The 144,179-nt window shown below is 41.7% G+C and overlaps 3 protein-coding genes across 3 annotated transcripts; all 3 read left to right on the forward strand.

Annotated features, from left to right (window-relative positions):
• The first annotated feature begins 2,449 nt into the window (after positions 1–2,449).
• On the forward strand, positions 2,450–29,429 carry PNISR (PNN interacting serine and arginine rich protein). The gene is made up of 12 exons (XM_063124855.1): positions 2,450–2,564; positions 15,137–15,245; positions 16,767–16,952; positions 18,538–18,764; positions 21,293–21,479; positions 21,815–22,005; positions 22,464–22,601; positions 23,260–23,359; positions 24,006–24,059; positions 25,263–25,433; positions 27,706–28,819; positions 29,064–29,429. The coding sequence occupies exons 2-12, from the start codon at positions 15,158–15,160 to the stop codon at positions 29,092–29,094; spliced, it is 2,487 nt and encodes an 828-aa protein (XP_062980925.1). The 5' UTR covers positions 2,450–2,564; positions 15,137–15,157; the 3' UTR covers positions 29,095–29,429.
• Positions 29,430–35,648: 6,219 nt separating this feature from the next.
• On the forward strand, positions 35,649–50,724 carry COQ3 (coenzyme Q3, methyltransferase). The gene is made up of 7 exons (XM_063124859.1): positions 35,649–35,753; positions 36,816–36,924; positions 40,408–40,560; positions 42,371–42,470; positions 43,605–43,847; positions 45,986–46,145; positions 47,465–50,724. The coding sequence occupies exons 1-7, from the start codon at positions 35,699–35,701 to the stop codon at positions 47,665–47,667; spliced, it is 1,023 nt and encodes a 340-aa protein (XP_062980929.1). The 5' UTR covers positions 35,649–35,698; the 3' UTR covers positions 47,668–50,724.
• A 3,826-nt stretch (positions 50,725–54,550) lies between these two features.
• On the forward strand, positions 54,551–80,629 carry FAXC (failed axon connections homolog, metaxin like GST domain containing). Its single transcript, XM_063125761.1, has 7 exons — positions 54,551–54,629; positions 54,744–55,064; positions 63,211–63,346; positions 66,285–66,481; positions 70,731–70,948; positions 74,074–74,190; positions 80,035–80,629. Exons 2-7 carry the CDS (start codon positions 54,811–54,813, stop codon positions 80,319–80,321), a joined length of 1,209 nt encoding a protein of 402 aa, XP_062981831.1. The 5' UTR covers positions 54,551–54,629; positions 54,744–54,810; the 3' UTR covers positions 80,322–80,629.
• Positions 80,630–144,179: the final 63,550 nt, after the last annotated feature.

The raw sequence follows: 144,179 nt of genomic DNA on the forward strand, positions 1-144,179 counted from the left end.
ACAAAAGGAACTAAAGAATAAAAAAGTAAGTAAATTGAAAGATTGGATGGAAAGGATGAGTACTAAAGAAGAAATAAGAGAGATATTAAGGGGAAAGTTTTCATGGTATACATAGGTACAATTGGAGAAGTGGTCAGAGGATTGGTTAAAGAAATATAAAAATGCAGAGAACATACAATATTTGAACAAATGATCATAGCAAAGGAAAACATAGAATCAAATGAAACCATAAAAGGAATCACAAGCTGCTATTCTATGATTCTATGATTCTATGTTGGGGACCAAAAGGATTATCTCAGGGCAATATGGGATGAGGATTTAATACGAAAAACAACCGATCAAGGCTGGAGTAAAATATGGAATTTATGAAAATTTAAAAAGTATGTCAGTGAGAATAAAGGAAAATTATAACAAATTAGTTTGGAGATGGTACTTAACTCCAGTAAGATTAAATCAGATGGACAAGAAGCATTCTGCTTTATGTTGGAGGGGTTGTCAAGAAATTGGTACGTATATCCATATGTGGTGGGCTTGTAGATATGTACAGAATTTTTGGCATATGGTCTTCAAAGAAATAAAAGAGATAACGGGGATTAGGCTGGAGGAATCCCCGGATATAGCGCTGTTATCAATATACGAGGGTGTAAACTGCACTCAAGTGATTAAAGTTTGATTACAAATTTCTTAACGGCCGCAAGGTTAATAATAGCAAGGAAATGGAAGATAGCAAAAAATTATGAATTAGAGGAATGATATAAGAAAGTCTGGGAGATAGCTATTAATGATAAATTGACTTGTAGCCTAAGAATAAAAAAAGGTTTAGGGAAGCGAAGTGATTTTGTAGATGAGTAGAAGACATTGGTAGACTATGTATTTTTAAAAAAGAAAGGGTATAAACCTCCAAAAGAATATCAATTTTGGATGACAGGATAAATTGGAAAGATAGATGGCCCTGGGGTAGGGGAGCATGAAAGGGGAAGTTATATGTTGGATTTTGTTCCTTTTTTCATATATATATATTATATTATATTTTATATATTATATTATATTATATTATATTTAAGGGAAGACTAATTATATATAGCAAATGGTTTAAGACATTTTTGTCTATTCCTTTTCTTTTCTTATTTTGTTAGTTGTTTGTTTTTGTGAAAGTTTGTCTATTTTATTTTATTGTATGTAATTTTAATTAATAAAAAATTGATTTTTTTTTAAAAAAAATCCCTAGGTATAAAAATCCCTAGATATGTTTCCACCGGCCCTCTGTAGTGTGACAGGTGACATTCTTGACTGTGTTTAGGCACCTGTTGAAAACGTATCTGTGTAACGAGCTAATTGTTAATTTTAGTACCTAGTCTGGTAGATTTTCTTAGTTATTTTAATTTTGTATTTTGTATGAATTTTGTACAGCACCGTTTGAGTTGATAAAAAAGGGAAGCATGTGAATATTTAAAATAAATAAATGCAGTTTCAGCCAAATTCTAAGTATATTCACTTAGTAAGGCTGCAATCCTGTGCACAATTATTAGGAATTAAATTGTAGAAAAATTCAATGCACTGACTGCTAAACAAACACTCTGAATTGGGCTGCAGTGGGTTTTATTTCTCAATGGCACCGTTCAGAAGACACCTTAAACCACAGCTTTAACTATGGTAGTTAAGCGAGAAAGTCAAGCTGTGTTCAGAAGACACTTTAAACCATGACTTTTAACCACGATGACTAAGGCAAAAAGCTTTATGCACCGTGGTTAAAGCTATGGTTTAAGGTGTCTTCTGAACAGGGCCACTGATTATTTAGGATTACTGTTTAGGGAATAACCCCCATTGAATCCAGTGGGTCTTTGACTTGTTATAGAATAGGGGGCATGTGTGCAGTCTTTTACACTGCACACTTGCCTGAAAGGGCGAGGGGGGAAAGCTCCGTTCAACGTAGCGGAACTCATCTGCGGGTAAACATACATAGGACCTATTTCCAGAGGAACAAGTAACGCCTCGTTCCGAGGGCGCATGCGCTAGTTTCCTAGTAGTGCTTAGAGGCGGGTAAGCCAAGACAGGAGGAAGGCGCCCGCTGCCCTACCTAAAAATGGCTCCCATAGAAGAAACTTAAATTTGAACCCTAAACAAAGATGGCAGCAGTCGCCTGCGTAAACGGACTGCCATAAAACTGACAGTCACGGAAGGACTCATCCGACTCCCTGGCCTATTTTAGGGAGAGGGTGTACGCTTTGTCAAGAAGTGGATCTTGCCGCACTGGTAGCCCCACCCAGCGTGGCCGAGGGTCAGGGCGGCTGGGAATGACCGACGAGAACATCTGCAAGGCACCAGCTCGCCTTCCGCTACCTCAAGGCATCTTAAGTGACTGCGGCTGCCCTTACCAAAGATGGCGGGCGGACTCAACGGGGAAGGCCTCTTTCTCCGCCGGGTCTTAGTGACGTGATTTGTTGTTCCGGGGGAGTGCCAGCAGGCGCCATTTTGTGTGGTTCGTGAAAAGCCAACCCGGGAGACGGAGGCAGCCCCGAAGAGCTGCCAGTGTCGCCGGTCGGCGAGGAAGGCGCCGGCGGGGGGGGTGAGTAACGCCCCGCGCAGCGGCTGCGGTTCAGAAGACGCGAAGGCCGGCCGAGGATTGGATCGCCTTTCCCTTCGCTCTGTGGGTTCGGCGCTGTTGTCCGAGTAGCCGGCGCTCGCCGAGGGCGGGGGGAGGGGCCGCAGTTCTGGGCTGGAAGAGAGAACGTGGAGGGGCGGCTCCGGCTCGCGGATGGCTGTGCTGTTGCAACGGGCGCATGTTTACTGCTCGTAACCGAGGCGGGCAAACCCTTTCCCCCGTAGATTCCCTCCCCCCACCCCCGTTGTGCGCATGCGCGGTTGTCCTAGCCAGAGTACCGAAGGGCCGGGTGAGATTGGGCCCGTTAGGAAACCCTGGTGCGCATGCGCCGGTGTCCTCCGGGTTGGGCTGGGTTGACGCTTGGGGCAGCGGCGGGTGTTGCTGCCGCCTCCGCCAGGTGAGAAGCGAAGGGGTCGGCTGCGCACGTTGGACTCGAAACATGTATGCACGCCTATCTAGGGGGTTGCTGATAGTTGCTCTAACGGAAATGAATGTAGAATGCTTTTCAGTGTGGTGTTCTTGTATTGGTCACACGTGACATTGTAAAACAACTCTTTTGTTACATGTATGTCTAGCCCAGAAAGGTTCTTGTGGTATGTGAACTTCGATATTTTTGCAGCTTGATCCAATGCATACTTACTTATTTTGCCTGTCAGTAATGCACACTAACATCTCGCTAGAGGGCTGGCCACTGCAACATACAAAATCTCAGTGCTTAGCTTCTGTATAGAACAGTACTTTTTTATCATTCCTGTTAAATAAAGGATAAGAATAATTCGGGGTTTTAATCACTATTGCTGCAAGTTGTGCATATAATGAATTGTTCTGATCAGTGTGTTGAGTTTTTTCAAACCTAGGAAAACTGTAAGAACCTATGGCTATCTGTAATAAAATTGACTGAATGAATTCTAGTAAATTACATTGGATTGGCTGTAATTTATTCAAGGTGGTTGCCTGTGGTTTGGGTATTTTTCTCACAGGCCATACATGACTCACATTGGTTTAAGTGGCCAGGTAGGATATAATCAGATCCTTTATATCACAGGGACAGTCAAGGTATGATCATGATCATTCTGAGATCTAGTTGCCGTGCAATGTTTCCAAATGATCCCCCTGCTTTTTAAAGATAAGTGCTCAACAAAACAACAACTAGCAGAGATGGTCGGGGTTTTGGGGTAGGGCAAATGTGGGCTATTTCTGTAACTCTCCATTCCTATGCTGCATAAGTGAGCTTTGCCTAGAACTGGCAGTCATCAAGTATTTCAATTGATCATATTTGGTTAGAGTAAAATATTGTGTGCATATCTTGCTTAAGGCATTCCATGTATTTATTTTATTTGCCACACCCTTCTTTCAAGGAGCTTACACAAGTATGCATAGGATTTTTCCTGTTTTGTTCTCATGACAACTCTGTAAAGTAAGTTAGGCTGAGGCAGAAAGGCTAACGAGGTTTCATGACCGAGTGACAGTATGAACCAAGCTTCATCCATTCAAATCCTCCCATTCTAGCCTATTATAACTCTCCTGTTACTATATACATAGAATATTTGGTAGCCCAATGGGGTGTTTTACAGCCAGGAGAAGTACCATTCCAGTAGAGTTCTGTTCTCTAATTATACAGAAGTGAAAGGCATCCTTTATCTCTGAACTAAGCAGTTAGCTGTGGCCAAGTTAATTCACATCACAAAAGTATTGTAGAAAAAATAATCACTTTGTTTATGGGAAAAATGGTCCTTGATATTTCAAAGTGTATGGCTAGGATTTTATGTTGCTTACGACTTGCATGTCTGAAGGTCATCTCTGCATTGGAAGGGTTTCCTCATAAGGCAGACAGTATTCCCTCTCCTGATTATTCCCACAGCAAGGATGTAAAGTAACAGTATCTCTGGCACCTTATTTTGCACTTCTTAAAACTTCCATTGAGTATTTAGGCATAAAAATGCTAGGCCTCTGATTCCTAAATGTCTAAAAATAAATAAATTGATGCTGGCATCTAGCAAACTTAAATCTTTAATTCCTGTCATGTATGGCGACTAGAAACTTGATTCTGGTGCCTCGTTTAAAAATAATCTGATAGTATATAAGTACCATTAAGTGCCCCCTCCCCTGGCTTCTATAAAGAAAGAGAATAAACACCTGTTTTTCTGTAGTGAGAGAGATCAGTGGGGACAGCAATCCTGTGGCTCTGAGATAGTGTCTGGGAGACCATAGGATAGTTTGGATTCCAGGATCCGATGTTGGAGACTGTGTTCTGACCTCAGACCTAGGGGTCCAAGCTCCCCCCACCTCACAGCCACCATAGAGAGAACCATGCCTCTCTGAGCTTGCAAAAGTGACCTCAGAGACTAAGGAAAGGGGGCGGTTCTATGGGTGGGGAGGGGACTGGGGACGAGGGGATATGAGTTATCCCCAGCCTTCTTCCCTTCCCCTTTGCAGAGCCGTAGCTAGATAGGCAAAAACGAGAAGCGTGGAAGTGCCGATTGCCTCTGTGCTTCTCTTGTTCTACATAGAATACCCGTCAGCCTCCAAGTTCAAAGGTTGACAGGGATCTGAATAGGATTGCTCCCTGAATCAATTTAACTATAAGAGGTAAAAGTAGAATAGGTTTAGGAAGAACCTATAATTTATGTGGAAGTCAGTTCTGTGTAGACAATGGGCACATAGTTGTCAGCTTTGTCTAGTGTAAGTGGCTATAAAAACATTTACCCTATTTCTTCGATTCGAAGACACACTTTTTTCCCCATATAAACATCTCTAAAAATGGGGTGCGTCTTAGAATCACAGGTGTGTCTTAGGGTTTTTTTTTCTGTTGGTGGTACTGAAATTAGTGTGTGTCTTACAATCGATGGCGTCTTACAATTGAAGAAATACGGTAGTCCATTATGTCAAGTTTTCTATAGAAACATTTCATATCTTTTAGTCCAGTCCATAGATTTGTTGCCCAAGTACATGTATCATATATACCACAAATTAAGACAGGACAGAGTTACAAAACTTATTGTTGCATTGGTACATTATTTGTCTCTGAGCTAGTGGCAATTTCATCTTTTTTGATCAGAAATTCTTGATATTGAAATCTCCTACCCATGAGGAGATTTGTTCATAGAATGTGTGGAAACACACTTCCTCACGACAGAAGAAGAAACCACCGTGGCTTCTTCCCCCGCCTGTGTGACTACTATTTGCATAATCCTCCATGATTCAGCACGGGTTGGCGTATCGTCTGAACTGGGCGTGCAAGCACAGCATGAGTGGCTTCATTCCCACCCTACAATGTCTATTTCACATTGTTGGTTTTAAGGTGGATATGAAGTCTCCCTTACCACTCTCGTGTGTGTTTCGGGCAACATGCCAACCCATGCTGTATCATAGGAGATTATGTAAATAGCGGTCACATGCAGGTGGAGAAACCATGATGGCTTCTTCCCCTGTCATGATTATCTTAACACAGCCACTTTCTGGAATAAAACAATGTACTTGATAACCAGAACTTGCAGCACAGTGATGTTCAGCAAGGCACCCCAACTGTGTCAGACCTAGGCCTGGACTGAGAATTTATGATGCTGCTACTTTGAAGCTAAGCAGGTCTAGTTTTGATCAGTGCCTGGATGAGAGACCATATCGCATGCATGCCACATTGAATTTCAAGATGAAAGAAGGGTGGGATATAAGTGCAATAAATAAAACTAATAAAAGCTGATTGTGGCCAGAATGAGTTTGCAGACTTTCACACCTTTGCTAGAAAAACATGTGTGCCAAAGGAACCTTTCTACTGCCCAGAGAGCTTTGGCTATTGGGCAGTATATAAATGTAATGCCCTATTTCTTCGATTTGAAGACGCACTTTTCCCCCCATATAAACATCTCTAAAAATGGGGTGCGTCTTAGAATCGCAGCTGTGTCTTAGGGTTTTTTTCCCTGTTGGTGGTACTGAAATTAGTGTGCGTCTTACCATCGATGGCATCGAAGAAATACGGTAAATAAATAAATATTATACCTCAGTTTGTCTCAAAGCAGTAAGCGCTATCAATACTTGACTGTGTGCAAAAAGTAGTGGGAGAGAAGAAACTAAGCTTTCACATAGGTCATTTCAAGTCCTCAAATGAATTTATATACACCATCTTGCTAATCCTTTGCAAGAGTCCTGTAATATAGGGTAGCATTGTTCTGACACTGAAGATGGGAAGAGGGAAGAAGAGGATAGTGATTTGTCTAATGCAGGAATGGGGAATGTATCTCCTAATGTTGAACTGCATCAACCATTATCCCTCACCATTGGCTATGTTGGCTGCTGAAGGGAGTTGCAGTCCAAAAACAAGTTACCCACCCCTGTTCTAATGTTCCCCACTGAATTCATGGCTATGAGATCTGAACCAGTCACAGTTGACCTACTTAGCCTCTACTCTATGCCAGGTCTGGATGTACTGATTTTAAATATCTCATGGGAAAGAGGCTTCAGAATGCACCAAACAAGATATGGTATTCATGAAAATACATGAAGAAAGTGATTTAAGTGCCTGTTCTTTGAATCACTTTCACACACATGCTTCTCAAACCAATAGTTGTAGGAAGCATATAGTCCTTGAGATTAAGAAGAAGGATGGATTAGGTATTCTTGATTGCAAATTCCTTGGGGCAGGGACCTATCTATTTCTGATGACATTCGTTAAAGCGCCATGTACATTGATGGTGCAATGTAAGTAAAATAAATATTTATCCTGTTAACAGGATATCACATCCTTATACCTTGTATGCCTTCCTGCATTATGGACATGTGGGAAAGGTCTATAATTCCTCAAAGTGTTCCTTTTTTCACTCTTAATATTGAAACTTTGTGCTGAATTATACTGTTCACAGCACATTTTGATCATTGTAGTACTAAACATAGTTATCTACTTCATGAAGTTGTCAAGATGTGTTGGAAAATCTTGAAAAAGTTCCAGTTGGAAATCAGTGAAGAGTGTTTTTGTTTTGATCTTGATATCACTCAGACTTCTTTGTACTAACCGTTGTCTAAATCTTTATTTCAATTTTTATCCTAGCCATTCCCAAAGGTTCAGAAGTAACATCAGTTTAAGCAAATACAGTAAAAACAGAATATCCAGTTAAAATGTTTAGAAACGAAAGTTGCCTTGTGACTTTTTAACCCGGCCTGGAAAAATTAGCCCAAACAGAAAGGTTTCACAGCACATTTGCAAAGTATTCAAGCCTTGACTTCATTGGACAATAACATACTTTACAGATAAAAACATCTGCGTCCAAGTTTACTTTTGGCCAGAATCCTAGGTCATCTTTAGCCAATATGCTCTGTCCCCATTTTTTTCCAGTTGCAGCTTACTTTTAAAGAGGTCAGGTCCTAAAACAGTGGTGGATGTCCTGGGAATGCTGCAATGGCTTCTTTGCAATGTTTGGCTTGCTGGAAGCTTCCATCAGGCTTAATAGGGGAGTGAATAGACATAAACAAGGCATGTGATATTAGATAAAAGAAATCAAAAGGACTACTCAGGCTTTAATTATCTCTGTTAAATCAGTAGACCTATCTTGCTGGATCACTATAAACCCATAGAATAGCCTTCACCAACCTGATGCCATTGGACTACAACTCCCATTATTCTTAGCCAGAAAGGCCATTGGCCTTGCTGTTTAGATTACAATTCCCACCACCACCAAAGTATTTGGAGGGGACCTACCAGGGTGGAGAAGGCTGTTGTAGCACATATTGCTATATTTATTCAATATGGTCCAATTATTATATTTTTAAAGTGGGGGAAAATAGGGTTAGATCCATACTTAAGTCATAGTTAGAGTAGACTCATTAAAATAAATGGGACACAAGATAGCCATGATTAACAACTCCCTATGATTTTTTGGAGTCTGCTGTAAGTATAACGAAGTCTGGATCCAAGCCATATTTTGTTAATATCTAGATTTTGGTCCTGATCTTTATTTATTTAAAATATACTAATCCTTTAGGTTCCCAGGTTGCCTTTAAAAAAGCTACATTACATTTCAGTTGCATTACAACACCACAATATAAAAGTGGTATAAGAGCAGTCAGCAAAAATAAAAGCAAACACCAATCAGCATAAAAGCGATTTATAGATGATGAAAAAGCCTTTGGCTGCCTTCAGACAACACGATAACTCGACTTGTTTATCTAGGGGGTACTCCCACACATCATGATAATAATCAGCTGTGGTGTGGATTAGGATCAGCATTAAGTTAATGATTAGTCCATGTTGAGTTGACTCAACCCCCACTCAGTCATCCTGCTAGTATCCATCAGCCATTGCTGCTGAAAATCTATCCTGCCAGTTGGACTAGAGTAGCAGCCACCGCTTTGACTGCTCTTGCCTTGCAACTCTGTGGCTGAGGAAATAACCAACAGTACCCTCCACACAACACGATAACCAGTGGTGGTTCAAATAGCCAACTCTGCACAGTGTTGGTTGTTGGCATTGGCTATTTCAGCCAAATAACCAACCGTTAGTTTTTTAAAAATCTCCCTCCACACCACATGAAAACCCACGGTGGGTTAAATAACCAACTGTCGACTATTTAAACCACCATTAGTTATTGTGTTGCCCGAACCCTTCATTCCCTGGTGCTGAAATGGCATAAAGGTAGGTACCAGGCAAACTCCAGAGGGAGAGCCATCTACCATTGTAGTGCCACCTTGGAGTGGTCCTTTCCCTTTAACCTATGAAGGTGGGGACAGCCAAAGGAGGTCTTCTATTGAAAATCATAGTGATAGGCATAGGAATGTGGGTAGCATAGTACTAGTAACAGGTAATCCTACCTGCATCTCAGCTTTGCATTGCCATCAGTGTAGAGTATTTGTGTTAATACTGTCCTGGTGTGGAGATATGTTTCATATACATGACATGTGTATCCAGTCCAGTATTGAAACTACACTCACAGGCCCAACTGCTGGATGTAAGTGACCAGCTAGGGGATGGAAGTTCTAAGGTAGCACTAGAAAATCTTTTACAGAAGTGGCATTCTGCTAATGGTTGTGAGCTCCACTGGGTTGTACAAGTGCTGGTGGAACAACGGGCACAAGCAACATCTAGCATAATGAACTGTGCAACAGCTTGTGTGAGAAGAATCAAATTACTGGGAGTGTGCAAGGATGAACATGGGGTGGTGGTGATTGCAAGTCATACATGCAGGGAACATGAGCAGGAGAGTGTTATTGCACTCATGTCCTACTTGTGGGTTTGTCTGTAAGCAGTTGCTTGGCTGCAGTGTGAACAGAATGCTGGACCCTTGTTCTGATCCAGCATGGCTCTTATGTTCTTAACAGCCATGCTGGATGGGCATGATGGGAACTGTAGGCTGGTCTAAGACATGTTGCAATTGTGTTAGTTGAGGACCAACGTGAGCTGCTCCTCCCTATACGTGTGCATCCACAGACACACTTACGTAGGACATGAATGCAATAACCTCTTTCTGCTCGTGTGCCTTAGTAACTGTTATATGGAGGGGTACTGCCTCTGATATTAGAGATAGAATATAGCCATCAGAACTACCCATTGATGGCCTAATCCTCCATGAATTTATCCTATCCCCTTACTCTGAGCTTCTGACGTGAACTGGGAACTTTGGAGAGTACCAATTTTTATAAAAGGCCTACACATGTGATTCTTCCCCTGCTTTTTGAAGGGGGAAGGATCACATGATTCAGGCCTCCATGCAAGCTGCTGCTTGTACAGAGGGCTCAGTTCCTACTAGAGGATATGCATGTAGGGAGTTGTGCTCCTCCTACATCACCATCTTATTGCTCCACTGCCCCCAACTGAATGTATCAATTGGGCCAATTGTTCAAGTCTGGGAGAGTATTGCTATGCAGCAGGAATAGGTAATTTCTGGTCTTCCAGATGTTTGGCCTACAACTCCCATCAGCCCTCTCCATTGGCTATGCTGATAGTAGTTTTAGGCCAAAACATCTGGAGGGTCACAAATTTCTAATCCCTGCGATACAGTGATCTGACTCACATGTAATGCAAACCAGTGGGTTGCCATGCACAGGTGCAGCATGCATACCTCTTCCAATTTTACTGCACAACCTATGATTGGTTCTTTCGTAGATTGTGCAATGAGATGTGTGAACTCTGACTTCTGGGTTCTGTAGGGGCTAAACAGCGGTTAACCAATGAAAAATATCTCCACCACCCCCCCAAAAAAGACTGAGAAATACATTCCATTTAGAGAATGCTTTTTTAAAACATTCATAAAAGGATTAAAAGGTAAATGGAATGAGATGGTGGCAGCTAGAACTTTTTTGGAAGTAATCATTAGCAGGAAAAAAAATCCTAGTATTGCAAAGTCGGAATACAATACTGATGAAAAAACAGTAACAACTTTAAATTTGACATGTGGCCTAGTTCATAGTTTTTGGAGAATGTGGCAGGATCTACACGACTGCGTTATAATAGTAGTGACAACTGTTGGGGCCCATGAGACATTCCATATATCGTTTTCAAAGTGTTATATCCTGCTTGGTGTAGATCTGGCCACAGACTTGTAAATGCATAATAGTGCATTGGAACAGCTGCCCTATGTGCCTATAGGACTATTTGTAGTAGCTTCTGTTTCTTCAAAAGCCTTTTTTAAAACTCAGGTCTATAGGGAATATCCGTAGAAGTCTAAATTTATATGAATAGTTGGAACTAGATTCTAAACCCAACAGCATTAGAAGGAATTGGGATTTGTGTGTGTGTGAATTACAAACATGGAACATTGTACCTTAACTACAGAAGAGTATTTGGGCATTAAGGAACAAGAAGAAAGAAGGTCAGCAGACTTCAGGAGGGACAGTACATATAGCTATAGTGCAGTAAATCACTTCCTAAAATTATCCATTCATGCAGAACCAATTTAATTGTACCAACTCTTATAAACAATGCACTATTGTAAGGGCATCTATGAATTACTGATGGCAAAAACATAGGGTTGGATATGAAATGCCCTACACATTTAAGCTGTCTTCTGCTCACAGAAAGATGTTTCTTCAATTAAATGTCAGACAGTTTACAAGAAAAGTGAAAGTAAATGCAAAGATGGTCTCTGAAGCATAAGAACTGTTATAGGCCCTGCCTTTTTATAATAGTATATGAACTCTTGGGCAAGCATTCGTGGAACAGTACCAACTATTATTTTTACCTTCTGCTTATGGTTCTTTGTATCCAATGCATAGTCATTGTTCTGTTTTATTTATTTAGTCATTTCTGAGATGCATATCGTGTACTTTCAATGCCAGATAACATTCCCATGGTAGTTTACAATATAAAAATGTTGTAATAATATATTTTGATGATACAATCATAAATAATACCACCACAACAATTTAAAACTGCAGCATAACACAGCAAATAAAAACTCAGCAGGACATAATGGGTTCTGAAAGCTTTGAAGGATTAAAAGGCTTGTGGGGTGGAATTTTCACCTGGTGCCGAAACAACATTGATGGGTGCTAGTTGAGTCTTCTTGGGGATAGCATTCCACAGGCTGGAGTTGAAAAAGTCAGCTACCTGATTGCTACCTGCCTTACCTTAGACTTTGGAGGCACCTGGAAAAGTCTCAGATGATGATCTCAGTGGACAGAAGATGGTCCAAAACGTTTTGTTCTGGAACATGGAAATATGCATTTCCTTCAGTCATTTTCACTGCTTATGGTAGTGTTCACAGAATTTTAAGAAGGGCAGTCATACTTCATAGTTTAAGTGATTTCTGTATGGGCCAGTTCACATGAAACATGTTTAAGCCATGCAGGAGAGAGCAGATGTGCTGCTTGCAGCTCACCAGTCAATCAACAACGTATGATCAGCCTATTCATAGTTGGTTGAACGTGACATGTGAACCCATAGCGCTGGGTTGTTTAGCCACTAAACAACACAGGTTTGCATACTGTGCTCTGGGTTTGCATGTCATGCTCAGCAACTGATGAGTAGGCTGATCATAAGTTATTGAGTAAAACAGGAAGTGATGGGTGTGCTCTCTCTCTCGCTTGTACACAATAACCCATGGGTTGTTTAAAACGTGGGCTGGTGTTACATGAGACCCGTGTGTGTGTGTGTGTAAAAAACATTTTTTTAAAAAAAATCTTTCAAAGCTTTTTTAACTGGAACCCCCCGCCCCCAGTCTGAGCCACCCACCCATTGTTAAATAGTGAAACTATTGTTTTAGAACCTGGCAAAACTGTTTTCAGATTATTCATGTAATGCTTTGGCTGTCCCAAATAGAGTAAGGAGTGATATGTTAATTGAAATGGATATTTTGGGGGATGATTCAGCTACTACTCTTGTTGATATCTAGACTGGGAGGAATCATGGGATTTATAGTTGTCTTACAGTACAATCTTATACATGTCAACTCAAGTCCCTCTGAATTAAATGGGACACTCAGAGTCAGCGGATATAGGATTGCAGCTTTAAAGAATTAGCATTTGCTGGAGACTTGTGTGCTAACCTTGTGTGAGCAACAACCTTTCAACCTTTCAATGTCCCCGAAGTAAGTTGGGCCCTCTGTGCTTCTACACCCTCACCCTGCAGAATGTCTCATAGGCATCTTTGCTTTCATCCTGCAGTGACTTCTTGATGGCGTCTTCTGTTTATCGACAAGTGGTACCGTTCCCAGCCTTATAGTTCCTTTCCTCTTGAGATTCATTAAAGCTTGAGCATCTTCCAGAGCCAATAAACATCTAAGGTCCTCCTCTGAGTGCCTACTCCGAGGGAAGCTCGGAGGGTGGCAACAAGGGAGAGGGCCTTTTCGGTGGTGGCCCCCTGACTGTGGAATAATCTCCCCGATGAGGCTCGCCTGGCGCCAACACTGTTATCTTTCAGGCGCCAAGTTAAGACTTTTCTCTTCTCCCAGGCATTTAACAATGCTAAGTTTGTTTTTAACGGACCTCAGAACTGTTGTTTTAAATGGATAGTGTTGTTTTTATATAGTTGTCTACATGTTTCTGATGGTTTTTTAAAATTTTGTATACTTTTTTAATGTTTACTGTTTTTAACAGTTGTAAACCGCCCAGAGAGCTTCGGCTGTGGGGCGGTATATAAATGTGATAAATAAATAAATTCAAAACCCTATAATTTATGAGCTTTGGATAATGTAGAATATCTAAGCTGCATAATTTATGTTTGTATGGCTTATGAATGTGAGTGCAGTTGGTAGAAGTTGCATCTTATTTCCTCTACTAATCCCTATGATCACTTTGGTGAACCTGTCTGAGGAATAGACAGTACCGACTTACATAACTTTTCTCCTGGCGCTCTCTGGGCTGTCCCAGTGCTGATCCCTTCAATACCGTCTCTTGAAATATAGTTGCACTCTGTGCAACTCTCTGCCTCTTCTTGTCCATGCACTGGGTGGGTGAGGGGGGATGATGACAATGATAATGATTTTGTATGGTAGTGGCTGCTTATAAGCTTGCAGTATCGGAAGCTAATAATCTGTAATCATGCCTTATATCTCTCCCACACTGGCTGGTGGGCTCTTGATGGTCTCTGCTGTTGTCATCAAGAAGTGGCGGCAGTCTCAAATGTAGCGCTTCACAGATGATCTTATGGATCTTTTAAACTCTGTGTTTAAAAGAGGCAACCTTGCTTTAAGGACTTGTTTGGATCCAGCTTTGGAACTTCTCAGCATGTCTTCAGAAGTATTTCTAAGCAGATTGAAATCCTCAGTGGTTGGTTGGGTTTTTCCCATAGCAAAGTGATTTACTAATGCAAATGGAAAAAACTTTAATTATGGTCTTAATAGCTAATTTAGCTTCTGTTCCCTTCTCTGAAAATCAAAGTGTGCTTTGAGGACTCTTGTTCTAACACCTGACTCTCAAGAGACTGACTCCCTCTGTTTTTCATAGTGGGCAATCTTTGGCATTCCAAGGCCATTGCCTGCAATTTGATAATTCTTCCAGGCATCATGAAGTTACCATTTATTTCCCAAAAACGTTTCTCCTTGTTTTGTCTCTCTGTTTCATCAGAGATTCAAATAGGTAGCATTGTGGATTTTTAGACAACTGCAGTAACTTATAGAATCATAGAATAGTAGAGTTGGAAGGAGCCTATAAGGCCATTGAGTCCAACCCCCTGCTCAGTGCAGGAATCCACCCTAAAACATACCTGACAGATGGTTGTCGAGCTGCCTCTTGAATGCCTCTTGTGTGGGAGAGCACTTCTAAATGCTGAAACAATCTCTAAATGTTCAATCACTTGGTCTCTAAATTAAAATGCACAGTTCTGGAAACAGACTTGAAACAACGTCTCATTTGATGGCAATTCTGTAGGTTGAAATTGTCTGGGCATGTTAGTGTTTCTGGATTCTGCTGTGAGTCAGGACAAAATGGAAGCATGATGTCTTTTTGAAATAATGTTTAGGTATTTAATCAATTTATTTTGATTAAAATATAATTTGTATTGCTTTGCCTGGGCGACCTTTGAAAGGTTTAAATGTCACTGTATACAATTACATGATTCAAAACACGTGAAGCCTCAACTCAACTTTGAAATGTTATTTTTGATCAAATGTAGAATATATAAAAGAACTAAAGATGTGGGATCAAGGTGGGCAACCTTGGCAACAGTGGCCTTTGAATCAACAGCAATGGATGCAGTCATTTCAGCACCAGCAAGATCCAAGTAAGTAAATAGTTGGAATGGTGCTATCAAGGTGAAAGCTATCAGAGTGACCTGAATTTTAGGAACTGGAATAAAGTGGAATTGGGAACGTCTTGTAGCTTCCAGATGTTTTGGCTTCAACTCCTATCATCCCTCACTATTGGCTATGCTGGCTAGGGCTGATGGCAGTTGTAGTCCAAAACATCTGGAGGGCTACAAGTTGCCTACCCCTAGACTAAGGCATTGCTCTTTCACCTACCATGGAAAAGTGATGAATTAAAAATGTTTACTCCAACACAAACGAAAACATCAAGCTTATCTGTTCCTTAGTGTTTGCCATCTTTTAATTCTCTCACATGCTGCAAGTAGGTTGGTTGAGAACAGCTTCTTTTATTGTAGTGTGCTTTCCAGTGGTCCCTTAGATTGTAAAGAAAATAGAAGAAAAAACTAAGTCCATAGCAAGCAGGAATGTGTGCTGAATTAATCACTTCTGTTCTCCAGTAAACCTATATAAAACATACGGAGAAAGAAGGAAAAGGGGAAGCATCCCTTCGTAGCAAGTAGGCATGGCTAGCTTGGTGCATGCATGTTCCATATCATTAAGAAATGTCACCTATCAAGACATTTTTGGCTGTTTCTGTTCCCTGGAGAGTCATGTCTTCTTCATAGCCCTTTTACAAATCCAAGCATTGCTAGAATATGTTAAAATGGGGTGAAACAGTTAAGACTGCTGAAGAAAATCCTCCCTCTGGTGAAATAATCCTATGGGTTGCTTCCAAGATGGAAGCTTCCAAGTATCCAGTGCCCTGCCAGGCTGCTGCCAGTAGGGCGTGAAGAGCAACAGAGGTAATTTTCACTTCTCTGTCTGCCTTTTTGTAAATTTTCCTTTAGATGGGCCTCTGAGCCGCAGTGTGATTTATCATATCCTGGCCTCCCCTGTGCCCTCCCTGCCCCTTTCAGGCCGTCTGTTTTTGTGACCTAAGGAGGCAGGCCCTGCTGTGCTTTTCCATGGCAGCTGCAAGGGGGTGGAAAGAGGGATTGGATTCCAGAATCCATCTTCCAAGTTCATAGCAATGTCTACAGCTTCAGATGGGGGACTCTAAAGAATCCTATGGTCCTTGGGATGCTCTCCAGGGACCATAGGATTTCTCTTTCCAGTACGAATTCTTAGTTACAAAGCCCTTTCTGGCTGGGAGGAAGGAAGCAAGCTCCCTACAGCTGCTCCTTGTCTGGCCGATGGATCGGGCTCGGCTAGTCTTCCCCTTTCCATGATGATATTCCTGGGAAGCAGGGCGAGTAGCCTCCAAGTGTCCCTTCATCCTCCAGCTAATGGCTAAGGCCAGAGTGCGCTGATCTTCAGGGCAACTGGGCAAATGATGTGAAGAATACAGTTGTGTGTGTCGTCGTGCCGCCTCTCCTTTCCCCAGGTTGGCAACGTACTACTTGCATGTGAATAAGATGCTGTGTTCATGGGCTTGACAAATACACTGCCCTACTTCTGCCTTAGAAATCTCTGTGTTGAAAATACAATTTTAATTGCAGGCCAAATTGACTGGGCTGCATTAGCTCAAGCATGGATTGCGCAGCGAGAAGCATCGGGGCAACAGAGTGTGGTGGAACAGCAAGGGTTGATGCCAAATGGCCAGGAGATGTCTGGAATGGAACCTGGCCCAAACAACCATGGTAACTTCCAGGGCGATCCAAACTTCAACAGAATGTGGCAACCAGGTTTGTTTATTGGTATTTCCCTGTCTGTTTTTGGATTCGGATGCTTTCATGTCCACATCTTCCAAATCCTGGGAACAATCTGTAAATGGTATGCTGACTGCAAAATTTGAATTTTACTGGCTTTGATTAATTCTTTCCACTATTGTGCAGAATTCCATCTCACCAATGAAGACACACTGACTTTTCTGCCGTATAGCTCTGCCCCTTCTAGAGCTCCATGATGTGTCCTGGATTGCTGTCTTAATCAGCCAGCCAGACTTGGGTTCAGGTTCTGGTCAGACAACAGTCTATAGATCAAAATGCTTCCCGCCCCCGCCCCCCGGGACGTTTTGAATCCTTTAGTTTAAGTGTACTGTACTGTGTTTATTATATTATTATAATAGTAAATGTTATGTATTTACTGAATAGTATAGTAAAGGGAGGATTAAGTCAGACATATTGTTTAAAGAACAGTTCACCCTTGGCATGAGCCCAGCTTCTCAGTTTGCATTGCCAGTCTGTATATCAGCATGTTTACTGCTGGTTCAGCTATCGTTCATTTATTTATTTATTATTTATTACATTTCTATACCACCCAATAGCCGGAGTTCATGCCTCTTTCCCATGCTTCAGACAGTCTGCCTTTCTGTGTCAAAGCATCAGTTCATTTACCCAAGCCTTCCTCAGCCTGGTGTTGGCTGGGGCTGATCTCAGGAACACCCAACCCCCTGCAAACATTTTTAAAGCAATTGCAAAAGCACTGTAGGGATTGATATGCTTGCATGGCATCAACACTGTACGCACCTGGCCTTTTCCCAGTTCAGGCTGAATTGCACTACAGACTTGTGGAACGGGATTTTCAAAGCACTCTCTGGGAGAAGGAAAAAAACTGTCAGTATTCTATAAGTGAACTTGCTGCATTAGAAACATTAATTCTTTTAGACTTTTTTTTCACATCAAGTGTCATCAGCATAAATTGTCCTGCTTTCCTTGATGGTGGACCATTAGCTTTGTCTACCAACAGGTTTCAACCTGGATTTACAGCTGATTTGTTAAGAAAACCTAAGAAAAACTTTGCTTGAAGGCTTTTTCAACTTTTGCCTTCTGCTCTATGTGCATAGTAATAATAGAGTGTATTGTATGCTCATAGGCAGAACAGAAACTTTGAAGGATTTTTCAAGTTCCCATACCCTTGTATGAGATATGACGTTAGAATAGGCTGTTTAAAGAGTAGTCTGGGAAAGAGCAGCTGAAGTTTTTTTTCCCTGGTTTCTGCTTGGGTGCCTCCCATGTTGGAAGAATATTTTTATAAGCTCTAGCTGAGAATACTATTCTCCCCGCCCTGCTTTGTTTCATGATCCCTTTCTAACTCCTCAACTAGTTCTTACTAGGTCTTAAATGAGGCATCATAGTTTCTTCCTGATTGTGGCAGATGTTGCGGCCTATTTAGTCAATCCATAAAAATTAAGAAGGTATATATTATTATGTTATATCTTTTTTTTTTACATTAAACACGTCATTTCTGACATTTTAAGAGTGGAAACGTAGACAATCTTACTGGTTAAAAGCAAGTTGCTAACATTTTTTTTTTTTTAAATCCAAACAGAATGGAGCATGCCACACCAGCCCCCTCATCCGCCTCCAGATCAGCCATGGATTCCTCCAGCCCCAGGCCCGATGGATATTGTTCCTCCATCTGAAGACAGTAACAGTCAGGACAGTGGGGAATTTGCCCCTGACAACAGGCATATATTTAACCAGAATAATCACAACTTTGGGGGACCACCACCTGATAATTTTTCAATGGGGCCAGTGAACCAGTTTGACTATCAGGTGAAACCTTTGTTGCTTAAATGTGGTAAACGTGTGGAGTCCCTTCCATGGAGGTGTTCCTCGAGTGTCGGTTTTCAACAGAGTCTGTTGTTTGGTTGTTAAAATAGCTCTCTGTTTTCCAGTGTAGATACGGTTTTTGTAAAAGAACAATATTAAAGCGAAGAGGAAAAAAGTGTTTAAATACATGAACAAGTGTATTGTAAGAAGGAACTGTCCTTTCAGGAAACTAGCCCAGATGATTTAGTAGGTCGTTTCTATTTCTCACTGGTTCGATTTTCTGAATAAAGATGACTTTATACCCACTATTTCACTTTTGGAAGCAAATTATGTCTAGAATAATGTAAAGGCAAACATTGAGTCTGGTCTTGCACAGAGCCAGGCATGTTTAAGCCTCTCTGAAATCAGTGTAATTTAGAAATGTAGAACAGTGCAAAATTGTACCCTGTGACTCAGAGCTATTTGTCCTTGGCAAGGGAGCTCCTCCACCTGCACAGACTTCCCAATTTGTTTCAGTGAAAGGGGCAACATTGGTGTGCATATTTCTTTGGATGTGTAGATTGAAGGGAGTCAATGAGGACTGCTGTGCACACAGCAAACGTACATATTTCTTAGTGTGCATAGGGTTCTTAGGTTCAATCCAGAGAAAATTAAGTATACCAAGTTTCATTCATTTCAACTCTTAGACACACCTACATATTTCTGAATTGCCATTATGAACAGTGTCTTAGTATTAAACAGGGATTAGGTCTGACATTTGATGCTTTTGAACATTTTTTTCTGAATAGTAAACATCAGTGCAGAAGGCTGACTTTTTAGGGTTTTATTTCCATCCCCTCCTCTACACATATTTTAGATTCACGCAAACTTAAGTAATGTACATAGTACACAATGTTTTTCTGGCCTTATTTTATTTTTTATTTTTTAAAGATTGCAAGCTTCAATGTAATTAGTAAATTGGTCAACGGAAGCCTTTAATACAGATGAAAATGTATTCCTCAAATTGATGGGGCTCAGATTGAAAAGGGCACAGCCATGCAGGCTGTGCACATATGACAGCTTCCTTGTCCAAATGCCAAATACGTGTTTTTTAAAAAAATGTCTTTAACAGATGACTTATTATACTAGTTTGTAACCTAGACTAGCAGCTGGTTTTCTGCAGCTGCAGTAGCATTCCTTCTAACAGGCAACTGAAACTGATAATGCTCAGGATGAAATCAATCCAGTGCCAGTTTGGGATCGTGGTTAGAGATTGGACTGGGACTCAGGAGATCTGGGTTCTTGTCCCCACTCAGCCATAGAAGCTCACTGGGTGACTTTGGGCCAGTCAGAGACTCTTAGCCCAACCTACCTTACATGGTTGTTGTGAGGATAAAAATGGAGAAGAGGAGGATTATGTACGCCACTTTGGGTTCCTTGAAGGAAAAAAGGCAGGATATAAATGTAATAAATAAAATAAAATCCATCTCTTAAATCCAACATTTTCAACAATACTGATTGGACTTGAACTTGTCCATTTTGGTGTTACAGTAATGGGATAGTTCTCTGTTGTAGACTCACAAATGGATAGAAGAAAAATATATTTAGATGGTCTTCAAATTCTCATAATTACTGGTAGATTTTCTTTTCTGAAATTGTGATTGTATTCAATTGAAGAGATTCTATGCCCTCCCTTAATTTTTTTTATAAAAAGCGTTTATACAGAGGTTTCAATAGTATGCAAAAATATGAAAAGTCATTTGATAAATTGGCTGAAAATGTAATCTTTTGAAAGTGATATTCATTGCTGTCCTAAAATACCATTCCATTAAAAGAAAAAAAGACAATCTTTGTGCTTGCTTCATATACATAATTCTTTCAGAAGTTCAACGCTGTCAATCAGTTATCTGACAACTGATTTAGGTCTCAGACCATATGTTGGGAACATATGTGTTCAATATATTTTTGCTTGGAAATCACTTGATAGTGAGAATTGACAATTAACATATAATAGAAATACTAAATATTATGCTTGTTAGATGACCCCATTTTTGCACGCTCTTTTGTCCCTCTAGATTACTGAAGTGGAAAGACTATAAAAGTATTAGGCGTCTCTTCATAGCCTGAAAACAAATGGCTGGGATCATGCTTCCATGGATGCTTCAAACTTGTGCTTCTTGAATGACAGTCCCCAGTGCTTCATTACAAACTAGTTTTGAAAACTGAGCAGACTTTAAAAATTTTTTTTAGTTTGTATCATGTTTTGGGGGTCCTTCTGTTCTAAGTGTTTAAAAGGCAAAAAATCCCATTGGGCATGCTTAAGATCTTGAGCCTCCCTAAGGTAGCTGTTTGGATCCCATTTAATGCTTCCAAATCAAAATGTAGAGTTTTGGAGTCCATAGAACACAAAAACATTCCATAGAGGTCATGGGTTTATTTGTGTGCTTGGCTTCCTGATCTTCCTACGTTGCTTTCTGCAGAGAGATGAAATGTTAAGGTTGGAGACTGCATAGCATTGATTTGAAGGAAAATGAACTTCATTATTCTTTCAGCATGGGACCACTTTTGGTCCACCTCAAGGTGGGTTTCATCCACCTTACTGGCAGCCTGGACCACCGGGTCCTCCAGGGCCTCCAGCGCCTCCTGCTCCTCCCCAAAACCGAAGGGAAAGGCCAGCGTTCAGAGATCGCCAGCGTTCGCCTATCACGTTGCCTGTGAAACAGGAGCCGCCTCAAATTGGTATGTCTTCGGTACACTCACTGTAATAACTATAATGACCTGGCCTTGGCCAGTTCGTATTCTTGGTTTCAGCAGCATGGGCAAATTATAAGAATTCTAGTCTCTGAGAAAAGCATGAGCAGAATATTGATTCTGCTTACCTTCCACCCATGCCATCTATAGAAGCTCACCCTCAACCTGACTCTTATTTATATATTTACCACAACAAGTTCCAATTGGTCCAGAGAGAGAATTCGAAACCTGTGATGGCTTTTTTTTAAAAAGACCATTCTATTTTCTTATTTGATGAGGCTCAGAAAGAAAATAAATGGATATATTTCTTCATTATGCTTTAGATGCTGTTAAACGCCGAACTCTACCTGCTTGGATTCGGGAGGGACTAGAGAAGATGGAAAGAGAAAAACAGAAGAAGCTTGAGAAAGAGAGGATGGAACAGCAGCGTTCTCAACTGTCTAAAAAGGAAAAGAAGGAACGTGTGGAACCAGGAGAAGAAGATGGGCCTCGATTACCACAGAAAAGTAAATTTGTAAGTGGAAGCATTCCTTCATAATTATATTTTTCTACATCATATATCAGTTTAATAGTAGCTGCATACTTTAGAAAGCTGAGATTTATTTTTCTCCTATATTGGTACCAAAGGCAGCAAGCTACCCACATCTTCCTCTGTTTTTTGTCAGTCCTCTAAAGCAGGGGTGAGCAACTTGTGGACCTCCAGTTGCTTTTGCCTACACTCCCGTCATTCCTCACTATTGGCTATGCTGGCTAGGGCTGATGGGAGTTGTAGGCCAAAGTATCTGGAGGGCCACCACTGCCCATCCTGCTCTAAAGGATATCAAATGTGATTGTAAGTGGTGGCAGGCATAGAGGAATGTGTTCCTTATTCTGGTTTTGTTAACAATATAGATTGCTGAAACCTTAAGTAAGAATGCTTCCTTAATTACTTTACATATAAAAACTTTGAACTACATTTTCCTTTCTTTATAGGATAGTGATGATGAAGATGACGATCTTGATAATGTAGAGGCTACAAGTAGTGGAAAAGTCAGCCGAAGTCCCTCCCCAGCTCCTCCAGAGGAGCAAAGTGAACCAGAAATGACAGAGGAAGAAAAGGAGTATCATATGGTATGAATAATTTTGGGATCACGCTGTTGGCCATGCATGTATGTGTATGGTTATTAGTAGGGTCGTCTCATTATATTTAAAGGAGTCAATTGATCAAATAAGTGTCAATTGAATTTATCCAGTTTTGATTTGATTAAATTTGCATATGACTAAAATGTATTCATTACATTTGTATCCTGTTTTTTTCGAAGGAGCCCTAAGTGGTCCTGCACTCCATTTTATCCTCACAACAACCCTGTGAGGTAGTTTAGGCTGAGAGTCAGTGACGGGCCCAATGGCATTCAGTGAGCTTTCTGGCAGAGTGGAGACAAGAACCTGAGTCTCCCAAGTCCCAGACTAACCACTACACCACATGGCTCTCTTCTTCTTAAACAATAGTTTAAAGAAAGTGCCATGTTAAAAGAGGCATTCCCTCTTTTGTGAGGCACCTGTCATCTGCAATTTTGTACTTAAAATTGCATTTAAAAACAAGATTAACCAGGGATGCTAGTTTAGTTGATAAAAAACTATTTAAATTATCTAATCAATTAATGAAAAGTTCAAGAAAATAGTGGGTGAAAGCAAGCCTTTTTGTTTAACTTGAAGAAGCAAATAGTCCTGCATGGGTGTAGCTGAGAATAGAGTTTGAACGAGTGATTTTGTATTTAAAATTGTTCAGATGTTGCTGACAAAAATGCTGCTGACAGAAATTCTTCTAGATGTCACAAATGAAGAAATTTATTACGTGGCTAAAGATGTCCACCGTAAAGCAATAAAAGGTACGCTTAGGCTTTGTAGTTTCATTAAATATCCTTTTGCATGGCTTAGGACATTTTAAAACCATAGAAGCTGCACCTAAAAATCTAAATATAATGGAGGAAAGTTGAACAATTCAGCTATAATACTCATATCCTGTTGTCCTGTGTTAGTGTATTGTTCTGTGCAGTGTACTGTGAGTTAACTTCAGTTATTCCATTTTTTTTTTATAGAATTTTGTTTAAAATGATCGTAACCTTTTTGTGTGTTTAGTCTTTAGATACCACTTTCTAATTCAAATTAGTTCAGCAAAAATTAAGACAAACTTGAATAATAAATGAATTTTGTTAGCCCTCATTCCATATAGTTTTGTATAAATAATTTTAATACTGTACTGATTGCAAACTTAACTTATTAACTTGGAAATGCATAATTTGGAAATTTCTTTTTTCTTTTTAATTTGTCCACTGTTAATTCACAGTTTAAGTTTCTAAACGTTCATGGCCAGGAAATTACTGGGCTTTCGATGGATGATACGTTTTTAATGTTTTTTCTCTCCTCCACAAAACAGCAATAGTAGTAGATTTAACAATACCATAGACTCTCATGACTATGAAATCGTGGCTATTTGTGTTAACATGTTGTTCCTGTTGTTGATGTGATACAAAGCTCCTGCAAAACAGCTGGCACAGTCCAGTGCATTGGCTTCCCTCACTGGACTTGGTAAGTATGTTCCTGATTTTTGAGAGGGACTTAATGGGGAGATAACTCTGGCTTGCTTTTTTAAATATGTATTGAAACTAGACTGAAACTACCCAACATGCATTAAGCAAGCCTCTGATAGCAGTTTTTGTGCTTATCTCGTAAACATATCTACTGAAAACTATGAAATTGTACAGATATCATAAAGCCTGTCCTGTGAGTGAAAACTGGTGTTTTTGGCCAGATAGCTAATACAGTGTCTAAATACAGTGGATCGAAGGATTTTTTTTTCCACCTGTTTTTAATTCAGCTGTGTTAGTGTGTGTTTTGATAAAACACTTTATAAAATCTACCATTTTGTCTTGCCAAAAATCCCATAGAACAAATGCATATTTTGAGTTCTCATAGCTGGCACGTAAATAATATTGGGCATGCTAGATATGAAATTCAGAATTGCATTCTGAGATGTAATAGATCTTTTAAAAATTGTTTGCATGTCAATGTAACGTCATTAATGCAATGTTTAATGATTATGTGATATTAAATAAATACATATTTTGACCACTAGTGATGCATTATTTCATGTTAGCTTAAATGTATTTTGTAAACTAATATAAAGATTAAGCGAACCTGGAAAAGAAAGTAAAAAATGCTTCTGCATCAGATATTCAAGATTACTTTCTACCAGTCTGTTAGTTTTTTCAGATCTATCTTTTGGGGGAAGAGAAGTCCATTCCTATTCCATATCTGTACCTTTTTAATGTACAGCCTTTTCTGAACAGTAGAAAATTGATTGGCATTTGGGACTTTTTAAAGCCCTGGATATTGAAGCTGACTGAAATCATTGTAAAGATGTCTTCAGGGACAGGTCTTAGGCACTGCACTCCTGTGTATATGCTCTTGATGTATACTAAGCATTTGGGACTGGCTCTGTAAAGAGCTTCTTTACCCATATATTTAGCGGGAAAGTATGTAATCATAGCGATTGCTTGCTGGAAAACATGGCAAGCTATTCCGGAAGACGTAAAACCAGATACTGAACAACAGGTCAAATGTGTGGGCCTTGAACACTCCAGTCATCCAGCATTGGCACTTCCTCCAGAATAAGTGGCTTCTTCAGTGAAGAAGTGAAAGATGGGCAATATACTCTCCTCTTTGCCCTGCAGAAATATTAAGAACCAGGATTAATCTTTCCTCGTGATAGACTAGGCTTTATGCACGCAGGTGGACTGGGTGGTTATGGATCAGGAGACAGTGACGATGAGAGGAGCGACAGAGGCTCTGAGTCATCCGATACTGATGATGAGGAACTGCGACACAGAATCAGGCAAAAACAAGAAGCATTTTGGAGGAAGGAGAGAGAACAGCAACTATTGCTAGAGAAACAGCTGGAAGGTAGGACAAGTGTTTGATTCAAAACCTGCTAGAGCAGTAGTGGTTTTCAACCTGTCCAGACCTTTGGCCTACCTTAAACTCTAACTTGCAATATGAGATCCAACTCTTATGCAAATAACAAATATTTTATTATTTAAATCTAACGCAAGTAAAATTACACATAACACTGTGCCTGAGCTATAAGGAACATATAACCAAGGGGTGGGGTGTTTTTTGTTACCTGTTACATGCACAAGGGCAAACGCCCATTCCAAATTTTCCAGGGAAAGAATCGGCAAGTAACTTCATGTAGTACAGAGGTGAAATCAAGAAATGGGTTGGATTCAGAGTTTCCCCACCTCTCCTCTACCAGTAGCTCCCAGCCCCCTAAAAATTCTCCCCCAAGAGTTTGGGAACCTTGCTGATGGGGTGGGCAGTGTTGCGGGGGCAAAAGGGGATCTCTAAAAGTTGCCCTGTGCCACATCCCATTCCATTCAGCAGGGTTCCCCAACCCAAGGGTTGTGGGGTAGGAGAGTATGTGAAGTCAGCTTCTGCAGGCCCTATATGCACTGAATTGGATCCAGCCCCAATAGATATAGAAGTATGAAGAAATCCTTAAGAAAACACACAGACACTTTTCACAAATTACAAAGATTCCTCCAAATGCAATAAGCTTTTCAGGTTATACTTAGGAAGAAGATGGTGAAGCTAGCTAATGTAATCCAGCCCAAAATCCTTGAACATGGCCTAGAGAAATACAAGGTAAATAAGCTTGCTCTTGTAAGATCTAGGGAGTATGTAATATATAGGGGGAAAGGAGCATGTAATCGAGTTTATTTTTCTTTCTCTGCCCATGAGCATGAGAAATATATAATTCTTTCTGCTTAATTAATTTCTAGTTTTATTAGAAACATGTACTAGGTCAACTGTTCTTTTTTCTTTTTCTTTTTTAAGACCCAGCCTGTATGGGGTTGGCAGTTTACTTTGCTACAAATTTGTTAAAAAAATTCTACTGAAGACTTACTTCATGTGGTGATGGTAGAAGTAAGGCTTCCACACTTTCAACCTTGCTGTTTCCCACCACATTGCTATTGAGAGAGGTCCTGCAGCAGCCTTTGCTCCTGAGAGCATCCTTCTGTCTCACCTCTAGAAAAGGTGTCTGGGATCAAGCTTCCTGGCTTGCCTCTTTTCCAAGAGAGACTTGCGTAAGATGAAAGCAGCATCCAGGCACAGCTCTGATTTCTGGGAACCATCCCAAAATTTGCAAAAGAGGGAAAGTAGCAGAGATGTAGTAGCAGGTAGATTCAAACTCCATGTCATTCTGCTTCTGCAATACATATAGTGGCACATTAAAATGGGAACTGGAAGTAAAGGCTGTTCTTTGTCTGTCTTTCTATATAGAACACAAAGGTTCACAGAATCTCCGCTTTGACATAGCCTTAAAAACAAAAGGCAGCAACTGCTCAGTATTCTGGGAGCTTGTGTGCCTACCTGCATGTGGGTCACCCACCAGTTTAAGACCTCTGGATTAGAGTACAAATATATGCAATAAAGTGTGTGTGGTACTGGATCTGATTTTGGATACTTCTTAGTTACATTCCATGGTGGGAAGAAAAAAAAATCTTTGAATTGTTTTAACTTGCATAAATATTATTATTAATGCCTAGGCTCTATTCCTGCTCTTGCTTCTAACCCTTATAAAGTAGGATGTGTTGATTATTAATAGCCCAATCTACTGCATATTTATTTGGAGGTAAGCCCCCTTGACCATGGAAAGTGTTGCAAAAGAATTAACATTCTTATACATTGTTATTTTATTTATTTATTTTATTTTATTTATTTATTTATTTACAATATTTCTATACTGCTCAATATCTAAAAAATATTCTTGAGCGGTGAAGTATAAACAGTAAAAAGAAAGAAGATTAAAAAAGCAAATTAAAATTGTTCAATTTAAAATAAAGGACCAGGGGTGGGGAAATGTCTAGTCAGTTGGGGAAGGGAGGCACCGGAAGCAGCCTAATGTTGGCACCTGCCTGACCTCCAAGGGCAGGGAGTCCACAGAGAAGAGGCCACTGCACTAAAGGCTCTTCTCCTGGTGGATTCCAGTCGAGCCATAGGTCCATGTGGAACCACCAGGAGCATGCCCTCCAATGACGCTGTCTTGGGTATCCTTGTTAATTGTTGCATGATACATTGGCCATTATTGGTCCGAAGTCAGGGAGAGTTTTCTTGCGTCTGTACCACCTCGCTTGGTATGATGGTTGTATTTGTTCATGCGCTTACTTTGCAGAAGAAAAACTCCAAAATGAGAAAATTGCAAAAGAGATGAGTGAACTCGCCAGTAAAGAGCAAAACAGCAATTCACCACCAGAGGATGCAAAAGAAGTAGAGGAGGAGGATGTGTCTAATGAAAAGAAAAAATCTCCAAAGGAAATGACACCAGATATCGAACCAAAAAAAGAGGTTAAAGAAAAAGACAGAACAGGCAGAAGTAGGACAAAAAGTTCTAGCAGTGGTAGCTCAAGCGCTAATAGCAGAAGCAGCAGCAGTAGTAGCAGCAGCACAGCTTCTAGTTCATCCTATAGTAGTAGCTCTGGCAGCAGTCGCAGCTCTTCACATTCTTCCTCTCCTAAAAGGAAAAAGAGACGTAGTCGCAGCAGGTCACCCTCACATAAAGTTAGGCGTAGCAGAAGCAGAAGCTATTCACACAGAAACAGGAGAGAAAGGAGTAGGAGTAGGGGCAAGGTAAGAGAAAGGCGGAGGTCTAGTAGACACAGGAGTGTAGAAAGAGGGGAGAGGAAACGAAATCGTAGTCCTTCCCATGACCGAAACTGGGAGAGGCGTAGAAGTGATAGCCACTCAAGGGATAGACTTGCTAGCCATTCCACTCGCAGTGGCAGTCGAGATAGACGTAAAAGTGAGGACCAGCGTAGAAGTGTAAGTGGAAACAGGCACAAACATAGTCATGATAGTAAAGTTCAGGAAAGGAAAAAGGACCGCAGCAGGAGCATAGAAAAAGATAAGAAAAAGAACAGAGAGAGGGAAAGAGACCAGGAGAAGCGTAAAGAGAAACAGAGAAAAGACGAAAAAGACAGTAAAGCTGGCAATCATGATGAGAGGTTAAAGAGAAAAAGAGATAGTGAAAGAACTCTCTCTCGCAGTGATTCAGTATCTTCAAAAATGTTAGGGCATGATTCTAGGCAGGAAGGCAAGAGACGTTCTACCAAAGATAGCAAAAAGCATTCAGGTTCGGAATCTAGCACAAGAAGCAGTTCTGAGTCACCAGGCAGCAGCAAAGAAAAGAAGCCTAAGAAATCAAAGCATAGTCGGTCGCGGTCCATGGAGAAATCTCAAAGGTCTGGTAAGAAGGCAAGCCGCAAACACAAGTCTAAGTCACGATCAAGGTAGTATTCTTTTAAGTATCTTGCTTCATTTATGTATTTGTTTATATTTCTATTCATCATCATGCCTGAAACGTCTATATTTTTACAAATTAAGCTAACTTTAGATTATTTTCTTGGTGGGATGGGGGTGACTTTTGATAGCATTTTTTCTTTTAAGAAAATGAAAATTATTAAGCCTAAAGTGTGTGTGGTTTTGATCGTTCTTTTTCCCTTTAATTTCCCCCCCTTTCTCTTTATTTTTCAGATCAATGACTCCTCCTCGTCGTAAACGCTGAGGAATGATATGGCACTAGTCATACGATTTAAAAATTCCATGAGTTTTTAAGGGCTTGTCTCATTATAGAGGCTCATTATAGAGGCTACAATTGTGGCTGTGTAGGTGAAAGCTGAACCCCTTTTTAAAAAAAATATCTGTAAATAGCTGTATTTTTTGGAAACGCTGCTCAGAGTTAAGTACTTGCTAGGATTTCTTTGTATTTACATTTTTTCAAAACAGTAGTGCTTACTAAGACTATAAAATATGCCATTCTCTTTCAGCTGTAATGTTCTTAAAATTGCTATTGAATGTACTGTGATGTCAATAAAGTTCTTTAGTTCATTTTTGTTTAAATTCTTGCATTTTAATTTATTTTAAAATTACAGAATTCTTTTTACAAGGCACTTTTGTGTTGTGAAATACTTACTAGTTTTAACGTTTGGTTTCATTCTTGGATAAGTCAAGGTCAATCCCTGGGTGTCGAAACTGTTGAAAATAACTGCTAGGGTTTTGTTCTTTTAAAAAAACAATCTTGAATCATCATACTGTGTGTGAATATAATGTGGATAATTCTTATTGTAAAACATACCAAGACAAGACAAGCACAAATAGCAATGAAGTGCAAGTAACCAAACATGTATGACGTTAGTTTGTAGTTTTGGAACTCTATTCCTCAATATCTACTTCAAAAACATACTCTGTATGTTCATCAGGCTAAAGAAACTGGAATCTGTTTTGGTTTAATTTTGTTTATAACTACAGCATTAAAAACCATTAAATAACTTTGATACATCAATTTAATAAAGATGACTAGATCTGATCTTGTAACTATTACTAGTCTTATGTTCACAATATAAAATAAGTCTGCTCTTAGCTTTTTTTGGGTGCAGTGATTGACTTGGCTAGAGATGGTATTTTGAATGACGGAGCTGAACTCAAAGTGAGCTCCTTATGAAAACAGGTATTTACAATTGGGTTATTACAACCTGCTGCTCCAAAACAGAGCTTTTAAATGCATTTGTGATTTCTTGTGAATGTCAAAATGTCAATAAGACATCCTGATTGGAGGACTCTTAGTATTTTACATTCTTTGTTTTTGATCTAATTTTGCAGACTATAGGTACAGTACCTTTTCTTGAGGGTAGAAAAGGTTAGCTAAAGCTGCAATCGTATTTAGGAATAAGTCTCTTTGATTTAATTGGACTTATCTTCCAGGTAAACATGCATAGAAAGGGCTGAACAGAGTTCTGTAACCCAGATTTCTTTCCTTTCTCCCTAAATTCAGTCTAGGTTTAAAAGCGAGAGAAGCAAGCTCCGAGAAACATTAACTTGCTATATGATAAACCAGTTTTTAGGGAAGTAAGAATCTTATAGATTGGATTCAGAGATTAAAACACAGGAGGCTATGGTTTTCAGAGCTTCTTGCATTTGTTTTAAAATTAACTACTGAGGAATACAGCTTTCCATGTTCTACTACATTTGTTTTTTTTAATCCTAGACTTCTGTTATCTGTTAAATAAACAAGATTGTGCATGAAGTTTTTTATATATTCCACCAACTGGATTTGTCACTTCCTGTAACTGTGGAAATTGCATTCACTTAACACACAAGTGCACTGATCTGGGTAACGACTGTAGGCCAATAAAGAAAGCATACTCTTCTGTATTTAACGGGTTCATAGATCTTGCTTAAATGGTACACAGTATATGACACTTCCATCACAAACAGAACATTGGAACCAAACAGCTGACATTTGTTTTCAGCAGAATTTCATTTTATCTTAGTCAATTTTCCTTTTGAATGGAAAGTGTAAACATCTAACATGCACAGTGCAGCCCATATCTTCGTCAGTTTTAAGGACACTTCCTTCATTTTTTAAAGTTTTGATTAAATAAAAGTACCATCTGATTTGTTGGAGATTTAAAAGCTTAGATTCAAATCTTTTTCTCTCTCTCTAATAAGCCAAGATTATTAAAAAGGGCTCAAATCCAACAGGCCTTTTCTCCCCCTTGGTCTCATTATAGCCTCTTGCACAACTCATGAGGATGGGTGACCTAGAAATGGGAAGGGGCACCTTGCATAAGCAAAAGCACTTGCTTACACATACCACCTTTTTGGAATGAAACTATGGTATATGTGGAAGTACATGTATGTTAAGGGCATGTACTTTAGACTTCTGAACCGTATAGTCAAAGCACAGGGGAAGGAAAAAAGCCTTGCTTTTTCACCACAAAATCGCCTCAGCTGTCTGACTTCCCAAGAACTACTACATTGCTGAGAGCTACAAAGAAGTTGTCTGGGTATATTCAGGTTCCTGTGCCATCACTAGTCAATATCTCATTTTTGTCCTTCCTCTAAAAATGTATGCATCATTTCTTCCTCCTGCAGTTGTAAGTATTCACAATACTTGTGGAATCCAAATGTTGCCTGATAGCCATCAGAGGGTACATAAGTTCTGAGTGGAAAAAAGAGGGTCCTTGTATGTGGAAGGTCACAGTGTGAAAACTCTATCTTCTAGAAGATTGTGAACAGAACCAGACCATGTGTTTTCTCATTTCCCTTTGGTGTAAATCTTGGAATGGTGGTTATTTCCAAAAGGTAAAAGGACCTTAACAGGATCCCTAATTCTGTCTGTTTCGTTACCTCCAATAAGCAAAAGAGCTATCCAAGCCCCTTAAAGTAAAGATAAAAGAAATACATGTGAAAACACCAGCAAAATTGGGGCCAGTTTTCGCTACAGAACATAATAAAGAGGCTCCTTGCAGATAGAACACCACATTGGCAGTTGGGACAGGAAGCTGTATCCCAAACCTGGGATACTGGCTGAAATATACTAGCCCAATACCTACTTTAAAAAGCAAGGGACAGTAACATCTAGTGGTATTGGCAATTTGTAAGTAACTACTTAGTATTTCTAAGTGTCTATATAGTATATGTGACCACTGAGGAAGACCCTCCTTTTGGGTCGAAACGTGTTTGGTCTGTGGGTTTTTTTTTAAAAAAAATCCTTGACTGAGTGTTTTTAATTGGTTCTTAGTATTTGTTAGTGTGTTTTTAATGTCAGACTACACAGCCCTACAGTGGCAATATACTTTTTCTGCACTAGTGAAACTTATTAATGTATTTTTATAATACTTATCCATCTTTGTAGTATATGTGAACATGGATAGTGATACGATCTGCCCCTTTCTCTTACTTTGTTTCATTACCTCCACCTGCTGTTTTAAAACCAGGCACAACAGTGAGATAATTACATGAATTGCACAAGTCTTTGTCCCTTTTACTCTAGAGCCATCTAAGTAGTCTTATACTACCCTCCAAGATATAATATAGTCATCTAGAGTTTAGGATCAGTGCTATTTTAACACTTTGACAGCTCTACATAACTTGTTGCTTCTATATGGTAGTTGACCATGGGTTTCAGGAACTGTCTTTTCTTGCTGCTAGCCTGGGACTACATGAAAAAATGGGTTTGTCAAGCTGGAAGGGCTGCATTTGGTCTGAGGCACAAGTTTTACAGGTGTGACATAGGGGATAGTTGGAATACCTGGCAATAGCAAGATCAACAGGTTGGGTTGGATCCAGCTTCTTTTCCACATTCAGAAGTATTTGGAGTGGAGTTCCATTCAGAATGCTCCCATTGATGGAAAGGGCAAGCGGTTCCCTCCATCCCTCTGCAGCTCCCAGCACAGCATAGGGGTAAGGGAAGGGAAAAATACAGAAAAAGTTTGTTGACTCTATTCCGCCGCCTAGTTGCCTTTTATTGGAACAGACATCTCCCACAGATGGAAGGACACCTTCCATCTACAGAAGGCAGATTGTGGATCAAACCCATTGTAATTGCATTGCCAAGGCATGTAGGTTAGGATAGTTTCAGGAATTTATATGGTCACAGGGCTCAATACAGCAGAAGGAAGCCAGCCTCTCTTAAAACAGCATAGATACAATTTGGTCAAATAGCCATCTAATCCAGACAAAGTATATGAGTTAAACTATTCTTTTTTACAGTTATCAGCAAGACAGCAAAGCTTGAGGTGCCCAATCTAAATTAGGAATTTAAATTTACAAGGATATAATAAATTAATTTTGATAACTCACCATTGCAGATGGAACTTCTACCATGTCTTATTGCAATTTCTTCCTATAGTTGCTGTTCAAACAAAAGGGGAAAAAGGATTAACTTAAAAGCTAGCACACTCTTGTATGTGTTTTTTTTTAATTAGACCTAATAAAGGTATTAATTATGACATTGTTTCAGTGCATATTTTATTTGTAATGGACCTGCATTTTATATCCAATAAAGTAATGGTGAGACTCCTGGGTGGTTTGGTTAATTAATTGGTTTCTGAGTTTATAGCATCCTGATCACAGTACTGTGTTTTGCAGGTCGTTTTCTGGATTGGATCAACATGGTTGTGTTGTTACTGGCATACTAGACAATCACACTTGTGTAATTCTTTATAAGAATACTGATAAGATTCTCTCACAATATGTTAACTGAGGGAGTATGAAAGGGGAAATTAATAACTGTACTTAGAAGGCCCGAGACAAACAGGGCCTTGGGTGGAATTCTAACTCGAGAAGAAAGTAGGCCTCCACATATTATGCCGCGTTCTCCCCTTTATTAAAAAAGTTGCTTCCTATTCTTTATCAAGTGAATGGACAATCGATTCAGAAATGCATCCTGCTACTTTACATCAAATCATGGCTCTTCATGGGGATATAATTCAGCATTAAACATGAAACAAAAAATCTGAGGCATCCTGGCGCTTGCTGTCTATTTAATAACCTGGTTCACATGACATGACAGCTCACAATGGTTTAATTTACCCAAGGGGATTGCTGCTTTGTACCGGGTGCCCATAGGTGCCATTTTTGCATGGTGCTGGGCTTGCCATGTCATGTGAACCCAGGCAGCAGGGCTTATTTGAGAGTTAAGACAACCCTCAACCCTAAAACAAGCCATGGGTTATTTGAGAGTTGTCTTAACTGTCAACCCCTGCTGCCTAAGTTTGCACAAAACAGCAAGCCAGGAACCATGCAAAAATGGTACTTGTGGGTGTCCAGCAGGATGTTACAGCCCCTGCTAGTAAATTAAGCCAGGGTGGGCTCTCATGTGATGCAAATATGTGTGTGATGGATTAAAATAAAATTATAAAATAAAATTTTAAGTTTTCTGTTATGTAAAATAATGCTGGATCCCGAGATGATAATAAGTAGGTAGGCTAGCAGAAATCAACCTAAAATTCTGCTTCCAAATGCAAAATTTGTCCAATTAAGCCATTTCCATACACATTACAATGGATAGAGGAGGGATGGATTATTACTGAGTAAGAGTGAAAGAAAGAAGGCTTGCATAAGGAAAGGGAACATAGAAGGCATAGCTGGGGGCAGCAGGAGGAGGGGCAGATATCGGAGTCTAACGAAAAGGAAGCTGGAGTAGGTCCAATTAGGACTACGAAAGGAGGAATTGAGTCAATGCAAGAAGGGTTGAAGATAGCGGGGCCCTTGTACAAAGAAGATATACAAGAAAGGGAGATATGGGAGAAAGGTTAGAAACCTAGTCTCCTATACGTTTAGTTCATGGATTGGGAATGTGTGGCCCTCCAAGTGTTTCACACAGCAACTCCTCCGATCTTCTATTACCATTGGCTACGCTGGCTAGGGTTTACACGATTTTTAAAAAAATCTTTTTATTTGCAACAATAACGGCAACAACAAAAGCATTAAAAAGGTGAGGGAAGGGTAATATGAAACTTATCAATATATATGGGCTGATGAGAGTTGCGCTCCAACATCTGGAGGGCTACAGGTACCCCTGTTTTAGTTGAAGAGGTAATACGTGTTCTCAAGGGATGATGTGGAAGTGGTACATTTTTATTTACATCTCCTGGGCAGTGGAATGAATGAACATAATCCAGTTTCTCTGCACACAGCAAACACTTATTTCATGTGGTTAACTATGCCGAGATAACCTTTTAAAGTTAAAATTCTTACATCTTTATCAGGGCGTTACTCCAAGGACAAATGGTACTGATAATGTGAGAAAGAACCCCGAGATAACTTAGGCCGCAATCCCAGCCACGTTCTTACCCGAGAGTAAATTCTACTGAGTTCAGTGGGAATTATTAATAAGTAAACGTGGTTGGGGATTACGCTGGAGGACTTGGTTGCTCAATTCGGCTCGGTTCCTCCCAAGTACGCAGAGCTGCAGCTTCTAAAGATGAATTGAAAGGTTGAAAAGGCCACTCCGGACATATTTACTCAGAAGTAAGCGCTACTGTGCTTAGGCAGTTTTATGAGCAACGCACGCACATGGCTGTAATCTGACTGACGCATATGGAGCCTGACAGAAGCGGCAGAACGGAGCTATTTCGGGGGAGCAAGAAAGAGGCCGGCGTTTCTTCTCGCCGGAACCGGAGGCTGGCCTCGGGTTGTGACGGGAAAACGGCGAGCCCTATTGGCAATCAAGGAAGGACCCGGAGGTGGAGCCGTGCTCGAGAGGGCCTGCCTAGTTGCCTTCCACTCTGGGCAGCGCAGCGAGGAGGCCGTCTGAGGCCATGAAGGGCTGGGAACGTAGCTGGCTGTGGGGGGCAAGGCGGCTGTGGGTCTCCTGCCGCGGAATGGCGGGAAGCTGGTCGGTTTGCCGCCGCGCACTGAGCCTGCGGGCGGTGTCCGGTGAGTAAGGGACGTTTGTGCGCCGTCCTCTACCACGCCGTGACTCGGCCGCCTGAGACTGGGTCCTGCATACTCCGGACCGTTATTGTTACCCCAATTGTCCAGTTCTGCTCTCGGTCAGAATTGCTTTCGGTTCTGCTCTTGTTCAGCCTTCCCCCAACCTGGTGCCCTCCAGACGTTTCGGACTTCAACTCTCATCAACCCCGGGCCAGCCAGCCTAGTCAGGAGTGTTGGGAGTTGAAGTACTGGGGAAGGTTGCAGTGTGGCAACAAGTGCGGCTTTCCCTTGCCTCTTCAAATGCGTGTTTATGAGTGAAGGAGGAAATCTTTGTTGATCTTGAATATGGGTTGAAGGGGTCTGTTAAGTTTGCCACTTTTACTACGGACACAAGCTGTGTGTGTTTAACAGCTGTCTAGGAGCGACACCCCCGCACCCCGCATAGAAAGTGACGAAGAAAACTTCACCCACTGCCTTTCTGCCTGGGGGACTCCCTCTGCCAACCTTTTAAAATAGCATTCCTGGGTGGAGGTTAACAAAACCTAGCTTTTCCTCCTAGTCTTTGGCTAATCCTTTTAATCATTCCCAACTGTAACTAGACTTTAAGTCCACTTAATAGCATTTGCGAAACCCATCATCCCTTCTGTTATTTCTCCATTGCTTATTTTCTAATGTAACAAAAGGTGGAATAGCTGCAAAATGTCTTTGGATTGTTAATGCTAGGACTCCACTATCTGGAACACCCTGAATTCTAATAAAGTCCTTATGTCTACCTGTTCCTCAAGTACACTAAACATTGTATGGTAAGCAACTGTGGTTGCAGCATTTGTGAAAGGTACATAATAAGGTTATGAAATTATACTACTGAAATGTGTGTGAGGCTGTGAGCCATGCACTGTCAATGTAGTCGAACGATTAGTGTTAGCTAATTAAAAGTGTTGTGTCAAACTAATTGATTGCTATTTCAACAAATGAGTGTTCTGGGGTGACTGACAAATAACCATTTGACCTGGAGGTGAATTCCAAAATTATGGTTTAAAAGTATTGCTTTTTTTATTTGTTTAGGTAACCACTATGGTCAACCTCAAATTGCCCAAGGAGCCTTCCTTAAGAAACATAAAACCCAGTTAAAATGTAGTATAATTGGTGGTTTTCCTGAAATGAGGAACAACATGTAAGTATTGTCATTACTGATAACTGTAGAAGATACTGTTTTCATGATGGAAACAAATGCTTTATAATCAGTGTCAATGTTCTGATAATTTATGACAACTGTAGGTTCAAAATGGGTGTTCTGATATTTTTGTTTTCATAGTATGCTATGCTAATCTTTTCCTCAATTGTATGGTCAGTATTAGGACTGTGCTGCCAGTGGTTTTATTCTAAGAAAACAAAAGTCCCATTCATATGTCAGTAAAGTGTAATTTATGCATAATGGACATTCCATCTTTGGGGCTACTTCATTTCAGTATGTAGGATGTATTTGTAACTTATGTGTACAGAATCCATCAATCTTTATTTGCAGTGAACAGACCATTATTATAACATGTAAGTACACACACGTTAATAAAAAACATGTTGGTAAAAAGGAAGGATACAAAATCTGTAAAAATGCTAATCAATAAATCTAAAGAAATGATCAAACATCCATGAGAATAGCCAGATTCAGAAATCTGGCCACTTGCTCAGTAATAGACTTATTGGTGCCCTGGAGTAAAATAATCATAAGAGACACAGGAGAGCGACCAGGGAAACACTGTATAATAGGACGTATTAGGTCTTTCCTGGACTTTTGGTAATAACTGCAGTAGAATAGAACATGCAAGATGGACTCCACCTCGGCGTTATTACAGGAGCAGCATCTATTATTCATTGGGATTTTTTTGGATCTGCCCTCTAATAGCTTGGAGGGGAGAACATTGAACCTTGCTAAGGAGAATGCCTTCCTATATTTAGGGATAGTTAGGCATCCCAAGTATGGCATTCTATCTTTGCAGGAGTGGCCTGGTAGACCCAATGACTGAGGGGAACATGGTCCCCATGCAGCTCCTTGAGGCTCCTAGTAGTCCATGTTCAGTAATATCTGTTTAACAGTAAATTTGGCACTTTCTATGTCAATGGATAGCAAGTAGGATGGAGAGAGCCCTGCTGTTGTGACTTTTTGCACCACAGCTTTCGTCCAAGGAGATTCAAAAGAAACTGACAGTACCTTGGTGGCCAAAGAGTTGGGAGTAAGCACGAAACGGCAACGGAGCCAAAAGTGTATAGAATATATCCATGCTAAGCATTTTAATGAATTTAGCCCAGCCTCCAGATTAAGGGCAGCTCCAGAAACACACCTGGGAACACCAAATATTAACCTGAGGCAAAGGTATTGAATTCCTTCAAGAGAACTCTTAGAGTGAGGAAACCAGATTGGAGCCCCAAACAGAACCTGAGTCACAGTTTTGGCTTTAAAAACCCGGGTGGCTGCTGGTAAAAAATCCCCACCCTTCATGAAGAAGAAACGGGTTAGCACACCCACATTTTGTTTGGCTTTGGCCTTGGCATGTTTTTCATGCACTCTCCAACTTAGAGCTTCTTGGAACCATATGCCCAGGTATTATATGAGCATTCTAGACACTGACAAGAACTATTAAAGATTTTAATCATTTTTAACGGCACCAAAGCTAGTCTCTCAATCCTCACCTGCACCCTGGTGCCTCCTTACCCTGCCAACTACACACAGGTATTTATATGAAGCAGCTTGGACAATTCTGTTTTTCCCCATGGAGCAAGGGAATTGTACCTTCCTCCTAGAAAGACCAATATTTTAGTTTTTGAGTAGTTAATTATTAAAAGATTATCTTTACAGTATTCAGCAAAGCCACTCTTGAGGCCCAAACGAGTCTGAGAAATCAGAATGGCATCAGCATAGAGGATCAATCTTAGGTGGGTGAGATGGTAATGACACCAGCATAGAGGGGGGGGGGGGGGGTCTGCCAGATATAGATTAAATAAGGTCGGGAAAAGAACACATCCTTGTCTAACACCTTGTGAGGAGACAATCTCATTAGTGAAATGTCCTTGCTTACTGCATCCAACCTGGGCAGGTGTATTGTAGTACAGAGACTGACTCAAAAATTTAGGTCTTCTTTCAATAGAATTCTATTCTACTTTGCTCCAGAGATGGTCACAAGATATTGAGTCAAATGCAGAATTTTAATCGCTAAAGGTTGTGAATAGTTTGCCACCTTTTTGTGCAGAGTATTTGTGCGTCAAATGGGCCAGTACCAGACAGTGATTGAGAGTGGAGCAGCCGGCTTTAAAGCCGATCTGCTCTTCTCCCAAAATGTCATTATCACTAATCCATGCTTTTAGTTTGAAGTTTAGAAAACTAGCATACACCTTCCTGACTATAGATAAGAGATTGATAGGCTGGTAGTTATATGCATCATCTTTGGGGGCTTTTTTGTAAATTGGAATGACAACAGGCCTTCAGCCAGGCCGAGGGAATTAAACCAGATTTGTTTATTAGGGGAAAAAGAGAGGCCAGCTGTGGGGTCCATCAGCTGATATTACATTTCAGCATCTCTGAAGGAATACCATCTGGACCAGGAGCCTTGCCCAACTTTAGCTGGAGTAATAAATCCTCGACAGTGTTGGTGTCATTGGGCCATTTGGGAGTGTCTGGAGGCAGACGGGGTAGAGTTTGATGTGTGGCAGTCACTAAAGACAGCACGAAAATGATTCTCCCAGATATTAGTCAGAGTATGACTTTCCATACTAACATTGCTATTGCTTAAAGCTCCTGACATTATCTGTCAGAAAGTTTTGCAGTTATTAGTGACACAAATATATCTGATAACTTAAAATCTCTTACAAATTATTGGGTCTGTGCATGCTGGACTTTATGAACACAAATGTATGAAGTGCTCTGTTGGATCTGACCAAAGGTCCATCTAACTCAGCAGTAGCTAGCCAAATGTTTCTAAAGTTCACAAGGAGGGCATGAAGACCATCATTGTTTATACTCTATTTATTGGTGTTTAGAAGCATCCTGTCCCTTCCCTAAATTTCATAAAGCTCTCATGTCTATTAGCCATTTAGAGACATATCCTTCATGAACTTGTGCCATTCTTCTTTTTTTAAAAAGTTATTTGAGACAATGGCCATCACCTCATCTTGTAGCAGCAAATTCCATTCTTTTATTATGCATTGTCTTCTATTTGTTCTGAAACTACTGCCTATCAATTTCATTGTGTGACTCTTAAGTTTAGTTTATGGGAGAGAAACTTCTTTCTTTCTACTTGTGCCTTACCATTTATAGTGTTATGTTTTGCTATCACTTTCCTCCTTAGTTGTCTTCCCTCTCTCCCTTTTTATCTTCTTTTAAACCCAAAGGCCCAACTACCTTAGCCTTTCCTCATATGTGCACTACTTACACGTTATGGTTAATGGATGGAGATGAACAGCCAGGTGGAATTCTAATGCAATTTGAATAAACCCACTTTGTGAATACTGCTAAAGAAACAAAGTAACTGAAGATTTTTTATGGGTTTTCCAAATTTCCTTTTTCCACAAAGGAGATGTTTTGTTGCACTTCAAAATCATTTTTGGCTAGCTAATTCCTGTTGAATTTTATACCATCTAATGTAATAAAGCTTTTGATGTTTAGTTTGCTCACAGAACAACCTTACAGTACTTTGCAATCAACAGTGGACCCAAAAGAGATAAGAAAATTCCAACTATTGGCACATAAATGGTGGGATGAGCATGGACAATATGCAGCCCTTCACTCTATGAATGATATTAGAGTGCCTTTCATTAGGTAAGGTTTTAAAATGTGTCAGTCTTTACATATTTCTGGCAGGAATATGAAAATAGTAAGTTCAGATTTTGCAGTTGAAGCATAACTTCATATGCATGAAGTGTTTTCTTGAGATAAACACACACACATGTTTGGGTTGGGGAAGGAATTGTAAATACTGAAGTCATATGGAATTGAAATGTAGAAAGTACAGACAGTGGTAATTAATTTAATAGTAGCCATTCATGAAATAGTTGTTGGTGAAAATTACATAGACGTCCTTGCATTGGTGAGATAATTGCTTCAGTCCCTCAAGCCACAGGAGATGAGAGTTGAACCTTCTGATAAATTGTAGTTCAGTGGTTTTGTGTAGAAATATGTCTTTGAAGTTCCTTTGTTCAAGAATGGTCACCTTAAAGTCAGTAACAGAGTGTCCTGGGAGGTTGAAATGTTCCCCCACTGTTTTTTGAATATTGTCATTTCACATGTCAGATCTGTGTCCATATACTTGTTGTGTAAATACTGGCCTCTGGGTATTGCTGGAAAATTATGGCATATATCACATTGAAAGGTGAAGATGTGCATGCTGTGAATGACATTATTAGGTCCTGTAATACTGCTGCCAGATTAGATATGGGGATAGAGGCTGGTATCTGGGTCTGCCAAAAGGCCTGATTCCTCTATTTGTACCTCTGTTAGAGGGCTGTTGTTGCTGTTGAGTAACTGTTCTAGGTTGGGCAGGTGTCTGTGAGCAAGTACAGGCCTACCATCCAAGGGCTGTGAGAAAGAAGTGTCATTATCTGTGATGGCTATACATAATTGACGGTGCGCTTGTGTGGTTTGTCTGGGAACAATAAGTGAGCGTGGTGTTCTGTTCTTTTCTTCTCTGCATCCTCCCCAGAGAGGATTATTCCTGGGTCCCACTCTGGCTCAGTTGATCTGTTTTTCCATTTCATTGAGTGGGTGTTATAGTCTGAGGAATGCCAGATTTCAATAAGTTGTGAGTCTCTGTTTAAATCTGAACAAATATGGTTGTATCATTGGGCTTGGCTACAGACAGTTTTGCAGTGGTAAAGAATTGGTTGTCTAGTACAGGTAGTCCCTAAGGAAAGAATAGATCTCCGACATGTTGGCTTGCACAAAAATGAACAGGCACTTTGTGACTTTGAGTCAGTTCTGTTTTTTGCATTTTCTATGCCTCTCTGTTGGTCTCATCTGAACCTGTTGACCAGCGGATACCTCAGGATCCAGCCAGATTTCCTGCCAAGGCTCTAGATTGGCCAATTCAAAGTAGCCCTCATTAGTTCATCTGCTGGTTAGTTGCATAGCAATCAGGTGGGTATATGCATGCTACTGCAGTTATAGAGAGCACTCCCTTTCATCTAATAAATGGAGGAAGCGCATAAATGCTGGCTTCCGCCTTGGTGTGACTGTGCAGAGATGTGTCAACATTCCTGGTAGCTTTTCATGCTGCTTCTCCTGGAACCAAAATAGATGCTTGAGCCAAGATGTTGGGTTAATGTATATGAGATACATGGCATGCAGTACAGGTGTCCAGGGGGGCAGCACATCTGAGTGCATCTTTAACAAGTATGTAAGTATTGTAATAGAAAAGAAGGAAATAACAATGAAAAGAAGGAAAATTTCCTCCTAAAGATAAAGTGTAGCTTTTTAAAGAAGTAAACTGTAAGTTCTCTCACTTCATCTCAAAAAAACACATGTGTTGATTTTTTGGTAACGTTCAAGTGTGTTTAAATGTAATCATCAACTAAACATCCTTTACTGTTGAATAGTCCTAATTCAAACTCATTTGTTTAACTTTTTGTGAAAGAGATACTGTTTTAAATATACGAAATGACCATCAGTTAGGAAGCCCTCTCTCTGGAATGAAGATCCTGGATGTTGGCTGTGGTGGTGGATTTCTTGCTGAGGTAGGGATTACATTTTTGATGATGATGAATACTCTCAACACTAGTCTTTGTTTTTTAGGAAGTGTTAAAAATTTTGATCAGTGTTAATTTACTTCTTCCAATCTCTTGTTTAACTGGAAAGCTTTCTTGCATGTTGCTTTACTGGTATGTTTATTCTTATGTTTATTTAGTTTTTGATAATTTGATCAGCCACTGTGGAGAAAAAAAATGTACACGTTATGATTTGCAAGCAGGATATTATTCTCTTGTCAATTGTGTAGAGCTAAAGTGTGGGGTGGGGACACACTTTGGGCCAGTTTGCACAATTGCTGCAACCCATGATGAGTTGTTCAACTTGATTGTGGTGCGTGCTGGCCACCCTTTTGAATATTCAAGCCATGGCAGGCGGTTACTGTTGCTTATCGTATTGTGTGAAAGTTAAGCAACCCTTGCATAACCCCCAAACAGCTCATGGGTTAGGAAAGGGCTGTTTAAACCTCACATAAGTCACCCTCGCTGTGTTCACACGATGCAGTAAGCCACAGTGAATGCCCACCATAGCCTGAATATTCAAAATGGCCACCGGCATACGTTGCAACTCATGTGCTTTGATTATTGTGCAAACCCAGTTTTTGACGGATTGTGTGGAAAGAAAATTAATCCTTTACTGAAACTTCCACCAATTTATTAAAGTTTTATTTTCCATTGTGGATAGTAGGCTTCACTCTGAAGCAAATGATTGCTGCATTAGGCACACTACATTTTCTTCTGGTCATACTTCTCATCTAGAATTTCTAAAGACGAATAATTGGTTCTTTAATATAATTGACATTTTTAAATACAGCAATATATATAATCCTTTTACAATGCAATTGTAAGCATGAAAGTAAGTCCTACAAATTTAGTGCAGCTTACTCTCTAGTTACTGTGCTTCGAATTGCAGTCTTATTTCATTAATCAACATAAAAAGAAGTTGTATAATCAAATATTATTGGATCAGTCAATATAATCCTAGTAGTTATTTTGTGAGGAGGGAAAAAATGAAGGATTGGAGATTTACCTTAAGTTCTTAAATAACTTCAACTAAGTTTCTAGTTCATTGGGAGGCATTTTCCTTTTCTCATGCAGCAGGGAATGACATGCTTATGGTGTTAGCCTCTAGGTAGACTGGGAGCTTCAGTTACTGGAATCGATCCTCTGGAGGACCACATTAGAACCGCGGAACTGCATAAATCATTTGATCCAGTGCTGGATAAGAGGATACAGTACAGAAATTGTACACTGGAGGATATTGTGGAAGAGGCATCAGAAACATTTGATGTCATTGTAGCTTCGGAAGTAGTAGAACACGTGGCTGATGTGGAAATGTTTATCAGGTGCTGTAGTGAAGTGTTAAATGTGAGTTCAAGAAAACAATCTACTGGAAAATCAAGCTGTTTGTTGTAAGAAATGTTTTGCATTGTTCAGTATGTTTCCTGCTCTCCGATGCATTCAATGCACAGAATGGAATTTTGTGCAACCATAAACCAGACATTCTAATTATTTATTCATTATTATATTTCTATAGCGCCACATAGCAGAAGCTCTCTGGGCTGTTCACAAAAATTAAAAACCATTAAAATCCATTACACCAAGTACAAATTTTTTTTGCATAAAAACATGTGGACAGATAACACACACAGGGAGACAATATTATCCAGGCTAAAAACAAGCAAAACCTTTAGGATATTTATAACTTGCCCTTTTCTGTTCAGGAAATGTTAGCCCAGACAACAGATGGGTACTAGATAGATCTATTAAATCGGTAATAAAATATGAAGGGAATAAAATATAAAACACATCTTACGTATTTGTTTTGCATTCTATTTATTCCAAGGGTTCAGGACAAATAACAGTAGGATATTTACCATAACTACAGAAACCCCAGCATGGTCTGTGCCTTTATATTCCAGGCCACCAAAAGCCAATCTGAATAAAAAGACTCGAGTGTCTTCTCAAATTTGATGTAAAATTTGGGCTTTAGCAAGTCTCCAAGTGGGGGCGGGTCTAAAGTTAGGGTTCCACTATCAAGAATGCTACTTTGAACGCCCTTGCTGTCCTGACTTCGCACATCATTGGTATGGGAGGAACTATAATAAATAAATATTAAGGTAAATACTGAAAACTAAAAAAAACAAACACCTTTCAAATAACACATGTTTTATTAACTGAGCAGACTGCAAGATGAAGATTACATTATCTCCATGCTTCAGTTGGTAGGGAACCATTTGTCTGAAAAGCAGTTCTCTGAAGCCTGTTGATTTAAAGCATTATTATTATTATTATTAGCCCCACCGGTTGTCCCACGTGTTTACTAACAAGCTTAATTCAGTTTAGTTTATTTTTGATGAATTCACATACAGTACAGCTCAGGCAGAGTAATTATGTGGAGGTACTGCCTTTTCCAATGCCCTATTGTCTCATACCAGCAGGGCAGAAGGTGGTGGTGGGGGAGCGCACAGCTTTTTCCTTTTGTATTTCATCATTTTTGGTAGTTTTCATCTTTATGTTTCCCTCCCATTGATTCTAATGGGGAAAGGGTGAACTACGCTTCCAGATCCACAGCCTCTCCAGTATGACCTTCGAATGCCTCATTTTTTTTACTCTTTGATGTCAGTGAAGTACTGTTTGTGGTCCTTTCTGCCGTCTTATGCAGGGGGCTTAAGGGGGCTTAGTCTCTCGCTCTAAAGGCGGACCATTCTCAGAGGAGATCTGAAAAGTCCTGGCCCAGGGCATGCCCTGCCAGGGACCATAGTATTATGGCCTAATACTACTTCTGTATTTGTTATGAAGGTGACTGCATACTGTATGTTTATAAACACTACTACGTTGAGGCAGTGATTTTATTGAAGAATAGTTATCACATTCTATTACTATGGAGGATTTTTAAAAAGAACTTTAAGAGATCACATGAGGCACACAGATTTCTAAATTGAAAATAATATAGAATTAACAAAAATAAATACAAATCATAAAGGCCAAAGCAAGAGGATCACTCCTCTTGTGCTCTCAGTTATTGAGGAACAAAGTTAGCCAGTTGATAAGCCTATGCGGCAGAGTCTTGCTATTTACTGTTTTACTCTGTACAGCACCATGTACATTGATGGTGCTATATAAATAAATAATAATAATAATAATACTTTTTATTGAATTGGCCTAAGAAGTGATCCATGAAAAAGGGTTCTTCTTGCCTAGATTGGTTAGTTGTTTCTGTACAGATTCAGGTATTAATGAATGAAAACATTAGCTTAATGTCTTTCAAATTTCAAAAACCTAATCGCTGCCAATCTCAAAACTAGTAATATGAATAGACCTAAAAATAACTGTTCTTTTTTCTTCAATAAAATTATTTATTCATATGAAATATGAATGCAGATTTAATTGACTTAAACTTTTTTTAATCTAATGACAGTAATTTTAATATGCTTACTCATAAAGGGTGCTGCCAGTTGTGTTGTGTATAAATTACTGACTTAACTCTTGGGTTTTCTTATTAGCCTGAAGGCTCTCTATTTATTACTACAATCAACAAATCGCAGTTGTCCTATATTTTGGGCATTTTAGTTGCTGAGAGAGTACTGAACATTGTTCCGGCAGGCATCCATGACTGGGAAAAGTTCATAGCTCCAGAAGAGCTGGAGCGGCTCCTAGAATCAAGTAAGTGTCACATCCCAAAGGAAGCTTGTGATAAGTAGTCTCCTTCAAGTATGGCTGCTAGTTGACCTTCCCCTTTTATAATATAAATGCATAGAAAAAACACACTTTAATCAGATGGCTTTGCAAAACGAAATGTTGCTACTGTACACCAACCCTTTCTGAACCTGCTGCTTCCAAATAGCACTATCTCCCCTGGAAGAATCCCCACTATTAACTCTGATCTCAAATTGGAGATAACAACAGAGATACTGGTGATGGGGTACTTGGCTGATGCTAGGAGAAGCAACTGCTGCTCCCGGTGCTGGATGAATACTTTAAGTGTGATGCATTCCACCCCAAGCCAGGGACTTGGTGGCACTGGGAAGAGTAGCACATGTCCATGAAAGGGCTTTCTGGCATGGATCCAAGGAGTGTGTGAACCCAGGGAGTTGACTGGTGCTGGGAGAGGCAGCTGCTCCTCCCAATGTGGGTCAATCCTTTCTCAGTGCCTCTCCCAGCATGGAGAAAGGCAGAATGGGTGGGGGATGATGACATCAATAGGTGTCGCCATACACACTGACATCATCTAGCTCTTGGGGACCCGGTGGAGGACAATTCAACTCCCCCACCAAAAAATGATACTTGTAAATCATAGATAGTAAATATGATATCAAACTACCAAACTTGGTACACTCTCAGTCCTCATCCCTGAACATATTTAGAATGTAACACGCCTTAAGTTGGGGTGTCAAAACATACCTCCTAATGGAGGAATCCATGTGGCAGTCTATTATGCTTTGATTTTTAAAGCATCATATAATGAAGCCAGAAATAAACATGTCTCACTGCAGTTCTTATGACCTTTAACACACACACACACTTGGAACAATTCTATTTGGTTTTGAATTTATTTGGGTCATTGTGTATGTTAAGCTGCAAATCTAAACACAATATGAAAATAATTGATCAGCATTAGAATTCATAGCATTTACAGTTCAGCAAGATACATTTTACCCAAGATGTATGTTACTGAATGGTTTGATGGCTTCAAGACTAAAAACCTGTTCCTAATACTATCTCGTAAGCCTATGCGGCAGGGTCTTGCTATTTACTGTTTTACTCTGTACAGCACCATGTACATTGATGGTGCTATATAAATAAATAATAATAATAATAATAATAATAATAAATTACTAATCAGGATAGGACAATCGTACCATTGTGCCATAATGACATTGCAGGGAACTTTGCAGATGTTTATTATGAATATTAGGTCCTTTTTGAGAGTGGTCACCTCTCTCTCTCTTTGTCTCTCTCTCTCTGCCCCCTCCCCTTTACAGATGGCTTTTTAGTGAAGACAGTGAAAGGAATGTTATACAATCCCCTCTTTAGAGCTTGGCGCTGGATTGGAAGCACTAGCATCAACTATGCACTCCATGCTGTGAAATCAAGTATTCAAGAACAGTTAGATCCAAAGGAAGCATCTGTAGAGATGGGCGAAGAGCAGCTCCAGTCAGACACTGGCATCAGAACTGCCAGTTAAGACATGATGGCTAAAGTAGCAGTAGGCAGTCGCAGGGGAGAGAGAGAGAGAGAGAGAGTGGCATAAATGGCTGTAATAAACCAGTAAGGAACAAGCAGCCTCATCTTCACAGTTCTGGATGTTAAAATGTGTCTGCCAGTCTCGGTCTTGTGGTGGAAGAATTGTTCATTCTCCACAGTGTCAGATGTGCAAAGCTCCCGAAGATGAGTGATCTTGAATAAGTGAATTGTATATCTAAAGACTAGGTTTCTGTGCATGTTATTGGGAAAGGACTGGTTCTTTGTGAAATAGTTCTTAAAATGCATGCCTCTGAGATTCCAAAGAATAATTATTGTGTTAGGCTTTTTAGAGTTACTGGTTTAAAATGCAACACTTTGTATTTCTAAAGTAGCTGAATTGCTTTTATTATTCAAATTCAGCTGCTTTCCTATTTTTAAATTTTAAAAACACACAACTCTGCTTATTTCCTGGTTGCTTGGATATAATCTTAACGGTGGTATTAGAGATACAGTGGCCTGATTCAGACAACACGCTAAACCATGCTGCTTAACCACAAAATGGTTAATGGAATGCATTCCGTTAACCATTTTGTGGTTAAGCAGCATGGTTCAGCGTGTTGTCTGAACCAGGCCAGTCAATAGCAGCAAAACTCACTTCAGTGTAAAGACCAGTTCTTAGAGTATAGGAGCTGCTGTTCAAGATATGGGTGAGCACTTAATATACTCTTCCTACATGGAACTGCAGGGCAAGGAAATGGGTACATCATCTTGTTGTAAAATAGAGCCATACGTTCTTCATATCTGACAGTGTACCTTATCTTTCTCTCTACAGAAATGTTAGAAAATGTCTTGTGTTAAGTGGCCTTTGGTCTTGGTTCTAACTGCTTCAATTGGTATCTATACCTTTATGGGTGGGAGGTGATGATAAGATGTTAAGTGACAGCAATCTGGAAGCCTTTACTGAAGGGAAATGGTCAAAGCTTGCCTACATTCTTGTAGGGGGAACACAAGACTCTGGTCAGCCTGCCTGCCTGGTCAATCTTGCATCTGTCACTTCAATGATACCTTAACACTATCAGCAGATTGGACTCACTGGCCCTTCTCTTTTGACCTCAGTATTGTATCCAGGCTCAAATTAAGTCTTTTTGTCCAATCATCTGACAAAATGGCAGGGGAAAGTACTTTATCTGATGTTGATATTACCTACCTTAAAGAACCTTGCACAGGAAGACGTACTTTGAAAAGGCAATGTAAATCTCGTTTCTCTTTCTTATAAAGGCAATAGTTAAAAATAAACTGCTGGCTTTAAAAAATGGGAATAGCTGAGACTGCTCCCTTACTATTGTAATAAGGGGTGGGTGGGGACAGGACTCATATAGCTCTGCGCCAAAGCATGAAGATCTAAAGTCTGCCCTGCACCTATTAAGATCTTCAGAAGCAAGCCACAAATGCTTTTTGCTAAAACAGCTCCTACCACCCTTTTGGAACAATGAAGAATAATTCCATTAAATATTACTATCAATATTTTATGTGAGGTTGTGATAGCACCATTGGTGCCTAATAATCAGTGTAATAGAAAATGTTTTCCCTATCCATGCTTAGGCAATGAAGGCACTTGTCAATAGAAGCTTGCATGAAGAAATTGTTTTCCAGATTTGTAGCCATAAAGGGATGGGATAATTCTCTGAACTTCACTAAGTTACTGCATTGTTCTCAGTGAATGAAGGCTCCTGTCCTGAAGCATTCTGTTGTAGTCCATATAGCTGAAGGTCTGCATTTAAAGGACTTGTTCCTTGCCAGTTGCAGTAACTATGATTCCTGCTAATTGTAAGGCAAAGACTTTGCTATATTTGCAGTAGCTTTTTAATACCTGTGTTAACCAGGCTCCAGGAACACAGTGCTTATGCTATCAGCAGTAAGTGCAAGGGGCCATCAAGAGGACCAGGGCCAACATATCACAGGTTCTTGTCTAAGCAGATTAGATTCAAAGAAGAACTACTCTTCCATAATGACACAAATCTCCCCCAGTTCTTTTAACCAAGAGTAGGGAGGAAAAAGTCATTGCTATCCTGCTATGCTTTTCTCAAGTTGAACCCTGGCCCAGGAAATATTTTGTCTCTAGGATTCCTGTGTCCTAGAAGCTGATTCAGCCAATTAATCAAGTTTGGAAAAAGAAATAATGCAATGGCTCAAAGGGAGTAGACTATTACCCTCCACTGACTTTCCCAGGAGGTCAAAATAAAATCCACCCCAGTTATCCAATGAATTAAAGTGGAAAAACTTTCCTTGGAATTAAAGGATTGAAAGAGGACATTAAGGCCTTTCTGTCTAAGTGCCACATCAATGTTTTTTGTCTTTAGAATGGTTAGTTGCGTGCCTTCAGTGGTAAAAGTAATATCTAGATTCCCCTGCTAAGATAATGTTTAGAGAGAAGCAAAGATCAGGGAAAGGTGGGTTATCTTAAGGTAGGTGTGTGTGTGAGCGTGAGCTCATGGGAGGGGCACTGATTTCAAAAGTTACGGAAATTGGCATAATTCATTTGGGCCTTTTGTATGAGCAACTCTTTGCTTTTCAATCTTACTGCTGCTATGGTGAGCATTTTGTGTGTGTTTTCCTATATGAAAGTGGATTACACAAAATCCCTACAATACCCCTATTGTAGTTTGGCTGAGAAAAGTCCAAGTGCTCTGGCACAAGTTTATGCACTGGAATAATCAATGGCCCATGGAGTCCAACCCTCTTGATACAATGCAGGACTACTCGCATATCACAGAGCTCCCAAATTCAGGCCATGTTCTGATCCAGCTGTTGTATCCTGTTAACAGCTATTCATTGATATAATCTAATTTGGTACGCCACAGTAAACAGCCAATTAGCTTTGTTACCACTGATGAACACCAAATACTAGCTCATCTGAAAAATAGGTGGCAGATTTAGGTGTTCTCTGGGTAGTGGTTAATTAGGATATGGTATAATTTCAGTCTGTATTAGTTACAGCCTGTATATATTTTCTACAAAGAAAAGGATTGAAATAAAAGCCTTATTTTCTGAACAAAAAGATGGTTCATCTTTTCTGGGCAGCCTTTGGAGCAACCCATAATTCCAATACTCTATTGTAAGTAAGTCAAAGTATATGAAATTGAAATTGCATATTCCCCTATTTACATTTTCCTCTGTTATTTATTTTATTGCATTTATATCCTGCCTTTTTTCCTCCAAGGCGGCGTACATAATCCTTCTCCTCTCCATTTTATCCTCACAACAACAACCCTGTGAGGTAGGTTGGGCTGAGAGTCTGTGACTGGCCCAAAGTCACCCAGTGGGTTTCCATGGCCAAGTGGGGACTAGAACCTGGATCTGTCGACACCCAGTCAAACACTCTAGCCACACTGGCTCTGTATATCTTTTATTTCTCTGTATCTCTTTTATATTATAAGACCCTTGTGCAAGGGATTTGTCAAACTTGTTATTCATAAAGTGCCATTTACACACATGGCATTATACAAATAATTTGCCATATTATATTTAATTCCAAGCTACTTCTAAGGATCACAGAGTGGCATACTTGGCTCTATTCTCCTATCAAGCTTGTGAGGTAGATTGGGCTAAGATAATTACTAGTCCAAGGTCATCATGAATGTGGACTTGAACCCAGGTCTCCTTGGTTCTAGTCCACCACATTGCCCCTCCAGAAGTAAGCTAAGGAGGGAAGCACATTGCACAGTTCCTATGATTTTAAAAGTGGATACCATTCTCATTAATTCATGTTAGGTTAGATACAGAAAATATATGATTCTTTTAATGTGGTGTCCATTGATTTGTTAATGTTCATTTGTCTGATTGCACAACAATGTTCCCATAACTGTTAGTCCCACTCTGCTGATGTGTTCTTAAATATGGATGATGGAAGCCTTCTTTAAAAGTGGAGATAGGAACTTAATTGGAAAAGCAGGTGTACACAATAGAAAAAGGACAGGGTTAGTACTTAGTTGGCAGAATTTCTTTAAAAAAAATGGAACAATGGGAACTTGTTAGGGATACTAGAGGATGATGACTTATTATTATTTATTGCATTTATATACTGCCCCATAGCCAAAGCTCTGTGGTCAGTTTTCAAAGATTAAAACATGGAACATTAAAAACAAACATACAAAATTTAAAACCATGAAAACAGATTTCATACAATATATATTCTGGGTCAATTAAAAACTCAACATATGCTGTTAAATGCCTGGGAGAAAAGTCGACCTGGTGCCAAAAAGATGATAATGTTGGCGCCAAGCGAGCCTTGTTGAGATCATTCCATAATTGGAGGGCCACCACTGAAAAGGCCCTCTCCCTTGTTGCCATCCTCCGAGTTTCCCTTGGGGTAGGTACCCTGAGTAGGACCTTAGATGTTGAGAGTAGTGTATGGGCAGGTTCATGTTGGGAGAGGAGTTCTGTCAGGGATTGTGGTCCCAAGCCATGTAAGGTTAAAACCAGCACCTTGAATCGGGCTCGGAAACATACAGGCAACCACTGCAAGCTGGCTAGAGTGGGTCTTACATGCTCAAACCTTCTGGTCCCTGTTATCAATCTGGCCGCTGCATTTTGCACAAGCTGCAGCTTCCGAACCATCTTCAAAGGCAGCCCCACGTAGAGTACGTTGCAGTAATCTAATCTGGAGGTTACCAGAGCATAGACAACTGAAGCCAGGTTATCCCTTTCCAAATAGAGGCATAGCTGGTAGAAGGCATTCCGTGCCACTGAGGCCACCTGAACCTCAAGTGACAGAGATAGTGCTAGGAAAACCCCAAAGCTATAAATCTGCTCCTTCAGAGGGAGTGCAACCCCATCCAGAACGGGTTGAACACCCACTATCCAGTAAGAAGAACCATCCTCTAACAGCATCTCAGTCTTGTCTGGATTGCGTTTCAGTTTATTAGCCCTCATCTAGTCCATTGCTGCGGCCAGGCACCAGTTCAGCACATCCATAACCTCACCTGTTGAAGATGAAAAGGAGAAATAGAGCTGTGTGTCATCAGTGTACTGATGACAACGCACTCCATAAGTCTGGATGACCGCACCCAACAGCTTCATGTACATGTTAAACAGCATGGGGGACAAGACTGACCCCTGCAGAACCCCATACTGGAGAATCCACGGTGCTGAGCAATGTTCCCTAAGCACCACCTTCTGGAGCCGACCAACAAAGTAGAAACGGAACCACTGCAATGCAGTACCTCCCACTCCTAACTCAGCCAGTCGTTCCAGAAGGATATCATGCTACCCTCACTGCCCCTGACTATACCTTACTATAGGCACTTACCAGTGTTCGATCACATCCACTAGGAGTTCATCTCCATCTGCTCTCAAGCTGTCTCCTATTTTGTTTCATTGCTCTCAACTCTGGGGTATACCATGGAGCCATACGAGCTCCACTCAGGAAAGGGCGTTCAGGAATTATGTTTAAGAGGAGCATCCGGAGGCCTGAGGCCTGGCTGATAGGGCAACCAACATACCTGTGGGCGCAGGGAAGACCAGAACATGGCACAGACGTTAATTGTTTGGATAGGTGGTTTCACTACAGTAACTTAAGAAAAGAATCAATGATTAGAAAGACAAATCTACAGAGGTTTGACTCTTGTAACCTTGGGCTTTTAGATATGGTCTAACCTATCCCTGGGTCCTGTTGCAAGGATTACCCCACATATTACATTCTAAGCTTCTTATAGGAAGAATAGCAATTTGTACATACAGCTGCATGTGAAAAATGGTTTCTCCATGTGCTGTGGCATCCATTGATGATCTTTAAAGAATTCTTGGGTAAGAAGGGGGGAATGAGAAAAGAAAGTAAACCCCATGATAAGAGTGAGCAACTGGCAAGCCCTGGGCCAAAACTGAGGCATGCTACTTGAGAGGGAAGGAGGGTGTAGAAGAGAAGCAACTATGGTAATGGGTTTGGCATCAAGCTATTTGAGTTTGGGGGGGGAACGGGTATGAGGATTTGGCCCACATAGTATTCACACTTGCCAAAATGCCCCTTTGTGAAAGCAAGGGCTGTATCCAATGTTAGTCCTTCTTAGCAGACACAATAACATGAATGCGGCTTAAGTTAGATTAACTTTGGATACAAGCCCCAGTTACTAACTATGGCCATAGACCTGGGGCAATTTTTCCATGGTTCCCAAACCCATAACGACTTAATATTTGTGGCCAAACAAATTCGGTGTGCGTTCTCTCTCTTGGAAGGGAAGCCAATGATTAATTAAAACTTTAAAAAGAAGAACTCATTGGTGATGGTAGGAGTTAACTGAAAACGTATCTTCGGAAAAGCAAGGCTTTGTTTACCAGCTCCAACCCGCGGTCTTTTATTTCTTGACCAAAAGATGCTGTTCATCACCTGAAGCCTGGCCACGTGACGTGGTCCCGGCTAATGGCATATAAGCTGCCGGAAAGGACAATAACAGCAGCAACTAAAATGATGACTAAAGCAAACCATTGCTTCATAAGACCGGGTCAGTATATCACAGCCTTCAACTCGGTTCTAGGCTGGCTGGAGGATGATGGGAGTTGTAGTCTTAGGCATCTGGAAGGCTTGGATGAGGGCGAAATAGTTTCTAAGCCAGCCATCGTCTGAAATCCCCGCCCTGTGCCCAGTAGCCGAAAAGCTCCCCGGTGAAGGCTGCCCTTGGCTGACGGGTGACCTTCTCTCTTCTCCCGCCCACCGTCCTTGCATGGGGGAAGGGGGGAGAGAGGCGGCTTGGGTGGCGCCACCGGCCGGCCGGGCGGGGGTCGATTAATTGCTCCTATATTTTTATTTTTAGGCAGGGAGGGAGGGAGGCAGGCAAGAGAGCCATGACATCACCCCCCACCCTCCTCCATGCAAAGACACAAAGGCGAGAGGCAGCCGAGGAAGAAAAGTGCCGCCGGCGGTGGCGGTGGCGGCGGTGATGCTGTTGCAGAGATCGCCAAGGAGACCCGGTACAACGGCTGCTTCCTTCCTTTTCCTCTTCCTTTTCCTCCGCTGCTGCTAAACTCCCAGCTAGCCGCCGCCGTCACCACCACCTTGACGCCGCCCGCTTCTCCCCCATGCAGACGGCCCTGGCGTCGTCGTGGACGACCGGCGGGGACACGGCAGCCAGCAACGCCCGCGCCGCGCAGCATGCCCTGGGGGGTTGGCTTCGCCTCGTCCAGGTCGTGCGTGGTGGATCTAAGCCGGAATCAGAGCCTGTGGTGCGCGGGATCCGACGAGCGCTTCTCCTTTTATGGGGAGATCATCGCCTTCCCTCTGCAGGATTACGGCGGGAGCATGGCAGGGCTGGGCTCTGATTCGTGGTGGAAGAAAACCCTCTACCTGACGGGGGGAGCCCTGCTCGCCGCCGCGGCGTACCTGCTCCACGAACTCCTGGCCATTAGGTGAGCGAGAGAGAGACCCGGCCGGGTCAGGTCTTTGGGACAAAGAGAGAAATAGAGGCAAATATCACTGCAAGGGCAACAATAGTAAGGATTATCTTTTCCTCTAGTGCGGGGCTTTCTTTGCCGGGGAGAGGGGAGGGGACGCGGGTTGTTGTGATCGGCCACCATGCATCGATTAAATGGCGATAGTCCTCCAAATCCTGGCGCAAGTCAAACTCTTGGCCTCCTCCTCCTCCTCCTCCTCCCACTACACAGCTGGATCTAGCTTTAAGACCATCAGGTTTGAGAATGCAGGCCTTAAGCGGTTCAGCAATCCCTCCACGAAGCTGTTCTCAGTGCAGGCTCCTGGCCCTTGAAATACGTGAGATACTTGAAAAGGGTCTCTGAGCATATGTAGAGTGCATTTCTGGCCCTGGGTAAATACGGTTTAGAACGAGGGATGGAGAGCTGCCGGGCATGACGTTCAGTCAGTCTTAAGCTCTACAATCACTTGTGAGAAGTGTTCCACGAACAAAAGTGAGATTGGTGATATCCTTGGGTGGTATGGAACAAGAGCCACTGCTTATGCCAATTATGTTTTAACGTGGCAGACTATAGGAGGAATAATATCCTAATACTAGATCCACAATTTTTAAAAGCCAGCTGTAGATATGGCCTACCTTGCAGGGGTGTATTGTGCGATGTGGTTATGAAATACTTTGCTATGGGTTAGGGGGCAGCACCCATTGTCATGGCTGCTGCCCAGGAATAGTATCCCCTAGTGGATTGTGCCAGTATTTATATGCACCTGTGCTCTAAAATAAGTATGTATTTAGTCTGTCAAAAAAAGAACTGTGCCCTAAAATACCTAGAGAAATTTATTTTATGAGTTTAATAAATTTAATGAATAAATTAGCATGATAAAAATGTGTGCTTTTATTATCTTTGAAATGGAAAAAAAGACAAGGTGGGGTGGGGATGGAATCAAAATAGAAATGTTTCCCTTCCAATTTTTCATGTAAATGATAACAGTTCCATTCAAAACTCAGCTGTGCACACTTAGGAGATGTCTAGGCTACCCTCTCTTTGTTTACATGATCATTTTGTGCCACAATATGTAACTTGTTACAAACCTCAGGAGTTTTCCATCATGGCCAGCCTTTTCTCCCCCCCCCCCCCATTTTTTTTTTGGGGGGTCAACATCCAGCCCAAAGAAAAGTATTGGGGAACTTGAAAGCTTGGCCCCATTACTTTGTGACACTTTAATTGGTTCTAATTAAATGTATTATGCAGTTGTTGCTTTAGCTTCTCCAAATGGACCAGAATTTCCTTAACTTTTGAATGCATTACTTCAGTTGTTGCTGCTGAAAACAAGAAGCAAGCCAGCACATCTGGTTGTTTAACCAGTAGTTAGTTAAATCCAGTACCAGTCCAGTAACTTCTCACAGCCTGATAGGTAATTGCAATACTCTATAAAAATTAGACAAATGTTCCATTAAAGACTGATGGTATGTCTTGAGAGCTTCAGAGGAACAGGGTTGCATGCCGTGTTTGTCTTACTTAGAGTAGACCCATTGATATGAATGTGACTTATGTTAGACTAGCATTGGATACAATCCATGGGCAAGCAAAAAATAAATAAAATGATCTCATAATAATAATAATATATATTTATTACCTGTCTCTCCATTTTGATCAAGGCAGGGAACAACAGTAAATATAAAATACATAAAACTGAATTAAGAACATAATATACATTGTTAAAACAGCCTAAAAAATCCTAAAATTCCCCTGGATAGGCCTGCCGGAAGAGATCAGTTTTGATAGCTTTCTTGAATGCTAATAGACTGTCAAGTTGACGAGTCTCCTCTGACAGGCCATTCCACAGTCTGGGAGCAGGAGAAGAGAAGGTCTTCTGGGTAATACCCATCAGCCTAACTTTGACTGACTGAAGGAGATTCTTCCCAGAGGACCTGAGTGTGCAGGGCGGATTGTACAGGAGAAGGTGATCCCGCAGGTAGCCTTGACCCAAACCATGTAGGGCTTTAAAGGTGATAACCAGCACTTTATACTTCCTCCTGCAGGGGAGCAAAGAGTGGAAGGAAACACCAGACGCAGCCAAAGATTATTATAGTGCAATCCTATACAACAGCAACAACAACAACAACAACAGTTTATTGCTTATTAGACAGTTAGGCCATGCACATAATGAAACATGATAAAAAACTCCTCACACCAGAGGTAATACCAAAATACAAAGTGTTAATAAAATGGCTAACAAGAGCAGGTTAAAACATTTTGTAGTCCTGGACAATATTTGCTGACATATTATATTATATTAATAAGTGACTTTCGTTTCTTGCAATTCTACACATGTCTACTCAGAAATAAACCCCATTAAGTCTAATGGGGTTTATTATTAGGTAAGTGGGTATAGGATTACTGTTTTAATTAGCAAACGTTATAGGTAGTGCAATGCTTTGGCACTTGTAGTCATTCATAACATAAAATCATTCCACATTGAATAAACACCCTTTCAAAATGCACAGATGTCTTTTTATGCATTTGCATATTAATTCCATATCTAGTAATTTTATTTTAATTATATAATCTTACTATACAATTAGAAGACCCAGCAACAACTAGTTTCTTTCTCAGCCAAACCTGAAGCCTAACTTAGTCTAGGTCTAAGAGATCCTTATAGCTAAATTAATAGTTCTTGTTATTAAAAGCAGCTAAGGAATACCTTTCCCTTTTCCTAACATGGAAACTCTGAAACACAGTTGCAGAGTTCTGCAAGTGATTGTCCCAATCCAAAGGTGTTTGCATGAAGAAGTATTGGTGAACCCTTACAAATACCTAAAATGAAATCCCTTTGATCAGCTTTTAAACAGGGAAAAAATGAATCCTGACATGATTCTCCTTCTGAAAACAGACCTCATGAATTTAATTTTTTTTTAAAAGGGTTTCACACATGAAAATGGTGGCAACTTATGCATCAGCAGAAAAGAGGAAATACATCACCAAAAAAGTGGATACAGATTTGCATAATATTTACACAAGTTAATTTCTAGCTATAGATGCTCATATAGAAACAATTGTTATAATTTAGGGTGCATAAACCTCATACAGGTTTAGACAGCAAAAACTCCTACAGCTCCCAGCATGCCCCAGCCAACATGTTGGACTGGGCAGGAGAACTTCACTTGTGTTTGTTGCCTTTGGCAGATGTTCCATCAAATTTAGGGTCTTCCAAATAGCCAATTGTAATTTTGGCTTGACTCAAAAAGTAGCATAAAGGGAGAGAGAAGACAGATCATGCTTAAAAGCATGATTCTGCCTCAAAGGGCACAAGTAAATTAGATTGCAGTCCTAAATCTACTTACTGGAGTAAACATGAATAGGATCATTGCTTGTTTTGTTTGTTTATTTTTTGGCTCAGGGTGTATTGAGTTAGCTTATATCCTGGACCCTTGCTGGATCAGGATAAATGTCTTTATCCTACATGGAATTATTGTTCAAAGAGTTAATTCTGCAACCTCCCCTATTTGCAGCGATATAACATTCTTTCTTTTGCTGTTGTGCAGCTTGCTGTAAATGCCACAATCAACTTAAAATGGAATATGGGAGATGAGAAATGTTTAGATAAGTCATATGGGTGTGATTGTTGTAGACCAGGATCTGAAGTATAACAATGACATATGGTCCTGCAGTTTTATTATTGCTGTAAACTGTCTCGGATAATGGTGGCTTCAGGTCCCAGTTCTCTTGGGATGGCACCTGGCAAAGCATTTCTACTATATATCTAGATAATAAGCGTGGGAAAAAGACATCCTGAGATTACGCTGATAGATTTATTCTTATAGGTGAAAGAGCCCTCCTTGCGCTAAGCAGAAGACAACAGATGGATATCTATGATATCCAAGAACTTTGTGCATCCATGCAAAGTAGTGTCTCCCAAGTCAAACACTTAAGTCAGCATCCAGTGCTGCCATTGCACCTCTGTTGCTGATGTTTCACCCATGGAACCCATCACCAGTGCAACAGGAATCTAGCTAGCAACCTGGGAAGTGAGCTGAAACATTTGTTTCCAGAATGGGACAGATCAGCAGAGCTCTCTTCTGTTAGCTCGGCTGGCCTGATCCATTCCAGAAATGAGCATTTCCTCGTGTTTCTGGTTGCATGGACAGCATTGGATACTGCGCTTAGAACTTGAAGACACATACAAGGTAGTATGGTAAAGGCTGCAAAAATGAGTTATTTGCCTAGTACCAGTAATGATGCCAATTTCAATGGGAGAAACAAGAATAATCCAAAAAGGGAAAAGAATGCCTTTATGCTACCTTTTTTTCAGCAAACTTGTAGAATTAGTCAGGTGAATTGATCCTGAAGGACTGTTTGTGTTGGCCTGAGTCATCTGAGGAGACAATTCTTGTAACAACAGTGGTTAGTCAGTGCTCTAAAATGCCATTAGCCAGTGAGTGAACTTTCTGTGGTTGTGAGCAGGAAATGGCTCACTGCAACCATTTATGCACTCTGTTAGTGCTTGGACAGCAGTCAAGGCCTACATTAACCATTGGGTACAGTAGAGATGAGGTCAGAGGCCCTCTTGACCTCTACTCGGAGTTCCCAGGGCAGCAAAAGTTTCTGTTGAAGGGTTGTGTCCCTAGAACTCGGTGTGCCTATTCAATTCGCAAGAGGAGATATGCTTCCTTACTTTACTTGACAAAACTTTGATAGTAGGAGCAGAGGCCCACAAAGCACTGAGGAAGGAGATTATCTATCACAACATCACTGATGGTGTGAGATTCTCTCCCTGTCCCTGGGTGAGGGGAACAGTGCCAGAGGAGAATCTGGTGCAGACCAAGAATAGAGCCTGTTGTTGTTGTTGTTGTTTTGACTACCTCAGAGAAGGCAGGGCCCACCACAATTTGGAGTTGTTGAGGGTTTTATACAGATAAGACATAATCGGACAAAAGAAGCGTGGATGGGAAAGTGGGAAAGCCCCAGGTGCTATTCTTGTTTAATTCTAACCAGTTTTGTGCTCTCTGTAGCTGCAGTTGCTTTGATAGACTGCACTTGCTTTGTTTATCAGAGCCTTTAGTGCAATGTCTGTTCCCTGGTATAAATACAGTGTTTGCTTTCTGGAACTGAAGTCCAGTATCCTGGAAGTAGGTTGGAGCACATCCCTGGCAGATGCTGAAACTGGCACAGTGTGTGATGAAACGTGGCATTTTCTGAAAGTGCTAGATAGGAACATGCTCAGGTGGGACTAATGATTAGACCAAAGAGTTAAGACACCCTGGATGACTATGCTTAGTATGCTACTAAAGAGCAGAGTCTATTTGCAGGACAGCTTCTGGTGCTGAAGAGTTCACGGGCTAAGTGACCATCGTGGAGTGCAAACACAAACGGTGACAGCAAGTGGAGGGTGGACTGTAATTCTGTTTGTGGTGCTGTTCTATGAGCACACCATGGGGTCTGAGGGTGGTGATAACTTGCCCTTGTGCCCTATAAAGGAATGAAATGGATGGATAATACTATTCAGTGCACTGTCTTGTCCCTTGATTGAAAAATAGGATGGTGCCGAAGCCAATCCCTCTTTTTCTCTTCTGTCTAAAGTAGGAATTAGAAATGAGCTATTGGGCCATAATGGTTAAGTGAATGAGCTGCATGCCAGGAAGTCCAAACCTCACTTAAGCCATGAGCTTCCTGCATGGTGTCTGGAAGCTGCTCTCACTTGGTCTCAACCAGACCCACATTCCCTGAAATATGAGGGTGATAGTAATACTGACTTAACTTTGAGGGCTAATCTAAAAACAATACAATATAAAAAGTTCATTCGCAAGGCACCAAGGCGGACTTAGATAATGTGTGTGAATCCTTAGGAGAAGCACAATGTAATGACTACACTGTTGTACGGCTTGCACATTTTGAAATGCGTGGGATCATAATAAAGTCCCCTTATGTCAGGGGTGGGCAAGTTGTGCCTCCCAAAATGTTTTGGACTACAGCTCCCCTCACCCCTCACCATTTGCTATGCAGGCTAGGGCTGATGGGAATGGCAGGCAAAAAATCTGGAGGGCCACAAGTTGCCCATATCTGCCTTCTGTAGATCTCTTGGTTATTAGGATTCATTGTGTAGCCCAAATAGTCCCTTATCAACAGAGACCCTATAGAAGCAGAGATCCTCCTGGGTTATCCAGACTTGTGTTATCCAAACACTTTATGTGTATTCCAAATCATTCAGCTAAATGAGATTACAAGATGAGGAAACATGTTCAGCAACACTGGGGGACATGTTGGAAATATTTTATGAAATAAGACTGAAGTTAGTTTGCATGTTTTAGTTTTCATCTAATTCACATAGCCTATTCTATATCTATATACTCATTTCTGAGGCAAGAGAAGTTTGCCTGCAGCCCCTACACATTTTACATATTAAGCACACTTGCATATGTCTGCACAATGCATGTTAGTTAGGCGAGGCAAAGTCTAGCAGAGGAGGCCACTAAGCTTCCTCTCCTTTCACCTTGAGTTTGGCTGCCATGATGCTGGAAGAAATGGCAGTCTCTGGCAATGGACTCCACTTCACCTAAAGGCTGGTGGGTGGGCAGGTATGTGCATTGCACTTGCTTCTTAGAGTGATGACTCTAGGATGGCATCATTGGCAAGTTATCATCACTCTAGAACTGGGGTTAGCAACACCTCCGCCCCATGGGTTGCATGCATCCCCCTGGTCTTATGTGCAGCCCTTGAACTGGCAAAACATTGGATGGTTTGTAGCCACATTTTGGTGGCAAACCACAACAGTAGTGTAAAAGGGCCAAATTTAGGTATAATATGAGGCACAGAGTCGGTTTTAAAATTAAATTTGGCCTTTATGGGCTACCGTCTTGTTTTGCCACCCTTTGTTTTTCTGCTGCTGCCACTGAAATTGTTCCTCGACATTGCCTTCCCCTACTCTAGAGCAACCACTCTAGGAAACCTCGGATGTGCACTTTGCTGGAGAAAGAGGTGGCTATCCAGACTGGGACAGTGGATGGAGGTGGGGGTGGTAGAAGCAACAGAGCATATTGAAGGCCCAGTGTGGTATAGTGCTAGTGGTGTCATGTGAGGACTAGAAAGTCCCAGGTTCAAATAGCTGCTCAGTGATGTTTGCTGGGTGTTGTTTGGCCAGTCACAATCTCTTAGCCTAACCTACCTCACCAGGGTGTTGTAAGAATAAAATGAATAGAAGCAAAACCATGTACACTACCCTTATATAATGAATAGACATAGGTAGATATTTGGACTTCTGAGATTTTAACCAAATATTTCCCATATGTTTTTTGACCTTTTTCTGCATACTTAGTGGATTTAAAAACCTTGCTTTAAAATAAACCAAAGTAAGTTGTGATTCTCTGCTGCTGATTTCCTTGCCCAGTTCCAAATGTCTTCTTTGCCCAGAGTGGGATTGCAGACTTGATTATAGTTTATTCTGAAAGGGTCCCCACGAACTTGAAAAATTGAGTCAATTCTTGGAAAACACTCATTCAATGGACTAAGCTCATGAAGGTAAGGGGGGGCAAAAGGGTATCTATACTACCATGAGGACTAGAAGCTTGCTTCAAAAAAATAAATGTGGGCTATGCAACATTCTAACCTCAGAGTATTTTGAGACTACCTTGTGGCTATGACTGCAAGTTGTCTTCTCTTCAAAGATATTATAAACACTATATTAATTTCAGTGACGTTTAACATTCAGATAGATAACTTTAAAGTACCACAACATAAATGTGTAGTCATGTGATACCAATTAATAATGAAATAAACACTTAGGTTTCCTACCCAGGCTGTTTCTAGACAACATGAAATCCTATATGGAATGTTGCCATCCTCATAATAATATATATGATCCTGTGTCTATGTGTATTTAATTGTGGAAAGTGTTTAGATATTTTGAAAAGAAATTCAGCTTGGCATGTTTTGTGCATGCAATCCAAAGAACTCCTTCCTTAGTGACTTCAGAAATGATGAATAAAAAATGGCAGTAGCTTATTAAAAGGCAGACAGAAGTTGTGCCTCAGCAATGTGCATCGTACTTTGTTCATTTAACATATTGATGGTCTACATAACACATGATGGATTTTGTTTTATAAAACATACTTGCTTGTTTTGCTTATAGGAAAGAGCAAGAGGTTGATTCGAAAGATGCTATCATACTGCATCAGTTTTCAAGGCCAAACAATGGTATTCCCAGTTTATCTCCTTTCTGTTTGAAAATGGAGACTTACTTGAGGATGGCTGATTTGCCCTACCAGGTAAACCTGTGCATGTTCTGTTATCTTGTATTTTGACTACTTACAGCCATACTGATGCTACCTATCATAGGACCATTCGTCTTGCCTAGGGGATAAGTGTTTGCCTAATCCAGCCTTCCAGGAATTTTGGATTTCATCATCCATCAGTCCAAGCCAGCACAGGCAAGGGTCAGGAATGATGGAAATTGTAGTCTAAAACATCTGGTGAGCATGAGGTTGGAGAAGGCTTTGTCTAAAAGCTAAGGAAGTTCTCACATAGTAGAACCACCGCACAACTGTACCACCTCATAATGCACTTTTGGAGGTTGCTTATTGGAAAACACTCCCATGTTGCACTCCTTGCGAAAACCTTAGCCGCAGGAGCAGGTAGACCTGTCCTTGATGTGTAAGCTTTTACATGTAGATGGGTTTGGGGTTGGAAGTGCTTCCAAAAAGCAATCTCCCATCTATATAAGAAAGTGATACAGTCATGACAAGAGTGTTGTGCCATGCATGACAGTCACTTGATTAATCAGTTATATTTGTCAATCAATTAAAGCAAAAATTCTGAAGAGAAAAACAACAACATACTTGTTATTTTAAAATAGCAAGGAATTTGTGCATTTCCACCTATCCTCAGGGTTCAGACTTCTCTTTCTTTAGTATTTCTCTGATGCGTCACAGCTCTTGCTGCTTCCAGATTTTACTGACTGGGTTCAGACAGTACGATAACCAATGGTGGTTTAAATAGTTGATGGCTGGTTATTTAACCCATCTTGGGTTATTGTGTTGTGTGGAGGGAATTTTTTAACCAATGGTTGGTTATTGGGCCAAAATAACCAACGCAAATAACCAATGCTGTGCAGAGTTAGCTATTTGAATCACCTTTGGTTATTGTGTTGTGTGGAGGGCACCATTGGTTATTTCCTTGGCCAGCATTGGTTATTTCATCAGCCACTGAGTCGCAAAGCAAGAGTGGTTACAGCGGTGGCTGCCACTCTTGTACAGCTGGCAGGATAGATTTTCGGTAGCAATGTCTGAAGGGATACTAGCGGGGGAATGAGGGGGCAGGGGATGTGTCAATCAAACACACCATTGACTAATAGTCAACTCAACTCTGGCCTTAATGCACACCATGGTTGATTATAATCATGTTGTATAGGGAGTTACCACCTCAATAATCAACCGTGGAATTGACTATTAACCCACCATTGACTAGTATGTTGTCGGAACACAGCCATTGACAAGACCTCTCCCCTCCACTAATAAAATAACTGTTGTAAGAGTGTAACTATCTTGCACATCTATTTTTTTAACCTGATCCAAATAACAGCCCAAAAGTGCATCTGGCGGATAAAGGTCCTGAAGATTAGTAGAGAAGTACTGGGGGACAACATAAGAGAAAATGTGAATAACTGCAGCAGAGAGTTGCTGGAGAAGAACGGGATTTTTAAAACAAACAAAATGGAGAATCTTGTAGTTCTGCTTAGATATGGCTTGAACACCAGACACTGTTAGTACATTCTGTACCTGCCACTGTCATTCCCTGTGGCAAAGAAGTCCAATTGCTGTTAAAAAGCAATTATTTCATAGCTGTTCCCTGATTATACTGAGGTTTGCTTTTTCACATCAGCAGTTGTTTTTGCCATGTAATACAGAGCCAAAACAAGCATTACTTTAAATCTGTAGCAAGTAGCTATATCTCCCCTCCAATATTTATTTATTTATTTTATTGCATTTATCTGCCTTTTTTCCTCCAAAGAACCTGAGGCAGTGTACATAATCCCCCTCCTCTCCGTTTTTATCCTCACAACAGTAACCCTGTGAGGTAGGCTGGGCTGAGAGTCTGCGACTGGCCCAAAGTCACCCAGTACACTTCCACTGCCAAGTGGGGACTTGAACCTGGATCTCCCAACTCCCAGTCCAACACTCTAACCACTACAGCACACTAGCTCTATGTACTCCATAACAGGTGCATGGGACCCATCCTGATCTTATCCTCCCACACTAAGGTTCTGATCTGGATCGAGCCTCCTGTACCTACTCTGAAGTAAAAAATGGAAAAAATGTGGCTGCTAAATGCAGATTTAAAGTAATGTTGTTTTTGGCCCACAGAGAGGAACTGGTTGTGTTTTAAAATTCTGCTTTGAGTGGGGTGCTGACATTAAAGCTGCCCTGATCCAGTGAGGTCGACACTCATTCAAAAAAGTGTTGCCCTTCCAGATTGTGTAAGGAAAACAGTGCAATGCATGTAGTTCCCCCTGACTAGAATGTCTGCATGCACAAGAGATTCCAAAACTATATTGGGAAATTGTGTACTGACTGGGCAGATGGCTGGATGTGTTAGTTTTCACCATGCCAATAATAATAATAATAATAATAATAATAATAATAATAATAATAATAAATGTATTTCTTTCCTGTTTCTCCATTTTGATCGAGGCAGGGAACAAGTATAAAATACATAAAATACTGATTAAAAACATAGTATACATTGTTAAAACATCCTAAAAACCATACTAAAAGCATCCTAAAGTACAATCTATTTGGAGGAGCTGGAACTGATCTTAGGACCTAGAGCAGTTTTCCCCAACCAGATGCCCTCCAGATGTTCTATGATCTCCTACAGGATTGATTGGTGATGTCAGAGTTGACAGTGTTCATCATCTGATGGGCTCCTAAATGTATAGCTGCATGTGCAGCAGTGCATGCGACACCCACTGCTGAATGTGTGAATTGCTGAATCAGAGGTTGCATGTGCATGTTTTCCAAGTGCATCATGTTTAAAGCTGGGACTTTCAAATGTGATCATTAGGAATGTTACCAAGTCAAGATAAACCAACCAAACCAACCTGTAAGCCTCTCAAGAAGAAGCAGTTCATTGTCAGATGGGGAGCTGAACCTGAGTTACTTCTTTGTGTGTGATTGCTGTTTTGTTTTGGTACTCTTCTCTTCCTAGAACTACTTCGACGGAAAACTTTCCCCTCAAGGGAAAATGCCGTGGATCGAGTACAATCGCAAAAAGGTATCCGGCACAGAGTTCATTATTGATTTTTTGGAAGAGAAGCTTGGAGTGAATTTAAACAAGCACCTTGGCCCACATGAGAGAGCCGTTTCTCGAGCCGTAACCAAAATGGTGGAGGAGCATTTCTACTGGTATGTTGCCATGGATACTGGAGTGCGCTCTGAGGATTACCAGCATGCAGTTGCATTTAGGACACAATCCTTTGCATGTTTAGGCAGAAGCAAGTCCTATAATTCTCAGCATGCCCAGCCAGCAAGCCATGCTGAACATGCATAGGACTGTACACTTAATGCAGCCTTCCCAGCCTGGTGCCCTCAAGGGCCTCCATCAGACAAGCGTTTTGTTGCACGCTTGTTACTGGGCACTCACGGATTTTCATGGGTCCCTCTCATGATGTTGACTGCCTCCTGCATGCCTCCCACCCCATCTAGCCTTCTTCGCACCACAAAAAAACACCTCAGTAAATCCAACATTTTTAAAGATGGAAGTTGGCGCTGTCTCCTGCTGTGTGCTAGAGAAGCAGTGGGATCAAAACGGCCCACTGAATGGGCCAAGTGCACGTTGCAAAAGAGGAAGTAATGAGGGACAAATGTATGGGCGGAGAAGCGACGGTAAGCAAACATGATTTCCTCCTGTGTGATGAGACCCAAGATGCGTTGGGAGTTGTAGTCCAACTCACCTGGAAGGTACCAGATTGGGGAAGGCTGAATTAACATCTACATTTATTATTTGTTTCATTCCTTGGAGCACATCTGTTAGGCCCAGTGCTTTGGAAGATTAATTGTTTCTGCACGTTGTGTAGCAGGACTTAGTGACATCTTACTACAAAGCTAATGTTAATTAAGTTCAGAACTATGCATTTGGATATTGCTGTTCTGATTCTATTGGTGGCAATACTCCTGAATTCATTGATCTGATTGAAAGCTCCATGTGGGCCCTCCAGGATGTGTCCATGCAGACTTTTGTCCATTGATTCCAATGGCAAGAGAAGCTGTGCATCAGCTGAAGGATCCATCTTCAGATGCCATTACATGGTGGACATTCTGTGCCAATGTCAAATCTTCTTGCGTATGTGCAAGATCAGGTCCCACTTGGGGCTGTTTTCCTGAAGATTAGGCAGTTTGTACAATATAGTCAATGTGCTCTACATGGGGCTGCCCATTCGGAAGCTGCAACTGGTATAGAAAGCAGCAGCTAGAAAGCTTGTTGGAGCCAGGTGTTATTCCTATTCTATATCGTTTCCATAGGGTGCCTGTTAGTTTCCAAGCCCAATTCAAGAGGCTGGTGTTTTTATTATTACACTTATCCCTCCTTTTTTATGTTGAGAGGTACCCAAAGTGGCTTACATAGTCCTCTTCCTCCTCCCCATTTTATTCTCAGAAGGTAGGCTAGGCTGAGAGTCAGCGACCATCCCGAAGTCACCAGGTAAGCTCCATGGCTGAGTGGGGACTAGAACTTGGGTCTAACCATTACACCACACTGGTGTGCTGGTCATGCAACCAGGATTACTCAAATTACTGTGCCGTGTTACAGGTTGCCATGTTGTCTGAAACTGGCATGCAGTGCAGGCATAGTGAATTTTCACCCATGCTACAATCCTTGGCTTGCAGTCAGGGTTGTAGGATGGGTGAAAATTCACTATGCCCGCACCACTTACCAGGTTTGGACAACACAGTAACCTGCGATGCAAACTTCCATGGAGTGATAGCTGCCACCCCCTTTTGGGCAAAAAGGAGTTTTCACTTGCATGGCTTTGTTAGTGCACAGGGTTTTCAATGGGCCTCATGTACATCTCTGTGAGTTTGGTCCTGATCCTGCAAACTTCCAAGGGTTCATTTGCACGACCCCCCTTTTGGTGCATCCGGGATTTTGTGTGTAATTGTGCAGGGTTTTGATGGTGCATTGGGTGCTTCTTGACTAGGAGAGGCTGTGTATGAAGTCTGGTCCCAATCCTGCATACTTCCAGCACTTTAAGAGCCAACCTCCCCCCACCCCACTCCCTTGTCGGGGTGATGCATAAGCACTGTATTAATGCATAAGCACACTATCCCACTCTCCTTGGGATAGTGTGGAAGGCTAAAAGAGGCTGCTGTGATGTTGTCAATGGGTGACACAGTGCTACCGCTGGGGCGGGAGGACTGCAGCAGAACAAGCACAGTTTTTGTTGTCATCTCTTGTAGCAATGCTGAAAGACGTTCAAATGATGCATCCTTAGATCTTAAAAGCCTTTTTTTCTCTCCACTTCCATAAAGATTCAGTACACAGGAGTGGAAGCTAGGAGGGTTCCTCCCTTTTATTACATTACTGCTCAACCACTTCCTTGTTACCTCCCTTAAATTAAATTCATTTCTCGCTTGTTCCATTTCAGTGAGTAGCTCTAGCTTCATAAATAATGAAAGGTCCGATCCACAAAAGACTTCAGCTGTACTGGCGTGATCCTCTTTACCTTCTCTTTCCCCCCATTTCCCCTCTGTCCATCTCCGGTATGCCTTGGATTTGGCTCCCTGTGCGGGCTGGTGATGTGTTTTTGCACTAGCTCAGAACAGGACCTTTAATGATGACAAGACCATGCAACATTTGTTTTGCGCAGTTATTTTTTTTAAGAACATGGGTCACCTTCTATATAGTACTGAATGATTTCTCTCCATGTTAGCTTAGTATTCAAATACTGAGAGGAGCTGCTGAGCCCCTAAATGCTCCACTTGTTGTCGTCGTCACCATCATTACCATTACCACTACCATCACATTTATATCTTGCCTTTTGTCCTCTCACAAGGAACCCAAGGGGGCTTACATGGTCCCCTTCCTCCCAATTTTATCTTCACAACAACCCTGTGAGGTAGGTTAGACTGAGAGTCAGTGACTGGACTTCATGGCCTAGTGGGGACTAGAACTCAGATCTCCCGAGGCCCAGTCCAACCATTAATTACTACACCACACTACGCTACACTGACTTTAGTAGGATTATAGGTACTTGACTGATGCCTTTGAGAACTCGGCTGGTAAAAGTGAGAGCTCTGTAGGAGGCATTAAGCATATTTTCAGAGCAGGGACCTGTGCTTATTGGTGTTAACCAACAGGCAGGTGTCATTCCCCGCCCCCCCCCCCCCCGCCACACACACAGTGGCTTCCCCTGACGTTAGGGTAATATGAAGCACAGCTTGGTTCAAAAACTGGGAGGAGATGATGACAGAAGAGAGCTAGCAGACAGGTTCTGTAGAGTAAATGAACTGACTTGACCTCACTTAGGAAATATTCTGGGTGTTATAAATATTTCATATCAAATGTTGCTGGAAAACTACTGGGTCTAAATTCAGAACAGCGTTTATAGCGCTCCCTCTCTCCTTCTCTCTCTCTCTCTCTCCATTTAAGTTGTGATTTGCTCTGTTTCCCGGAATAGTCCTATGAAAGCAGTGGGGGAGGGGCATGTGAGGACAGACCTTCTGTGAGCATCTTCCTCGGTTTTTGAGGTTCTGAAAATCTTTTTTAATATGCTCTGTTGACAAGTGTGCCTCCAGCTGCAGCAGCAGGCAGTCCTTTCGAAGGGGATAGATTCAAGTGCAGTTATGAGAGGTAATTAGCAATCCCGCCAAATGCAACTTTCACACTCAAGCAAGCATTGCTATAGAACATTCTTATTAATCATGAAGGCAACTCTTTGCTTCGAAAATGTATCTAGTTGCTTTTCACAATTATATTATCATAGAATTGGAAGAGTTAGATGGGACCAAAAATGCCATCTGGTCCAACCTGCTGCTGTGAGGTTTAGGACCAAGAATGCCCCTGCCTACAAATTGGTCTTTCCAGGCCCCAATATTTGTTTTATAAATATGCTTATCAGAAGTAAGTAACTGGCTATAATTATCTTGTAGCTTTTTTCTTTTGGTAGGTCTTGCCTGTTGGATAGTTGGTGCTTCTTCTTTTGCCTTTCCTCCGTTTTCAGTTTAGCACAGTCTTCCCCAATGTGCTGCATTCCAGATATTTTGAACTTCAACTCCCATCAACCCCAGCCAGCATAGTTAGTGGTTGGGAATGCTGGGAGTCAAAGTGCCTGGAGGGCACCAGAATGCAGAAGGCTGGCTTAACACAGCAGCACAAAAGCATCAACGGGATAGGGATTCCGGTGTCTGAACAAGCCTTTAGTTCAGTCCTCAACCTGGTGTCCTCCAGAGGTATTGGAATACAGTTACCATCAGCAAACATGACCAGTGGCCTTACTGGCTGAGAATTTTGGGAGTTGTAGTCCAGAAATTTTGGAAGGCACTAGATTGGGGAAGACTGCATTAGTTACTCCTATGGTGGTTTATCTTGTATTCTGTATTTAATTGAGGAGGTATATGGTGTCCTGCACATCTGTAAACTGTTTACCCAACCTTCTAGGACCTTGGCCTATTGCCAGTGGGTGGATAATCTCCATGAGACTCAGAAGATGCTTACTCTTAGTGGCCCCTTTAGCGACTTGCTGAAATGGATCCTGTGCCACATAACAAAAGGAATTGTGAAACGGGAAATGTATGGTCATGGCATTGGGCGCTTCTCTGAGGAAGAGATATATCAGCTGATGGAGAAAGACATGCGCTCTCTAGCAGGTCTTCTGGGTAATGTACAGTGCATTTCATGATGTTCTATATTATATGCAATCCTTTTTTTTTTTTTGCATGGTTTAGGTAGACTGGCATGGAATTTTCTCCTTTTTTAAAAAAAGATTCTCCCCCAAATCGCATTTTCAGCCAACCCCTACAGCTGCTTTGATGCTATTTCTTTTACACAAGCCTGCACACCTTGAGACCCACCAAGTTGTAGGGTCATATATTGTGGTTTGCCAAGAGCTTAACAATCCCACCCTCTATGTGTGCAACAAAAACAGAAGGTTCATGACGCCTCCGGGGAGTTGCCATACCTAACCGGTGGGCTATGTATGGTTTAGTGCAGGGGTGTTGAACCTCAGGCCTGCGTGCCAAATCTGGCCCTTCTGGGGTCCCAGTCTGGCCCTCCACAGTTCCTCAGGTGGACATGCTCTCTGTCCCCACCTTCTTTTCCCTGACCACCAATCGTTTGGACGTTTCCCAGCTTTTACACATTCTTTTCCTCATTCGAAAAGGTTGAAATGCCTCTCCTAAGGCTTCATTATGGGCAGTAAGAACCTCAAGCTTAAACATGCTGGTAGTTTGGCCCCACCCCTTCTCCTTTGGCCCCACCCCTTTTACCTTCGGCTCTGCCCACAACTGGGATGCGGGTCCCGAGAGTTTCTCTGAAATGGAACTTGGCCCTTGGGCTCCAAGAGGTTTGACACCCCGGTTTAATTAGGCAGGCCTAATTCTAACATGCTGTTTCCAACCTGAACCTCGATTTGGCCATTGTTTTCAATGGTAATTTACTCATAATTTAATTATTTACTCTCTGTAATGTGGAGTTTGGCTCATTTGCATGAGTCATCTGCAACTATTTTTCTCTAGGCACCTTGTGCAGCAGCAGCATGTAATGCAGTGCAATGCCATTTATTTATTTATTTATTTATTTATAATAAATAAATGTACAACAGAATGCATGAGTTGATCTCTTGAGGACAGGTCGGACTGATAGTCCTGCCGTTGGGCACGGAGATAGCCTTGATCAGCAGTGTTCAAACTGTATATCGGGAAACTCATTTTTTTTGGAAGCTTATCAAGGGTTTCCTGTTTGATTAGTAGTGGAATTTGTTCCCTGCTACAGATTCTGCTATAATGCACAGCTACAGCATAACCTATATTGGGTGGGTCTGGGGTGCATTGTCTGGGCGAGGGTGAAACTTAACATGCCCATCTAGCGGCCAAGATGAACTGGGTTTCTAATCACACTAGACATCCCCAACCTGGTGCCTTCCCAACGTGTTGGACTACAACTCCTATTATCCCCAGCCAGTGCAAACTGTGGGCAAACTAGTGGATGGTGGGACTTGTAGTCCAGGTTGGGGAAGCCTGTTCTAGAACATGCTCCAGTAACCTCTGCAGTACATGCAAGTTCAATGGTAGGCAGAGGATTTTGGCAGTTTATTTGATGTACAAAACTTTCCTAGCAATGATGTTGATGATTCCCACCCTTACTCCAAGGGGTTCAGGGTGTTCACTGTGGTTCTCTCATGCTCATAACAACCTTCTGAGATAGATTAGACTGACGAACAGTGTTGCCCAATGAGCCTCGTGTCTTAGTGGGGATTTGAACCCAGGTTTTCATGGGTTCTAGCCCAACACCTTTAAGCCCCTACTCCACACTTGGCTCTCTGCTTATCTACTTAGCTACCTAGAGGGTCTTCCCATCTCTTCTAGCAGTAGGATTCCATGGATTAAGAGAGATTTCACCACTTTTGTACCATGCATAGTTTTAGTATGTGGCTGGTAAGTGTGCCATATTATTTTTGTCCACACCCAAATTGCAAGTACTTCAGAAATTCAGAACATCATAATAAGTATTCATATGTCATGTTATTTTTGTTTGTTTGCATAGCGCTGGAGAGATTAGTTTCTCATTATATTTGCAATATATTCTTAACTATCCAACCTTTGTTATGTCTATATCTTGGTAGTTTTCTGATAAAAGTAGCCTGCAGATCTGATGTTACTGAGATCCTGACTCAGAATTCTTGGATTTGTGCATATTTTCTGGAACACAGAATGAGTCATTTTATTTTTCTCCAATAATTACATCTAATGGTCCTATGAATCACCAAAAACTTCAGCCTGTACTTAAGTATCAGTGCAGAAGATCCACATCTGCCCTGATGCACACACGGAGATCCGTTGCAGCCAAGTTTCCACACTTGCTCCAGTGAGGTCACTGATTTAGCCCCCAACTCCAATGGTGTCTCTGAGAGTACATCTTTACGTTCTCCAAATATACATGGATAGTTGTTATCCATTCTTATAAGGAGGAATAAGTACTACTCTTGATAACGTGGTTGTGGTGGGGGTCCTGACACCTAGAAATCCTTGCAGCATAAAATCCTACACATGTACCAGCCATCTTAATTATGGCTCACGCCTGTATCTCTTGGTAGAGCCATTTATTTCCATGGGAAAAACTGAACAGGTTGCAGCTTCATTTGATGTGGAGACTTCATTTGATGTGAAGATAAAACTTCTCACTTGATTTGTTCCACCATTGTTGGGATTGGGAGAGAATGGTATATGCCTGGGTCTGTGTGTTACTGCTATGCCTAGTTACCTGGACAGTAATCACCACAGGTAGCTAGGCAAATGCAAATGCATGGCAATTTCAGAATAATGATTCTACTGCAACTAACAGACAACTCCATTAAATGAACAAATGAATATCAACTGCAGCTAAGCATTCCTAATAAACGCAAATCCATAGGCTATTTGGGAAAAATTGTGCATCCTCCCAAACACACACAACTCTTGATCTACACTCCAGCAGGCCTTAAATCCAGCAGAGTATGTGAAATGTTGCACCCTCTCCTTTTGATGGGTTAAACTGGCCAAAACTTCCTGCAGTGACTTGAGACTATAATAACCAATTCCATTTTACAGAATGATTAGGAATGCATGCACAAACCACAGTGATGTGATTAAAGGCTTGACTGCTGAGCTTTCTGTTTTGAAGATAATAGCAGGGTGCCATTAAGCAATATGAGACAGAGATTGTGCGTTTGCATATTAGGAATGACCAAAAATAAATAAAATACCAGCAGACCCATAAATGCTTTTGACACTGTTTTATTTTGTAGGTGACAAGAAGTACATCATGGGGCCCAAGCTCTCCACTTTAGACGCCACGGTCTTCGGGCATCTTGCACAGGCAATGTGGACATTACCAGGAACTAGGCCTGAGAGACTAATTAAAGGTAGGCACATCTTAAATTCCAGCATTGTGGATCAGAAGGCATCATTGTGATATGATGATGATTAGAAAGAGGAGCTGGTGCATATACCAATCAGAATAAAATTCTGTTCATGCATTACTCACGTGAAAAACTAATATGAATAAGGGGAAGTGGGGCCACATCACTGGCCCCACCCCTTATGTCACTCCCACCTCCTTCTACCTCTTCATGCTGGCCAAAAGTCTGAAGGGGAGAAGCCAGATAGTCCAGGAGCCAGAGCAGGGTTTATTTAGCCGAAGAGTGCAAAAGCTTAGTGAATATTTTTTGCTTATATATGACATAAGTGTCTCAGAAAAGTGAGTCTTACAAAATTCCAGTGGTGGGGGGCTGCTTGATGACATCAACATGGCTGCCACACTATTATGTAGTTGCCACATTTAAATATGCATAACTTCTCACCCGTTTATGTTACAGAGATGATTTTTTTTCCTGAAATGTTTCAAATTTATTGACAAATATTTTTTGTAATTACACATTTTTGTTAACTCCATTAGTTTTGGAGATAATTTCATTTGAATGTATAAAATCAGTGTTCACATTGGTTAAATGTGACGTTTAAGTATGATTTACTCAAAAACTATACAACTTCAGTTTCATGGCTGTGGAAATGAACAGATTGTAGAAAACCTGACAACGTCCTTGATCCTGTTAAACGTGGCTGGTACTTGGAAAATGGCAGGTACCACATAAAATGGTATGATGGTCCAACACTCCCTGAAAATCTTGAAACAGCCACAGAAGAGGACAGTGTACAATTCAACTTAATAAATTGTCTTTTTAAATATTTCATCATATTCGTCCTGTTTGAAATTTTGTAAAAAACATTTGAACATGTTCAGCTGTAAAAATCATGGTTGAACATGTTCAAAATGGTCTGTGCATCAGATTGAGAGATATTTAGGGTGGATGCTTTTGAAATGAAAGCCTTGTACAATAAACTGTAAAATCATACAATCCTGAGAACGTGGACATATAACAAGATACCACTCATAATTCTGTAAGTGTTGGGGTAAACCCCATGTTATTATACATTTTCTTAATCCTCATTAAAAAATGCAACTTTTTTGTTATTGAATATTCTTTCAAAAGTTGTATAGTTTTTGAGTAAATCATGGTTAAATGTCACACATAACCAATGTGAACACTGATTTTATATGTTCAAATGAAATTATCTCTAAAACTAATGGAGTTAACAAAAATGTTTAATTACAAAAAACATTTGTCATTAAATTTGAAACATTTCAGAAAAAAATCATCTCTGTAACATAAACGGGTGAGAAGTTATGCATATTTAAATGTGGCAACTACATAAAAGCGTAGCAGACATGTTGATGATGTCATCACGCAGCCCCCCACCACTGGAATTTTGTAAGACTCACTTTTCTGAGACACTTATGTCATATATAAACAAAAAATATTCACTAAGCTTTTGCACTCAGTGGGGTAAATAAAAGCTTCCTGGCTCTTGGACTAAGATGTATTTGTGGAGTCAGCTGAATTTGTGTCAGCTTTTCCAAGCGATTGGAAGCCCCAGCTGCACCGGCCCTTGAGTATGTGGAAGAGCCTATGTGTCTCCTCTTTCAGCCTTTTTGTGCAATGTATGAATGTTGGGAGGCAGAAACAGGCAGGTGGTCATTGTTAGGGATGTAATGAATAGAAGAGAAATGTCTCAGGATGGTGTAACAAAGATTTTATTTATAAAACACCCAATGCATTTTGGCCTATTTGTATTTTAAGGCCTTCAAGGAGCTGTAAAATAATACAGGTTTAAAATAGTATAGCATTTTAAACATTGAAAAGCATATAGAACATTGCACATTGCAGATCCGACTGTACATACTTATGAAAAGATCTGCAGAACCAGGCAGGTGGTCACCATTAATGGTGAGCTCCGTAGGCAAAGCCCTGCTCCTCTTCCACAAGGAGGGCTAAACATGAAGGGGGCTTCAGACTAAGATTAACACTGGGTTCGCACAACACTCTAACACGCACTTGGATTGTTTGTTGAACTGTGGATTGTTTGTTGAACCATGGGTTAGCATGTTATCTGAACCCAGGACGTTTTCTGCAAGGTGGCTTGTTAACTATGCACTGTGACTTATTTTTCTCAAACAAGCCACCTTGAGAACCCATGGTTTGTTGTTGGGTTGTTCAGGGTGGTTAACAAGCCACACTGCAAAAAATGTCCTGGGTTCAAGCAACATACTGACCCACCATTCAACAACAACCCATACTCAACCACTGAGTGTGGGTTAGTGTGTTGTGTGAACAGCCCCAAGGCATAAGCATTTAAGGTCCAGTTTTAATTTTATTTATTTATTTCATTTTTATACTGCCGAAGCTCTCTGGGCGGTTCACAAAAAATAAAATCATGAAGAGCATAAAAACAACCAACAATCTAAAAACACAAATACAAAATACAGTATAAAAAGCACAACCAGGATAAAACCACACAGCAAAAAACAGCAAAGTTTAAATTTAAGTTAATAGGTGTTAAAATACTGAGAAAATAAAAAGGCCTTCAGTTGGCGACGGGAGGAATACTCCCTCTTTGGGGAGCTCATTCCACAGCTGGGGTGCTACAGCAGAGAAAGCCCTCCTCCTAGTATATGTTAAAACTAACATTGCTGGCATGTCATCAACGTTGTTTTTTATTTATACTCCACATTCCCCCTCTAATAAATGGCACTCAAGGTGGCTAACAGTAGTAAAATCAAGATTAAAAGAAACTTCTGCATATATCGAGCTCCTATGGTTTGCATAATTGCATGAAGGCAACTCCTGTTAATTCAATCATGATCAAGAACCCATATTAGATGGCAGCAGCTCACACATTACCATTTAGGACTTTCTGCTCCTGTCTGTCTGCAAGCCTCCTGCTTAAGCAGTTTCTTGGAACAACATAGGCCACAGCTAGACCTAAGGTTTATCCTGGGATCATCCAGGGTTCGCCCCTGCCTGAGCACTGGATCCCCTGTGTGTCACCTAGATGAACAGGTTTGACCCCTGGATGATCCAGGGATAAACCTTAGGTCTAACTATGGCCATAGATACTTTAGACAAGGGGCGAGGACAGCCTTCCCGAAGCTGGTGCCCTCCAGGTATGTTGAACTGCAAGACCCATCATTTCCATCCAGCACAACCAATGGTGGAGTTGGATGAGGATGAATGGAGTTGTAGTCCAGTATATCTGGAGGGCACCATTTTGGGCAACGTTGGGCTACAGTGATATCCACAAAAAGTGCATGAAGTCAGTATGGTTGAGCTTCTCATGAACAAATAATATGCAGACACATGGTTATGCACTGAACTGTGACATGACAGCAAGTACCTGTTCAAACTGCAGTGGCATCAATACCCATGGGTTGATTGCTCACCCAGTTTATTTATGTATTTATTTTAGAAAATTATACCCTGCACCTTTCAACAATCACAAGAACAGTAACTGTTTGCACTAGATCCACGTGTTGCATAGCATGCATGTGGACTGCATTTTAGAATTGCGCTGATGTGAAACCCAGATGCAACTTTTGTGAACCGCCCAGAGAGCTCCGGCTATTGGGCGGTATAGAAATGTAATAAATAAATAAAATAAATTAACTTAACTCTTAAATATTGTACATGTTTGGCTGAATAAATTTGCATTCTGTAAATTGCATGCTGCAATTTTTGTGTGTGACAGTTGATATAAACCAATACCTTGGTATGAGGGAGATTTCTGTATTTTGTTCTAAAGTATTTTTGCCATCGTCTTTCTAAACCCACATATATGTGGAAGTAATATTTTTCTACAGAATATTTTCTGTACAGATCCGGTTTAGGAAGAATGAGTTTTTCTCAGACAACTCTGCCACCTGGTGGTTCAAAATGGCCTCCAAATGACTCCAGTTCCAAAATCAGAATTAGGGAACATGTACGTAGTTTGTTAGGTTTTGTTTTGTCCACCTTCTCTGTTGGCTGCTTTTTGCTGTACATATTAGCCCTATTCAGTTATTCTACATCAAACATGCAAGGAAGGAGAACACTCCAGCCCCACTCCGCTTTGTGGCATTTGTTTCCCTCTACTTCTGGAAGGAGACCGCCTGAAGAGGAAGCCACCTCTCTCCATGGAGGCTTTCCATGTGTGCGCAAGCAAGATGATGAAGTAATCAGGGTTGTACATGTACAATACCCTTCCTCCAAACAAAGTTGGCAAGGTGTCTGTTGATGCATGGATGGTGGTGTGCAAAATCAGTAGTCTCTCTGTTCTTTTTAGGAAGAAGATGTTAGTAATGGACATGTAGAACAATGGGCAAGGAGAGATTCAAGAATTCAGTTGTTCTATCACTATCAGACTTTTGTTGTTATTATGAAACCTATGAACTGCTCCACATGGAGAGATAATAGAACAGCATACAATAAATTCAAGCATAACGTACAAAAGTTGCAGTAAAAAAGTAGATCAATAAACAGATGAATAAATAGATCAGTAAAACAGTGGCTGGAATGTACTCCTCTGGTGGGAAATTTTTGCCTGAAAGTCTTCAGCAAATGCTGAAAACCAAGTAATGTAGGATGCATGCCTGATTTCAGTTGGAAGGGCACTCAGGAGGATGAGAACCACCACGCTAAAGTCCCTACTTCTGGTGGCTTCCAAATGGATCTCCAACGCATGTGGGATCACCAGAAATGCCTTTCCAGAAGTCCTCAGTGATTGGGCTGGACAATAAGGGAGAAGGTGTGTCCTCAAGTACAGGGCCATTGCAAAATTATCTAACCACAAATGAAGGAGATTGTGGGTAGGTTTGTGCCTACCTTAGAAGGTACTAGCTTTCATGCTAAGAAACTCCAGTTGGATCACTACAAGGTCTGCAGCGGTGAGTTTAGGCAGGGATGCAGAATATGAGTAGAGCTGAAAAAACACACACCAGGCATCCAAGAGGAGCCGATTAGGATGATGCTCCACCCAATGAGAGTTTAAATTGGCTGTAAGCAGGTCTGAATTTCTAGATTCAGGCTCACTTCTGAGGAAGCTATGGGTGCTTAAAGGGACCACGCTTGATTCTTCAGGTGTAGCTTGTAGTAGAACTTGGTAGGGGGTGGGGCCAACCTGTTCTGAAGATTCAAAGGATGAGTCCATGAATCCAAGGAGAGGGCAGTGCGATTTCCTCAGGGTGTGTGGATGACAGCGGTGCTGGCTCTTGTGCGGTGACTTCCAGGGTGCCCCCAGGCTTCTTCCTCCTTGGTGTCCTGAAACCCCTTCTTCTGTGTGCAGGAGGCCTTACCCCCTAAGTCATGACTGTAGTGAAGTGGACTACACAAGTAATTCATGGTATATACAAATGGGGAAACATCTGCTAGTCTAGATGTATCCAAACATTTCATTTGTTTTGGTTTCATTTCCTTGAAATACTCTCACTGGTGTATATTCATTCATTTAGGGGGCAATTTTCATGCTGGATCAGAACAATAGTCCATATATCTTAATGTTTTATCCAAATAGGCTCCAACCTAGTATCAAAGGGAAGTTTTTGAGGAGGGCCAGGTGGAAATAGCCATCTTACGATATTTCTCCCCCAGCATCTGGTAGCTAGATATCTTTGAACATAAAAATTGTCTCCAGTTAAAGAAAAAATACTTATTATTTTCCTGTTACTGTGATTAGGCTTGGGAATTTAGTGTTTGGAAGCCATATAATGCTGTGTTTTATTGTATTTGTTTGTCTTATGTACGTTGTTGCCCTGAGAGCTTTGGCTGTAGGGTGACCCATATGTTGAATTGAGTGAATGAATGAATATCCCTTCCTTTCTTTCACATGTTTTCCAGGAGAACTGATTAACCTTGCCATGTACTGTGAGAGAATAAGGAGGAAATTTTGGCCAGAGTGGCACCATGATGATGACAACACTCTGTATGAGTCGGAAGAGAGTAGTGAAGCGAGTAAAACTCAACCCTTGCAGGACTTCAGTTTTTACTCTAGGACAGAAACATTTGATGATGAAGTCACCGAGAATAGTTTTTCCCGAACCCCCGATACCGATTACACTGGGCATTCCCTCTTTGATTCAGATGTGGACATGGACGACTACACAGATCATGAACAATGCAAGTGAGGGGCCTCCAAAATGCTTCTCTATCTTGTGTCAGAAATGCCGTCACCTCTTGGGAATCCTGTCAATTTCCCCAGGTTCTAAGGAGGCCCAGGTTGGTTGGGAAGAGACCATTGTGCTTGATGCTGTTTCCATATGCCATTTGGACTTTTTCAGCATTTTTGCCTTTCGTTCAAGCATTCCGATGGATCCTAGACAAACAGTGTTTAATTCTGCTCCACAAGATGGTGAAAAGTTGACAAGGAAGGTAATGGGTGAGGTGGGATTAATGTAGGGGAAAAAAAGGGGGGAGGGAAGAAAAGACAACATTCCAGAACGACATGGAAAAGCAAATGGTAAGCAAAGTGTTGAGGAAAGCTAGTTTGGGGCTGATATTCTCTTCTTCCAAGAAACAGACTGAGGAGGGAGGAAAAAAGGAGAGAGGGGTCATTACAACTTCCTATCTCCCTCACACATCACAGAAATGGTTGAACGGGGTCAACACATTGAAGAATGACCAAATCCTCTTTCTCTCCATGACTCCTTGCACTTTGGGTATACCAGGTGACTGCTTCTATTTGGTGTGTGCACATGTGCGGAACACTTGAAATGCCTGGTCTCTAGTTTCACAGAGAATTGGCCAGAAAGAATGAAGTGTTTTTTGGTTGTTGTTTTTTGAATTCAAAATCCGACAGTTGTCTGTTCCTATTTGGTAAATTTGCTTAGCAATTTTTAATTTATTTTGGTACCATTTTATTTTTTAAAAAAGATGGTGCACAAAGTTTGGTTTTCAGCCTATATATAAAGTCTGCTTGCTGCCGTTGCATCACACTTTATACTGTGACCAAGAAACAGAACCCAGGATAAGGTTATGCAGATGAAAAGATGGACTATACATTGGGAAACAGGCTTGATTATAAATGACTCAGATTGTTGAGGGCAACCAGATGCCCAGAGCTGGTTTATCCCCCGGCAGTGTCTTTACGATGCCGCTTTGGCCGCTGTTGTGGGGTGGGAATGGTAAATCTCAGTGGCAGGAGGGAGCATGGCCTTTCTGGCCGAAAAAGCCACAGCGCTGGTGGCTGTTTGGCTCATCGAGCCCGCCCCCAGCCATCTGCCCAGCCTTCCTGCACTTCCTGCAACCTACCTTGGGCCTCGATGCACCCCTGGAACAGCCTCAATGTGAAGCGAGGTCACCACCAACAGAAGGAGGGACAAAGGCAGTGACCTTGAAGTAAAGGGAAAAGTCACGTTAAGTCAGTGACTTTTAAAAAGTGCAGTTTCAGCGGGAAACCATGTGGTGGCTGCAAGTTGGTGGCTGCATCATATACACAATGCAGCACCAACTTGTGGCCACCATGGGCTAAACAGGGCGTATAGACAATCTCCCCATGCAGTAGCATTCCTGACTATGCCCTTTAGCTTTCTCTCACATAAGTGGATGGTTGCTCTTCTCCACTCTCCACCCCTGAAAGTGGGTGCACCCCCCATCTCTCTACCCGCTGCCCTGCATCAATTAGGATCCTGCAGTGGGCTGCATCTTCCCACTTGAGGCCTTCCAATATACAAACCTTTCCTGTCTGCACATACATCCAGCTGTAGTAATGGTAGGCTTTCTGCTAGTACCTAATAATCTGCACCAGAAGGTTTGGCCAGCTGTTAGATGAAGCATATTATAAACATTTCCCTAAGGTTATTGGATAAGAATGGGATTTTATTCATAATATTGACATTATTTATATACTGTTCCACCTTGAAACAGATTCTGGAGCAGTGAACCGTAAAAGATAAAGGGAATAAAACACCCTATTAAAAGTTTTTTTAAAACAACAACAACACATTTTTTGCTTTCAGTTCCTCATCTGCAACATGGCAGAGTGCTGCAAATCTTTGCAAAGCCCCCGCCCCCCTTGGGATGCATTTTGGAAAGGAGAAGTGCTGCTGGGGCTGAAGCTTACCCAGAAGTCATACCATCTGCCTTTAGGGTCCTTACCTGGAAGGATGAGTTAAGGCCAATTATGGTTATGCAACATAAAGCATATTCTAAGGCACAATCATATTTATCTTTATTATGTTACATGTTCCAGAACACATGTTTTGGCTTTTGAAAACAGATTGAGGGATTTTACTGAATTCATTTTATTTACAGGGATTTATTATATCCTACTCTTTGACCCTAAAAGTGTTTCCAGAGCTCTGGCTCACCAGTAAAGCTCTACAGTAGGATCGGTTTGTCTGTCAGCTGCCTGAAAATACGCTTAACCAATGTTTGCTGTTGTAGCCTTCCTTCCTTCCTTCCTTCCTTCCTTTCCATATAATGGATCTGGCTCACCATTTCCTCTTATCTGCACAGCTCTTGCATGCAGTGCTGAGATCAGTGCTATTAAACTGATAAGAGTTCTTCAACAGTGAGACCGCATTGTCCGTGGAACTTTTCGTACCTGGAATTTTCCTTATCTCTGTATAACTCACATCTTCTATGTAGTGTAATATAAGAACAGTTTCTGATCTCAGATCCATAGAAATCTAATCACAGTCCATGTCCATTAGTGTCCCGATGTTTAGCGGAAATCTCTTACAATTAGAAAATAAAAGCACTCTGGAATGTTTGGGGAGGTTAAGAAGGCCTCTGTTTTTCTTTTGTTGGTTTCAAATATGCCTGAAATGACAGAAAAGTTGATATCAGCAGCAAAGATCCTCCTGTGCCTATCTGTAACCTTCTCATGAGGTGACGGATGCCAACTGAGGCCTTAATGGTATAATCCTAAAAAGCATAGAATAGATCAAATTTCCTCCGCTAAGGAGGAGGGCGGGAGGGTTGGTCTCCACCCAACCTTGAACCCCTCTCCCACTCTTAGCTCTCGATTTTGGAGAGGAGGTAAAGGAGTATGGTATGGCTGGATTGGGCCACCAGCAGAGGTGGGGCCAGCTGTGCAGGTGTCATAAATAATTTCCTACCCATTACTTGATTGGTTTATGTTTTCCAACACAGCCCCTGACTCAAACGCCAAATCAAAATGTGATCTAAAATGTATATTTTTGAAAGAAAATATTTGAAGTGCATTTTTTGTGCAGATTAGAAATTTCCATTGCTGTGGAAATGGGATAGGATGGACACATGGGATTGGATGGACACATGAAATCGACAGGGGCTTGAGATAGCCGTGTTTGTTCCATCTCTAATCCATGGATCTCAAAGGATGGGAAGGCATGTGGGAGAAGGGGCTCCTAAAGAATATAAGGCCCAGGCCATTTAGGACTTTAAAGGTTATAGCCAGCCCCCTCGAATTGTGGCTATAAACAGGCTGGGAAAGAAGTCCCTGCAGATGATCCAAGCTCAGCGTGCTATATTCTTTGCATCCGTCTTTGTCCGTTAAAAGGAGAATCATTCTACATTAGCTAAACTTCCAGAGATATCTTGAAAGCTCCCCGTGTAGAGCATATTGCAATAGCCTAAACCAGGAGTGGGCAGAACTTCAACTCCCTTAAGCCCTGGCCAGGAATATTAGGAATTGATGTCCAAAGAGTACACAGGAGCTTGGAAATCTGACTTTTTCTGATCCTCATCTTGTCTTAGAAGTTGCCTGCCTTCAGCACAATTACTGCTTTTGCCTTCCCTTCCGTAGGGATGATACTGACGCAGTGATTTGGGGACTGTGGCAGGATCTACGCTCCTGCTTTAAAGCGGTTTATAACAGTAAGGACAACTGTTGGAGCCCAGAACACACTCCATATACAGTTTTCAAACCGTTTTCAAAGTGTTATATCCTGCTTGGTGTAGATCTGGCCTGTGATTCTAGCTCTTGAATTCCAGTTCATGAGATTTTCCATTCTTTTAAAATTGCTAAGCATAGGTTTGGATGTATCTAGATGGCACTTTCCGCACACACCACGGAAATACATGGACTTATCCCCCCAACACTTCTTCCTGGTCACTGTGGGGAGCTGGCCATGTGGGCCCCATGTCTACTAACATAACACATTATCTCACCTCCAAAATTACAGCAGTCTGGGCATCTCCTTTGAACTGAAACTTTAGGATGATTACTGTACCTCTCTTTTTAATTTAGGGTCATGAAATGTACATTTCTTTCTCCAGTTTGAATAAGAAATGGCCGCAATGGTGCAAGTCCATTTGAAATTAATTGGGCATGTGTTAATGGAGACGTTTTCGAGTGTCTCTTATTTTTTAAAGTTGCCTGCCTGAAGGGAAAGAAACACCTTGAATCTTCTAAGCACACTTTTTTTTTAATCTGTCACTTTATGAAGCAACTTTGGGGGTGGGGTGGGGGGAAACCTGTAATGATCTAAAGAAACTATCACAGCATTATGTCTGTAGCCATGATATTTTGTTGTTGTATGTTTTTTTCTTTGTTTGGTAAAAAATACATGAATGTATTTATCACATATGCCTTTTATTTCTTAATAACAACTCAGGTTATTTTGGAGGAACAAATTAGTATTTTTTTTTGTTTCCCCCTAGCTTGAGTTTAAACTGGATTGAAATTAGTGGATGGAGAGGCAGCTATGGTTGTATGCACATGTCTATCAGATAATTAAATATATTTATTTCTAAAGTATAGCCAGAGATCTTGCTTTTGTTGCAGAAAAATAGTTGCTTCTCTTATTATAAAGCCTTGAAATTAAAGAGCTAGATCATGGTGTAAGTTGTGGGGGTAGTTGATCTGGTAGCTCCCTCCCCCTCAAAAAACAATTTGGGGTTATAGTTTGGATAAATGCAACCAGAAGGTGAAACCCCTGCACAATGGTGCCAATCTGTGTGCAGGTACAATTCCTTCCTAGTCCCATGAAGCAGCGACTAACCATAGTCCATGGCAAGAAATTAGCTATCCTGGATTGGGTGGGGAAGTCAGCGAAGGCAATGCTGAAGCCATGTGGAAGGCCTCTGGCAGACTACAGGGAGGGAAGTTTTCCCTCCAGTCTGTCAACAAATCCCTGTTCCCGCCAGGCCAATTTAGCCCCTGATTGACTTCCTGCCTCCCACATGGGTACACACTTGGTACGCGCCGCCACCACATTGCTCCTTAGGTTAGCTTTGGGCTGCATTTAGCTGACTGTATAAATATACAATTTACTTTGAGAGAAATAAATAAATATTCAAAATATATCAGGAAATTAGACAGCTTTTTGGTCAATAAGTCCTGTTGCACTTATTGGCTTCTTTTCACTTTTCTGGTTTTGTTGGTAGCTCAGAAAGAATTTTGTAGTAGTTGATAGGTTCCCTTAGCTCTTCATTACAGTCCACCATAAATACTGAATTAGCATTGCACTGTAAACACTGTGATTTATATTATTATTATTATTATTATTATTATTATTATTATTATTATTTATACCACCTCATAGCTGAGGCTCTCTGGGCAGTTTACATAAGATAAAAATGCTTAAAAACAATATACAAAAATTTTAAATCACAAAAACATACAATTTAAAACCATCAGATGGACATATATACAACCACCTCAACGTTCAATTCCTCTCTCTGCCTTTCATTAAAGTCATGACAAGTAGGAAATAAAGGTCAAGGAGCAGACATATGTTTGGACCTAAGTAAGAGTATATTATCATCTTCACCAGAAGTTAACTAATGTGAGGTAGCAACAGCACATCTTCCATGCATCCTCATTCTCCTAGATATAGCAGAGAGGAAGGAGCATGTTGTGCCAGGTACCAAGTTGTGGTATACAAAAGCAACTATTGTGAGATAGCAAATGATACCTCACTTTATCTCAGTTTCTAAATTTTCTCGTACTTGTAGACAAGAGGGGAGGGCATAGCATTTAAGAGGTGATTGTCTTTGATGGTAAATACAGGTGAATGAATGTTTATTTAATAAATTTATATACACCTCTTAAAAGCTACAAAACACAATTCTAAACGCAGAACAATGCAACATAAAAATGGTAACATGTCCATTTCAATGTATACATATCTAAAAGAATAGCATCATGCGTGATCAACAAAAATTAATCTGGAAAACATGGGTGAAAAGAAACATTTTTTAGCATGCGTCTAATGCTCACAGGAGTGTAAGAGATGAGGGAGACAGTTTTTCAAATAACCTGGTCGTAAGATGTATGTTCTACCAGTGAATGAATGGGTTAGGTCAGGTTGTCATAACTTGTGATGCACCACAGGGCAGCCCGCAGGGCTGGCACAAGACATTTTCCTGCCTGAGGCAAAGGACAAAATGGCGACCACACTATTCCGTGTAGCGAGGCCAATCAGACTGGCAGTTGAATCATGCTTCAACACCTGTGATAGGGCAACGTCTTCCAGAGCACCTGAGGGCAGCAGGCTGGCTTGGCGGGGCAGAGCATGTAGCATACACAGCCTTGCCCTCCAACAACTCCCAACCACTGCCTGCCCCTCAGCACTTATGGCCTGAGGTGGCTGTCTCACTCTGCCTAATGGTAGAACCAGCTCTGACAATCCACCAGCCATCTAGGAGTATGATAAACCTCCACGTTTTGCTGCCTACAATAACACAGAATTATTCAAACACCTGGTAGGCTACACTACAAGGCCACTGGGCTGCTTTTGGCATGGTGGATCACAGGTTGTGCTAGCCTGGGGTAGATCTTCCGCAGATCAGCCAATGAGCTATTTAATGTACAAAAATAAAAATAAAATTCACACATGGATGTTAAAACTATAATAAGAAAATGCATAGTATCGCTCTTTTGTTTCCCTCTTGTCTGAGTGTTCAGGGCCTCAGCTCTTCTGCTATTTCCCCCTCACTCAAGGGTTAGAAATCTTAAGAAGCCGATCGAATGTTTCAGGAGCTGGCACAAACAGGGTTAGGAAAGGAGCAGGAATTTAAAGCTGTTGAGTTATTTTCTTCTTCTTTTGCCTTAGTGGTAAAATGCTTTGTCTTGACAAGTTTGAAGTTTATGCCAGAGGGAGGACCTGTTTGTTTTTTTGTTGCTGCCGTAGTCGCTGGGTGGTAATGTCTTTTTTGCTATTCTTTGATTCAGTATTTGGAAGATTAGTGGTGCACATGCATCCGGAACAGGAGCCATGATACATAAGCCATCTCATGGGATACCTTGACTGCTCAACTTGTATGGTGCTAGTTGCCTTCGCCCTGTTCTTCAAGGTCAGGAGAATAAAGGCAACCAATGCTCATGTGGTATTTTTGTTTTGTTTTTGTTGGCATTAACTACTACAAATCCTTTACTACCTGACAAGAGAACAAGAATGTGATATAAAGGATCATTTTCAATGGGAAAACATCACTCTGAGGTGACATTTGCTTTCATTGTTTGAGTTATCAAAGCTTCCTTGAGAATCTTTCATGCTTGGAAAAAGGAAAGGAACCTCTCGTGCAAGCACTGAGTCATTACTGACTCTTGGAGGGACGCCAGCATTCGCTGACGTTTTCTTGGCAGGCCTTATAGCAGGGTGGTTTGCCGTTGCCTTCCCCGGCCGTTATTACCTTTCCCCCAGCTAACTTGGTACTCATTTTACCGACCTCGGGAGGATGGAAGGCTGAGTCAATCCGAGCCAGCTGCCTGAAACCAGTTTCCGCTGGGATCGAACTCAGGCCGTGGAGAGTTCCGGCTGCAGAAACTGCTGCTTTACCGCTCTGCGCCATACGAGGTGGAGATATATTTTGCTGCTGTCTAAAGACAGACTGGTTGGATCCAGGATCTGCCTTCAACAGGTGGAAGGCTCTACTCATGGAAGGTGTCTCCACCCAATTTTCAGGGATCCTCCTCCCTTCTCCACAGCTTGCTCAGTAGGTGCCCTTGCTATCTGTGTAGCATTTTCAGGGGGGCTAGAAGGGCTTCCATGGGGAGGAAAGCATGTGGAAGTCCATTTCTGCAAGCCCAGTTGCAGATGTCTAAATCTTGACCCAACTCAGATCCCTTCACAACTGTCAGGACATAGTCATATATATATTGTAGCACGTGGAGGCACATACACAAGGAAGTTTTGCTAAACTGGAATAATACACCACATTGTGTCTTTTCTCAGTTATAAATGATCACATCAACTTGCCATGAGGCTGGTGTCACCATTTGTGCTACATAACATGCATATTGAATGGAAAGTACATTGTAAGATATTCAATGGGACCCCAGACAAGGCATGGGTTGAACATGGTGGTAACTGGTAATCATAGGAAATTAGCACAGCATCACATATGTGTGCTCAGTTTCAGATGAGTATATCCTGAATGATGTTACACAAAATATGGCCTATGTAGAATTCAACATAAGGTTTTTATAAATAAGTAAATATATGATGGAATGAATAGGTACCATATCCCCATTCTAATGTCTACCAAATTCACCGTAAAAACTAGCCTTTGTGGTTCCAGTATTACAAATAACCATGATGTGTCTGTTGTTCCTATCTAACTGCTATTGCTTAAAACTCACTAAAAAGGATATAGGTTTCATTGGCTTGCAGGACTCTCACAGAACAGTTTGCTTGTCTGTGTGTTTTCCTTCATCACTCTTCTAAATTTATTATATTTTGTTATATTATATTTTGCCCCATTATTTTGTTTAGGACAATATGATGATTTTAGTTTTAGGAACACTGAGATTTATAAAGTCTTTATGATCAGGCTATCTAATGAAAGAATATTATGGAAATAGTGAAATGTGTGTAGTTGGTGTAGAATGGGGATCAAATGTCAAAACTATTTGATGTACAATGTTTGAAACTATGAAGTACTACATTTGCTATATTAAAAAAATCAATGCTATTTTTATTATTTATGAACATACATGAGACATCTGTTATTTTAGCACTGTTATTACGACTAGTTTATAAAGCCATATTTAAACTTGTGCACTTGAGTGTAACATACATTTAATTGTGCACTATGTTGATCAATGTGTATATACATATGTGGAAATCTATATATTTGGTCTCAATGCTGTATGTAGTTGATGTGTAAATGATAATGAACAGGTATCAAATATGTTGTGTGTCATTCCTTGCTGTTCTTGCCTTGGACACTAAGAAGTAGCTGTGTCCTCCACTACAAAAACTTAGTGCATTTTCACTATATAGACAAAAGGAAATTTGCCCTAATAGAAAACCCATCTCCAGTACTCACTGCTGGGTTTGGAAACTGCTAACAGAAGACAATATATGGGTTTATAGATCTACAAGATTCATAAGATGTTCATATTCAGGCTTGCAATATATTTTACATTACTAAAATATATTGCTACCCTGGTAGCCTGTTCTGCTTTATGGTTACGGTGTAGTAGCTGCTTCTGGACATTACTGGGGACAAGATACTTGGATAGATCTCGTGAGAAGGCCCCAATGACGCTTCCAATGCTGCTCAGGGCAAGTGAAGGTATTTTCAACTGATGCACAGAAGCACCAGACAAGGAAGTGCTAGTGAGGTCGCTTTCTGTGAAGGGGGAAAGTTGTGCACCTCTTTCAGTGGTTCTGCAAAAGATGGAAACTGTAATGACTCATACAGACAGTGAACAGTCTTGGGGAATTCTTGCCAATTCTTTTCAACTTATTCATAAATGATCTGGAATTAGGAACGAGCAGTGAAGTGGCCTAGTTTGTTGACGACACAAAATTATTTAAGGTTGTAAAAACACAAAGTGATTGTGAAGAGCTCCAAAGGGATCTCTCCAAGCTGAGAGAGTGGGAATCCAAATGGCAGATGTGGTTCAATGTAAGTAAGTGTATGGTGATGCACGGGGCAAAAAACCCCAACTTCAAGTATAACCTGATGGGATCGGAGCTGCTGATGACTGAACAAGAAAGAGATCTTGGGATTGTGGTGGACAGCTCAATGAAAATGTCCACCCAGTGTGTGGCCGCTGTAAAGAAGGCAAACTCCATGTTAGGCATTATAAGAAAAGGAATTGAGAATAAAACGGCCAGTATTATACTGCCTTTATACAAATCTATGGTGCAACCACAGTTAGAATACTGTGTACAGTTCTGGTCACCACACTTAAAAAAAGATAGAGCTGGAAAAGGTGCAGAAAAGGGCAAGTAAAACGATTAAGGAGCATCTCCCCTACAAGGGAAGGTTACAATAGCTCGGATTGTTTAGCTTGGGGAAAAAGGAGGCTAAGGAGAGAAATGATAGAGGTGTACAAAATTATGCATGTTGTGAAGAACATGGAGACATTTTTCTCCCTCTCTCAAAATACTAGAACCTGGGGTCACCCCATGAAACTGATTGGTGGGAGATTTGGGACAAATAAAAGGAAGTACTTCTTCACACAACACATAGTAAAATTATGGAACTCACTACCACAGGATGTATTGAGAGACACTAATTTGGATGGCTCTAAAAGGGGGTTGGATAAATTCCTGGAGGCGAAGGCTATCAATGGCTACTAGCCCTGATGGTTGTGTGCTATCTCCAGTATTCGAGGCAGTAAGCCTGTGTGCACTAGTTGCTGGGGAACATGGGCAGGAGGGTGCTGTTGCACCATGTCCTGCTTGTTCATCCCTGGCCGATGGCTGGTTGGCCACTGTGTGAACAGAGTGCTGGACAAGATGGAGCCTTGGTCTGATCCAGCATGTCTCTTCTTATGTTCTAATGTTCTTAAGAGCCTAGGAGGGGCAGATGGAGTGAGTGGGCCACCAGAACACCTTGCAGACTGACATTTAGTGGTTGGAGTCATGTCTTAGTTGTACATTAGGGTTAGGATTAAGGCTCAGGTTATGGTTAGGGTTGAGGAGGCAAGGCTCCCTGGAGAGGAACCAGGGCTATAGAAGAGCCTAGCAATGCAAAACAGAGTGAGTGGGCCAACAGGACATCTGGCTGGAGTCATGTCTCAGTAGAACATTAGGGGTAGTGTTACAACTCAGGTTAGGGATATGGTGTGTGTGGGGGGGGGGGCTGGCTCCCCTGTGTGGAACCAGGGCGGTTGAAGAGCTTAGCTGGGCCAAAGAGAGAGACTGGATCAGTAGGACAACTTGCAGACTGATTTTTAGTGGCTTGAGTCATATCTCAGTGGTACATTGTTGTTAGGGATATTGCTCACGTTACGGTTAGGGTTAAGGAGGCAAGGTTCCCCAGAGAGGAACTACAGCTATGGAAGAGCCTAGCAGGGCCAGATAGAGTGAATGGGCAACCAGGACACCTTGCAGGCTGTCTTTTAGTGGCTGGAGTTAGATCTGAGTGGAATGTTAGGGGTAGGGTTAAGTCTCAGGTTAGGGATAGTGTTGAGGAGGCCTGGCTCCGCAAATAGGAACAAAGCCCTTAGAAGTGCTTAGTAGGGCCAGTCCGAGTGAGTGGGCCACTAGGACACATTGCAGACTGACTTTTAGTGGCTTGAGTCAGTCTTACATTATGGTTAGGGTTAAGGCTCAGTTTAGGTTTAGAGTTGAGGAGGTAAAGCTTCCTGGAGAGGTACCACAGCTGAGGAAGTGCGTAGCAATGCAAAACAGTGTGAGCAGGCCAGCAGGAAACCTTGCAGGCTGACTTTTAGTGGCTGGAGTTATGTTTCAGTGGAACATTAGGGTTAGGGTTAAGGCTCAGATTAGGGTCAGAGTTGAGGAGGCAAGGCTCCCCGTAGAGGAACTATGGCCGTGGAAGAGGCTAGCAAGGCAAAACAGAGTGAGTGGGTCACTAGGACATGTTGCAGACTTACTTTTAGTGGCTGGAGTCTGTCTGAGTGGTTCATTAGGGATAGGGTTAAGGCTCAGGTAAGGGTTATGGTTGAGGAGTCATGGCGGTCCGGAGAGGATCCAGGGCCATTTAAATGTCTAGCTGGTCCAGACAGACTGTGGGCCACTAGGACCCCTTGCAGACTGATGTTTCATGGCTGGAGTAGTTTCTCAATGGTACATCAGGGATAGGGTTAAGACTCAAAGTAGGGTTAGGGTTGAGGAGGCCCGGCTCTCCTGAGAGGTACCATGGTCGTGGAAGAGCCTAGCAAGGCCGAACAGGCTGAGTGGGCCTTCAGGACCATGGAACAGTCTAGCAAGGTTTGAAACTTCTTTGGGGATATATTTTAGCATCTTTGATAGCTCCATTAGAGTTCTGGCTGGTTCTGCTCCAATCCTAGAATGATTTCATAGCCCATCAGGAATTGGAGCCGCGAGCCTGGGGTGGGGTGTAATCTGTTAGGAGCTCCATGCCAGCAGTGAGCTGGGGGGAGCCAGAGGTTGTGGGAGCCAGAGTCAAAAACAGCCTTCTTTGTCTCTGTCTTCTTGCTGAGGCAGGGTGAGGCTGCTGTTTTCAGAGATCTGAACTGATTATATGCAGGTTGCTTTTAATATTAGGCTCAGGGCTTTAGGCTGTGGCCTCCACACCATCCTCTAAGAAAGGCCATTTGTTATGTTAAAAATAGATAAAAATAAAATAAGAATAGAAAAGGACCATCAGTCTATGTGGACAGAAAGGGATGGTGATATGTAGCAGGCTGAGAGGCACCTCTAAGACCATCTGGGCCCCTTTCAGTTCTACCACCCAGCTAAGTGCTTTGTTATGCACTGAAGACAATTGTTATATTGATAATGATCGTGCATTTTCAATGAGGATATTTCAAAAGAAATAGTTATAGCAAGACTAGTCAGTGAAAATGACTAGTTGTATCCTAATCCCTACCTTGCCACACTTGCAGTTAATAAACCAGCACTCTCAGACCAGTCTAGGCTATTCCACTGCTGGTTTTACTCTTACTGCAAAGCATGCCAGAAGCATGTCTGGTGAAAACAAAAAATGGAAGTGGTTCCTTCATGGTGAATCTGACCTGATCTGTTTCCCATCCACCATTTGGGCTAGCACGGATGGCCTGGATTGTGGGTACTGGGCAGCTTCAGTGAGCAGTCCAAGACCACCACCACCCATCTCTCACACACACGCCAACACCTCATTTCACAGTTCTTAAAGACTCAGACCCAATTGCGTTTAATAGGACAGCAGTGTCCTCAAGCAGCTCAAAAGCTCTATAGTAGCCCTGGACTCTCTGTTCCTTTTAAGCTTTAAATTGCACGATCACACGCAGAGTGGATAATGATGAAGGCTGCTGCACTGGGGTGATAAACTGTCACCAGGCAATCCTTAAGCTGAAGTAGTTGATGCTGATTCTGTGTTCTTCACGACAAGCTTGACCTAAGTATGCAGAAAGGTCATTTCATTCCAGTAGACTAGAGCATACTCAAACCTTGATGATGATGATGATGATGTTTATACTGATAGTAAAAATATTCTTTTGTATTTATCTTTAATATATAGAATCATAGGAAGCTGCATTATACTGGGTCAGACCATTGGTCCATCTAGCCCAGTATTGTCAGCACTGACTGGTAAAAAGCATGCTTCTTTCTGAGGTTTCCTAGCTCTACCTGGAGATGCTGGGGCTGAACCCAGGATCTTCTGCATGGAAACCATGTGCTCTACCAATGTGCTGCAGGTCTTTATATGCTTATTGTTTCGTAAGCTGGCTTATCTGCAGCCAGGCTATTGAACTGTCTAGCTTACCACTCCCTTCTTTCTAGCTGTGGCTTGTCAAGGTCTCAGGTGGAGGTGACCTAGGACAGAATTACAGATGGATGAATTTGTCAATTCCACTCTAAGAAAAAGCTTAAGTTATTTCCATCTCTAATAAAAATAAATGTGTGAATTGTGGTAAATTCTCAATCAAAAATGAACCGAAACAAGATTTTCATCCATTCCTGTATAGAACAAAGAGGCAGAACCAGAAGAAGAAGAAGAAGAAGAAGAAGAAGAAGAAGAAGAAGAAGAAGAAGAAGAGTAGTATCTTGGTCTGCTCAAAATTTGCATCTTGTTAACGAGTTCTTTAAAGCTGTAGGAGATGTTCTCATGGAGAAGTTCTCTGACCAACTGGAAGAAACAATGGGGCGTGCTACTTCTGCTGAAGACACTCGTTCAACATAGATGCCATTGCTAGCTTTTTAAGAAAGAAGCTAAAGGAGCAAGCCTCAAAATTTATCTCTCTTCTTTTATTTTTTGAATCCTTATTTTAAATCAGAAACAAAGACACTCACTGGTCCTGTTGAGACAACACACTAAATCATGATGGTTAAGCATTTTGAGCTAAACTTTATGACTTAGCAAGTTGTGTGAGCCATGACTTAGTAACCCTGTTCAGATGACAAACTAAGCCATGGTGGTTAAGCATTTTGAGCTAAACAGTATGACTTAGCATGTTGAGTGAACTATTCCTAGCCATGATGACTACATAACCATGGTTTAAACATGCTCACTAACCACTTGCAGCAAAAGGGTGAGAGGCCTAACCATGGCTTAGCATGTTGACTTAGCAGGCCCATTCTGTCATGGCTGACCCAAAACATGTTGATGGCCAGAGGATAACAGAAAAACGAAAAGTAAGTATATCCCAGCTTAACATAGAATGGTATGATAGGTTACTTTTATGTTTTTTTTCTATATATTTACATTATGTACTTGTACATTGTTTTGCAATAATTGATTGCAAATGGAAATTTAAAGCATGGTTGTTTTTAAAAACAAGAAGAAAAAGGAAGATCATTGCAGCAGTGCATGCAATATAATGTGAACAGTATAAGTAATGTAAAGGATCAGTGCAAACACGGTTTTATAGCCTATGGTGCTGTACACTCCACCCCCATCTCATAAACTCTTTTCACAACAGGTAGCAAAAAAGGTTTACAATCGGAAACAAAAGCCATTCTGGGCTAGAAAAATAGATTAAGGGGAATCTTAGCTAGAGCTATCACATATACAAAAACACTGATTTGGGATGGGCAACATTGAGAAATTCCAGTCCTACTCCTGGACCATTGATTTGACCACATTTATGGAGATCACCTCAGGGCCAGCATACGCAGGCACAATGACATGGCCATTTGCCTGTCCTAGGGTGACTGAATATTTGCAGGGTTGGTTAGATTGCATGAGTGACCTGCAAGATCATTAGGCAAGATCGCTTTGTCACTTTTCTCACCCTCCTCTTCGTTGCGCTTAGAAAAGGTTTTCTTAAAGTGATCAACTCCATGATTGCCAACTGTTCCTAGAGTCTGCATTGCCTGCCCTACTGCCAAACAATCTACAAACAGTTTTCACTTTTCGAAGGCAGGGAATGGCTTTTATTTTCCCCTCATAGATGTCTACCTTTCTGCACTCAGTGTATGGGCCTATTTAGGTGTAACGTTCTGGAAAGCAATTTCAACCTGGCATTAGTCTAGTAGGGACTATCCACGCTTTTCCTTTGAAGTGAAAGCAATGAATGAACAGTACCACACTTGTTTGAATGTGATATCTCCCTGGCCAGCCAATTTTAAGTGCCTGCCCATTCATTCCAGAGACAGATCCAGTGGTTAGGGAAATAACCATGTTCAAATAAATTAAGCAGCACCAATTGCAGCTGTTACTTTCTCCCCATGTTGAGGGAGAATGGGAGGGGTGCACAAGAGACCGATGCCAAGGTGAGTGTTCCCCATTGAATGTAACACTGGAATAGATTATTATTATTATTATTATTATTATTATTATTATTATTATTATTTATTTATTTATTTATTTATTTATATAGCACCATCAATGTACATGGTGCTGTACAGATTACTACAGATTCTGTAGATGCTTCCAGTCAGACAATGCTCTCCTTCAGCCTACAACTCCATATCCTCCAATCAGCTCAGGAGTGTCCCCCAATCCATTGCAGCATATTTGGGGGGTTATGCAGGGGCTGGAGGAGGGGAAATCATTTCACTAGTGGTTTCCATTTTGCTGATGGATGGCCATCACTGGATATAACCCATGGGAAGCTGGACCATTGGTCCATCTAGCCCAATATTGTAGGCAATGGGCTGATTCACATGGTTGCCGGCATCCACCATGGCTTAAATAATCTACAGTGAGTTGCGACACGTGTCAGGCACCATTGTGAATATTCAAGTGATCATTGTGGTTTACTGTGACATCCTAACCTGGTCAGGGTGGCTTGTTGCTGTGGTTAATAAGCCAGCCCAGAACGCTGCTGCAGCCCATGGGTTCTGGGTGGCCTGTTACCCTGCACATCCCAATAAACCATCACGTGAACTGGGTAAGTGACTGGCAACAACTCACCAAGATTTCAAATAGGAGATCCAGGGATTGAAGTGGGTGCTCTTCCACTGAGCTATGATGCAGTTGTGGGTTGTGAGCTGGCAGTTTTAGGACAATGAGCTAATCAGCCCCATTCAGCATAAGACTGTGAAAGTGACTTTAGGTTAAGCTTCCCGAACTTGGCACGCTCCAGATGTTTTGCACTTCAGCTGCCATTATAGCCCCAGCCAACACAGCCACTGGAATGCTTGGGAATGTTTTGTAGTACAAAACATCTGGAGTGCATCAGGTTGTGGGAGGGCTGCCTTGGGTTGAAGACTGCAAGATGATGATGATGATGATGATGATTTATACCACTACAGCATTGGATGTGTTTCATCAGGTGTCACTATGTCTTGAGCTGTTCTTGTTTTCAGTCTCTTTCTTATAACTTTTGCCATGTTTTCTCTAAATGTTGTCCAACAATTTGTTGCTAATCCCCAAATTGTAACAACCAAAGCTATTTCTATGTGGGCAGCCCAGAGAATTACCGTGAGCATGACCATTAGAATGCAAAAATTCCATATATTGTGGCATTTAATTCAGATCGTTGTCTGAATAGAGTGCATAATAACATCAAGTGCTTCCCCCCTCTTTTTCTTTTTTTTAATGACAAGAGAAACTGATCCATGCTATTCTAGCAGGAACCACAGGAGGGCAGTAGAAGATTTGGTTTAGGTGACACAGTTCCAGCGGGCCTATCCGTGCATTTTAACCAGTTGGCATCTCTCCCACTGAACTCCGATCGTGTCAGGAAGTAAAAATCTGACACTGATGCAGAAAGGGGATTTGGTTGTCAGTGCTGTGTGGTGCTTCATGCGTTTTCTTCATACTTTCGATGGTTTAGCTTACCACTAGCGCGTGGCAAATGAATGTTACCAATCCCATCCCCTAACTATTCACTAGCTAAAGCCAAAAAGCTGAGCAGGGAAGCAACTGTTACAAAGTATTCAAGGTCGAAAGAACTGGCTCCTCCAAAGAAGACAAGTGGCTAGAAAGCATCTCAACTACACAGAACAAGCCCTATTGTATTTATCTGTTTTTCCTCCTTACAGAGTCATTGTGTCCTGTATTCCATCCATTTCCCTTCTATTTCCGCAAGGCAAGTGGTGGCCTCGTGTGGCTGAAGGCGGGAGGGGCCTTTAATTAAACAGCAGCGGACCAACAACCCCACTTACATGCCGCCGTAATAAAATCATGGAAGTGATTGGTTCAGTCAAGGGTCCAATGTGAGTAATCCTATTTCTGGATTATGGTGCACAATGCTTCTGCACGACCACTTGTGCTCTAGCATGCTTGTGATCAGCTCTCACAATATAGATCCAGCTATATCAAACATTCTCTTGTTTCTTTTTCAATTGTCCCCCCCTATTTTTCCAATCTCTTGTTTTCCTTCCCCATGTATGTCTCTAACTTTAAAGCTACATTCGTCAACTTAACAGTCTCCCAGAATTTAAGAAAGCCATAAAGACTGATGTCTTCTGGCAAGCCTACCCAGTTGAATTTTAAGATGCCTTTTAATAATGTGCTGCTTTTTAATAACATATTAGTTTTATATGTTTTAATCAATTATATGTATTTTATGGTGTTTTGCATTTATGTTGTACCCTGCCTCAATTCAGAGGGAGAGGCGGGTAATAAATATTATTATTATTATTATTAGTTAGGGCCTTGTGGTATTTTGCCTATGTGACCAAACCATCATTTACTTCTCCAGTCACTATTTCTGTGTTAACTTTGTCTAATTATATTAGGTTGGATCCAGATTTACACCGATCAACTGTGCTGATGCAAGTGGACTTCCTTGTCCCCTCCATGCTATGGCAGCCCCTTCAGCTGCTTGAAAATGCTACACAGAGACAGGGTTCACATGATCATGGAGAAGGAAATAAGTCATGGTGGCTTATTTCCTTTGCTGTGTGCGGCGGTGGGGTTTGCATAATAATTACCCTTGCCATGTCATGCGAACCAGGTGAGAGTGGCTTGTGGCTTGTTATTGTGATTAACAAGCTACTCCCAAACCCTAAAAGAACACATGGTTCTGGGTGGCTTGTTAACCATGGCAACAACCCACCCTCACCAGGTTCGCATGACATGGCAAGTTGTGCCATTGGGGGTAATTATGTAAATCCCCCTGGTGTGTGGTGGAGGCATATGACACTGTGACTTATTTCCCTCTCTGTAATCATGCGAACAGGCTCAGAGAGTTAGGAGACCATGCTAAATGGGTTGAGCTATGATGGTGGTAGTAGGGCGGAGGTGGCAGGCGTCCCTACTTATCAGGTTGAGGGAACTTCCAGAAGTGGAGCCATTCCTCTTGTGGAAAGCAACTTTGGATCCAACCCATTGACCAGACATGTCACAGCTCATTGTGCGTTATTTAATGGCCAAGTTTGGTCAATGTGATCAGGGTTGCATATGCAAAATGGCCTCCACAGATGGCTTGGTCATCATGGGTTATGTAACACATTATGAGCTGCACCACCTATCAGTGCCATTTTGTATAAGCAACTCCCTGATCATGGTTTATCATCAAAGTTATGTGAGAGTTAAACAACCCTCACATAACCCCCAATGGTCAGGTTCTGACAACATGATAACCTCTGATCAGGGGTTGCATATTCAAAATGGCGATTGGCACATCCGTGGCTCCTCAAGGGTTAATTAACCCAAGATAGGCTGTTGTGTGAACTGACCCATAGTCTGTCATTATTGTTAGTTTTTGAAAGTTCTAAAAGCACTAAAAGAAAAACTCAGGTTCTCCTGGTTCTGAGATCACAGTGTTCAAATAGGTGGGAAGTTCTTAGTCAAACATGCTGTCTCTTTGTTTGAAGCTGGAGACAATGGGGCTGCCTTCATGGCCCTGAGTTGGTGCCACTCCGCTGCCAAACCCTGCGGTATTGCTGCTGTGGGGTGGTGGTGAATAATCCCCACTGGGGGAGGCAGCACAGGCTTTCTGGCATCCCGTAGGCTCGCTGGCCCCTCCCCTCCTGTGGATTTCAGCAAATAATGGGAGGTCGCCTTCCACCCAGGAACGCCCCTTGGTGTAGTGAGGAGAGACAGTGGAAGAGACCTCACTCAGGCAGGAAAAATCAGGCTAAGTCCCTGACTTTTTGCTGCACATCTTCAGGTCTTTGCCCCAGGTTGCCTCCAAATCAGTGGCTGCATCATATAACTGACACAGTGTGGATTTGGAGCCACTCCAGGGCAAAGACAACATTGAGACAGCCTCAATAATTCTCTCTCCACCACCTAGCACTGAAGGTAGAATGATGAGCACACCCCTTTCCCCTGTCCCACTATTATCTCCAGTCAAGTAGGTTTTTCATTTTTTTGTGGTGCTGCAAAACCTTGACCTAAGGGACCACACTAACATGATAAACCTTTGAGTAAAAGAAATGGTGCGAAGTCAGGCAGCTTGAAAAAATGCACGACTATTTTCCTATAAGCAGGGGTGGGGGAAAGAATTAAGACCACAGGCCGCCCCCACCATTACGCAGGGTCAAACTCCCAGGTCAAGCGGCAGGACAGGAAAGAGCAACGGGTTGCGCTGCTCTTCTCATCCTGCCTCTTCAATGAGAGCCCACACTTCTTTCTGTCACAGGCAGCCATGGCTGGAGCTGCTGCCTGCCCCACAAGCTGCTTCCTCCTACAAGCTATCCTGAGATGCTGGCCCTGGCCAACCTCTCATGATAGTTGGTGCACAAGGTAGGAGCAGCGGCCATTTCACAGGGAGGAAGGAGCACCTGGAGGAGCCACTGCTAAGAACAGTAGTAGGCTGGCCAGCTGCCTGAGGAGTGGGACTATTTCTCCAGCTGCCCCTATCACTAGGTTCCCCCCAAATGCACAAATCCCCCCAAAATGGGCATCTTCACTCTTTACCCTACGGGGGAAATTTGCATTTTTTTTACTGTTTTGAATTTTTTTTGCGTATTTCTCTATGTTTCTCTAATTTGTGCAAAATTCCTGAAGCTTAGAAAAAGGTTCTGCAAGTCTGTGCAATCTGCCCGACTGGATGAAAACCAGTCTGCTGAATAATCCATGTGTGGGATGCATAAAAAATTGAACTCATTTGGTTCCATTGCAGATCTCTCCAACATCCCAAACCCGAGACCCTTCCTGGCTAAATAGGATTCAGCTGGCATGCATATATATCCCAGGGCTGTCGCTAGGTCATCCCTGTGTGCCCAAATGGGGATCTTGGGGTCAAGCAGGGACAATGAGAGACTTTCCCTGGGATGACTGGGACTGCAGATTTCCTGGTTTTTCCTGCAGTCCAGGGACACCCCTGAGGACCGCAACTGATGTGGTGTGTGATCACGTGTCATCCCTTTTTCCCGTGAGTAGCATGGCTCTGGAAATGGGCATGGAGCTGTGCGGGGGCAGTCCATGCCCATCGGGGTGGGAGTGAGAAGCAGCTTCAAGGGTGTTTTTTTAAAACGTATTTTGCAGTGGAGCGCAATTGCGCCCCTGTCTCCATTCCACACAGAAAAAAATGGTGTTTGCAACATCCCTCCTTACTTCTGGGACATCATGCTGCCGTTTGGATGCTGGGCGAGGATTCTGGAAGCTGGAAAGACCGAGATCCTCCCCCACATCACAGAAGGCCTCAAGGTGTAGATGAGGCCAGCATCACCTTTCTGCATTCAACTTTAGGATTAGGGTGACCATATGGAAAGGAGGACAGGGCTCTTGCATCTTTAGCAGTTGTATAGAAAAGGGAATTTCAGCAGGTGTCATTTGTATGCATTCAGCGCCTGGTGAAGTTCCCTCTTCATCGCAACAGTTAAAGCTGCAGCAGCTCTGCCCTCTTTTGTATTTGGTCACCAGAGTGGGTCCCATCCAACTGAAAAGGAGGTAAAATGTGTGCAGAGTTTGGAAAGAATGACAATGGGTGGGGGTTGGTTGGTTGGTTTACAGGGTCAGGAGCAGTATGTCCTGGGCCTGTCATGGTGTCTGCCCAGATTCGTGATACTGTGGATGAAGTTGTAATTCCATCAGAAGTTCTGTTGACTTCGATATGACTTGCAAGAGTCTGGATGGATTCAGGATTGTATGCAGCAATGGGAGATGTGCCTGCAATTAAGGTCAGACTTTTGAGCAGATCTGAACAAGCAAGGAATATTAATGCTACCAGTAATCCCGACTGGCCCCCTGCCTAGCCATTAACTTTGTTTATTTTCCAGCACCGTCGCATTGTGCTGATGCTAGAAGCAAACATCAGTAGCAAATGATCCTCTTAAGCAAGTGCAAGTGGCTGGAGGCACCGCTCGGGGCTAAAAACACAAAGTGGACTCGAACCAAAACAACTCCCCCTTGTCCTCGGAGCCATCGTTCCAGTCGGGCCTCACTAGGAAGCTAATCCGGAGGGGTCTGTTTGAGCTGGCAACAGCAATGTTAAAAAGATCTGACCCATTTGGGGTGCAACACCTGCTGCACCTTAGCATCAAGCACTAACGGCTGGCAGAAGACAAAAGCAGTTAACATACGATTTAAAGTTGAAATTCACCCACCACAACTGCTTTCTACAAGGATATCCGGACCAAACATGCCCCCCCTACATACACAAATTGCTTTTTTTAGTTAAAAGAAATTGAGACAAAGTTAGTAAAGTGACACATTTATATTAGACAATGTTTCCAAGCAACAATTTCTATAAAAGTGAGACTCATTTTTTTTCTAAAAAAAGTGAGAGTTGGGTGGGAAAAGTAATTTGCACTAGGTGCTTTCTAAGTGGCAAATGAGGAACAGGGAGCTCACTTGAGATCCCTCCTGTGTTGCATTTTTGACTGGAAAGGGCAGTGGGACTCTTGCAAGGAACCTAAGCAGCTTAACTGGTCCTCCTCCTCTCCACTTTATCCTCAGAATAACCCTGTGAGGTAGGTTAAACTGAGAGTCAGTGACTGGCCCAAAGCCACCGCGGGAGAGTCATGGCTGAGTGGGGACCAGATCTCATGAGACCCAGTGTGTGTGTGTTTGTGCAGGACAGCTTTATCTTCTGGGTGAGGGCTGTGCGTCTCAGCCTTACTCAGCTAATGGTAGGGCTAGGCCTTATTTGTAGCTCTATCTCTTGACCATTATGCAGCAGCACTAGCAAATAATAAAATCTTAGATTCCAAGGTGTTTTTTATTACAGAATGGAGGCTGCAAAACTCACCGTTGGTTAGATCAACTCAGGGCCGATTTGTGCTTAACAGAGTCTATCAGAAATGCTAGTTTGGTCAGTTGTTTTCACATGCCTAGACAATGTGACTAACTTTAGTTTTCTTTATGGTGTTTGTGTTAGACATAAGGATGGATGAATCTGTCCATTTTATTTCTCTCATTTTCTCATTTTTTCCAATCTTAAATTCAATTTGTCTCAAACTTTGAGAATTTCTGCAGTTTGAAGTTTGGTCCATCCTGAATGTTGAGATGTTTCATTTAATTTCACATGAAAATTCATTAGCATTTTTGTCCATACTTTTAATACATGGATTGTTTTTGCCTAATATACACCTTTTTGCTAGCAATTTCCCCAATATAATGCATTTTTGAACATTATTTTTCCTAACACATCCATTTTTCGATGCAATTTTTTTAAACTGGAGAAATCCATTGCAAAGATCAGGGAAACACAAATTTTAAAGGATAACTGCGTTACGATTCACTTGGGCCAGATCTACACCTTATGTCAAATCATTTCGAATGCGGAATAATGAGCAGGATATAACTCTTTGAAAACCATATATGGAATGTGGATTGTGCTGCAACAGTTTTCAGTGCACTTCAATGCTGCTATGAAGCAGTAGTGTAGATCTGTGCTTTGAAAGTGCAAAATTAAGGTATTATGCTAATATGCCTTAAAATAGGAAGTTGACAAATTTCTCTCCCATCCGTAGTTCGAAGTGTTGATGGAAATAATTTCAAATTGAAAACCGTTGATTCCTAGACTGGGTGAGAAATTACTTGGAGAGGGTAGTGTTGCAGTTGTGAAGAGCTGAGTATTTGGCACACCTATCGTGACCATGCCTTTTGTAGCACAGTGCGATTCATGCCCTTCCTTGTCTCCCTGATAGGCAGACACCACTCAGCTTCACGGTTCCTGCTGAGAGATCCAGCCAAGCATCTGCCCCGCAAGCTAAAGCCAATCAGAATCCTGGCAGGGTGTCAGGGAGGCCCAAGGGATGGAACAGGGTACCTTCAGTGTGTGTGTGTGTGTGTATGTGTGTGCATCCCTTCATGAGCCAGGAAAGGCAAAGCGACAAGGTGAGATTGTTTGAATCAAGTATTTCTGGTGTGTTTGCAAATAGATTTTTAAAACAAAACAAAAAACAACTGAAGGTAGATGTTGAATTATACACTTAGGCTCTGAGGAGATTAATCATTTTGTTACCAAAAGGTCAGTGTTCAGCAACTGAGCCCAGAATGAGCCTGCTTCCCAAAAGAAACAATGAAAGAGATTGAAGGACCTGGTGGCATAAATGTTTGGTCAACACCCCTAACCCATATAAAAGCATAGTAGATGGGACACTGCCATTTTCTCTGGGTCATTGTGAAAGTCAAAAAAAGGGGGGGGGTCCTCAAGGATTACAGCATTCCTTGCTTCTCCATGTCTGTCTTGAGAGCAAAGCCAAAACTGAGCAATTTAATAACCCCATTCATTTGAATGGGAGAGGATGGAGTATGTTTTTAATTCACTCATTCAAATCAATAGGACTTAAAAGTGCTTATATTTGCTTCGATTGGGCTCAATGAATTTTTTAAAAAGTAGCGTCTTAAAACAATTTTCTCATCCTTTATCTTCTTGTTCCCCTCTCCCACCTCTCTCTCTTTTAACCACTGAAGTGCAATGACATCACTACCTAGCAGTCATTCATGTGAGTGCAGTGGCACATTTATTTATTTTTACCCAACACAATTACTACTGGGAATCTTTATGGGCCCATCAGTTCAAATGGTCCTTTCGCCATGAAGTTGTGCCCATAGGACTGCTCCATATGGGGGATTTTAGCATATATGCCAGGGGTCCACAACCCATGAGCACATTTAGGAAATTGAGAAACCAATGTGGCTAGTCACATAATGGTTGCCATGGGGCCCTGCTGATCAAAAGACAAGCAAGTCACCCAAGAAACTGAGTAAAAGAAGAGGAAGGGCCTGAATTCCAAAGCCAATCCACCTATTTGACTCCACAGAAGCACAACAAAAATACCCATTTAAGGATCCAATCCCATGTGTGCTTGCATGAAACTCAGTGAGAATTACCTCTGAATAGGCCTCCATAGGATTGCTTGGCTCATCCTATCCATTCGCACATCCTTCCCCAGCTCTAAAAGAAAATGTCCCCAGGCCAAAAAGGAAAGAAAACATTTCCTCTACCTCAGTCCCAATTCCATGCATGGGACTTCTACCTCCTCCTCTGCCATCAGTGTCCTTTTATAGGAAGGTGCTCTGTCTGTGTGTGTGTGTGTGTGTGTGTGTGTGAAGAATGAGAGAAAGGCCTGGTAAGGGAGACAAAAAGAAGGCTATGGGCTGGGAGAAGAAACAGCAAGATAAAGGAGTGAGCAGAAGAGAAAGAGCCAGGCTAAGATGGGGAAGGAAGGAGAGTAGAGAAAGAGCAAGGCTAGAGACTGGGAGGGGGAAAAACAGCAAGGAAAGAGGTGTGGTGGGGAGAGAAATAGTGAGGCTCTGAATTTATAGGGTTGTATCCAGTAGTGTCATTCCACCAACAGAAAAGGAAACTGCTGGACTTCCTGTCCCCCTGCAGCTCCCCCCCTGCACCCCAAATCTGCTCTAGAAGGTTGGAGGACCCTTTGGGGCAGATTTCAGGAGGTGGGGGACTGACAGGACAGAGAAGTCCTGTTGCACAAGTGAGTAGTGGATCCAACCCATAAATTGTACCTCAGTGGTACAGAGTTAATATTTCCTTGCTTTCTTCATTTTTATTGAGTCTTACTATCAGCCTGCACATGCCAAAACAGTGCTTGAATTATCGGTGTCTCAGAGGGTATGCAGGCTCATTATGTTTTGTGGCGGACTTCCTATTTACTGTTTTTAGAAGGTTACTGGGGTGGTGGGGAGAAGAGAAGCATGATTTAGCTAAAATTGGAGGGAGTTGGGAGTAGGCCTTGTGGATTTTATTCTTTTCTCCTGTCATCTGAACACAGCTTAACTTGGAGAAGATGTGTAGAAAGAAAGATGAGGTTTAATCATTCCCATCTACCAATAATTTATTCTATTCGTTAAGAAAATGCATGGAAAAAAGAGGACAACAATATATTTCAAATAAAAGAGAACAGATTGGAGTAAGAAGAAAAAAGGAATGAAAAGAATCTTCAAATAGTTTAATTAAGATGTGTCTGTTAACAATTACTACTACTACTAAAGAATATTGTCAATATAAAAATTTGGCCAGCTCTGGTTATAGTGGCTGGTCCATGCAATATTTTTAATGCATTGTAAGGGACACAGAAATCTACATTTAATGGGATCAGGGGAAAGATGAGAGAGGGGAAGTCTAGGTAGAAGTAGAAGGCAACACAGAGAAGGATTTGGGAGATAAATGAGAGGGAAAGAAAGAATGTTTCCTAGACAACCGTGTAAAGTGGGATATTTTTCTTGAATACAGGAAGACAAAAATCCTGCCAAATTTCTGTTGGAGATTCAGCTGGAGAAATTCATTTTCTGCATCCCTCTATCAGCCATGGTAAATTTTTCAGCACAAGGGGAAATCCACTGCCTTCCCCAGGCATTTCATTGTTAAATGTGTGATTGGTCTTTCCAAATAGGTGATACAAGGGACTAGAAGAGAGAATGATGGTCATATTAGAACAATGTACATGTTTGTGCAGGAGTGCAGAACCCCAGACTCAGGGGCCAAATCCGGCCCACCTGGGGTCCCAATATGGCACATGTGGCTACACCCATTTCCCTCCTACAACCCCCTTTCACCCAGCCCCCAATCATTTGGTAGTTTCCTGGCTTTAGTGCATTTTTTTCACCATTCTAACAGGTTCTCCTAAGGCTTACTTAGAGGCAGTAAGAACATCAAGCTAAAATATGCTGGTATTTTTGGCCCCATCCATTTTGCCTACAGTCCGGCCCCCTTTTGCCTTCAGCCCCTTCCACCACTGGAATGTGGCGCTTGAGAGGTTCTCTGAAATGGAATTTTGTTTTAGGGCTGAAAGAGTTTCTGTTTGCCTGCATTAGCGAGCCAGCACAGCAGTTTCTGATAGCCAGCATGATGAGAACATTGTCCTTCATGAAGTCATGAGTGACGCCATGATGAAATGAGGTACCTTTTAAATTAGGTACTAAGCTACATGTACACATTGAAGCCAGTGTCAGACTTGGCTTATCTCTCATGGATTCCAAGTACAGAATCCTGGGAACTGTACCTAAGAGCAGAAGAGGTATGCTGGATCAAATCAAAGGCCTAGGTAGTCCAGCATTCTGTTCACACAGGTGCCAACCAGCTGCCTTTGGGAAGCCCACAAACGGGACTTGAGGCCAAGAGGGCAGACCTCTAAAGGATCCAGATTAACACCAATTAACACTATCATAAAATACGTAGGGGAAGACATGACCAAAGACTTTCAAAGTAGTTTCAGTTTGCTACATATGCTATGTATGGCAAAAGGACCTCTTGATTTTATTTGCTGGGCTGGATTAGGATGCTAGATAGCTCTTTAACACAGATATAGCCATCAAAAAGGGGTGGGCTTTACATTCTTATCATTCTGTATACTCTTAGCAGAGTCATTCTCTGAGAATGGGTTCTTATATACCAGCCACACATAAGAAGGAGGTATCAAAAGGTTTGGGAAAACCACATATTTTGTAAGTACAAAAATCTTTAGAAAAGTAAGGGAGAAAATACAATCCTGTACATATCTATTTAGAACGAAACTCCACTGAGCTCAATGGTACTTCCTCCCACAAGTGTGTGTGTATAGTATTGCAGCCTAAGTAGGGGAGGAGAGACCTAAATAAGGACTGAGCATGCTCAGTGACCGTAGAATGCTGGCTTGACTGTTGGAGGGGGAAAGAACTGGAAATGGGGGGGGGGAATGGAATGTTATATCCTGACATGTGGGCATGGCTGGCTCCCTGAACAGGAATACTTCACATTTCAATATTTTGTTGCAAGTCCCACTTGTTCTATGTATTTAATACGCCTTAGAGATAAAACCTTGCTTGAGAGAGCAATGATTTCCTAGTTTGTTCAGGTGCATAATTTCCTCAGAGGCCTGTCTAAATAAGTTAGGGATATGATTTTCTTCCTAGTCTAAAAAAGGAAGTTCTCTCCTAAGTAGGAACATAAAGTATCTTTCTTTTCCATTTTCCTTCACTCTTACATTTTAATTTTGAAAAAAATTACAGAACACTTCATTTTATGAAATTTCCCCATCCTTTGCAACAAGAGTCTTGCTGGCCAATTAAGATTTTCCCATAAAGACAGCTCATGATCTGTTTCATTTGGGATACTTGGCCAAATAAATGGGAAGTCCAGGTGAGAGGCTGAATCTGGGACAGAAACCTGCATAGATTTTCTGGTCTGAGGTTTGGATCACACAACCTGTAACTTCTTTAATTTAAATAAACTTGTCCATCTTCTGTAAGGCCAACATCTATTTTATATAGAGGTTCAATATGTAGGCCTTAGTTATGAATGTTTTATCCCATTCCAGTTGGCTGGGGATTTAAGGGAAATGGGCAATTCTCAGCAGAAGTCCAGGCTAGCTTGCATGAAATCAGGACCATGGTCAGTTCACAGTAGAACATCAAGAAGGATACAATTCCAAAATCCACATTAGTGTAATTCCTTTATTAGGTCAACCTAAATATCAGAAAAAATGTGCAAGCTTTTGAGATCTCCAGATCTCTTCATCAGGCAAGATGTTACAAAAAGCAGGCTTGGGGTGGTAGTGGGAAATAGGGGAAGGGAAAAATCTGAGGGTTTGCATGTTCAGAGTCCTATGATGAAATTGGGGCCTCTGCAGATATTCAAATTAGGAACTGACAGCTAGGGTCCTGCTTTTTGTAACATCTTACCTAATGAAGAGGTCTGGAAGTTTTAGAAGCTTCACAATTTTTGTGTTATTTTGAATGACCTAATAAAGGTATTATGCTAATATGGATTTTTTTTATCAATATGGCCACCTGTTGTTGTTGTTGTTGTAAGTGGATCCTGGGTTCCAAAAGCAAAAATCTTGGAATATTGCTCCAGTAAGAGTTGGGGGTCAATTGGGAGATTAAATGGCACAGTCCTACACAAGAAGTCATACATCTTCCAGCATTTCCCAGCCAGCATGGCTGGCAACAGAATTATGGGTGCTGTAAGAGTTTTTTCTGTCTAAACATGCATAGGATTGTACCCTAAAGTAGTCTTGCAATCAAGATGGCATTCCAGGCTCCATCCCCTCTGAGGAAACGGTTTGAGCCAGGACTTATTTTCTCTGATGCTGGCTCTGGTGGAACTGAAGTTCTGGTGGAGAGGGAGGACTTCCCACTGCCTCTAGATATGGGGCAGAATTTGAGGGGTACCCTTCTGCTGAGGGTTCTGAGGAGGAGGAGGAGGAGGAGGAGGAGGGCAGGGCTACTTGCTCAGGCTGTGCAGGTGAAGGCATCTCTTGGTCCTCTGCTCCCCTCCTCTGGGTTTCTCTGGTGAGGTGTCAACTTCAGAGGTTTTTTTCTGTGTCTCTAGTCTTCCCCATTCTCTGTGCCATTACACCTGCCTTCTGATAGCATATGCTGTGTGACTTCTGAGCCATGCATGTTTTTGCTTTTATTTGTATGCCATTAAGAAGCCCATTGGTCAATCGATCAATCAAGTCAGTCAGACAGACAGTGAGTCAGTTAAATAAACAAGCTCTTTTTCTCATTGTATTTAAGGCCAAAGCACCTTTCTACTTTACTGGTGTGAAGGTATAGGAGGAGGCTGAAGTATTTGATCCAGGTGTCTGGAATGGCAGATATTGCCCAGGGCAGAATGATTCCAGGCATCTCCAATGGTAGGGATGGTTTTTACTGGCACTGCAGTGCATGGGCTTAAAGAAAGGTTTAACCCTTCTTGTCCCAGTCATGACCCTAAAGAAAATCACTCCCCACTTGGCAATTATCCTTAGTGGCATGAGGAAGCTCCTATTAGTGCCTGTGAGAGCTCCTTTCCTAAGGATAATTGCCACATTGAGGGGGAGGATTTCTAATGGGATTATGGCTGGGGAGGAAAGGGTTAACCCCCATGCTACGATCTTGATGAAAAATTTCCCCCACCTGAAATTATTGTTTAATATAAAATACATAATGCCAAGTTTGGCCCTGAGGTGATACTAACAGGGTCATGCAGAAATTCAGTCTGTAGTGTTAAATTTCTGATGGCGGTGGCTCATTTACACCTACCTGTCCTCACTTCCTACTGCAGTCATCAATGTGAAATATCTAAAACAGCTTTTTCCAACCTGGTGTCTTCCAGATGTGTTGGACTACAGTTTGCATAATCCCTCAGTCATCATAGCTGGCTGGAGGATTATGGGAGCATTAAACTAACAAATCCGAAGGGCACCAGGTTGGAAAAGGCTTGATATAGAGAGGTTGAGACACAGGAAGAAACCACGGCTTTTCCTGGGAGACCTGAATGGGATGTTTCTTCTTTCAAAGAAATATATGATAGCTGTTGAACTTTGATGATTGGATTCAAATTTTGTACAGGTGTTGATAATCGAATCAATGAATATAGAAGGCTATATACAGCTTCCTAGCATGGCTCTAAAAAACAAGCTTGCAGCAGAGTTTCTTGTAGCGGGAATAGAGAGTCTGGAGGCAGATCTTTCATGAAGAGGACAGTGCAGTTTATTCTCTGTGCCTGAACACAGCACAGGTACGTGTTTAATTTAATGCTGTTCATTAGTTAAAACAAGGGAACATAGAGACATAGTAAGCTGCTTTTGACTCACTGTATTTCCAGTCCTACCTAGAGATGCTGGGGATCAAACCAGGGATCTTCTGCATGCAAAGTAGATGTTCTACCACTGGGTTTCACTCAGGCCCAGGAGTTTAGATAATTATGATCCTTTCTGTTGAAGGGCTCAAAATACATTGTATTCTGAGAAAATTAGTGTCCCAGTCAAGTCCCCAGACTTAAATTTTCTTGAGAGTAACTGTCCTTGGCTTCCATGCCAAATGCTTGTATTTATCCATGCTTCTTTAGCGTGAATCCTGACTTTGGTTCAGGAACTCTGATGTCTTCATGTCCACAGAATTTGCGAGCTTCTTGCCTACAGTTCAAACGCAAATCTGAGTTTTCTGGCATGGGCCTTTCTGCGATTGCAGCTAAACAGCGAGACAGCCTCTTCTCCCCCCCCTTTCCCCCCTTTTTTCTTTTAAAGCACAAACAGCTATTATTGCTTTTTGAGATAATATAGCAGAATAGTGTGCGATTGAAAAGACTGACGATAAAAATCTAAATGCGAGGGCAGGATGAGAACGTACCCTTTCTTCCAGCTCTGTCTATTCTGTTGTGTGTGTGTTGTCTAGCTCTGTAATTAGGATGGCATTCAGAAAATGCGAACAAAGTTGGTATTCTTTTCAGAAACACCCTCCCCCCCTCCCAAATCTTTGCATTGCTGCATGAAACTTTTGGCTCTGGCTTTTCCCTGTTCATTAACCATGCCAAAATTTTTAATCTAACACCACTGTTAAAGAGTGGCAGGCTTCCAGGGAAATATATCAGCCAGGCTTATTAATTTCATGCCAAGTGCTGGAGGCGTGAATGTAGAGAACGCTGTTTGACTTTGGATAATAGGAATCAGGCAGCTTAAAGGCAGGGGATAAAGATCAGGAGCCCTGGGTCTCTGGGGGAGGAGCAGGTGCAGGCTTCAAGCAAGGCCTGCAGGCCCAAAGGGGCAGCCTATGCTTAAAACAATCTGCAAGGCCTTTTTTTTTTTAATTTGGCATGTGCCTCTCACAGCTTAACAGACCGCTGCTCCACAAAGAGTGGTAAACAGAGAAAGGGAAATTAAAAAGGGAAGTCCCTTGACAGACAAAAACAAATTAGGGCAAACAAATTACACAGAGTCAACAAATAAACAAGGGAACATCTGTGAATATATTTCTTGGATTTTCGGATTCTGAAAGCAACCTGAGCAATAGTGTCAGGATGTATGAAAACCCCCGAATGGAGAAAGCCACCCTCCCTTTGCTTCGGAAGGTGGGAGACATTTCATGAAGAAGAAGGAGAAGAGGGTGGACACAATCCGGCCAAGTATGAGCCACACTTTATCTCCAATGAAAAGGGAGTTAGGCATGAATAACTTCAGCCCAATTGACTGTGATGGGACTCATTGCAACTAACTACTTTTAATGTATCATTCTTAGCAGGGTGAGCCAAAATCCCAGTAGGCATAACTTTACTGTGATACTGGGATTTTTAAACACTTCTTCCTAAAGTAGAAGTTTCTTCCTATTCACATGAGAGCCTGACCTAACCTGAACGTGATCCAGCGTTGCTATATTGTTTATGTGCATCATTCATGTAGTAAAGATGAGGATAGATGCAAACATTAGCAAATTAAAGAGTGGTGTAGGGTATATTTAACATGGCCATATTTAAACAGAAAAGTAACCCAGAATATGAAAACCTTGAGATAGTCACTCAAGATTTGACCTATGCATTTAACAAAAGCACAAGGTACAATTTTTTTGGGTGGTGGTGGGAGATTATACAGGTTCAGACTACAGGTGGGAGAATGTATGTTGAATGCTCCCCCAAATAAAAAGACCCCCACAAAAAGGTTCTTCCAGGCAAGAACATTTTCTAAAGCAGTTTTTTTAAAAAAATGTGGTGATGGTATACATTCATAGCTTCATCACACCAGCATTATACTGTGCAATCACTGCAAATTGCGTGCAAAGGACTCCGAAGTTTTCCATCTTATAATCTGCTTTGACTGTGAAGCACTCCCATGCATCCTGCTTTAATTGTGCTTCTTAGCCAAAAGAACTGACGTATTTTACTACCTCTTTAGGAGCAAATCTTTTGTTCTCTGAGCGGCCACTGGGGGTGCAGGAGGATGATTTGATGTATTTAAAGTACAAATTAAACAAATGCTTACATCTGCGTAAATTTTAAAGTTAAAGACATCTAAATTGGCACAGTAATAGATATTAAAAAGGGTTTTAGGCATACCAAATTTGAATCAGATTGGGTCATCCATTTTTTTTTAATGATTTTTTACATTTCTCCCCCTTAAACCCTTTTCCTGGTATGCAAAGGATCTTAGGAGTGCTGCCGCCTGGGATGTGATAGCTAGCAGCAACAACAACAGCTTTACACTATGGGGATAGGGAAACAGGTACGTGGGATGAAGCTTTCAGTCTTGTGATTTACTACGCGCATCCTGAAATTGTACAGTCCCTGAAAATCTGCACCATGTTCCTTTTCTATAGACCAGCTCTCAGATTATATCTGAAGCTCCAGTTTGGCTGAACGTTGTATCTTTAGCATTATTGAGTTAATGATAATTCAGACCTGGGTTTCATGAAGCCTGTTTCCTCATGCTCATTGGGGTTTTCTCATAGCCTGTTGCCGATGCTTCCAAAAGTTGATGCTTTTGAGCCCATGACTACCACTTCCCCCCCTTCATTTTGGTATCCTCACCATTTAGTCAGATGTAATTCCTGTACTAGAACAAGGTGGTCGAATCCTGAGGTGGTAAAGATGACCACACCACTTCAGACAGCAGATGAAAACACTGCTTTTAAATGCTTTGTGCCATACAAATCTTCCTGCAAAACCCTAGCACCTCAAAAACAATGTTTCTAATCCACCATGCTTCCTTTTGTGGTTTTCTACTTGCAAGGGTGTGTGTGTGTATTTTTTAAATGTAGGGAATGTCCCTGAAGTGGTACAATCCATTTTACCACCTCAGAACTTTCCTCATGTCATTCCCTCCCACCTGAAACCCCCGAGAGCTGCTGCCAGTCAGTGTTGACAATTCTGGGTTAGATGGACCAATGGTCTGACTCAATATAAGGTAGCTTCCTATGTTCAAAGACTCAACCATGGGAATAATACATGAATGGGGTGCAGTGAGTAGAGTGCTAGAGCTGGAGCAGGAAATCCTGGTTTCAAATCCTATCCAGTTCTGAAAGCCATGGTGTGGCCTTGGGGAAGTCACAATACGCTTGGCCTGTTCCTCATGGAGTTGCCACATGGATAAAGTGGGATGGCTTATTTTCCCTACCTTAGGGCATGCATGCATAATGTATTCATATTTGAGGGCCACATCAGGCTGGAGCACTGGCTACCACACACAAGCACACATTCATGGCAGCAAAGCATCAACACTGCCAGCAAATTGGTGGTAAGCTCAGCAGCTGTGGCAATGAGGGTGGCGTCATAGGGGGCTGCACAAAACCACATGGGGGTTGCATGCATCCTGCAGGCTACATGTTAACACACCCCTGCCTTCGATGAACATGAGAGAGCTTCTTTGAGAATGTGCAGAATGCATCTTATTTGCCGCAATCAGTACAGCCGCAATCAGTCCGGACATACTCTGAATTCCAAGGCTGGATCTACACTACTGCTTTATAGCGAAGTGCACTGATAACTGTTGGGGCATATTACACATTCCATATACTGCTTTCATAGTTTTGTGTCCTGCTTTTTTATTCCATATTATCCAAAATACCACAACAAATGTGTACGGCACAATCTACACTACTGCTTCATAGAAGTATTGAAGTGCACTGACAACTGTTGGGGCCCATGACACATCTACACCAAGCAGTATATAACACTATGAAAGCGGAATATGGAATGTGTCATGGGTCCCAACAATTGTCAATGCACATCAGTACTGCTACAAAGCGGTAGTGTAGATCCTGCCTCCATATGCCACTTCCATAGAATCATAGAGTTGGAAGGGGCCTACAAGGCCATCAAGGCCAACCCCCTGCTCAATGCAGGAATCAATGTACATGGGGTTCCCTGGTAGTTGCCCTTCCAGAAACTGACCAGACCTAGACCCACTTAGCTTCATCAAGGTTGCAGCATCCTATGCCATCACACCAGATAAGCTGGATCAGTGCTTTCATAGTGCTATATCCTACTTGGGTCTAGATCCGACCAATGTGTGTCCTATGAGGTATAAATGTGCAAGAGGAAGCTAGTGCCACCATGATGGGATTGTAATGATTTTACACAAGGGTAGGATTTACACTCCTGCTTTATAACAGTATTGAAGTGCACTGGCAACTGTTGGGGCCCCTGACACATGTCCATATACGGTTTTCAAACTGCTATATCCTACTTGGCCAGGTAAGAACTTCCGGGAAAGAATACCAGACTTCATGGCAGACTTGGGCCGGATCTACACTACTGCTTTAAAGCGCTTTATAACAGTTTTGACAACTGTATATGGAGTGTGTCCTGGGCCCCAACAGTTGTCAAAACGGTTATAAAACTCTTTAAAGCAGTAGCGTAGAGCCTGCCTTGGGCTCAAAAACCTCTCCATTTAGAAACCTCTCCTTAGTTTTACTGTTGTTGAACATAAAATGTTGACAGCCCTCCCACACTGCCCGCCAGCACTATCTTATTTTTTTTTTAAAAAAATATTGATTATGACACTTTGCATACTAAAAGTGCTACAGAAATGTTAAAGCTGCGTTACAGTTCCTTATCTCATTCATTTTCTTGGACGGTTTACTAGTTATTGCATTATAGAGAGCTGGCGCTTTACCGATCTTCTTTAACCGCTCTTATCTTTTGGCTGCTTGAGTGGAAGTGAATAATTTCCCCATACTTACAGACATGTCTCTTTCAGAGCAGTTCATTATTGGAGGCTAAAGGGTGACTAAATGAAAAATGGGACAATGTTTGGAGACCTTTCAAGTGCCTCATCAATGCGGTTCATTATTATGATATCTTTCGATGCATCACTGCTCAAGAGTTTGGTGCTGAGAACAGAATCCTTATCCATGCTGGATGCTGTGTTGTTACCGATCAATGAGGGGAACGTGCAATATCACAATACAAAATGAATACTTTTTTTCTTTTTTCTATTTATTTATTAAATTTATATACCACCCCATAGCCAAAGCTCTCTGGGCAGTTTGCAAAAGTTAAAAACAGTGAACATTAAAAAGTATACAAAAATTTAAATAATCAAAAATATAAAAACAGCAGTATAAAACAACAGTATCCATTTAAACAACAACAGTTTTGGGGTCCATTAAAAAACAAACAAACTTAGCATATGTTGTTAAATGTGGTAAAATGCCTTGGAGAAGAGAAAGGTCTTGACATGGCACCGAAAATATAACAATGTTGGCGTGAGGTGAGCCTCATCAGGGGGATCATTCCATAATTGGGGGGGGGGCACCACTGAAAAGGCCCTCTCCCTTGTTTTTTTTTTGTAATTTCCAGTAATTTTTTCTTTCCATTTCTGATTGCTTCTGGGTGCTTCATAGTTCCAAACTTAAAGCTTGGACTCCACCCTTTATGCATGCAGGTCATAAGGCATTTCCTAAGTCAGATTTGGATTTTTAAGGCTTTAAACCCAGGGTATTGAACCTCTTTTAGCCCAAGGGCCGAAAAAAATGTCAGAGAAGCTCTCAGGGGCTGGGGTCCAGTGGTGGGCAAGGCCAAAGACAAAGGGTGTGTGTGCAAAGGCAAAAAGGGATGGAGCTGAAACACCAAAAATACAATGATATTTTAACTTAAAGTTCTTACCGCCAGGAATTAAGCCTTAGGAGATGGATTCCAATCTTTTAAAATGGAGAAGAAACCACACAAATGCCATGAAACCACCAAAAGTTTGACGATTGGGAGTGGGGGAATGGGAACCACCTGGTGATGTGAGGAAGGAGGCATGGCCATCTGGGGCAACCCCAGTTGCTCTGGACTTGGTCCAACACCCCTGCTTCTAGCTAATGTTGGGTTTCTTAATGTTGAGTTTGAAGGCCTCCATTGAACTTTCACCAATTTCACTGGTATATAGACTGGAAACCATTCATAGGTGTGACATCAGGCCTCAGTATCATAACCCTGTAGGTTATGTCTGGCCTGTGGAGGCTTTTCTACCTGGCTGTGCAACTCATGCAGCTCTTGTTCCAGGAGAAAAGTGGAGGGCTGTTCTGCAGAAAAGGTTTGGGTAGACGCAGTGCAGTCCAAGACTCACCCCTGAATTCAGTTTTAAAGAAGAAGCATTAATCCACTCCATGTGATCCACACAATGACTCAATAGGTCAACTGGGGGGGGGTGCATTTCCCCCCTGGACCCCACCATGGGCTGCATCCTTGCTGCTGTTGCAGCAGCAGAAAAAGGGAGAAGTCCATCCTAAGCCTCTGTAGCCACTATGGAGGATGAAAATAGGCAAATTTAACTTGTTTTCAAGCTAAATGTGCACATTCTAAGCCACTGTAGCATTTTGATGCTGAATCTTGGTGGCAAACCACAAATAATTTTCCCTGAGAAAATGAAAATAAATAGGGGCCCTGGGGGCAGAAGAATCCACACTGTATGGTTGCAAGGCTGCATTCCTCCCTCAATCCTCACGTTGCCCTCCCTCACCTCTGCACTTAAGATCTGAAACACTTCTCACTCAAAGAGATGCAGAAGAAGAAAACATAGGGCTAAGTAAGAGGGTGAAAATGGTGGGAAACATGACTTAATTCTCCAGTGATATAAACACAAAGCCTATTAGCCCGTGGTTTGCGATTTTCACTTTAAAAATCCTTAGAAATATAACGTTGCTGCTGTAAACATATGTTTGAATAATTATTCTGGCTTTCTTTAAAAAAGATCACCTCTGTCTGTGCATCCAGATTTTAATTTAGCATTCTCTCCACAGCTACAAAGGGCAAGGTGGAGGATTGCAAGGGCAGTGCTTCAAGGGCTATCTTTATTTGCATGAATGAGTCACTGGAAAGCACACAAATATCTTTAAGTAAATTCTGTCTGTCACTGACAGCAATCTAAATAGAATTACAGTTGTGTGAAATTCTTTGCAGTGCGTGTATACACATACTTTTCCAATTCATTCATTTCTAGATATAGAGTTTGTGACTCTTACTTTAGAGGCAGGATGGGGGACTTGTTGTCCACCACATTCTGTTGGATTCCAGCTCCCATCATCCATAGCCAGCATGGCTAATGTTCATGGATGATGGGGGTTGAAGTCCAACAACGTCTGGAAAGCCATGGGTTCCCCATGCCAGTTTTAGAGCCATGGAATAACAATGGATTCTATTTTAAACCATCTTGATCTGGAAGTGCTACTGCAATTCTATCTAACTTTGCCTCAATTCCTAGTTGTAGGTCAGGGTGAATTCCGTTCTATGGTCTTCTCTACCTATAAAGCAGAAAGTGTGTGTGTGTGTCACGTATATCCTGCAATGTTTACCCACTTCCACATATAGTACTGCCTTAATGCTGTTCACCCAGACAGGTCTTCATGTACATGGATCAGAAAAAAATCTAAAAACATGAATTTTGTTTTTTTTAGTATTTTTAAAGAATTTAATAAAAACAACAACTAGGTTTATGCCTACAATTCCCAGCATGCCTTGGACAGAACTCCCAGCATGCCAATGTGAATGGTTTTGGGAAGGATTGAATAGGGTGACCATATAAAAAGGAGGACAGGTCTCCTGTATCTTTAACAGTTGCATAGAAAAGGGAATTTCAGCAGGTGTCATTTGTATATATGGAGAACCTGGTGAAATCCCCTCTTCATCACAACAGTTAAAGCTACAGGAGCTATTCTAGGGTGACCAGATTTAAAAGAAGGCAGGGCACCTGCAGCTGTAACTGTTGTGATGAAGAGGGCATTTCACCAGGTTCTCCATATATATACAAATGACACCTGCTGAAATCCCCTTTTCTATGCAACTGTTAAAGATACAGGAGCCCTGTCCTCCTTTTCATATGGTCACCCTAGGATTGAAGCTCGTTTCCCCCTTTCTTAAGCCCCCCCATTGCCTCCCACAAAAACTACAACTCCCAGAGTGCTTTGCGCTCAGTTAGTCATTGAGATGGCTTTACCTCAGTCTCTTGTTGCTGGCCCTGGCCCACTTGTACTGCAGCTCCAGTTTCTCCTCTGGCTGAGGCTTGTCCATGGTGGCTGCTTTCTTGGGGTCCTTCCTCTTCAAGTCGGGCTGGGCTCAGGGCTTTGGGGGTAGGCCCTGAGTAGGGCTCGGTCAGACATGCTGTTTCTGCTGTGCCTGCACAATTAAGGGCAACAAGCAGATGGAGCGCTTCCTCAGCAGGTGCACCCCTCTCCAGCCAAGCACTGCATTGCCCCCAGACTGGCTCAAACTTCAGGTTTTTTAAAAAAAATGTGAGCAAAATTGGTCTGGTAGATCTTTAGTAATAAGCTTTAAACTACCATAGTCTTATATAGATTCTACGAATATGAAAATATTTTTCTTTTGCTTTCACAAATAATACTCCATTTCTCCTGCAAAAGTGCTCTTAAAAAAAACAGAGGTGAAAGCGGTGTTTTATGATATTTTCTAAAGAACTCATAAACAATCATGAGCACACAATAAACACCTCATGTAGAAAAGCTATATTTGGGTCTCCCGACACAATTTTGCTTGTAATGTTTGCAGTACCTTTGCATTCACTAACAAGAAACACTTTTCTTGTTTCTTGCCTGTAGCTGCACTACTAAACTGGGGAAGAAGCAGTGGTCCAAAAGTTACCATCGTTATTTTTTAAAAAACCCACACACATCTATTTTATCACCATTGCTTTGGGTTAATCTTTGAAATGCCTAAACTGATTCTTCAAGCAGAACGTTTGCCTTGTGACATGTGCACTGGAGAAGTTGTATTTCATTCAGTCTATGTGTGCTAGAAGTAACAGCTGGATGTTGTGGGTGGTTTTGTCTTTTGTATTATGCATCAAAGTCATGCTGAAACCTCTGGAACTCAGAAGCGTCTTTGTTCTATGTATGTTCGTCATTGCTGTGTGCCTAGAGTCACTTTGTGTCCCTTGCTTGTCTTAACACAATTTAATTTCAGAGGGATATTTACATTCATAGTATGTACCTAACCTGTCCACATATAAAGGTGTGTATATGTGTTATGCACGCACAGGCTTTCTAGAAATCAGTGGCCTTGAGCGACTGTATTAGTAAATACTTCAAAGGCATTGACTGGGGAAGTATAACAGACCTTGTGCCAAGTTAAGGAAGGGCAAATAGGATTTCAGCCAGTTTCCAAATATTTCTGGCTCTGCATAAGAGGTGGGTGGCAGCGGCAGCTATTTACTCTTGGATTTGAAGTGGCAGCATTAAAACGAGTGACCCTAGCCACAGGAATGTGCCTAAGAGTGGGTGGCAGAGAGCCCCTTGGGACAATTGTAGCTGTCTAACACTGGCCCCACTGTTCACAAGAACAGACTGGAAAGTGCCTTTAAAGATGTCGTCCTGTTCTTATAACTTCAGCTGGTCATAGTCATGCCATGTGTGTTTACACGCGTGCTAGTATGAAACAGGACAACACATATTGGTCAAGCTAACACCTCCGGGTAATAAACACAGGCAAAGTTTCAACACAGCCCCAGTAATAATCTTTTATTTTAAATAAGGATAAGCTGATCTGCAATATGTGGACGTCAACTCTACTCCTTTCATTGTAAACTCCAAGGCTGCCCAATGGGAAGTCGACAACATGTTGAGTAAATCTCATTGATCCAATCTCCATTCCAGGATATGGTAATTTGGGCCAGAATTTACATTGGACCCATGACATTTACTGAGGGCATTGCATACTCTAGCCCCTGTGATTTTATTTATTTATTTATTTATTACATTTATATACTGCCCCACAGCCGAAGCTCTCTGGGCGGTTTACAACAATTAAAAATAGTAAACATTAAAAGTATACAAAAATTTAAAAAACATAAAAACAGTATAAAAACAACAGTATCCATTTAAAAACAACAATTCTGGGGTCCATTAAAAACAAACTTAACGTTGTTAAATGCTGTTAAAATGCCTGGGAGAAGAGAAAAGTCTTGACCTGGCGCTGAAAAGATAACAACGTTGGCGCCAGGCGAGCCTCATCGGGAAGATCATTCCACAGTCTGGGGGCAACCACTGAGAAGGCCCTCTCCCTTGTTGCCATCCTCCGAGCTTCCCTCAGAGTAGGCACTCGGAGGAGGACCTTAGATGTTGAGCGCAGTGTACGGGTAGGTTCATGTCGGGAGAGGCGTTCCATCAGGTATTGCGGTCCCAAGCCATTTACCCTAATAACTGTGGGGTAAATAACTTGAGCAAATGTCAGCACTAAGTTCTTTTGTCTTCTGTCTCACATGGGATAGCACAAGCAGGCCAGGTTGGTAAACTGGAAGAAACAGCCTTATTTTTGCAGCCCTACCACTAGGCAAAGTGAGGCAACCACCACTGACGGGAAATGCTAGAAGGAGGCAGCATTTGCAGCCCCTCAACCATTTCACCTGAGCACTCCAGCCTTTCCCCTGACTTGGAAGGCAGTCTGTTCTGCACTCCCTAAACTAACATGCTATCTTCAGGTGTGATGGCGGCTGTCCTGTTGCTAATGTTGAGGTGGAATGGGGTGGGGTATGCCATTTTGTCCTTTGCTAGGGTGACCAAATGAAAAGGAGGACAGGGCTCCTGTATCTTTAACAGTTGCATAGAAAAAGGAATTTCAGCCGGTGCCATTTGTATATATGGAGAACCTGGTGAAATTTCCTCTTCATCACAACAGTTAAAGCTGCAGGAGCTATACTAGAGTGACCAGATTTAAAAGAGGGCAGGGCACCTGCAGCTTTAACTGTTGTGATGAAGAGGAAATTTCACCAGGTTCTCCATATATACCAATGACACCTGCTGAAATTCCCTTTTCAATACAACTCTTAAAGATACAGGAGCCCTGTCCTCTTTTTCATATGGTCACCCTACCTTTGCCCCAGGCAGCAAATTGTCTTGGGATGACCCTCTCTGTATGAATGATTAGGACTGCATCAAGGACCACAACAAGCCTAGATCTAGGTGGATCAATAACCAGGGACAAGTCTCAGTTAAGTAGTCCTTGTTTTGTTTTTCCTTACTCCATTCTACGTTTTCTGCCTTGGGTTTTCCCAGTGACTTGTAACAATAACTAGTTGAGTGTTTGGTGCATGCTGATGTTTTAACATGTACAATAGGCTCCATGTCCTAGACATCAAAAGGGATTGACCCTACTATTTTTACACAGGCAACAGTAACTGTTTACTTCTTCGGGATCAGATCCACAAGCGGCACCCACCGCATGATATTTTTTTCCTGTGGGTGGCATTCTTTCAACTTCACACTGCTTCATTACATCATTCTTACTGAAACCTAAGAACTTTTCTATACAAATACCACCAAACAGGATCATACCCAAATGACTAAAATCATGCTTACCTAATGCAGCTTCTATTGCATTGGGATTTCATTAAGCTAATCAGTTGACTTTCTGCCTTCTCTATAATGTAAAACTGTTCTCCAATTCCTGGGAAAAACAATCCTTTCTGTATGATACAGTAGTTTTCTAGTTTTATATATGCCTTTCAGTACTTTAGAAACACTCCCACCCCACCTGAGACACTCCATTCCTCTCCCTCTCAGAATCATTGATTTGAAAACAACCATCGCAGGATGATGGAGTGGATGAACTAAACAGATTGAGCAAAAATGAACATGTTCATGAATCTTAGGTTCAGGGGAGAAATTGTAGGATCACAGAGCAGTTGTTTCAGCTACCGGGGCGGGGGGGGGGGACGATGACATTTAATTGGTGACTACATAAAATGAGAAGAACGTACAAGCTAACCTCATAGCATAGCTATAGGTTTTCTTTTGAACTTTCCCCCTTTAGTTTATTATAATAACCTCAGCTATTATACTATCACCCTATGACTCACTCTAATACTGGACAAGAAACTACAAGTCTAAAGCACTTTTTGTTAAGACTCTGGTTCCATAGTGGGCCTTGTATAGGGTATGCATCACCACACAGGTCTCACCAAAGGAGGGAACTTCAAAAAACCCAGCAAGGTCTTGCAATCAATAGACCAGTGTGTGTCATGTGGTATATTCGTCTGACCAATAAGGAGGTGCTTTTCAACTTATTCAGAAATACTATTCAACCTATTCATAAATGTTCTGGAATTAGGAGCAAGCCATGAAATGGCCAAGTTTGCTGTTGACACCAGATTATTTAAGGTGGTTAAAACAAAATCACAGGAGTAATCACAGACCATACTTGGAAATGTGAGATATTAAAAATGCTGTGTGTCATCATCCTGCATGTAATGGTACAAACACATTTCATCTGGTATAAGATGTGTATAAACAGCGAAGTAACTGGTCTGTGGAGAGCTGGACCTGTGCAGTGAGCTTTAATGCGGGTTGTGAGGGACATCCTTAGCAGTTTCTATCATTATGCTCCAAGTTTTAATATTAGCTCTCCTGTATCTTTTTAAAGTTCTATCGTAAAGCTCCTCCCACGGTCTCATTACATCATGGCATGCTCTTGCAACCCAGTCAGTACCACCTGTCCTAAGATTTGGTTTGCTGACAGAAGAAGCCCTACATCAGTCACCTCTATAAAAGCTCCATCACACCAGGGGTTAACACGCTCCCTACCTTCGCTTCTCTGCCCGTGTTTCCGTTCCTCAGTGTATAGAACAAGCACAAGGCCCATTTAGTCCGCTGTTCTACTGGTGCTGCTTCTCCTGCACATAGCAGGAGAGAGCAGCAATTCTGAGGCCTTAGCTAGACCTAAGGATTTTCCCAGGCAAATGGAGGGGTCATCCCTGCCTGCTCCCAGGATCCCCTGTGTGTCATTTGGATTCACAGGGATGATCCCGGGACGATCCTGGGATATAGGCCTGGTCTAGCCATGGCCCGAGTTTAGAAAGCATTGGACTTAATGAAGAAGGGCAGAAGGCGTGCGGGAAGCAGACGTCATGTGAGGGACCTGAGCAAACTCTGTGAATGCCCAATAATGAATGTGCAATAAAATGCTCGTTGGATGGAGCTTTAAGGCAAGTAACGATCAGTTTCTCTGTTCAATATAAACATACAGTAAGACATTAGTATGGTACATAGCACTATTATATATTATATAATATGGCTACTACTCTCAGACCTTCTCAAACCTAATATTGTAATATCATTTTTCAAAAATGCTAGTGCTGCATTCCATGTTTTACAGTACATACTGTTAGAATTAGCTGATAAACTGATGAGTAATTTGTGATGATTTCAAGAACTGTCATGCTTTTAATTCTTTCTTGAACTTTTCTCTCTTTCTTAAATGGACAGTTTTAAAGACTCTTATTAAGGGCCCTCCAAAAATACCCCAAACCATATAAAATATAGACTAGCTTTAATCTTTGACTAGGCAGAGACAAAAGACCCTCATGATATTTAAGCTCTTATGTGGGACCATTATAGCCATTTTGACAATGTATTTTGACATATGGATGCCTTTATGGACTTCCATCTCCGTAATAGAAATTGCACAATGGGCATTGATGGCATTCATGTTCTAGAGAAATTTAGATGTAAAAGGTTCAGTATTCCATTATCAGCCATTGACCCATTCAATCCCAATACTTCTTATCTTGGTAAGAAATACTCAGTGAATATCATTTGGGTGCACTTTTTGTTCTCTGGATCCTTTTAAGCAAATATGACTAGTCCTTTTACCTTATAGGAAGATCTGCACAGAGCTCCCTCAGGGCAGTCCTATATACATGTGTACTCCGAAGTAAGTTCCACTATTTCGCTTCAGGCAGTATCCTATTATAGTCTCTGCTAGTCTGTTCAAGATTCCTGAGATTAAAAACAAAACAAACGAACAAACAAGAAAAAAGAAACTTTAAAACACAGATCCATTTTGGACAAATTCCCTCAGCCTCAAGGCCTGAGCTATACACTTTTCTCTGGATTTCTGATAATAATAAGATCTTCTGGCCCATTTGGGGACTTAACTGGCTTGCTTCTTTTAGCTTTTCTCTTCTGGTATACATAGTTCCTATTTGTGTTCTCCAGTTTTTGGAATTTGTTTCCTCTTGGGTGGCCATGTATGCATTGCCAAAAAAGAGCACAAAGAAGGAAGACATTTGCATAACGTTTATTTATGCTAATTTATAGGTATAGGTGACAATTTAGATATAGTAACTTTAATTTCAGTACAAATACGATACGTCTCACCATCACGGGGAAGTCTGACCAGGTGACCTGTGTCTGCCATCCAGATGCTACCTGTTGAAGAGCAAGTTCAAAGGAAGTGAGGCAGGTGGCTACCAGGAGGAGGGCCTTCTCTGCTGTGGCACCCCGGCTGTGGAATGAGCTCCCTAAGGAGGTTTGCTTGGCACCTACATTGTATGCTTTTAGATGCCAGGTGAAGACCTTTTTATTCTCCCAGCATTTTAACAGTCTATAAATAAATTTTAACTCAGTGTTTTAAATTTGTAATTTTGCATTGCTGCTGTTTTTATCTGGTTGAGCTTTTATATTGTATTTTATATTATGGTTTTATACTGTTGTTTTATACTTTGAATGTTTTTAATTTTTGTGAACCGCCCAGAGAGCTCCGGCTATTGGGCGGTATAGAAATGTAATAAATAAATAAATAAGTTCAGAGCCCCTGCTCTTCCTTCATATCCTTCTTTGACTGTAAACCAGAATTCGGTTGGACAGGCCATCAGTAGAGGACACCTTGAAATAGAGGACTGCCTCTATAAAGTAGGACAACTGGTCACCCTAGTGTTCATCCCCCTACCCCAGGTATTCATATACCTAGTCCTGTACATGTGTCTAATTCAGTCAACCTTCTTGCTTAGTCATGCATCTTACTATTGGTGAAAAGCAAGCTGCCAATATCATGGGGCTAATGGCCACACCTGAGTACAATTTGTTTTGCACAGTTATAGGCTGCAATGTTGCTCAGAGGTTTTATGGAATCTTGAGCACACATGAGATGACTCCACTTTGGTGCTCAGTTTTTAAAATGTAAACTGTTTGGGAGCAACAGGGGTGCTCTCATGGGTTGAGGACTTTACAGGATGGAGATGCAATGACAAGAAACAGTTCCTGTTTTCTGAAGGTCCTTTTGTTCTTAGATAGGGTGGCTACTAGGAGGAGGGCTTTCTCTGCTGTGGCACCCGGCAGTGGAACGAGCTCCCCAGAGAGGTTAGCTTGGCGCCAACATTGTTTTCCTTTTGTTGCCAGCTGAAGACCTTTTTATTTTCTCAGTATTTTAACACCTAATTTAACTTAAATTTAAACTCTGCTGTTTTAATCTCATATTTTAACCTATATCAATTTTTGCTGTGTGGTTTTATCCTGGTCGTGCTTTTTATATTGTATTTTGTATTTGTGTTTTTAAATTGTTGGTTGTTTTGTTATGCTCTTCATGGTTTTAATTTTTGTGAACCGCCCAGAGAGCTTCGGCTATTGGGCGGTATAGAAATGAAATAAATAAAATAAAATAAATAAAATTAATAAAATATGAAAAGGAGGACAGGGCTCCTGTATCTTTAACAGTTGCACAGAAAAGGGAATTTCAGTAGGTGTCACTTGTATGTATGCAGCACCTGGTGAAATTCCACAACAGTTAAAGCTGCAGGAGCCCTGCTTTCTTTTGTATCTGGCCATTCTACAAAAAGAGGGCAGGGTTCTTGCAGCTTTAACTGTGGTGATGAAGAGGGAATTTCACTAAGAACTGCATGCATAGAAACGACATCTGCTGCAATTCCCTTTTCTATGCAACTATTAAAGATACAGGAGCCTTGTCCTCCTTTTCATATGGCCACCCTATCTTAGAGTGAGTTTATTTTCCTTGGAAGGTCAAAATAAGAGCAGAAATGCTCTTTTAAAAATAAAATAAAACCAAAGGAAATAAAATACCTTGAAGTGATAGAGCAGGTGTGGGGGAAACGGTGGCCTTCCAGATGTTATTGGGCTACAATTCCTATCATTCCTGACTATTGACTATGCTGTCAGATGCTGATGGGCATTGGAATCCAACAATATCTGGAGGGTCACAAGCTTCCCACCCCTGTGACAAAACAGAAGAGGAGAAAAACCAGGAAGGCTTCTTTACACACTGAAGTCCCAAGGAATCTTGGAAGGAAGGATGTAGAAAGCTCAGGGCCCATACCCGGACCTAGGAACACTTGACGCTTCTCCCCTCTCTGGTGTGTTTGCTACAGCGAGGGCGTTTTACTGGGTTGAGCTTGCTGGATGTCCATGCATCTGATGGAACTAGCCCAATGTGGAGTATCCTTTATTCAACATGCCACTTCTTCACCAATAGTAAGACATAGAGAAGTAATACTGTATAAATTCCAGCTCAAGGATATATGTACTGCATGTATCTGCCCCCATTTTTAGCTGATCTTTTTTTCAACAAGGGAAAACCTAGATATAGTACCCCATCTCACTGTCAGCCACACTGAGCGTCCTTTTTGACGTCTTTAAATAAATAATGACATGGAATGTTAATATCATCGGTGGAATTCCTGAATGATCCAGAGACCTGAACATATAGGCCTTGGCAGGTAGAAAATGTTGAATTTTAATTTTAAACACTACTTTTTTGTTTGTGTGTGGGGTGTGCTATAGTTGGAGGAATTTTTAATAATAATAATAATAATAATAATACTGCAAACAGCTTCCAAAGGCTGTTGCAGTTTGTGAGGGCATCCTTATAAATGACTCTGACAATCCTTTGAGTCTAACCAGTGACAAGTTCTGGGAAATATACAAATTCCCACCCTTCTACATGTAGCTCCTACAGAATGTTTCCTTGGTGGTGGTGGTGGTGGTGCAAATCTCCCCTGCAGTTATGGGCTAGATTTTAGCACAAGGCAAGCAAAGAAAATTTCCCAGGCCTTTCTATGCTTCTTTTCAATGACATGCAGGAGTAATCTGAATTTCAATGGGGTATTAACTACTCGCTGTTAGGCACCTCTCCTTGGAGAAGGAGCCCAAGATTTTATTAAACTAAAACTGCAGATGTTACAGAATATGTCCCCCTGGACTAAATGTTGGATTCCCCTGTATATAAGCTACATTGCACGATGGTACGTTTTCCCCACTTGCTTCGAATGACCCCCTCCTAGACATGTCAGTAAAATGTGACCCCTTATAAGGTTTTATACTGTAGAGTGACCATATGGAAAGGAGGACACGGCTCCTGTATTTTTAACAGTTGTATAGAAAAGTGAAATTCCTTCTTCATTGAAACAGTTAAAGCTGTCGCTCTACCTAAAGAGGGCAGGGCTCCTGCAGCCTTAACTGTGGTGATGAAGAGGGAATTTCCCCAGGTGCTGCATGCATTCAAATGACACCTGCTGAAATTCCCTTTTCTACACAACTGTTAAAGATACAGGAGCCCAGTCCTCCTTTTTCATATGGTCACTGTAATGCTGACCCTTTCTCTTGAGATGAAAAGTGAAACAGAGGTTTGCTTTTGGGGGCCAAGAAGATAGGGAAGGCAGATCTGCGCAGGATATTTTCAATATCTATGTGGCATTGAACTGAGAATGATGGTGTTGCTTGGAGGATGTAACATTTAGAACAAGGGGCATCAAACGTTTTTCAGCCTTGGGGCTGAATACAATTTCAGAGAAGTTCTCGGGACCTGCATTCCAGTGGTGGGCAGGGGCAAAAGGGATGGATGAAACTGCCAAACATACCAACATATTTTAGCTTGAAGCTCTTATTGCCAGTAATTAAGCTTTAGGAGAGGCATTTCAACCTTTTAGAGTGGGCGGTGGGGGTGCCAGGAAACCATCTGATCAGTGGTCAGGAGAAGGAGGTGGGCCAGGGCAAAGGGTGAACCAGGGGAAAGGGTACTCCAGAGGAAGGGGGCGGGCTAGGGGAAGGGAGTGAGGTCATATGGGGAAACCCAGAGGGCCGGATTGGGACTCTAGGTGAGCTGGATTTGGCCCATGGTCCACAGGTTCAATGCATCTGACAGAGAGACTCTGCTTCCCATGAGAAAATGCACAAGCACAAACACTTTCCTTGACAGTATCATTCATCTATCTATCTATCTATCTATCTATCTATCTATCTATCTATCTATCTATCTATATCTGGCAAGTGTTTCCTCTCTGTGGAAATGTTTCATGAGGGTTAACTGATTTATCTTGTTTAACTGGCTTGGCTGGGAAGGGAGTGGGAAAAAACCACCTAGAAAGGGGTCTGGTCTATACGACTTGTTTATCCTGACCTAAATGCGCATATTCACGTTTTAGGTTACATGACGCAGCCGTCCATTTGCCATAGTGCTGGGTTTTTAGCCCAATAATGCGCCTCTTCGCATTCACGATTTATCGTGACTTTTAGATCACATCCAAGTTTGCACCGCGCGTTATGGCTATGTGTCTTTGAGGGAGTTAAATTGGATTTTGACATGTGGGTGGAGCTTTGTGGGTAGGACAACGCAATTGGCCAATTTCGCACCAATTGGCTGTCTCGTTCATTTGCGCTGATTTTAGTTTGAAGTCTCTCTGCGGAGCTCCACAGAGAATGCTTCTTAAAACAAATTTGTTTATGTATTTATTTATTGCATTTCTGTACTGCCCAATATGAGAAACTTTCTGGGTGGTTCACAGAAACAAAGAGGGGGAAACAGGCAGCCAGATGAAGGGGACGTGTTCTGCTGCCTCCTTCCTCCCCCCACCCGCTCCCGGTTTGTCTCTTATATGAATCTGCGGAGCTCTGCATATAAATTTTATACCTTCACTCCTCTCTCCTCCATAGCTTCGTACATGCGATAATGTGCATGTGCGCATTTATAACTGCAGTACACACACAAAAATCTGGAAATCAGTCTTGCTGCAGTGTGATGCTCTTTACCTACATTCAAATCAACGAAAATTCAGGTTTATATCTAATGAGGAACAATCCCATTGTTGTAGAGATGGGAGCCAGGGAGAGAAAAACAACTTTCCTAAACTTGGCCCCCTCTGGATGTTTCAGACTACAACTCCCATAATCCCTTTCTTCCCCTTAACTGAAGATGTCAAGGACTGAACATAGGAACATCTGTGGGCAAAGCATATGTCCTATTACTGAGCTGTGGTTGTCCGACATATGATCAAATATGATTTTTAATTAAAAAATCTGCTTCAGTAGATACAGCTGAACTCAATGTGAGTTGTCATTTTTGCTTGCCCTCTTCCAGATGTCAGTTGTTAGCCTTCCCTGGACTTCAGGGATGAAAAATGAACTGCAGAGAAAAGCCCCACACCCTCATCGATAGGAGCTGGAATACTGATGCATCTCTATGGCAGCTTCTGCCTAGGATTTATTGCCGCTCGCATCCCACCAATAAAATAATCTACACTGATGGTGCAGTTTGTCAGAGTCTGGGTGTGACCCCCAAAAATGGCAACATTGGTATGTCTCGCACACCCTGCACGCTGTCAAGGAATTAAATCTTGCGTCCTCGGTGCATGCAGTGGGGTGTGCAGAGTACACCTGTACGTGAAAAACAGGTTGTCTTGAAGTGACAAAGCAGCACTAACTCAAGTTCTGAGCTTTCAGCAATCACTTGTATGTGATATAAAATTTAAATTCTGAAGGCCATTTTTTTTTTAAATATATAAAAGCATGTCCTTTCTGCTTATCTCTAAGCACATAAAAAAAAAAGCACAAGTTTCTATTGGACCTTTGGATGAACCAGAGCAAACATATTTTCTCTGTCTCTCCTGAAGCATCATGCTCCACTTTGGGGAACTTCATTTATATGCACATCATATGCAATCTGACTGACTCCTACTGTACCTTTGAACAGATCCAATCAGATGCCCATATGCATGTAAATGAGGCTCCTGGAGCCACGTTCCCAGCGGTGAGGAAGAGGAGTTAAAGAGCAGCGTCTTTGGGAGCCCTGCGACTGTGACAATCTTCCACTAAAACACACGTGCGTAGGTGTGTGTGTGTGTGTGTGTGCGCGCACCCGCGAATACTACCCCCTCTTCTCTCAGGTTCTTTTTAATGTTTTATTTTTTGACTCTTCATTGTACATGCCAGGAGAAAGCCCTTTAACTCACTTTTTTTTCCAGACAGCAGCCATTTATTTGAACAAGGATTATTTGTAAAAATGGGAAGGGATACAGCATTTGGTTTTTAATCCTTTCTCACATAAAGGGAAAACAACATTCTCTCTCTGTCTTAAAAAAACCCAAAACAAAAACAGAATACGTGTGTCACAAGTCAGTGAGTGCACATGTTTGGGCTTTTTCTTTTTTTTTTAAAGCCGCAGCTATTGTCTGAGAACAGGCAAAATAATTAAAATTATTATGGAATAATCACATATCACACGACAGCCTCCCACTCTTATGAGCAACAATCCAAAACAGCTCCCCCAAAGCAGGCCCAAGGGCAGAGGTTCTGTATATCATTCAAAAACCATCTGTCATTCAATGGCTGTAGTCCCTTTCCAGTATTCAGAGGGCAGGCTTGAAATCGGAGTCCTGGCACTTCTTTTTCCATTTGCTAACAAACAGCAGTGATGGCAGATAAATATGACAAACAATAGGCGCTCCTAATGAACTGGAAAGGGATAGGGCTTTTTGGATCCAGCACGAAGAAGTTCCTGGTCTTCAGATAGGCTCCAGGGATTCCCAGAGCCTGGTCCTGCCATGTGGCTGAACAGGCAGACATCTGCAGGCTGGCCTAAGCTTTCAAGAACTCAGCCAACCTGCTAAGGGGTTCATTTAAATAAGATCAAATTTAAACACACATGCGCAGGCATGCACGCATCCACACACTCACATAGAGTGAAACCTTATTTTTCGCCAGGAACAGGGGGTGGGGGAAGCAACATGAAAGGCCACATTGATCTATAACAGTATGGAAAATGTATAACTGCGTGTGTGTTTCTACATGGATATGCAGAAACACAATGCATATAAGATGGTTCCATACATGCATACATAAGGATGTGTGTGACAATGTTGATTTATTGTCTTGCATGGTGTTTGTATCTATTTATGTAGATATCTATGCAGTCAATGGGTTCTAGCCAATGTTAGCCCTACTTAGAGTAGACCCAGTGAAATGAATAGGACTTAAGTTAGATTTGTATTTAACTAGCTTGGTGTATGCTCCTGTGCAGAAGACGAGAGTATAAAGAACTAATATAATAAAACTATGGCTGCAATCCAAGGCACACTGATTTGGGAATAAGCCACCTTGAACTCAATGGATTGACTTCTGAGTAAACAGGCATGAGGTTGACTGAGTTGCTATACTACTATGCACACTTACTAAGGAATAAGCCCCATTGAACATAGTGGAATTTACTTGCAAATGAGCGTGCATAAGATTGATCTGTAGAGCAAAGTTTTACAAGACAGCTTCACTTCACATCAGGGGGTATGCCTTTTTGCTATATTTCACTTATTAAGGACTAGCTGATATACCTGGCATTGCTTAGGCCCCCTAAGATATATGTCTGTGAGGTAAACATCTTTGTTCGTAGCTTGGGGGTTCTCCTAGAACCATCTTTGTCACTTGAGGCTCAGGTGGCCTCGGTGGCACGGAGTGCTTTCTACCAACTTCGGTTGGTGGCCCAGCTACGCCCCTATCCGGACAGGGATAACCTAGCTTCAGTTGTCCATACTCTGGTAACTTCCAAATTAGATTACTGCAATGCCCTCTACATGGGGCTGCCTTTGAAGACGGTCCGGAAGCTGCAACTTGTGCAAAATGCGGCGGCCAGATTGATAGCTGGAACAGGGAGGTTTGAGCATGTAACACCGATTCTGGCCCGCTTGCATTGGCTGCCTATATGCTTCCGAGCCCAATTCAAGGTGCTGGTCTTAACCTATAAAGCCCTACATGGCTTGGGACCACAATACCTGATGGAACGCCTCTCCCGACATGAACCTACCCGTACACTGCGCTCAACATCTAAGGTCCTCCTCCGAGTGCCTACTCCAAGGGAAGCTCGGAGGATGGCAACAAGGGAGAGGGCCTTTTCAGTGGTGGCCCCCCGACTGTGGAATGATCTCCCCGATGAGGCTCGCCTGGCGCCAACATTGTTATCTTTTCGGCACCAGGTCAAGACTTTTCTCTTCTCCCAGGCATTTTTAACAGCATTTTAACAGCATTTAACAACGTTAAGTTTGTTTTTAATGGACCCCACAATTGTTGTTTTTAAATGGATACTGTTGTTTTTATACTGTTTTTATATGTGTGTGTGTGTGTGTGTGTTTTAAATTGTATACTTTTAATGTTTACTATTTTTAAATGTTGTAAACCGCCCAGAGAGCTTCGGCTGTGGGGCGGTATATAAATGTAATTAAATAAATAAATAAATAAATAAAGTAGTAGGCCAGTGCTAGGCCTGTGAGTTAACTATTAAATGAATTAAATTAATTTCTTTTCCCCCTCTCTCACCCTCACAACAACCTTGCAAGGTAGGCTAGTGCTAGGCCTGTGAGATAACTTTTAAACGAATTAAATTTGTTTGTTTGTTTCTCTTTCTTTTGCTCACCACGGATGTATGGCCAGGGCCACCTTGAAGCCACTGCCATGAGTTTCCTTGTCCCCACAGAAGACAAAAACTACAACTCCTGGCATGCCTTTCGCTACAGTGCCCGACTTGCCCACTGGGAGTCCTGCTGCTGAAGCTCACGGAAGTGAAGTCTGTCTGAGCCAGTCCACACTGCACAGTGTAATTTGTGCCTGTAGGTCATGAGGGAGCCAGCCAGCTGACTAACTGACTGAATGGTTAGCTCGGTTGTTGCTGTCAGTGACAGGCCCAGAGCTGTGCCCACTTTCCCTCCTGCTCCTGATGGTGCCTAATGACTGAGGCAGCCAGCCCCAGGCACTCTCCCTTCAGGGCCGGGATGGCAAGCCACTTCCAGATGACGGCCACCAAAGCCTGATAAGTCTTCCCTTCTGCCCAATGCATGCTGGGAGTTGACGGCATAAGCCTAGGTCCCTGAATAATGTGTTAATCTTTGAACACTGAAGCATGGTGGGAGACAACTGGAGAGTGGGCTTCGTAGTTGTGGCACCCTGCTTATGGATTTCTTTTTCCCAGGCATGGTTGCCTAGTGACTGCATTAATGGTTTTCCAGTGCCAAGTGATGTTTTATTTCAGTTTCCAGGGCTTTTAACTTGATGAGATTTTTTATGCTGCATTTCCCCCCTGTTATAACTAAACCACAACATTCCAAGACAGATGCAGGAATTACTGAATAAAGTTTATGATTTTTTATGGAAAAGCCTGACTATCCCATTGAAACAGAAGTGTGAATGGAGGAATGACTGACAGCTAAGGCTAGAATGGAATGGTAGGCTGGATTAGTGGCAGTTGGAGAAAGTCTGGTAGAAGGAGAACAAAGACATTTAGTGAGATATCTGTAAAGTGGGAGCTGATTTAGGACTGAGAGATAGTGACTTGGTTTACATATAGTGACTTGGTTTGCTAACTAATGCTTTATTTAAAATCAGCTACTCTACATGCCAGTACTACACATCCCAGCATGCCATTGGTGGCCTGCAGGTGCCAACATCCTCTGTGAGGCACTTCCCTCTTCTTGTTGCCGATGTCACTCCTTGATAAGAGCATCAAGGAGTAGCATTGTTATTATTATTTATTATTATTATTTATTTATATAGCACCATCAATGTACATGGTGCTGTACAGAGTAAAACAGTAAATAGCAAGACCCTGCCGCATAGGCTTACAATCTAATAAAATCATAGTAAAACAATAAGGAGGGGAAGAGAATGCAAACAGGTACAGGGTAGGGTAAGCAGGCACAGGGTAGGGAAAAACTAACAGTAGAAAGTAACAGTAGAAGTCTGCACAACATCAAGTTTTAAAAGCTTTAGGAAAAAGAAAAGTTTTTAGTTGAGCTTTAAAAGCTGTGGTTGAACTTGTAATTCTCAAATGTTCTGGAAGAGCGTTCCAGGCGTAAGGGGCAGCAGATGAAAATGGACGAAGCCGAGCAAGGGAAGTAGAGGCCCTTGGGCAGGCGAGAAACATGGCATCAGAGGAGCGAAGAGCACGAGCGGGGCAATAGTGTGAGATGAGAGAGGAGAGATAGGAAGGAGCTAGACCGTGAAAAGCTTTGAAGGTTAACATTGCCGAGGAGGGTAGGTAAGTGGCTGTCAGTGAATGTGCCCAGGTCTGGCTAAGACTTGTGGGGACTGCCCTGGCCTGTGATTCTCACCCACCATGTGCTCCATCAGGAGCCTGTACTGAAAAGCTGGGCCCAGGGCTGGGCTGTGCACCTTTGTCAGGGCATGCACAGAGTGCCTCCCCTTCCTCCCGCTTAAGAGTGAAGGGTGTTTGGTTGCTTCCTCCAGATTCTGAGAAAACAGTGGCATCAGGATGGGGTACCTTTGAGCATGTTCAGAGTTTGGCCTCTCAGAGTCACACTGTTGTATCTAGTTATGATTTTAAAACCATGCATAGTGGGTGGGTGGAGGCACTGCAAATGGATGCAGCCCATTTATATGGGTTGTATCCTTTTATGTGGAATTGGTCAAGACCAACCTTAGGTTGTGAAAGGCACATAGCAGTGACCTGCCTGTGTACTCACAATGGCAGCCAAAGGCCAGTAAGTCTGGCTTCCCACTCCCGGCATGCTGTGAGTTGTAGGGATAAAGCTAGTGTTTTTTATTTATTTATTAAATTCCTTAAAATACTTAAAATAGGGTGACCATATGAAAAGGAGGACAGGGCTCCTGTATTTTCAACAGTTGCATAGAAAAGGAAATTTCAGCAGATGTCATTTGTATATATGGAGAACCTGGTGAAATTCCCTCTTCATCACAACAGTTAAAGATGCAGGAGCTATACTAGAGTGACCATTTTAAAAGAGGGCAGGGCACCTGCAGTTTTAACTGTTATGATGAAGAGGAAATTTCACCTGGTTCCCCATTTATACAAATGACACCTGCTGAAATTTCCTTTTCAATACAACTGTTAAAGATACAGGAGCCATGTCCTCCTTTTCATATGGTCTCCCTTCTTAAAACCTAAAATTTCAAGTTTTTAGATTTTTCTGGTACATTGTACAACCAGCTCTCTCAATGTGTCAAATTTCAAGTTTCTAACTCATCTGGAAGTGGGTAAACATTTCTGGACATACATCCCATATGTATACTTTCAGCTTTATAGGTAGATACAACCTATTGGATATAATAGCTGTGGATTCTGCAGTTACGCCACACAAGACTAGTTTAAGAGTTATTTTCTTGTCTTGGGGGATAGAAACAGAGGTCTAATTTCAGGAAGAGGTAAACTAAGTACACCTTGTATGTCAAGCCTGAATAAATATAGCATCAACTCACACATTAAGAAGAACCTAACATATTAAACAACCATTCAAAGTTGTGTGTGATCTAAAAACTTGTGACATGAGAAAATAACCAGAGCCATAAAAAACAACAACACGTACTCTTCCCTGCCATCATTTCTTGATTAAAGCCCAGCACTGATATTGGGGAATTACAGTATATCACTTTTCCCTTAAGAATTGCACACTACTGTAAATGTGTGATAATATATATTAAAAAGCAAATTATATTAATCAGCTGCAGGAGGGACAAATAGGATTGAGACCATGATGAACACAGAGTGGTGGTTAACTTTCCCCTCACTGTAACAATATGAAAGAAATACCAGATTCGGCCGGAGTGGGTTGTGCTTCCTGGGAGGAAGCACAAGCAGGTTGAAGGCAACATCCACTGCTTCAGGTCTGAGGAGAGAGAGACCATTGACTGAGAGAGCTGAGTGGAAAGATTTGTTGGGAAGACAGAGTCTGTGTGGTGCAGTACATGAACTTTGAAATGCTCAAGAACCAGAATTCAAAGTCATGAAGGAAAGTAGGCCACCACAGATGCTATGATGTTTTTTTTTTTTTTACCATTAAACAACTGAACTGTTAGATCAATGTTCTTTTCACCCAAGGACGAAATCCAAACAGCCCTTAAGCACGACTCCACCATTCCAGCGACAGAGGGTTCAAAAGGGCTTTATTGATTAGTAATCAAGGCCTGGTCTCTTCAAAGGGAGCAATCAGACAAAAGACATAGGGAATACAGTACAGTATTTGAGCTTGCAAGGGGCAGGGCCCAGTAGCAGCATTAACCAATCAGAACATAACACTGGGGCATAGCTAATTATGCTAAACAGTTCTGTAAACAATACCTTTGGCCTGACAGTAAGTTACAGAAGTTAACTTTGACGCAGCAGCACTGGAGCCAGCTGGAGCCAGAGCTCTTGTTTATGTTAGATAAGAAGGATGCACTCAAGGAGACATTCTCGCATACAGGACATCATGACATTTTGCCTGCAATATGATGGCTACTTTACAGTTTCCTGTTAAAAATGGAGAGACCTCTGCTAACAGAACCACCCAAAGAACTTTGGCTATTCTGGAGTGGAGCATGCTAGAGCCTATTTAATAGTGTGTGTGTGTGTTAGTACATGTGAATATACATTTAACCTGTGTAGTTTCCTGTCCCCTCTCCAAAAAAGGGCAAGGATAGGTATTATCTAGGGTGACCATATGAAAAGGAGGACAGGGCTCCTGTATCTTCAACAGTTGCATAGAAAAGGGAATTTCAGAAGGTGTCATTTGTATATATGGAGAACCTGGAGAAATTCCCTCTTCATCACCACAGTTAAAGCTGCAGGAGCTATACTAGAATGACCAGATTTAAAAGAGGGCAGGGCACCTGCAGCTTTAACTGTTGTGATGGAGAAGGAATTTCACCAGGGTCTCCATATATATACAAATGACCCCTGCTGAAATTCCCTTTTCAATACAACTGTTAAAGATACAGGAGCCCTGTCCTCCTTTTCATATGGTCACCCTATATTATCTAAACTCCTGGGCCTGAGTGAAACTGAATTAAACAGGAAGGAAGCCAAGCTTGAGATAAAGTGAGGAAGAAAAGCTGGATCCTTCCTTTGGCACTATAAATTAGGGCTGCACACGGACCCCCTGATTCATCTAGGGGTGCTTCAGGGGGTGCCCGCTTCACCTCAGTGCTGAAGCCAGGGCGAGATTCAGGCCCTCTGAGATGACTTGGCATTTTCTGGGTGCTGGCTGCACAGCTGGTACCCAGAAAAGCCTCCCTTTCCCCACTCTCCCTGCTTACCTGCTGCCATTGCCGACACTGCTTCCTCGCTCTTGCCACCATCGATGACACCAACAACACTGACAAGAACCAGGCCGTGATTTCAAGATATTGCGGGGGCTCTGATTAGTACCTCTATGGCCACAAACTACAGTGGCCATAGAGGTACTAAACTTAAAATCACAGCCTGGTTCTTCTCAGATGTGGTGGTGGCATCGATGATGGCAGCCTGCAGGAGCGAGGTGGCAGCAGTGGCAATGGCAGCAGGTAAACGGCCCAGTGCTGCTCTGAAGCGGCCCGAAGTGTTCCAAAGCTTCAGATCCGATCAGCTTCAGCTTTGGGCATCTCAAGCTGAACCAGAACCGCCTTGGAACCAAGGCGAGGTGGGCCAAATCATCCCACCTTGCCTTGGATTCTGACATTCATCCGAGGCGCTTGCACAGCCCTACTATAAATTCAGAGATGCACAACTCCTAAAACACCTTGGAAGCATGACACTTATGAGACAAAGGGCATATGTAGAACCACCTAGGCAATGACATATGTCATCTTTCCCCTATTTTTAAGAGCGGTATGAATACTGATTTGGTAGCATGGAGATGTTTAATCCAAAATAAGCTTTTAGAAATACCTCCAAATTGCATGGGCATAAGCAGCAGGAGATCCCCTCTCCTCTTGTCATTAGTCATGCTACTATCCAAAAGGTGCCTGCAAGACTCACATGGCCACAGTCCACTTCAATCACAGTTGTAGTGCAAGTGCTAGTTGGGGGACGAGGATCTCGTTTGACCAGCCAATACTGAATTATGGTTTTAGTACTGGGTTCTCTGTAATGAAAGCGTGATCTGGGTGACTTTGGGTGCACATATTGGGGGAGGAAAGAAAATGTCCGCACCTTTTCTGAATCCTGTGTGCTCCAATTTCCCTCAGAGATTCTTGGGTACTCATGGATATGTAAACATTCAATGCTGAAAAAATGGTTGCTCCTACAAGTCACACATTCACTGAACACAGCAGAGCAGAGTAGGACCACACCTGCTAGCCCTGCCTTGATGCTGATGATGTATGCACTCACCACACACACCTCCAGGAACCATGCATATGGTGTTAATGAGAACATGTACATCTATCTGTATGTGTGTAGGTCCCTTTCTCATCAGCACCAATTGTGCAACCACTAGGTGTGGACAGTCCTGTTTCCTCTTTATTGTACCTTAAAGTGTGCATGTCTACTGCTTTGTCTCACTCCAGGTACAGTTTCTTCTCTGTTCCAATCAATGCTCTTCTTCAGTTTTCTGTCTTTTGTTTAGCTTATAGGTTTGTCAAAGCATTAGCATCATAAAGTATTTATTTATTTATTATTTATTAATTACAATTCTATATCGCCCAATAGCCAGAACTCTCTGGGCGGTTCACAAAAATTAAAAACATTCAAAGTATAAAGTATTTTAGAAACTCTGGCTTTGGAGTAATTGTTTTGTGTGGGGTGGTGGTGGTGGTGGAGATTTGGGTGGCCATATAGAAAGGAGGACAGGACTCCTGTATCTTTAATGGTTGTATAGAAAAGGGAATTTCAGCAGGTGTCATTTGTATGCATGCAGCACCTGGTGAAATTCCCTCTTCATCACAAGCTAAGGGAGTACAATATCATGGTGGGGGTGGCAGTGTGTAGAGTATACTGGTTAAGAGTGTAGAGTATTGGTTGCAGCATCAAATCATAATGACATATAGGCATTATAACTGCTTTGCATTATATTCTCATCCTTCCCCCACTCCCTGCACTTCCTAGCTTTAGCATAGAACATAAAAAACACATAAATGTCATTATACAACAGTTTACTTCATAACACAAGATAAATTGTTTCCTGACACAATAAAACTGCAAGAAATTCTAAAATAATAATAATAATAATAATAAAAACATGATCCAGGGAAAATTAATTACATTTAAGCCTCATTTAAGCTGCAGAAGCTATACTAGAGTGACCAGATACAAAGTGCTGAAATCCCCTTTTCTATGCAACTGTGAAAGATGCAGGAGCCCTGTCCTCCTTTCCATATGGTCACCTTAAAAGTTTTTAATCCTTTGCTGCCATGTGTATCTGATCTAGTTTGGCTTCCCCAACACCAGCTATTTGCTTTGCAAGAAAACCTTTCTTTCACACAAATGGGAGCTTTTCTTCAAATGGAAATAGCTTTGAACTGGATCGTGACTGCATTGGGGAGCAAAGGATTGAACACCCTCAAAATCCCTCCACCAGCATCCCAATCCAGATAGGCCCACTCATGCCTGGTATTTACTTTCTACAAGCCATCCACTCAATTGCAAAGGGTGTGACTGGTGTCTCAATTAGTTTGGCCCTAAATTATGTACAGCACACAGTTGTGCTTCATTATCTGCGTATCATATTAACCCATGATCTTGGACTGGTATGAAATGAACATGTTGCAGAGACACATTTGGTGACTATAGTGTTAATAAAGACACATTTCACCCATTATATCTTATCCATTACAAATAATCCTTTTATGGGAAAATAAATGTAATAGCAGTAAAAGCAAGAGGCTTGAGCCCTCTTCCATGTACTTTTTTTTAAAAAATGTACTATTCTAAGTTATTCTAAGAAGATGTTTTGGTAATGAACCAAAATGGAACATTCCAACATTCGCAGAACAGATTAGACAGGATTAAGGATCAAGGGAAAGCAGCTGGTCAGTTTACCACACTATGTTAACATGGACATGTTCCATAAAGATAGAGCATGGAATATGGCAGTGGAAGAAATCTTGTTGTTATTTAGAAAATGCAACCACTTTAATTTTAAAAGGACAAAATAAAGGATAATTAAGGAAGAGGGCGAGAAGAGATTTCTATCCTAGCCACAAAAATGATGTAATCAAATCAGCACAAATTAAATCCAGCTAAATAGTGTGAAGACGTTGTAGTGGTTAATTGTTATGGATCAAATAGCTGGAATATGTGGTGCGGAATCAATGTACCAAAACCAACCAAATCTTGCATAATCTGCTCGGAAGGCTTAGTGTTGAATTAAGCCTCTTTTGACAGGTGGGGTCAAATGAACCTTGACAGCACTGGAAAAACCTACCACATAATGTTTTTGTGTTTGTCTTCTACAATTCCATGTTCCAGGCTATGACGAGGTGTGAATAGCCATATGGGGTTTAGCCCCTAGTCCTTTAATTGAAAGGGAAAAAAATTGATATTTTGGTTCTTATCATTTGGAATGACTAGGAAACCCAACAACTGAAAAGCCATGTGCATAAAATGTGTTAGGGGTCAAGAAACCCCCACCAAATATTGTATAAAGTTACTAGTTACTTGTCATTCCCTACAGATGTTTAGTTTAGAAGATGTTCTGTCAATTTTATGTGAGAATGGAGTGTAAAGAGTATTCCCTCCCCACTACACAAATCACTCACTTTCCTAACATCACCACAAAGGGTATCAGGAAGCAATACTATCCCACAGGTTTACAAAAACCCTTTCAAACCTGATTTTAAAACAAGCAAATATGTTTTCTCTATGTTGAAACATCCTTTTGATTTCAGCAAAACTGTCTTTTTCATCATCACTATCAATTTTCATAAAATATACTAAACCAGCTTTTAGGATAATTTTGGCCCCAACTATGAGACTCTTGTACAGTGCATCATACCATATAAGAATGTTATATTGTAATGAACAATGGGTGCCATTCAGCAGAAGGTGCCCAATAAGGCAATATATGCTCTCCAAACCCACAAAGCATGGCATAAAATTCTGGCTGTGGTTCTAAAACATCATAGGTTTATGATTCTGACTTATATAAGGTTGTCCCAGCAGCTCAAAATCTAGTGGTTGATAATCAACACCACATTTATAGGACTCCTGGGAGCTGTGTTTATGGCACCACTTTGCCGCTTCTTCCTGGCAAAAACCCGCAGCATCGGGTTTGCCTTGCCTAGCCTCTCCATGCTTCTTGTGACCATTCAGTGGCAACAATCCACCCTCTGGCGTGAACTGGAAGCGAGGTTACCACTGACACATGGAAGAAGGACGGTGGTGGCCTTGCAACAAATGGAAAAGTTACGGTAAGTCCGCAACTTTTTTAATGCACAGCTTCAGGGAAATGCCCCGTGATGGCTGCAAGTTGGTGGCTGCATCATATAAATGACACAGCGCTGTTGTGCAGCCACCACAGGATAAATAACACATTTAGACAAGCCCCAGATGAACTATAACAACTGTTAACTTTTTCACCAGTGTGCTACTGGCCAGGAAATTAGTGAAGAAAACCTGACTGGTTGGTAGATTGAAAACAAACAAACAAATCAGACATTTCCCCAGCATTTCTTGCCTACAAATCTAGATGTGTGAACAGCAACATTTTTGGTTTTCAAAAAGATTTGATAGTTTTTAGTTATGTACCAAGGAAATGACAGTAATTCTCATTCCTTGTTGTAGACTTTTCAAGAGCAGAGCCTTTCCTCTTGTGCAAAGTCCCTTGCTGTCATGAAAGGCAATTCCTGGGTCCAACCCTAATTCTCAAGGTGATATAAGCACCTGTGTCTAGATGGTCTCTACAAACACTTCCAAATGTGTTGTTGTTGTTACATTTTTATGCCACCCCAATACCATATTATCTGAGTGGCTTTCAGTTAATATAAAACAGACAGTGGCCAATACTGTTTACTTGCCCCCCATAAATATAATGAAGGACTTTTATATTTATATATGACTTGTGTGTGGGATCCCTTTGCTTATACCTGGCAAATATTTTCAACAGTTTAATGCTTTGTTTCGTAAATTCTTCTGGGGTTCTTGCCCACCTCGAATATCTTTGAAACAGATGCAGCTTCCAATTAAAGAAGGTGGGTTTGGTTTTCCAGACCTACCTTTGTATCATCGGGCTTACCTATTGGCTTGTACTAAGTTTTGGTCTTCCTCTGCTTTCTTAGAACTGCCATCATGGTCAGTTCTGGAAGCCTTGTGGTTAGAACCTCTTCCCAAATGGATAGCACTCCGTTCTTGCTATATGAGAATAAGCAACCACCCTCTTACAATTTTCGCTGCTAGAGAAACGCGGTGTATAATATCATGTCAATTACAGTTTGATCCATTCTCTCATGCAAAATTGACTATATGGAGAAACCCAGATTTAAGAATTGGAAAGAAAGCATTTCTTTCATTTCATTCAAATGTTTTACATCATTATGTCCTTTTAAATAAAGTAGTGCCTAAATGAACACTGTATAGTTCTTTGTTTAGATTACAATATGTTTTAAAGTATTATCCTACTGCATTAAATGCTTTAGAAATGGAAAGCAACAAGGTAACAGCCATTTACATTTCTCTTTCTTATGGTTTGTCATCTATTGCTTACAATCAGTGAATTTCTTGTAGAGGAACCCCCTCTTCCCGCCTCTCATCAATGTCCCATTAACCACAGGAAAAATTGTATTGATAGGTTGACATCCTTCCACCTGAGCCCAAACAAGTCAATAATACCCACACAGATGTCAAAATATCTCTATGCGTGTCTTTTTCAGTGCTATTCACTTGTGTAGGCCACAAATTGCTTCCTATGCATTCCAGAGGAAATGGGTGATTATAAGTTTTTTAGAATCATATAACTTATGTGGGGGGCAGGGACCCTCAAACTTTGGCCATTTCTACACCAGCCCAGTGTAGAGGGAGGGGAGGATCTCACAAGTTCCTGATCCCGAGATCCTCTCCTTAGGCCACCTGTGGGCACGACATCCCGGGAGGAAGGAGGGTGTCACGCCCGCCATTTTGTTTAAAAATATTTTTTAAAGGATCTGAGTGCATGTGCGCTCCAATGAAAAGTGAAGTTTTTTTTTTAAAAAAAGCCCCAACCTCGCTCCCCCCAACCCCGATTCCTCCTGGCCAGGTTCCTTCCCTCCAGGACGGGCAGCCACACCTCCCACAGTCTCGGGACGATCCCGAGACCACGGGAAGAATTGGATTTCCCCAGGGATTATTTATCCCTGGGAAAAACCCTGCCCCCGGGGGCCCCTGTGTGTCATGTGGACTCACAGGGACTCAGCCGTGACCAGCCTGCATTTTGGGGCTGGTGTAGAAATGGCCTTTTTGGAGGGATTTCTCAAAACAACATGGCTTCCACAGTGCTGGATCATCACTTTGCTGGATTTAGCTGGAAGTTGAATTAAAATGGTGGTTCCAAACAGCACTTACTATAGCACTATATTATCCAGCAATGCCCTTCCCCATGGCTAAATTCCTTCTATAATGCTTACTCGAAAGTAAGCCCTGTGATAGGGATCTCCAAACTTTTAGGGTTGGTGGACACATTTTGAATGTTGAGAGAGTGTTATGGGCACTCTCAAAAAATAGTTGCCATGGGGTGGCTTCTCAATTCATAAAATGGCTGTCATGATGGGCACGGCTAGGCCTGGGCACAAAATACTCTTTTCCCAGAAGACAAACTGGTGAGAGTAAAGGAAAAATAACTTGCCCAAGAACTTAAGTACAAGGCCAGGCCACGCTTTTGAACTCAAATAAAAAATGGTGCTGTAGGGTAGCGCTTCGTTTTGCAGCTAGTCGGTTTATTTTTTAAAATAACATTTAAAAAAACACATGTAAGAAATAAAATAAAAATCAAGAGGAAGAGGGAGCCTGGAGGGCACCAGGAGATGTACATCCTGAGATACAT

This window comes from Elgaria multicarinata, chromosome 4, assembly GCF_023053635.1.
Source record: "Elgaria multicarinata webbii isolate HBS135686 ecotype San Diego chromosome 4, rElgMul1.1.pri, whole genome shotgun sequence".
Classification (NCBI taxonomy): Eukaryota; Metazoa; Chordata; class Lepidosauria; order Squamata; family Anguidae; genus Elgaria; species Elgaria multicarinata.

What these genes read in the sequence shown, in the direction of transcription:
- PNISR (XM_063124855.1), top strand. Translation starts at nt 15,158, where the DNA reads ATGTGGGATCAAGGTGGGCAACCTTGGCAACAGTGGCCTTTGAATCAA. An exon ending in TCAGCACCAGCAAGATCCAA is followed by an intron (nt 15,246 to 16,766) that starts GTAAGTAAATAG and finishes TTTTAATTGCAG; the next exon opens with GCCAAATTGACTGGGCTGCA. An exon ending in TACCACAGAAAAGTAAATTT is followed by an intron (nt 22,006 to 22,463) that starts GTAAGTGGAAGC and finishes CTTTCTTTATAG; the next exon opens with GATAGTGATGATGAAGATGA.
- COQ3 (XM_063124859.1), top strand. Translation starts at nt 35,699, where the DNA reads ATGGCGGGAAGCTGGTCGGTTTGCCGCCGCGCACTGAGCCTGCGGGCG. An exon ending in GAGCCTGCGGGCGGTGTCCG is followed by an intron (nt 35,754 to 36,815) that starts GTGAGTAAGGGA and finishes TTATTTGTTTAG; the next exon opens with GTAACCACTATGGTCAACCT. An exon ending in GTGGTGGATTTCTTGCTGAG is followed by an intron (nt 42,471 to 43,604) that starts GTAGGGATTACA and finishes TTATGGTGTTAG; the next exon opens with CCTCTAGGTAGACTGGGAGC.
- FAXC (XM_063125761.1), top strand. Translation starts at nt 54,811, where the DNA reads ATGCCCTGGGGGGTTGGCTTCGCCTCGTCCAGGTCGTGCGTGGTGGAT. An exon ending in CACGAACTCCTGGCCATTAG is followed by an intron (nt 55,065 to 63,210) that starts GTGAGCGAGAGA and finishes TTTTGCTTATAG; the next exon opens with GAAAGAGCAAGAGGTTGATT. An exon ending in GTGGAGGAGCATTTCTACTG is followed by an intron (nt 66,482 to 70,730) that starts GTATGTTGCCAT and finishes CCAACCTTCTAG; the next exon opens with GACCTTGGCCTATTGCCAGT.